General features: G+C 39.8%; 7 protein-coding genes across 8 annotated transcripts in view; all 7 read left to right on the forward strand.

Moving 5' to 3' along the window:
* The first annotated feature begins 2304 nt into the window (after window positions 1-2304).
* On the forward strand, window positions 2305-18653 carry LOC131927645 (uncharacterized). The gene is made up of 17 exons (XM_059283404.1): window positions 2305-2403; window positions 2672-2814; window positions 3055-3142; window positions 3635-3699; window positions 4179-4272; window positions 5114-5238; window positions 6815-6988; window positions 7330-7417; window positions 9494-9612; window positions 11105-11236; window positions 11394-11496; window positions 11805-11950; window positions 12526-12615; window positions 13346-13426; window positions 13936-14023; window positions 15376-15491; window positions 16150-18653. The coding sequence occupies exons 2-17, from the start codon at window positions 2676-2678 to the stop codon at window positions 16380-16382; spliced, it is 1881 nt and encodes a 626-aa protein (XP_059139387.1). The 5' UTR covers window positions 2305-2403; window positions 2672-2675; the 3' UTR covers window positions 16383-18653.
* Window positions 18654-19332: 679 nt separating this feature from the next.
* On the forward strand, window positions 19333-38650 carry LOC131927563 (uncharacterized). The gene is made up of 7 exons (XM_059283277.1): window positions 19333-19504; window positions 20440-20624; window positions 20812-20886; window positions 21362-21554; window positions 27713-27854; window positions 37920-37992; window positions 38543-38650. Exons 1-7 carry the CDS (start codon window positions 19429-19431, stop codon window positions 38648-38650), a joined length of 852 nt encoding a protein of 283 aa, XP_059139260.1. The 5' UTR covers window positions 19333-19428.
* Window positions 38651-39216: 566 nt separating this feature from the next.
* LOC131927594 (mucin-2-like) lies at window positions 39217-46015 on the forward strand. The gene is made up of 7 exons (XM_059283304.1): window positions 39217-39329; window positions 39498-39626; window positions 40945-41103; window positions 41860-41992; window positions 42425-42550; window positions 43003-44126; window positions 45131-46015. The coding sequence occupies exons 1-7, from the start codon at window positions 39217-39219 to the stop codon at window positions 45180-45182; spliced, it is 1836 nt and encodes a 611-aa protein (XP_059139287.1). The 3' UTR covers window positions 45183-46015.
* A 5627-nt stretch (window positions 46016-51642) lies between these two features.
* On the forward strand, window positions 51643-57225 carry LOC131927605 (mucin-2-like). Its single transcript, XM_059283317.1, has 10 exons — window positions 51643-51671; window positions 51864-51936; window positions 52464-52541; window positions 52890-53032; window positions 53213-53341; window positions 53810-53965; window positions 54086-54227; window positions 54503-54628; window positions 55827-57078; window positions 57191-57225. Exons 1-10 carry the CDS (start codon window positions 51643-51645, stop codon window positions 57223-57225), a joined length of 2163 nt encoding a protein of 720 aa, XP_059139300.1.
* A 10385-nt stretch (window positions 57226-67610) lies between these two features.
* LOC131927634 (mucin-2-like) lies at window positions 67611-75707 on the forward strand. 2 transcript variants are annotated; one of them, XM_059283384.1, is made up of 10 exons: window positions 67611-67690; window positions 68509-68581; window positions 69608-69685; window positions 70029-70171; window positions 73131-73259; window positions 73424-73585; window positions 73719-73860; window positions 73941-74066; window positions 74318-75273; window positions 75516-75707. In XM_059283384.1, the coding sequence occupies exons 1-10, from the start codon at window positions 67662-67664 to the stop codon at window positions 75700-75702; spliced, it is 2025 nt and encodes a 674-aa protein (XP_059139367.1). In that variant the 5' UTR covers window positions 67611-67661; the 3' UTR covers window positions 75703-75707. The 2 variants fall into 2 exon arrangements, with proteins under 2 accessions (XP_059139367.1, XP_059139377.1); XM_059283394.1 differs by lacking the exon at window positions 67611-67690 and adding an exon at window positions 68317-68336.
* A 16583-nt stretch (window positions 75708-92290) lies between these two features.
* LOC131927613 (mucin-5AC) lies at window positions 92291-111431 on the forward strand. The gene is made up of 14 exons (XM_059283328.1): window positions 92291-93207; window positions 99219-99430; window positions 99680-99754; window positions 99981-100122; window positions 100333-100456; window positions 100755-100827; window positions 101623-101700; window positions 102111-102250; window positions 102524-102652; window positions 105838-105999; window positions 107094-107232; window positions 108134-108262; window positions 108773-109584; window positions 109972-111431. Exons 1-14 carry the CDS (start codon window positions 93126-93128, stop codon window positions 110057-110059), a joined length of 2385 nt encoding a protein of 794 aa, XP_059139311.1. The 5' UTR covers window positions 92291-93125; the 3' UTR covers window positions 110060-111431.
* A 1908-nt stretch (window positions 111432-113339) lies between these two features.
* LOC131927622 (mucin-19-like) overlaps window positions 113340-117500 on the forward strand; it is a gene marked incomplete at its 3' end in the record, with an annotated part of 23203 nt that continues 19042 nt past the window's right edge. The window contains exon 1 of the mRNA XM_059283340.1: window positions 113340-113345. Coding sequence (XP_059139323.1) covers window positions 113340-113345 — 6 coding nt within the window. The remainder of the gene's footprint in view (window positions 113346-117500) is intronic.

Consider the following 117500-nt stretch of genomic DNA (forward strand, 5'->3'; position numbering starts at 1 on the left):
CGTCGATCTCACGCTAACAAAACTCAGCAGTTTAAAATCTTAGCGGAGAAGCGAGGCAATGTTGAACCCCGGACTAAAACTCGAACTTGGTTTACAACATACTTCGTTTGTAAAAACTCTCATGTAGTTCCTAGGTTATACGCTACCTATTGAGCTAGAGGCTACATATTGAGCTAGAGGCTACCTATTGAGCTAGAGGCTACATATTGAGCTAGAGGCTACCTATTGAGCTAGAGGCTACCTATTTGGCTAGAGGCTACCTATTGTTTCTACTTTACACCCCATGCTAGGATTACCCAGCATTAGAGGCTACCTATTTGGCTAGAGGCTACCTATTTGGCTAGAGGCTACCTATTTGGCTAGAGGCTACCTATTTGGCTAGAGGCTACCTATTTGGCTAGAGGCTACCTATTTGGCTAGAGGCTACCTATTTGGCTAGAGGCTACCTATTGAGCTAGAGGCTACCTATTTGGCTAGAGGCTACCTATTTGGCTAGAGGCTACCTATTTGGCTAGAGGCTACCTATTGAGCTAGAGGCTACCTATTTGGCTAGAGGCTACCTATTTGGCTAGAGGCTACCTATTTGGCTAGAGGCTACCTATTTGGCTAGAGGCTACCAATTGAGCTAGAGGCTACCTATTTGGCTAGAGGCTACCTATTTGGCTAGAGGCTACCTATTTGGCTAGAGGCTACCTATTGAGCTAGAGGCTACCTATTGAGCTAGAGGCTACCTATAGTTTTCTACCCTACACCCCATGCTAGAAATACTCCGCACTAGAGGCTTCCTATTGAGCTAGAGGCTACCTATTGTGCTAGAGGCTTCCTATTGAGCTAGAGGCTACCTATTGTGCTAGAGGCTTCCTATTTGGCTAGAGGCTACCTATTTGGCTAGAGGCTACCTATTTGGCTAGAGGCTACCTATTGTTTTCTACCCTACACCCCATGGGCCATGCTAGAAATACCCCGCACTAGAGGCTACATATTGAGCTAGAGGCTTCCTATTGAGCTAGAGGCTACCTATTGAGCTAGAGGCTACCTATTTGGCTAGAGGCTACCTATTGAGCTAGAGGCTACCTATTGTTTCTACCCTACACCCCATGCTAGAAATACCCCCGCACGACGTGTGCTCCGTGTTAGCACCGGAAGTGGAGTACCGCAGACCAGATGACGGCACGGCAGATCCAGGAACATTTGATGTCGTCTTTTGTTAGCTCCCCATGTCCAACGTCTGATTCCAATTCTGTCTTTTGATGTTTACATTTGTAACAGGAATGTTTCGTCACTCCCCGACCTTTGGTTTGTAATGTGCGCATTGCTAAGTTACGTACGCTTCGTTTATTGAACATAGTCACCCAAGTTCAAATAAACTCTATGTATGTGTGTATGTATGTGTGAAAGTTTGTCATTGTTAACGTTGAGCCGTGTACGCTTTATCATACACTCATATAAAAGCACTCATATATACTCGTACAACTACACTCACACACTATACACATTGAGTCATAGTTGCCCGATAGAATGTACAGGGGACCTCACTCTGTAAGAAACATGGGATTATCACCAGTTGCAGTTCGCAAGTCATCGGTTCACTTGGCTCTAAGATATTTCAATATGAGTTCAGCTGTGATTTTAAATATTTAGAGCAAATCACACGACCACAACACCTTTATACAAAATACTGTTACCAAAATATAGATATCAAACACTGTCGAATTACTGAAAAGTCGTATGAAACAAAAAAACACGTTATAAACGTTTGATAGCCATTTTTTAACTTTGCCGCTCCCCCCCCCCCCCCACACACGCACAGACAATTGCGCATTTAGTCGTAACGAAATATGCCTACCCCACTGCGTATGTTTACCTAAATGCAGCAGTGAAACTTTATTGGGTACATGACTTACCTAACTTGAATACAGTTTTTACACTAACATTTACACTTAGCTCAGCAAATAGAACCCAGACATACATACACATACATACACATGACAGTGTGTGGAACAAAGTACTAAAATAATCACATTAAAAAACGTATCGCTGCTAATTGGTAAACGACAAACAGGTTTTTAACACAGAACCTACACAACACACAGAACCTACACAACACATAGAACTTACACAACACACAGAACTTACTCAACACACACAACATACAAAACTTACACAACATACAAAACTTACACAACATACAGAACTTACACAACATACAGAACTTACACAACACACACAACATACACAACATACATAACTTACATAACATATAGAACTTACACACCACATTAAATCAACTCACCCAATGTTTCCACCACCAGTTGCAGGCTGCGATGGACCACCCATAGAGCTGAGTGTTGACTACACACCTCAGAAACTTTTCTCACCTGGTTACCCCCACAATTATAACAAGTAAGTCAGGTGTCAATTTCTTATTGTTAGACGTGAGTCAGTCATTGATGTTCTTAGCGTCACGTAAGTCAGGCTTCAATTTCTTATTGTGACGAATTCTGTCGTTCATTTTTCTTATTATTACTAGAATTTGTTTTGCTAGTCCACTCTGTTGTTGCTATTGACCCACTGGAGACGTACACTAAGTTTTGTACTGCTATTGTACGACTTAATGGTTTAAATTTTGTCTTGTCCTTACTAAATAATGAACTGGATCACGTCCATACAGCAACATGACGTGCTACTGGGTGCTCAGGGCACCCATAGACAGAAGCTCCGGCTTTGTCATCCAGCTAGCGACCCTGCAAATTGCTCTCGATCCTGTGTTCGAAACCAACTCAGACTGCAGCGATAACTTGGAGGCGTTTGAAGGTAAGTGTTGGCGGGGATCTCTGAGGTAAATATTAGCGGGGACCATTAAGGTAAGGGTTGGCGGGGACATTTTACTGTACTAATGCAAATTCATGTAAATATCTGTGTCAATTCATCTAAAGACTCAACTTTAGAATACGTTTTGTGGCTTGATTATATTTTATCTAAAGACTCAACTTTAGAATAAGTTTGGTGACTTGATTATGTTTTATCGTTTTGTGACTTGAATGTTTCCCCCAGGGAGTCCAGGTAACCTTGGTGACAGTCTGGCCAGATGGTGCGATGGTCAAAAAGTCATCAAAACAAACAACATGTACATGACTATAAGGTGAGTGACAACATACAACCAGATGAGTGTCATGTGACCACCAAGTGAGTGTCACATGACCATCATATAAGCATCACGTGACATCCAGGTGAGTCACGTGATCATCTGGTGAGTGTCACGTGACCACCAAGTGAGTGTCACATGACCATCATATAAGCATCACGTGACATCCAGGTGAGTCACGTGATCATCTGGTGAGTGTCACGTGACCACCAAGTGAGTGTCACATGAACATCATATAAGCATCACGTGACATCCAGGTGAGTCACGTGATCATCTGGTGAGTGTCACGTGACCACCAAGTGAGTCGCGTGATCATCTGGTGAGTGTCACGTGACCACCAAGTGAGTGTCACATGAACATTATATAAGTATCACGTGACATCCAGATGAGTCACGTGATCATCTGGTGAGTGTCACGTGACCACCAAGTGAGTGTCACGTGACCGCTAGGGATGTACACGTTCATCACGTTTTCAACTTCTAATTTTAGATTTGCATCCAACGAGCAATACACTGGTCAAGGCTTTGTGCTGGAGTTTGCTTTGGTTAAATATGGTAAGTAGCTGAATCACAGGTTCACGTGAGTTTTTAACATCAACAAAATAACAAAGTTACAATGTTAAAAATATGTTGAAAACGATTCTTTGGTTACGATGTCTAAAAACACGGCTCTTGACCTTATAAGGCTATTACGATACACTTCATTTAAGGTAAACTAATGAGAGAACAATGTAAGCTAAGGAGAGTACAATGTAAGCTAATGTGAGAACAATGTAAGCTAATGAGAGTACAATGTAAGCTAATGTGAGAACAATGTAAGCTAATGAGAGTACAATGTAAGCCAATAAGAGTACAATGTAAGCTAATGAGAGAAGAATGTAAGCTAATGAGATAACAATGTAAGCTAATGAGAGAACAATGTAAGCTAATGAGAGTACAATGTAAGCTAATGAGAGAACAATGTAAGCTAATGAGAGAACAATGTAAGCTAATGAGAGAACAATGTAAGCTAATGAGAGAACAATCCCTTGCAGCTACAGCAGAATGCCAGCCTGGGAATGTTATTCCCATCTACGCAGGCAAAGCGCCCCTCTATGAAGAATTCACGGTGAAAAATTCGGAAAGAAGGTAGATCTACAATTTTTTTTTGTTGCAAGTAAAATTAAAAACAAAGACCAATTTTCAATTTTAAAAAATACGAGTACGAATGTTTGAAATTATATATGCCTACTTTATATGAGTTGATAGTATTATGCCTCTAGTATATGCAGGGGCGTAGCGAGGGGGGGGGGGGGCGGGGGGTGCGCACCGCACCGGGTGACACCATTTAGGGGGGTGACACCAAGGCAAAAAATAGCAGAATATATAGAGAAAAACTTGGGGGGGGGGGGTGCAAATCAAAAGTTTGAGGAGGGGGGGGGGGTGCAAATCGAAAACTTGAGGGGGGTGCAAATCGAAAACTTGAGGGGGGTGCAAATCAAAAACTTGAGGGGGGGGGGGGTGCAAATAAAAAAATTTGAAAGTTTGTCCCCGGCAAGGGTCGCTACGCCTCTGGGGGGTGACACCATTAAGTGCCGCACCGGGTGACACCCGACCTCGCTACGCCACTGAGTATATGTCTAATTTAGGGCTATATTAAGACTAGGTCCTGCTGTGTACAGGTGTTTAATGTGATACCCTAATGTACAGGTGTTTAATGTGTTACCCTAATGTACAGGTGTTTAATGTGTTGCCCAAATTTACAAGTGTTTAATGTGTTGCCGTAAAATACAGTTGTTTAATGTGTTTCTGTAATGTACAGGTGTTAGATGTGTTTCTGTAATGTACAGGTGTTTAATTTGTTTCTGTAATGTACAGGTGTTTAATTTGTTTCTGTAATGTGCAGGTGTTTAATGTGTTTCTGTAACATACATGTGTTTAATGTGTTGCTCTCACGTACAGGTGTTTAATGTGTTGCTCTCACGTACAGGTGTATCTGGAGGATCGAGGCTATAGACAACACAGGCGCCATAGATCTCAACTCGGCCCTCGTCATTGAGGCCTTCACCGTCCCCAGCTTGTGGTGTGATCAGGGGAGGTTCGTTATATTTGATGGTAGGTTGGTTATATTTGATGGTAGGTTGGTTATATTTGATGGTAGGTTGGTTATATTTGATGGTAGGTTTAGTTATATTTGATGGTAGGTTGGTTATATTTGATGGTAGGTTTAGTTATATTTTATGGTAGGTTGGTTATATTTGATGGTAGGTTTAGTTATATTTGATGGTAGGTGTGGTTTTATTTGATGGTAGGTTTAGTTATATTTGATGGTAGGTTTGGTTTTTTTAGGGTAGGTATAGTTATATTTGATGGTAGGTTTAGATATATTTGATGGTAGGTTGGTTATATTTGATGGTAGGTTTGGTTATATTTGATGGTAGGTTTAGTTATATTTGATGGTAGGATTGGTTATATTTGATGGTAGGTTGGTTATATTTGATAGTAGGTTGGTTAAATTTGATAGTAGGTTGGTTATATTTGATAGTAGGTTTGGTTATTGTTTATGGTAGGTTTAGTTATATTTGATGGTAGGTTGGTTATATTTGATGGTAAGTTGGTTAAAGTTGATGGTAGGTTTGGTTATATTTGATGGTAGGTTTAGTTATATTTGATGGTAGGTTGGTTATATTTGATGGTAAGTTGGTTATATTTGATGGTAGGTGTGGTTATATTTGATGGTAGTTTTAGTTATATTTGATGGTAGGTTTGATTATATTTGATGGTAGGTTGGTTATATTTGATGGTAGGTTTGGTTATTGTTTATGGTAGGTTTAGTTATATTTGATGGTAGGTTTAGTTATATTTGATAGCAGGTTTAGTTATATTTGATGGTAGTTTTGGTTATATTTGATGGTAGGTTGGTTATATTTGATGGTAGGTTGGTTATATTTGATGGTAGGTTTGGTTATTGTTTAGGGTAGGTTTAGTTAAATTTGATGGTAGGTTTAGTTATATTTGATAGTAGGTTTAGTTATATTTGATGGTAGGCTTGGTTTTATTTGATGGTAGGTTTGGTTATATTTGATGGTAGGTTTGGTTATATTTGATGGTAGTTTTAGTTATATTTGATGGTAGGTTTGGTTATATTTGATGGTAGGTTGGGTATATTTGATGGTAGGTTGATCATATTTGTTGGTAGGTTGGTTATATTTGATAGTAGGTTGGTTATATTTGTTGTTAGGTTGGTTATATTTGTTGGTAGGTTGGTTATATTTCATGGTAGGTTTGGTTATTGTTTATGGTAGGTTTAATTATATTTGATGGTAGGTTAGGTTTTATTTGACGGTAGGTTTGGTTTTATTTGATGGTAGGTTTAGTTATGTTTGATTGTAATTAGGTTGTTTTATATTGTAGGTTTGATTATATTTGATGACAGGCTATGTTATATGGCATGGATTATGCTACATGCCGTGTACAGTTAAACATATTTGTCCGAGTTAACATTGGGACTTTATTCTTACACACATACAGTTTAGACGACACGTCTTGTCTCTAGCTCTATTTCTAGTTAACTACCGCACCCTAAACACATTGAACACCCAAGGGACGTAACCATTATCAACATAACACAAGGGGACGTAACAATAATTTATGCTATACACCATGAATAACATGAACAACCCCCCCACAGGTTCCACCAAAGACAGCCCTAAGATCCTGGAGTGGTGCAATGAACTTGGATCCTTCTCCCAGATATACCTGTCTTCCAGCTACGCTACCTTGACCTTTGTCTTTGAACCAGGACAAGAGGTAGAGGAAGAGAAAAACAACCTGCAGCTGAAGATCTACTCCAGGAATATCAAATGTGACTTCATCTACTGTTTTTAGCATTCAGCTTTTAAACATTTACAATTTTGCAATTTACTATTCTAATGTTGAGTTTAACCTTAATTTTAAAACAGTTATTGAGAGTGTTATTATTTCATAATATAATAACATTTAAAACAAATCAACAAAAATTGACACTTAGTTTAACACACGTTTATGAGAAGCTACTTAATATTGACCTGAAATTTTGTTGTTAAGTATCAAGACATATAAATATATTTCAGAATGTAAGTCCCATTGCAGATAAGGCCGTCTAATTTACAGTGATGTATTTTTTTAATGATGTTTGCAAATGTAAAATATAATTATTTCTCCCAGATTCCTGCTCGTCAACCAAAACATTCCCCAACATCAACGTTGGTCAGAACCCTGTCTACTTCAGCTTGCCCACGTCTATACACGAGAGGTCTGTCTAAACTAGTTTACTGTTGCTAACTTACTTTAGCTTGCCCACGTCTATACACGACAGGTCTGTCTAAACTTGTTTACTGTTGCTAACTTACTTCAGCTTGCCCATTTGTATACACGAGAGGTCTGTCTAAACTAGTTTACTGTTGCTAACTTACTTTAGCTTGCCCACGTCTATAGTCTATACACGAAAGGTCTGTCTAAACTAGTTTACTGTTGCTAACTTACTTCAGCTTGCCCACGTCTATACACGAGAGGTCTGTCTAAACTAGTTTACTGTTGCTAACTTACTTCAGCTTGCCCACGTCTATACACGAGAGGTCTGTCTAAACTTGTTTACTGTTGCTAACTTACTTCAGCAAGGTCTGTCTAAACTAGTTTACTGTTGCTAACTTACTTCAGCTTGCCCATTTGTATACACGAGAGGTCTGTCTAAACTAGTTTACTGTTGCTAACTTACTTTAGCTTGCCCACGTCTATAGAGGTCTGTCTAAACTAGTTTACTGTTGCTAACTTACTTCAGCTTGCCCACGTCTATACACGAGAGGTCTGTCTAAACTAGTTTACTGTTGCTAACTTACTTCAGCTTGCCCACGTCTATAGAGGTCTGTCTAAACTAGTTTACTGTTGCTAACTTACTTTAGCTTGCCCACGTCTATACACGAGAGGTCTGTCTAAACTTGTTTACTGTTGCTAACTTACTTCAGCTTGCCCACGTCTATACACGAGAGGTCTGTCTAAACTTGTTTACTGTTGCTAACTTACTTCAGCTTGCCCATTTGTATACACAAGAGGTCTGTCTAAACTAGTTTACTGTTGCTAACTTACTTCAGCTTGCCCATTTGTATACACGAGAGGTCTGTCTAAACTAGTTTACTGTTGCTAACTTACTTCAGCTTGCCCACGTCTATAGAGGTCTGTCTAAACTAGTTTACTGTTGCTAACTTACTTCAGTTTGCCCACGTCTATAGAGGTCTGTCTAAACTAGTTTACTGTTGCTAACTTACTTCAGCTTGCCCATTTGTATACACAAGAGGTCTGTCTAAACTAGTTTACTGTTGCTAACTTACTTCAGCTTGCCCACGTCTATAGAGGTCTGTCTAAACTAGTTTACTGTTGCTAACTTACTTCAGCTTGCCCATTTGTATACACAAGAGGTCTGTCTAAACTAGTTTACTGTTGCTAACTTACTTCAGCTTGCCCACGTCTATACACGAGAGGTCTGTCTAAACTAGTTTACTGTTGCTAACTTACTTCAGCTTGCCCACGTCTATAGAGGTCTGTCTAAACTAGTTTACTGTTGCTAACTTACTTCAGCTTGTCCACGTCTATACACGAGAGGTCTGTCTAAACTAGTTTACTGTTGCTAACTTACTTCAGCAAGGTCTGTCTAAACTAGTTTACTGTTGCTAACTTACTTCAGTTTGCCCACGTCTATACACGAGAGGTCTGTCTAAACTTGTTTACTGTTGCTAACTTACTTCAGCTTACCCACGTCTATACACGAGAGGTCTGTCTAAACTAGTTTACTGTTGCTAACTTACTTCAGCTTGCCCACGTCTATAGTCTATACACGAAAGGTCTGTCTAAACTAGTTTACTGTTGCTAACTTACTTTAGCTTGCCCACGTCTATACACGAGAGGTCTGTCTAAACTTGTTTACTGTTGCTAACTTACTTCAGCAAGGTCTGTCTAAACTAGTTTACTGTTGCTAACTTACTTCAGCTTACCCACGTCTATACACGAGAGGTCTGTCTAAACTAGTTTACTGTTGCTAACTTACTTCAGCAAGGTCTTTCTAAACTAGTTTACTGTTGCTAACTTACTACAGCTTGCCCACGTCTATACACGAAAGGTCTGTCTAAACTAGTTTACTGTTGCTAACTTACTTCAGCTTACCCACGTCTATACACGAGAGGTCTGTCTAAACTAGTTTACTGTTGCTAACTTACTTCAGCTTGCCCATTTGTATACACAAGAGGTCTGTCTAAACTAGTTTACTGTTGCTAACTTACTTTAGCTGAATCAACACAAAAACAAGGATTTAATCCATGAAACAAATTTTGTGTTCCAGAGACGCCGCGTGTGGTGTACTGGTCTCACAGCAGGGCAAGGATTTTGTTAGGCTGGACGTTCTTAGGGTCAAAGGTCAAAGTGTAACCTGTGACACTGATGCTGTTGTGGTGGAAAGAGGTAAACATTTAGTGTGAGGTGAGGTACACGTTTAGTATGAAGTGAACATTTAGTGTGAAATAAACATTTAGCCTGAGGTGAGGTAAACATTTAACATAAGGTGAGGTAAACATTTAGCCTGAGGTGAACATTTAGCCTGAGGTGAGGTAAACATTTAGCCTGAGGTAAACATTTAGCCTGAGGTGAGGTAAACATTTAGCTTGAGGTGAACATTTAGCCTGAGGTGAGGTAAACATTTAGCCTGAGGTGAGGTAAACATTTAGTGTGAGGTGAGGTAAACATTTAGTGTGAGGTGAGGTAAACATTTAGTGTGAGGTGAGGTAAACATTTAGCCTGAGGTGAGGTAAACATTTAGTGTGAGGTGAGGTAAACATTTAGTGTGAGGTGAGGTAAACATTTAGTGTGAGGTAAACATTTAACATAAGGTGAGGTAAACATTTAATGTAAGGTGAGGTAAACATTTACTGTGAGTCGAGGTAAATATTTACTGTGAGGTAAGGTAAATATTTACTGTGAGATGAGGTAAACATTTAACATAAGGTGAGGTAAACATTTACTGTGAGGTGAGGTAAATATTTACTGTGAGGTGAGGTAAACATTTAACATAAGGTGAGGTAAACATTTACTGTGAGATGAGGTAAACATTTAACATAAGGTGAGGTAAACATTTACTGTGAGATGAGGTAAACATTTAACATAAGGTGAGGTAAACATTTACTGTGAGGTGAGGTAAATATTTACTGTGAGGTGAGGTAAACATTTACTGTGAGGTGAGGTAAATATTTAGCCTGAGGTGAGGTAAACATTTACTGTGAGGTGAGGTAAACATTTACTGTGAGGTGAGGTAAATATTTAGCCTGAGGTGAGGTAAACATTTAACATAAGGTGAGGTAAACATTTACTGTGAGGTGAGGTAAATATTTACTGTGAGGTGAGGTAAACATTTAGCCTGAGGTGAGTTAAACATTTAGCCTGAGGTGAGGTAAACATTTAACATAAGGTGAGGTAAACATTTACTGTGAGGTGAGGTAAATATTTACTGTGAGGTGAGGTAAACATTTAGCCTGAGGTGAGGTAAACATTTAGCCTGAGGTGAGGTAAACATTTAGCCTGAGGTGAGGTAAACATTTAACATAAGGTGAGGTAAACATTTACTGTGAGGTGAGGTAAATATTTACTGTGAGGTGAGGTAAACATTTAGCCTGAGGTGAGGTAAACATTTAGCCTGAGGTGAGGTAAACATTTAGTGTGAGGTGAGGTAAACATTTAGTGTGAGGTGAGGTAAACATTTAGCATAAGGTGAGGTAAAAATTTAACATAAGGTGAGATAAACATTTAGCATAAGGTGAGGTAAACATTGAGTGTAATGTGAAGTACCATTTATGGTTCCCGTAATTGATTTCATTAATAGAAATGACTCAAATGACTACTAAATTCGATCAATTTCTCAAACTTAAGACAGTGAAATTCAGTTATTTTGTTTGGTCCCCAGCATCCATCTTAACTCACGTGAATAAACAATGCAACCTGCACAAGCAACCCATGTATTTAACCCAACACAGTGATGTCATTGTCACATCAAAATTCTCAGATCAAAGAGTTTATTTAAAGGCAACTTCTGTTGGTAATTCTTGTTTAAGCATTTTAGTTATTTTTTTTTTTTGCTTCCAATTCTATATAAACCTTCACTGTTACAATTATTCTCTGTTGTCATTGAAAGCACTGCCTTGTCATTCACACTTAACTGCAGCAATGTGCTAATTGTTAAATGACTTTATCAGGCAGGTTTTGTGGAGGGGCAAAGCAAATTGTTCTGGCAACCTCTGACATGATAAAAAAAGAAAAAGTTCCAGTATTGATGGATGGGAAATCTGAAGTCCCACTGTAAGTGGTGGCTTTATTGTATAAGTCAAAAACATTGGGATAATTATGGTGTTATTTATCAGAGTACAGCTATGATATATCCTAATATAAAATAGTATCAGACCTTGACAAAATTAATGTTGAAAATTAAATGAAGGACTGAAATGCAAATTAAACTTAATTGTGATAAATAACCAGTTGAAAGTTTAAACTATGTCAAGTGTATGAGAGTTAACAAAATATTTCTAATTCTATTTCCAGCAACTGTGTAGTTAAAACAATGTCAAGTGTATGAGAGTTGACAAAATAAAATCTAATTCTATTTCCAGCAACTGTGTAGCCAACCTAGTAATCAGCACCAAGATGGCTGATGAATCAGTTGTTGCTAAAATCAATGTCCCACCGTCAGTCTTTCAGGCAGAGGATCCTATGGCCAGAGACCCATGCATGGGAGACATTATCAATGTTTTTGATGGTAAGATTCTCTTTTATTCTATCAATATCTTTGATGGTAAGATTCTCTTTTATTCTATCAATATCTTTGATGGTAAGATTCTCTTTTATTCTATCAATGTTTTTGATGGTAAGATTCTCTTAAATTATATCAATGTTTTTGATGGTAAGATTCTCTTTTATTCTATCAATGTTTTTGATGGTAAGATTCTCTTTTATTCTATCAATGTTTTTGATGGTAAGATTCTCTTTTATTTTATCAATGTTTTTGATGGTAAGATTCTCTTTTATTCTATCAATATTTTTGATGGTAAGATTCTCTTTTATTCTATCAATATTTTTGATGGTAAGATTCTCTTTTATTCTATCAATATTTTTGATGAAGAGTTTTGGGATTCCATCAACAATTTTTGTGACAGCATTCTATCAATATTTTTAAACAACTTCTAATTTTAAATAATTTAAATGACATTTAATTCAAACTGTGATTGTATTTATTAGCCTATCTTAGACTGTGTGACTTAAATAATTTATTATGTACATCAAAAGTTTCCAGATAACTTTCCTTAAAAAGAAATATTTTTTTTTTATCCCCAGGAAATTCCTCAACAGACCGCCTACTTTTTTCTTCCTGTAACCAAACACATAAGTCAAGGATTTATTCTGAAATTAAAGTCTATGGCACAAGTGAGTATTGCAAGAAATTAACTGAAAGAAAATTCAATATATTAAATAATGATCTTGCATAACACCAGTTTGAATTTATTAAATTAAGATAGATCTGTTTTTTTTCTAGTAATTTTATTTTAAAGATGAAATTGTAAGTAATAATTTAAAAAAATCAAAACTTGATTTTGTTAAAAAGAAGTTTGTCAAAAAGTAAAAACAAGTCCAGACTCTAGATCAGACCTCACAGCTTGAAGTAAATATCATCTGATGTTGCAGTCTAGAACTAACTAGGTCTATTTAGGAACCTATTTGTTAACTGAACCTTTATATCTAAACCTTAGGCTGTTGATGCTATATGTCATAATTATGATTATATCAGAGGCTAAGCGACAGGGGAGGGTACATATGTCCCCGAGGCCCAACCCTAAGGGCGCCAAAATAAGCTTATTTAGCTGCTATTTTGAATTATAAATATAAAAAATATATGGGGGGGGGGGGGGGGGCGCAAATTGAAAGTTTGTCCCCGGGCGCCGGGAGGGGTCGCTACGCCTCTGGATTATATGACATATTTGTACTGTATAGAGCCATGGATGTTGATATATGTCATCATATGAAATGTTTTTGATTTGTAAAGCCATTAATGTTGATGCCATATGTCATATATTCAAAATGTTAATGTTTGTGATTTGTAGAGCCATGTTGATGCCATATGTCATATATACAAAATTTTAATGTTTGTGACTTGTAGAGCCGTGGATGTTGATTCAGTTCAACACAAATGACTACCACCTGTCTTCACAGATCAATGTAGAATTTTATGCTGTCCCAGGTTAGTGTCTAGGTATAGACAGATGTATCTTGCAGCGTATAAGATGGTCTATAAGTCAATACAGCAGGCCAAACATTAGAGAGAGCAACAAGCTTACAAATAATTTATATAAATTCAATCTTTTAGTAAAGTTTCTCGAGTTTCTTCAGAAATATAAAAATAATAATTTTAAAAATCTTGAATAATTTTCTAGCCAGATAGTTAGAGCTAAAATGTTTAACAGAAATTCTTTGAGCTTAACTATTGTACTGAGCTGATTTAGCTCTATTGATTGTACCCAGTTAAGACAGAGCTTAACTATTGTACTGAGTTAATTTAGCTCTATTGATTGTACCCAGTTAAGACAGAGCTTAACTATTGTACTGAGTTAATTTAGCTCTATTGATTGTACCCATTTAAGACATAGCTTAACTATTGTACTGAGTTAATTTAGCTCTATTGATTGTACCCAGTTAAGACAGAGCTTAACTATTGTACCAAGCTGATTTAGCTCTATTGATTGTACCCAGTTAAGACAGAATGCCTCAACAAGGTTCTAACAGTCAACAGTTCTGGCACTGTTTTAAAATCACCTAATTATCCAAACTACTACCCATTGTGAGTATAACATGTTTGTTAATTAATTTAATAATTTAATTTCTTTTTTTCAAACATTTAATTGATAAATTAAATTTTCTTTGAAGATGCATCTCCATAAAAATCCTTTTCTAGTTTGTGTTAAAAAATTACCACCTTCCACTAGGGACTACAATTGCAATCATTATGTATCTCTCAATAACTCCCCCCCCCCCCCATTGCCACCCCCCACAACTGTACTTTTATCTCTCAATAACCCCCCTCCCCAACCCCCCACCCTCCATAACTGTACTTATCATGTATCTTTCAATAACCCCCTCCCCTCACCCCCCACAACTGTACTTATCATGTACCTCTCAACACCCCTCCCCCCACCCCCCACAACTGTACTTATCATGTACCTCTCAACACCCCTCCCCCCACCCTCCACAACTGTACTTATCATGTATCTTTCAATAACCCCCGCCCCCACCCTCCACAACTGTACTTATCATGTATCTTTCAATAACCCCCTCCCCTCACCCCCCACAACTGTACTTATCATGTATCTTTCAATAACCCCCTCCCCTCACCCCCCACAACTGTACTTATCATGTATCTTTCAATAACCCCCGCCCCCACCCTCCACAACTGTACTTATCATGTATCTTTCAATAACCCCCTCCCCTCACCCCCCACAACTGTACTTATCATGTATCTTTCAATAACCCCCTCCCCTCACCCCCCACAACTGTACTTATCATGTATCTTTCAATAACCCCCTCCCCTCACCCCCCACAACTGTACTTATCATGTACCTCTCAACACCCCTCCCCCCACCCTCCACAACTGTACTTATCATGTATCTTTCAATAACCCCCTCCCCTCACCCTCCACAACTGTACTTATCATGTATCTTTCAATAACCCCCTCCCCTCACCCCCCACAACTGTACTTATCATGTATCTTTCAATAACCCCCTCCCCTCACCCTCCACAACTGTACTTATCATGTATCTTTCAATAACCCCCTCCCCTCACCCCCCACAACTGTACTTATCATGTATCTTTCAATAACCCCCTCCCCTCACCCCCCACAACTGTACTTATCATGTACCTCTCAACACCCCTCCCCTCACCCTCCACAACTGTACTTATCATGTATCTTTCAATAACCCCCTCCCCTCACCCCCCACAACTGTACTTATCATGTATCTTTCAATAACCCCCTCCCCTCACCCCCCACAACTGTACTTATCATGTACCTCTCAACACCCCTCCCCCCACCCTCCACAACTGTACTTATCATGTATCTTTCAATAACCCCCTCCCCTCACCCTCCACAACTGTACTTATCATGTATCTCTCAACACCCCCCCCCCCCCCTTCCCCCAGGGACTACAACTGCAGCTATCAAGTGGTTGCTGAAAGTGTCAATGATGTTGTTGTTATTGATGTAATGGACGCCAACTTTTCTAGAGGCTGCAGGGACATCCTGAGTTTTTATAATGGTACATTTTTTTTTTTTTGAGTCAAATGTAATGTAGGCTGTAAGATTTTTTTGTTTGAGTCAAATGTAATGTAGGCTGTAAAAGTGTCTGGTCTGGACATCTGAGTTAGTCCCTGACACAGCACTGTATGGTATCCCTGGCTCAGCCCTGGCTCAGCCCTGGCTCACCCCTAGCTCAGCCCTAGCTCAGATGCCATTTACCTTAAGGCCCTCAAGTTTAGTTCTCAGTGCCAGAATGGCTGTGAAAGTAAAATTCCCTTTTTGAGTTCACCTTTTTCTGTGACCTCGGTATATAAGGGGATTGTGTGGTCAGCACTATGCTCAGCGCCTTATACTTTCCCTAACATTAGCACCCATCAATGATTTAGGGACTCAGCGACTTTCTACTGACTTGAACCCATATTTAAACTCGAGATGTTTAGATTAGCAGTGTAGTTCTCTACCGCTAGTCCATGTTATACCTAATGGTTGTGAGCACTAGTTGTTCCTTATGTATAACATTTTGTTGTTTTATAAATGTCACATTATTTTTTAAAAATCTTACTCATTGCTTGAAAGTAAAATATACAGTCTGTGTAAGTGCATACATATTTCTTACATATTATGATATAATAATTTGAAAAAAAATTCTGGTTCATGTAAACTTCTTACATTTCTAGGTATGGACAATCACATGACAAGCGAACCATTTGGCCGAGTTTGTGGTTACGACAGAGAGACCACTTTTGTCAGTAAACTGAGTTCGGCCACCATTCAATTTCTGACAGACGAGATGTCATCAGAGGGGGGCTGGATGCTGCAGGTCTACACAAGGAAGGGAGGCAACTCCTCCACCATCTCCTGTCTTAATCTTACACTTTTGTTTATTGCTCTTATCCTGGTGTACTTATAAACATGAACAGTAAACACTAGCCACACCCATAGATCAATAAGCAAACACTTAACCACAGCCATAGACCAACACACAGTAAACACTAGTCACAGCCATAAACCACCACAGAAAACACTAGCCACAGCCATAGAACAAAGAAAACACCCAATAAACACAAGGATTAGGACATGATAAATTAGATGTTTTCCTTTTTTGTGCAGGCAGTCTATCAGCAGCTTATGGATGTAAAATAGCGCAAGAAATATTATGTTATATCTGTTGTATGTGTAAAATAATAATTATATGTTGCTTGAAAATTTAAAAAAAACATAATTTCATAAAATAATTAATTTTTTAAAAAAGATTTAACTGAATCAACTATTTTAAAAATGAAAAAAAAAAATCAGTCTTACAAAAAAGTTGTTTTTTTCTTAACTTAGTTTTTAACAATTCACATACTAAACCATGTTTTGTTTAATTTTTTAAAAGATTTTACCCACACCCTCATTCAATTACTGTCCCATCTCTTCAAAACTGCATCATATTGTTTATAGATGTCATGCTGTGCTTTATTTCAACTAATTTTTAAGCAGTGTTAAGGGCTATAGCAGATCAATGAAAAACTTTGTCATGATTTAACAATTTAAATTTCAAAATGTGACTCACATTTTATCTTTTCTAAAAAACAAGTTAATAAAAAGTCTAGTGACAATTTAAGCGCAATTTCCTTAATTAATTTTTTGTGACCGAACGAAAGGATATTTTTGAAAACTTTCTTCGGCAATATTGTTCCAAATTATGGCAGGAATCGATTGGTAAATGTTTCAAGTCGCTTAGTGGTCTGGTTGCCGAGATATGGGCCAAAAACTGCATTTTTTAAGAGGTTTTTTGGCTTTTCCGGGAAATCCAGGAAGGAATTCCGGGAATTTTTTTGGCCCACAATCATTCGCGGAACTTGCTTAACATATTTGCTTTTGGAACTAGTCCTCGATATTGCTTCGTTGAGGAGGAGATACGACTTAAAGCTGCGGACACACATCCATCCATCCATCCATCCAGAAATAACGAATTAATAATCGCAATTGTCAGTATGGGAATTGCGCTAAAAACTAGCCAATGTCTGTTAGTATGAACATGAAAAATTCTTCATAAATTAATAAAAAAATCTTTAATTAAAATTGTTTGAATCAGCTGATGAATTACTGTAAACAATCTACACACCAGTCATGTATACCTTACAACAATTTGCGTAAAAAGTGTAACTTTTATTCTGAATGTGACTTTTAATTAACATGAGAATTTGACTTTTAATATAAAATGAATTGTATTGTTTTCGGGAGTGTATGGGTTTGGATTTTTGTGGGGATGTGTGATGGTAGGAGTGTGTGTTGTAAAAAAATCATTAAAAAACATGACATCAATTATGGATGACCCCTTCTAGAGAATATTGTTTTTAAAACAATTATTGAAGGCATTGAAAAATGTAAAGTTAAAATTCAAAACAAAAACATGTAATAAGAATAATGAATGGAAATACATTATTAAACTTATTATACAAAAAAGATGACTATTTATGTACATTTTAGAATTATTTTAGTTTAGATATACTTATATCTTTTTTAGTGAATACATTTGTTTAAACACATTTGCTTGAATGTAGATCTAGTAGTTAGCCATTATTTTTCATTAGTTACATCAGCTGAATGTGTCCACTCTTTATACTATGGCTTATGTTGACTAGACGAGCCTGACTTTTAGACTGCTGTGCCCATATTTAGCAGGGACATGAGTCAAGTGAATTGTTTTATGATTGCTGTGCTGTATTTGAAGAGAGAATTTAAGTGTAGGCCTTGTATAAAGTTTGATGACAGTGTAGAACTTTTGTTGCAACATTCTATTCATGACTCTCACACAGAGACAAATTTTTGGTTTACTTTTACATGGCAGCATTTATACAAGAGATAGAAACAATAATAAACTCCACTTTATTAAACCATTTCTCTCATACTAGATCAACTTATTACTTAACTTACTTTAAATAGCCTAATTTATAGGCCTAAGTATGCACTTTTTAAAAGTTTACATAAATTCTATCTAAGCTGTAGAATATAATTGCAAATTCATGCTCATACATATAATTATTTTAATTGTTAGAGTTGCTTGATTAAATATTACAATTCATCACGTAGTCCGGTTTATTTTAATAAGCTCATTAAAGATAAAAGTGCCAGATTTTTGTGAAAAGGCAAACCAAACTTCATATGTAATCTTATATTAATAAAAAAATTGATATCAAACATATTGTTCTTGAGTTTATTATCATGAAATAGTTTCTGTATTCATTTATTCGAGTTATATTTTTTCCTTTCTTGTGTCTGATTGCACAGTGCTATTATTATGATTATATGATTCATTGTAACACGAAAAGACTCACATTGTTGACATTGTTACCGCCATTTGTACTTCTTACAACTTCTTACAACTTCAATATTTTACTGATGATAAAATCTTCCTATGACTCACGCTATTTACACTGGTGAAAGTTTTTTTCTCGTGACTTACGTTTTGATATGACTTTCTTATTTCTTAGAGGAGAGTTTAGTTTAGGTATAATACAATTTAAAAACCACACCGCAACAATGCCTAGCTTGTCATATACCAAATATGACCTCACACTTTAGAGTGAGAAGAAAAATATCTAAATATTTATGTAGTTTCTGCTGAATGACCTAAATTCTCATAGATCTAGTGGTCACTTCACACGTTTCGCTCAGGCCACTTTAGCAGAGGTCAATGACTTAGCACAAAAAAACCCCCAAAAAACAAGCAAGTAGGCCTACTTGGCCAAACATTTTTAATTGCTATAGATGTTTTTAAGATGGTATTTGTCTAACAAGAGTCACTTAACCCATTAAAGAAGTTTAAAGTGTGTGCAACAAAAAGACATCTTAGATATACAAGAGGTCTCGGGTGCTACTGTTGCTATCGTGAAATAGTTATGTAGACTATACACAATTTAGATGATTGAAAAGTTTAAATGCAAATATTTCTGTAACAACTGCTGAAAATGTTTGGATTTTTTATAGCCGTATGTGTGTGTGGCCTTCATGTTAGTATGGCCAGTCCAGTTGAGGATAGAAATGGTAGGTGATTTGTTGGTTGGTGTTTGTTGATATTGTGGGACTGGTGCATCTTTAGGTTTTAGTGTACAACTGTGATGACTTAATTAAGCTCATTTAATTAAACTACAATACAGTTAAACAATAAAATAACAAATTGTATGAAAATCTCGATGTTATAATTCTGTGACTAAATGAAGCACCATCAACAGCTGTTGTCGTGTTGTGCAAGATTGGTACGAGCATTTATTACTGTCACTAAATGAAGCAACTTCTACAGCTGTTGTCGTGTTGTGCAAGATTTGTACGAGCATTTATTACTGTCACTAAATGAAGCAAGCAACATCAACAGCTGTTGTCGTGTTGTGCAAGATTGGTACGACCATTTCTTACTGTCACTAAATGAAGCAACATCAGCATCTGTTGTCGTGTTGTGCAAGATTTGTACGACCATTTCTTACTGTCACTAAATGAAGCACCATCAACAGCTGTTGTCGTGTCGTGCAAGATTTGTACGACCATTTCTTACTGTCACTAAATGAAGCACCATCAACAGCTGTTGTCGTGTCGTGCAAGATTTGTACGACCATTTCTTACTGTCACTAAATGAAGCAACATCAGCATCTGTTGTCGTGTTGTGCAAGATTTGTACGACCATTTCTTACTGTCACTAAATGAAGCAACATCAACAGCTGTTGTCGTGTTGTGCAAGATTTGTACGACCATTTCTTATTGTCACCTCCTGCGTTAGGACATGAGGTCTAGGTATAACTGATAGAAACTAGTTATTCACTAGAGGCGAAAGAAAAATGTTCTAACCGATACAAGTCTACGTCCCCTAACTTAAGCCTTAAGGAACGATCTTCAGCAAACTTAAAGTAATTTAAAAAATAATCTTCATATTAGATGGATGTATTAAAAACCTTGTTAGCTAATTAGTAATGTTTTTTTCCTTAAAGATTATGCAACGTCTATAGTTTTAATGGAGGATGGAGCTATCGGTGGGGCTAGCATGCCAGACTTACTTCCCTTTGGCTTGCACCTGAAGGGTGAGCGGCTAGTGTTGAGGCTCCATCGTCTGGAAACCTTACAGGCGCTGACAAGTCAGTCACCACAGGACGACAGGACAGCTCAGGACATTCTAGTAGTTTCCTTTCTTTCTCTGCTGCTTAAGTAATAACTTGTGTACACTATGTTATACTAAACACTATCAGAAACTGAGTAGTGTGTGTATTATGTATTCCACACAGTGCCCTGTGTATTATATAATCCACACAGACCCCTGTACTATGTATGTTATAGAATTTCATGTGTTCTAACACTTATTTCAGAACGCGGCAGTGTACAATGATGCCTCCCTATCAGCTGTCATGCGTGTTAAAAGATTCGCCGGCCGGTTTTATCTCGTAAGATTTAGTGATCCCTTTTTGTGTTTAAATATTACCACAAAAATGTCGAACATCTTTTTACTTGTCTAGTCCCAGTTTCGTCCTCTCTTGTTATTTAACTGTATATCTTGTACGTCAACAACTCTATTCTGTGCCAAGAAAGACAGTAGCTTAAGACATCTCATGGAGTTACACTGTGATGATTGTTCTCAAACTTTGCCGAAAACAACTCTAACGTTGGTTGGCAGGTTGGACATAATATTTTCACTGATAAAAAGCAAATACTACGTCACTTTTCCAAACTCCTATTTCTAGAATCCAAACTTCCAATAAAGGCATTAATGCCCCCCCCCCCCCTCTATTCCATGCATTGTGTAACTTGTGAAAGATCCTCAATTTATTTTTGTAATATTTAAAAACTGATGGATTATTTAAAAAATGGAATATTACCCTTTGTCACTTACACCCCCCACTCCCTAAAATCTATCCCTAGGATGGAACTTTCACGTATGGCGGTCTGGTCTGGGAGGTCAAATCACTTCAAGAAAACAGGCATCAAGCCATGGTAGACAACTCCGTCAACCAGACTGACAGGGACGATAACTCCGTCAAGCACAGAATTTTCGTTCCATCTTGGATGAAAAGTCCACTAAACTTCAGGGGAGACAAACTAAACCTGTCAACCGGTGAGTACCCACGGTACAGTGGCTAGGGTACAGTCGGTAGGGTACAGTAGCTAGGGGACAGTAGGTAGGGTACAGTCGGTAGGGTACTGTAGCTAGTGGACAGTAGGTAGGATACAGTGGCTAGGGTACAGTCGGTAGGGTACAGTAGCTAGGGGACAGTAGCTAGGGTACAGTCGGTAGGGTACAGTAGGTAGGGTACAGTGGCTAGGCGGACAGTAGCTAGGGTACAGTCGGTAGGGTACAGTAGCTAGTGGACAGTAGGTAGGGTACAGTAGCTATGGTACAGTAGCTAGGGGACAGTAGGTAGGGTACAGTCGGTAGGGTACAGTAGCTATTGGACAGTAGGTAGGGTACAGTGGCTAGGGTACAGTAGCAAGGGGACAGTAGGTAGGGTACAGTCGGTAGGGTACAGTAGCTAGGGGACAGTAGGTAGGGTACAGTCGGTAGGGTACAGTAGCTAGGGGACAGTAGCTAGGGTACAGTAGCTAGGGTACAGTAGGTAGGGTACAGTGGCTAGGCGGACAGTAGGTAGGGTACTGTAGCTAGGAGACAGTAGGTAGGGTACAGTCGGTAGGGTACATTCGGTAGGGTACAATAGCTAGGGGACAGTAGGTAGGGTACAGTAGCTAGGGTACAGTACGTAGGGTACAGTGGCTAGGCGGACAGTAGGCAGGGTACAGTAGCTAGGGGACAGTAGGTAGGGTACAGTAGTTAGGGTACAGTAGGTAGGGTACAGTGGCTAGGGGACAGTAGGTAGGGTACAGTAGCTAGGGGACAGTAGGTAGGGTACAGTAGCTAGGGTAGTACGTAGGGTACAGTGGCTAGGCGGACAGTAGGTAGGGTACAGTAGCTAGGGGACAGCAGGTAGGGTACAGTAGCTAGGGTACATTAGCTAGGGTACAGTAGGTAGGGTACAGTAGCTAGGGGACAGTAGGTAGGGTACAGTAGCTAGGGGACAGTAGCTAGGGTACAATAGCTAGGGGACAGTAGGTAGGGTACAGTAGCTAGGGGACAGCAGGTAGGGTACAGTAGCTAGGGTACAGAAGCTAGGGTACAGTAGCTAGGGGACAGTCGGTAGGGTACAGTAGCTAGGGTACAGTAGCTAGTGGACAGTAGGTAGGGTACAGTGGCTAGGGTACAGTAGCAAGGGTACAGTAGGTAGGGTACAGTAGCTATGGTACAGTAGGTAGGGTACAGTGGCTAGGGGACAGTCGGTAGGGTACAGTAGCTAGGGGACAGCAGGTAGGGTACAGTACGTAGGGTACAGTCGGTAGGGTACAGTAGCTAGGGGACAGTAGGAAGGGTACAGTAGCTAGGGTACAGTAGCTATGGGGCAGTAGGTAGGGTACAGTCGGTAGGGTACAGTTGCTAGGCGGACAGTAGCTAGGGTACAGTAGCTAGGGGACAGTAATTAGTGGACAGTAGGTAGGATACAGTGGCTAGGGTACAGTAGCTAGGGGACAGTAGGTAGGGTACAGTAGCTAGGGTACAGTAGCTAGGGGACAGTAGCTAGGGTACAGTAGCTAGTGGACAGTAGGTAGGGTACAGTGGCTAGGCGGACAGTAGGTAGGGTACAGTAGCTAGGGTACAGTACGTAGGGTACAGTGGCTAGGCGGACAGTAGAAAGGGTACAGTAGCTAGGGGACAGTAGGTAGGGTAAAGTCGGTAGGGTACAGTAGCTAGGGGACAGTAGGTAGGGTACAGTAGGTAGGGTAGAGTGGCTAGCGGTCAGTAAGTAGGGTACAGTAGCTAGGGGACAGTAGGTAGGGTACAGTCGGTAGGGTACAGTAGCTAGGGGACAGTAGGTAGGGTACAGTCGTTAGGGTACAGTAGCTAGGGGACAGTAGCTAGGGTACAGTAGTTAGGGTACAGTAGGTAGGGTACAGTAGGTAGGGTACAGTGGCTATGCGGACAGTAGGTAGGGTACAGTAGCTAGGGGACAGTAGGTAGGGTACAGTCGGTAGGGTACAGTCGGTAGGGTACAATAGCTAGGGGACAGTAGGTAGCGTACAGTAGATAGGGTACAGTACGTAGGGTACAGTGGCTAGGCGGACAGTAGTTAGGGTACAGTAGCTAGGGGACATTAGTTAGGGTACAGTAGTTAGGGTACAGTAGGTAGGGTACAGTGGCTAGGGGACAGTAGGTAGGGTACAGTAGCTAGGCGACAGCTTGTAGGGTACAGTAGTTAGGGGACAGTAGGTAGGGTACAGTAGCTAGGTTACAGTAATTCGGGTACAGTGGCTAAGCGGACAGTAGGTAGGGTACAGTAGCTAGGGGACAGTAAGTAGGGTACAGTAGCTAGGGTACAGTAGGTAGGGTACAGTAGGTAGGGTAGATTGGCTAGCGGACAGTAAGTAGGGTACAGTAGCTAGGGGACAGTAGGTAGGGTACAGTCGGTAGGGTACAGTAGCTAGGGGACAGTAGGTAGGGTACAGTCGGTAGGGTACAGTGGCTAGGCGGACAGTAGCTAGGGGACAGTAGGTAGGGTACAGTCGGTAGGGTACAGTGGCTAGGGTACAGTGGCTAGGGGACAGTAGCTAGGGGACAGCAGGTAGGGGACAGCAGGTAGGGTACAGTAGCTAGGGGACAGTAGGTAGGGTACAGTAGCTAGGGTACAGTAACTAGGGGACAGTCGGTAGGGTACAGTAGCTAGGGGACAGTAGGTAGGGTACAGTAGGTAGGGTACAGTAGCTAGGGTACAGTAGCTAGTGGACAGTAGGTAGGGTACAGTAGCTAGGGTACAATAGCAAGGGTACAGTAGGTAGGGTACAGTAGCTATGGTACAGTAGGTAGGGTACAGTGGCTAGGGGACAGCAGGTAGGGTACAGTAACTAGGGTACAGTAGCTAGGGGGCAGTAGGTAGGGTACAGTCGGTAGGGTACAGTGGCTAGGCGGACAGTAGCTAGGGTACAGTATTTAGGGGACAGTAGGTAGGGTACAGTAGCTAGTGGACAGTAGGTAGGATACAGCGGCTAGGGTTCAGTAGCTAGGGGACAGTAGCTAGGGTACAGTAGCTAGGGTACAGTAGCTAGGGGACAGTAGCTAGGGTACAGTAGCTAGGGTACAGTAGGTAGGGTAAAGTGGCTAGGGTACAGTAGGTAGGGTACAGTGGCTAGGCGGACAGTAGGTAGGGTACAGTAGCTAGGGTACAGTACGTAGGGTACAGTGGCTAGGCGGACAGTAGGTAGGGTACAGTAGCTAGGGGACAGTAGGTAGGGTAGAGTAGGTAGGGTAGAGTGGCTAGCGGACAGTAAGTAGGGTACAGTAGCTAGGGGACAGTAGGTAGGGTACAGTCGGTATGGTACAGTGGCTAGGGGACAGTCGGTATTGTACAGTCGTTAGGGTACAGTAGCTAGGGGACAGTAGCTAGGGTACAGTAGCTAGGGTACAGTACGTAGGGTACAGTGGCTAGGCGGACAGTAGGTAGGGTACAGTAGCTAGGGGACAGTAGGTAGGGTACAGTAGCTAGGGTACAGTACGTAGGGTACAGAGGCTAGGCGGACAGTAGTTAGGGTACAGTAGCTAGGGGACAGTAGGTAGGGTACAGTAGTTAGGGGACAGTAGCTAGGGTACAGTAGCTAGGGGACAGTAGGTAGGGTACAGTCGGTAGGGTACAGTAGCTAGGGGCAGTAGGAAGGGTACAGTCGGTAGGGTACAGTGGCTAGGCGGACAGTAGCTAGGGTACAGTAGCTAGGGTACAGTAGCTAGTGGACAGTAGGTAGGATACAGTGGCTAGGGTACAGTAGCTAGGGGACAGTAGCTAGGGTACAGTAGCTAGGGGACAGTAGGTAGGGTACAGTAGTTAGGGGACAGTAGCTAGGGTACAGTAGCTAGGGGACAGTAGGTAGGGTACAGTCGGTAGGGTACAGTAGCTAGGGGCAGTAGGAAGGGTACAGTCGGTAGGGTACAGTGGCTAGGCGGACAGTAGCTAGGGTACAGTAGCTAGGGTACAGTAGCTAGTGGACAGTAGGTAGGATACAGTGGCTAGGGTACAGTAGCTAGGGGACAGTAGCTAGGGTACAGTAGCTAGGGTACAGTACGTAGGGTACAGTGGCTAGGCGGACAGTAGAAAGGGTACAGTAGCTAGGGGAAAGTAGGTAGGGTACAGTCGGTAGGGTACAGTAGCTATGGTACAGTAGGTAGGGTACAGTCGGTAGGGTACAGTAGCTAGGGGACAGTAGCTAGGGTACAGTAGGTAGGGTACAGTGGCTAGGCGGACAGTAGGTAGGGTACAGTACATAGGGGACAGTAGGTAGGGTACAGTCGGTAGGGTACAGTCGGTAGGGTACAATAGCTAGGGGACAGTAGGTAGGGTACAGTAGCTAGGGTACAGTCGGTAGGGTACAGTCGGTAGGGTACAATAGCTAGGGGACAGTAGGTAGGGTACAGTAGCTAGGGTACAGTACGTAGGGTACAGTGGCTAGGCGGACAGTAGGTAGGGTACAGTAGCTAAGGGACATTTGGTAGGGTACAGTCGGTAGGGTACAGTGGCTAGGGGACAGTAGGTAGGGTACAGTAGGTAGGGTACAGTAGCTAAGGGACAGTAGGTAGGGTACAGTAGCTAGGGGACAGTAATTAGGGTACAGTGGCTAGGCGGACAGTAGGTAGGGTACAGTAGCTAGGGGACAGTAGGTAGGGTACAGTAGCTAGGGTACAGTAATTAGGGTACAGTGGCTAGGCGGACAGTAGTTAGGGTACAGTAGCTAGGGGACAGTAGGTAGGGTACAGTAGCTAGGGGACAGTAGGTAGGGTACAGTAGCTAGGGGACAGCAGGTAGGGTACAGTAGGTAGGGTAGAGTGGCTAGCGGACAGTAAGTAGGGTACAGTAGCTAGGGGACAGTAGGTAGGGTACAGTCGGTAGGGTACAGTAGCTAGGGGACAGTAGGTAGGGTACAGTCGGTAGGGTACAGTGGCTAGGCGGACAGTAGCTAGGGTACAGTAGCTAGGGGACAGTAGGTAGGGTACAGTCGGCAGGGTACAGTAGCTAGGGGACAGTAGGAAGGGTACAGTCGGTAGGGTACAGTGGCTAGGCGGACAGTAGCTAGGGTACAGTAGCTAGGGTACAGTAGCTAGTGGACAGTAGGTAGGATACAGTGGCTAGGGTACAGTAGCTAGGGGACAGTAGCTAGGGTACAGTAGCTAGGGTACAGTAGGTAGGGTACAGTAGGTAGGGTACAGTGGCTAGGCGGACAGTAGGTAGGGTACAGTAGCTAGGCGGACAGTAGCTAGGGTACAGTAGCTAGGGTACAGTAGGTAGGGTACAGTGGCTAGGCGGACAGAAGGTAGGGTACAGTAGCTAGGGTACAGTACGTAGGGTACAGTGGCTAGGCGGACAGTAGGTAGGGTACAGTGGCTAGGCGGACAGTAGGTAGGGTACAGTAGCTAGGGTACAGTACGTAGGGTACAGTGGCTAGGCGGACAGTAGGTAGGGTACAGTAGCTAGGGGACAGTAGGTAGGGTACAGTCGGTAGGGTGCAGTGGCTAGGCGGACAGTAGGTAGGGTACAGTACTTAGGGGACAGTAGGTAGGGTACAGTCGGTAGGGTACAGTCGGTATGGTACAATAGCTAGGGGACTGTAGGTAGGGTACAGTAGCTAGTGTACAGACGGTAGGGTACAGTCGGTAGGGTACAATAGCTAGGGGACAGTAGGTAGGGTACAGTAGCTAGGGTACAGTACGTAGGGTACAGTGGCTAGGCGGACAGTAGGTAGGGTACAGAAGCTAGGGGACAGTAGGTAGGGTACAGTCGGTAGGGTACAGTGGCTAGGGGACAGTAGGTAGGGTACAGTAGGTAGGGTACAGTAGCTAGGGGACAGTAATTAGGGTACAGTGGCTAGGCGGACAGTAGGTAGGGTACAGTAGCTAGGGTACAGTAGCTAGGGGACAGTAGGTAGGGTACAGTAGCTAGGGTACAGTAGGTGTGGGCATTATACCATTTTAGCTTACATAACATTCCCACAAAAATGACGCACCGCTGACTCAACACTGACACTATACTATCTCCGCACAGACTGACTCCTCTTTGAGTCAACACTGACGTAAAACTATCGCTAAAGTGATATGACTAAAATCAACTATACTGACAAAACAAATGCTGACATGGACTGACATAATGAAACTGTCCATGGACTGATGTTAACGATCTAAAAACTGACCAGGTCAGCCTGAAGATTCCAGCCACAAGAACTCATCAAGAAATGTCTTCCCTCCACACGAAGCTCAACACACAAGGCACAGAAGGGGAGTAACTCAGCATGTGGTTGAGATAGCTTTTGTTGTGGATTACGCTGATTACCTCAAGTGAGTTGGTTCATGTCGGATAATTTGTCTGGTTGTTCCCCTTTAAGACAAATCTAATCATACATTACTATAGAACTTTACACGTCAAAATCAATCTAGCTATACATTTAAATTATAATCACTTGTGTACTGTCGAGGACCCCCCCCTCTCCTCTTAATGTTTGGGTTTGTAGGATTCCACGAGAACGGAGACGCCCACCTAAGGTTTGTCTTGGTGGGCTGAGGTCGTGAAGGATGTCCATGAATAACTTTCAGCACTGCTTAGCGATACTCTCAATATTTTCTGAAATCTTCCGCCCGCAAGTTTTCTGGAATTTTCCTCTGCCTACACAGAGAACCTACACAGAGGACTACTGTAGTTGTTAACTTTGACTCACAAAGCTTTTTAACGACTGGCTACTGTATGTTTGGGCTCCTGGGGTCTGCCATCTAGAGCCCCACCAAGTATTGTATGGGTGTCACCACCCGCAGGTCACTCGTGGTCAGTTATTACAAGCCTAGTGGTAGAAGCTAATCTAAGTTTTGCCGGAGCTCTGTTACCGGGAACTCTACTGATATTAAATTTCAATTCCGTGCATTCTCATATATATATATGTATATATATATATATATATATATATATATATATATATATATATATATATATATATATATATATATATATATATATATATATATACAAGTAGTATAACCGAGTACTAACCAGCCATTACAATTTGGCTAATTTAACCAATATGTATCTTCTCTCACTTGACGCATGCTGTAACGTTAACCTTTCTATCAGCCAAATAGAAGGAGAACGTCCCCGGATTCTTTTTTCGGGGTCATATGCAAATGCCTTACGGCCTAAGTGGATGAACACTTAACACAACGACCACTAGGGCTCGAAATTAATGTCTAGGGGAGCTAGTGATACTATTGTAATTAACACTCATCCAATCTACATACGACCATTTAATCAGCGAACTCAGATGTGGCAAAACACAAAGATGAACTAGATAAAATATTTAATGTATAAAATATCAAAAACCCAACTTACACAATGTAGGAAAAAACACTATCACAGATTTCTACACTGTCCTAAGAACAGCTACAGGCCACACAACACTGCTGTAGCTTCTAGACTTACTTAGCGACAAGTAATATTAAAATAGAAGATTAAATCACCTTAAGAAAGCAAGGCACACACAGGTCTTAAGTACTCTCACGTTCAAATGGTCAGAGTCTATAGCCGGACAATGTGGACGGCTGCCTGACTAAGGTAAAACTGCCTCGTAGACTGCCAGGTCAAGAAAAACTGCCTCGTGTTGCGAGTGTGCAGTGCAATTAAAGACTTCTGTGACAGGGGAGGTTATCCTCAACTCATGTCGCCATTGGTTGGGATAATCATCTGATCAGAATCATTCAATCAGATTTTAATGGAAAATTTCTATGTCTCAAACACCTTAATAAGTCAGTGGAAAAACCCCAGGTGTTACACCATCATTCCATATAAGGAATTATACAATGTCAAAATAAAAATGACTCGACCTAAGTAGGTCACATCCCCTCCCTTTTTGGAAGTGACAGATAGGTTCCACAAGAACATACATAAGGAACCAATCTGGCAATGAAATAACAAAAATGTTTTACAAATGTAGGCAATCAAAATCATAATACCAGATGAAAATATCCCTGAACATAAAAGGGAAGTAACTCCAACTTTTACAATTGGTGAAAGGGGAGTAACCCTTCAAAAAGTAATTATACATCAAAATCCCTCAAAAAAGGATATTACAATATTTCCATGAGGATATTAAAAGTGGTAAACCCGCCAGGGTAAGACCTTTATTTCAATGACTAGCTACAATATCAATTGAGTCATATGAGACATATTATTATAAAAGATTACATATAATCAAAAACCACCTTTAATTAAGGTTCACCTGAAAATAAACAAAATATTCAACAGGATTGGAATTTTGAAAAAAATTCAAAACTCACACCACTCATTTTCATATGAGTGACACTCAAACAAAACCTGTTTATGGTCCTAATGAACCACAAAGCATGTCACATGATCAATGTGTGTAACAAGATTTTACATCCTTGACAAACAATCAGCCACAACATTATCACTACCCTTAATGTATGAAATTTCCAGATTAAAATTTTGGAAATATAAACACCATCTCAATATTCTTTGATTTGTCTGTCCTAACTTAGAGGTAAATTTCAGGGGATCATGGTCAGAAAACACTTTGACTGGATTGGTTGAAGAAGAGACATAGACTTCAAAATGTTGTAATGATAAAACCAAAGCTAAAGCTTCTTTTTCAATAGTAGAATAATTCTTTTGGTTCTCATTTAACTTCCTGGAAAAAAAGGCAATGGGATGGTCAATTCCCATGTTGTCTTCTTGAAATAGGACTGAGCCAATGGCTAAGTTGCTAGCATCAATGGCAAGTTTAAAGGGCTTGCTAAAATTTGGTGCAGCCATAACAGGAGCATTAGATAGAAATGACTTAATGGTTAAAAAGGCTTCTTGACATTTATTTGACCATTCAAACTCAACACCCTTTTTCAATAATGCAGTAAGAGGTTCAGCAATAGCTGAAAAGTTTTGACAGAACCGCCTATAGTAACCAGCCATCCCAAGGAACTTTTTGATCTCTTTACAATTTTTGGGTGGTGGTAACCTTACAATAGCATCTACTTTAGCTTCAATGGGCCGAACTTGGTTTGTTCCCACTTGATAACCCAAATAGGTAATTGAAGCTTTACAGAAATCACTTTTATGTAAGTTTACAGTAAAATTAACTTCAGACAATTTTCTAAAAAGCTTAGTCAACTGAACAATATGTTCTTCAAAAGTATTAGAAAATACAACTATATCATCTATGTAGGCCTCACATTGGTCTATGTCAGCAATGACAGAGTTAATGACCCTCTGGAAAGTTTGACCAGCATTTCGCATACCAAAGGGCATACGTTTGTATCTATAAAAACCATTAGGGGTTACAAAAGCAGATATTTCTTTTGCACGGTCAGATAAGGGGATTTGCCAGTATCCTGAAAGTAAATCAATTTTGGAAATTATCTTAGCTTGACCAACTTTATCAATAACGTCTTCTATCCGAGGTAAAGGATAGGAATCAGCTTTGGTGAGCGCATTCACCTTCCTAAAGTCGGTCACAAACCTGAAAGATCCACCGTCTTTCGGTACTAGGAGACATGGGGAACTCCAGCTGCTGAAACTGGGCTCAATGATATCATTCTTGAGCATATAATCAATTTCATCTTTTATCAAAGCAGCTTTTTCCGGGTTAACTCTATAGGGGTGTTGTTTAATGGGTTTTGCGTCACCAACGTCTACATCATGAGGTGGAACCTTCGCTTCTTTGGGGACATCCCCAAAGATAGAGGGAAATGTCTCAAATAACTGAGACAATCTATGGCTTTCCTCTGTGGACAAATGCATAAGGTGGACATTCAAATTATCTAAAAAGGAAGAATTTACCAATTTTGGGGGTTTCAATTTATCATGTACCACATCATCAGAATCATTAGAACATACAGGTAAAGTAATTTTAGCTGTGGATTGAAAATTGTTACAATTATCATAATACTTTTTCAGTGAGTTAACATGATACACTGTCTGTTTCCTTCTTCTGTCAGGCGTATTGACAACATAGTTCAAATCACTTAATTTTGAATGCACAGTAAAGGGTCCACAATATCTCAAGGATAACGCATTGTTCAGATTAGGCACTAGCACAAGAACTTTGTCGCCTGGATTGAATGTTCGTTTACAAGAACTCTTATCATACAGTCCTTTCATTCTCACTTGGGCCTTTCTTAAGTTCTTGTGAGCCATTTCGCACACGGCTTTCAGTCGAACGTGAAAATCGTCGAAGTTTTCCACTGGATGATCACTGGTACCTGTCCAACGTTCGTGTATCAGCTTCAGGGGGCCACGGACAGAATGTCCAAACACAAGTTGAAAAGGCGAGTAGCCTAAAGAGTCCTGGACACAGTCCCTCGCGGCGAAAATAATCCAAGGAACAGACTCATCCCATTGGGTGTTACTATTAGCGAATGTCCTTAGCATGGTTTTGAGGGTTTGGTGGAACCTCTCAAGTACGCCTTGAGACTGAGGGTGGTAGGCTGAGCTGGTGATGTGGGTAACGCCTAGCTTGGCTAGTGCTTCCTGAAAATGGTGACTGGTGAAGTTGCTGCCTTGATCTGTTTGCACGATTCTAGGTAATCCAAAGGTAGTGAAGAACCGGGTCATGGCTCTGACTACAGTCTTTGCCTTAATGTTCCGTAAGGGAATCGCCTCGGGAAAACGGGTACTTGAACACATAAAGGTAAGTAGGTACTCGTTGCCCGCCTTGGTTTTAGGCAAGGGACCTACACAGTCCATGACGATTTTAGAAAAAGGTTCTTCTAATACAGGAATCGGACTCAAAGGGGCCTTAGGAATTGTCTGGTTTGGCTTTCCGGCCAACTGACAGTTCGTGCAACTTCTACAGTAACGCGACACATCTTTTCTCATTTTGGGCCAAAAGAACAGTTCTTTGATCTTCGCCGTCGTTTTAGTGACTCCTGGGTGCGCTGACATTGGATGGTCATGTGCCAGCTTAAGTATTTCATGCCGATAAGGTGGAGGGACCCACAGCTGGTTTTTACCCAACCATGGTTCGGCTGGTGAGGCAATCACTGGTATAGCGCGACGAAAGAAGAGGCCGTTCTCGGAGAAGTATTCTCCATCGTCAGATGATAGCGATTTTTCGACCGTTGCTTTGAGTTCCGCGTCGACTTGTTGAGCTTTAATGATGTCTTCCTGAGATATCCTCAGGGGTAAGCCCAGGCTTGTGTTCTCTGGAAGCATAGACTCCAGTTTGAGAGTCGAATTTCTTGACGATGATGGCGGGTGTGGTTCAGACGTGATGTCAGCCAATTGTTTGGTCTGGCTTCTTGTCACCGCACATGCAGGATACAGTTCATAATCATTATCTGGAACTGTTGACAAAGGGTCTGAAACCGTACAGGGGTATACTTTGCTTCCCGCAAGGTCATTCCCTAGAAGTAGGTGTACTCCTGGGACAGGAATACTATCTACCACACCTAAAATGACCTCACCTTCGACGAGATGATGTTTCAGGGCAAACTTGTGTAGAGGGACGACAGTAGATTTTGTCCCCACTCCCTGGATAATGGAAATCCTTCCGGTGTTCGTCTCTGGTGTAATGTCCATTGAACTTTTCAAAAGGAGTGATTGTGACGCTCCTGTGTCTCTTAGAACGGTGATATTCTTCTGAGACAACGGATCACCTGGTTTGCTAATGATGGCTTCGGCAATAAAAGATGAAAAGTCAACTTTTCTCGATCCCTCGAGATCGGTAGACTCGGAAGAAACTGGATGGTGGCGAGAACAGTCAAAATGTGACTGCACATAATGTGTGGAGACTTGACTACCTTCTTGCGGACACTTAGGGTTAGAGTCCTTTTGAATTCTAGAGTTCATAGTTGAACTGGCTGCTTGAGGGGATAGAGCATAGTGCGCGGAAGTACGCACCACCTCTCTGTTATTCTGAAGACGTTTGTAACAGTCCTTGACATGGTGACCAGACCTTTTGCAAAACTGGCATACTGCTCGACGATTGAGAGTTGATCTTGGTTTCTCTCTGGACTGTGATGCCTTCAAATGTTGGCCAACAGGATGATTGCTGCCAAAAAGGGGAAGCACGGGGTTGAGGCGGTTTCCTGACACTGGTGGTTTCTTATGCACCAACATATAGGTGTCAGCCGACTCAGCAGCCTTCTGGATGTCAGTTATCTTGTTATCCAGAATGTGTAGTCGTATCTCTTCAGGCAGGGACGATAGGAATTCTTCCCTTAGGATAAGTGACCTGAGTTTCTCAAACTCAGAAACTTCCTCAGAGTGTAGCCACCTTGAAAATATTTTCTCCTTTTCAAAGAGAAATTCCACATATGATTGTGTGGGTAACTTGCGGAGTGTTCGGAATTTTGTCCGATAGGCCTCGGGCGTCAGTGCGTAGGCCTTTAAAATGGCAGTCTTGACCAAACTATAGTTATTTTGAACGTCGTGAGAGAGTGCCTGGTATGTTTTTGCAGCTTTCCCAGTAAGGACCGAGCTCAATAAAGCAGTAATGGAAGTTTCGGGCCATTCACATGTCTTCGCTAAACTCTCAAACGAGTTAAAGAAAACGACCAAATCTGTTTCATCAAATTTAGGAACTAATTTCCCAAATTTGGCAATCACTTGCCCTACCGACAACTTTTTTGGATCTACCAGAGAAGTGACATCACTAACTTGACCAAACTCTAATTCCAACCTCCTCTTATCTAAAGCAATTTTAGCCTCTAACTCCTTTTCTTTTAATAAAAGCTCCCTCTCTTCTATAGATTTCTCCTCGCGGAGCAACACACTAGCTAACAAACTTTCGTCAAATACCCCTTCATTAATGAAATGAACAACAATTTTATCTCTCAACACCTCTGACTTCTGCGTAACAGAATAATCCAATTTCAATTCCTTAACAACACTAACCAAAACTTTTCTACTCAACTTTTCTACATCTTCAACAGTAGGATTAGCCAAAAAAGACTCCATAACACTAACTTGAAAATCACAACAAGCCTAGATTCTTTAAATTAATACACAGCGTTGGGCCGTGTACTTGACCTCTTCAATCTAGGACGACACGTCTGCTTATTTGACCTAGATACTCTAGCCTGAGCGCGCGTTGTAAGAACACTGCGCTACTGGATATAAAAACAACTAAATCCAACTAACCTTAGTATTCAACTGATATAACCAACAACTGGAACGACAGATTAAATCTCGGCGAGCTCCCACTTTGTAACGTTAACCTTTCTATCAGCCAAATAGAAGGAGAACGTCCCCGGATTCTTTTTTCGGGGTCATATGCAAATGCCTTACGGCCTAAGTGGATGAACACTTAACACAACGACCACTAGGGCTCGAAATTAATGTCTAGGGGAGCTAGTGATACTATTGTAATTAACACTCATCCAATCTACATACGACCATTTAATCAGCGAACTCAGATGTGGCAAAACACAAAGATGAACTAGATAAAATATTTAATGTATAAAATATCAAAAACCCAACTTACACAATGTAGGAAAAAACACTATCACAGATTTCTACACTGTCCTAAGAACAGCTACAGGCCACACAACACTGCTGTAGCTTCTAGACTTACTTAGCGACAAGTAATATTAAAATAGAAGATTAAATCACCTTAAGAAAGCAAGGCACACACAGGTCTTAAGTACTCTCACGTTCAAATGGTCAGAGTCTATAGCCGGACAATGTGGACGGCTGCCTGACTAAGGTAAAACTGCCTCGTAGACTGCCAGGTCAAGAAAAACTGCCTCGTGTTGCGAGTGTGCAGTGCAATTAAAGACTTCTGTGACAGGGGAGGTTATCCTCAACTCATGTCGCCATTGGTTGGGATAATCATCTGATCAGAATCATTCAATCAGATTTTAATGGAAAATTTCTATGTCTCAAACACCTTAATAAGTCAGTGGAAAAACCCCAGGTGTTACACCATCATTCCATATAAGGAATTATACAATGTCAAAATAAAAATGACTCGACCTAAGTAGGTCACAATGCATACAACGATATCAGAGACAAAGATTTGTCAAAACACAATGACAAATTATTTGTAAAGAGTGTTTGTTCCAGACCCCCCCCCCCCGAGCGGGTGGGGGCAGACTAAAATTTCGGAGGGGCGGACACTGCTAAAAGTATAAATTAATTTTTTCTATATAAATTCTATTTTGTTCGAAGAAATGCCTGGAAAAAAATTGTTTGACATTGCCTAATTCCGTATAGTAAAAAAATATTTGTCAAAGCAATATTACCAGGAACACCAAACGTTTGTCCAAAAATGACGTCGCACCCCCCCCCCCCTCCCCTGTAATATATTGTCTAAGAAATCTGACCCGAGTGTGACATGATTGCCTACTGTGTCAGTTTTTCTAGACATGCCACGCTTAGAAATGTCCCTAGAATATGTCCTATATAGATGTTTACTTTGAGATTTGTACCTTGAGATTATTTTACATTGGGAGCTTTAACTTCCTTAATCGGCATGTGGACAACTGAAAACAGGGAGATGATGACGTAAGTGATACACGATGTAAAGACAGACCCAACCCTCCCCCCCCCCACACACACACGTCCTTTACTTTAGCTTACATAAACTAGAGCATCATTGTCTTGGTATATCAACTAGATCTATATCAAGAATGTTTTTTTTTTGTAGCGGGCATGTAATGGCTCCTTAAATCGTACATAGCTGGCCTATAACTAGGATTTTATAAACGGCCTGTAATCAGAGTTTCTTCCATGCATCTCTTCGGGGTTCCGCCCCCCCTCCCGGGTTGACCCACCCACACAAAAGTTGACCCACCCCTGCACTAATTTGACCCACCTTTTGAAACGATTGATGTAGGCCACAGAATGCATCAGACTTGTCTTCTCCCCCCCCCATGTTGCCTATGTCTTTCAGACATTTTCTACGGGGGGGGGGGGGTAAACTATATATTTTCGATATAAATAATTATCTACAATATTTTAAATATATTAATGACAGTAAAAGCTGTTGTCCTAAGTCAAAATTCCACGTCCGTGCGGTTTAGTTCTTTAGTTACATTAGTGCTCTGTTATACAATGTTACAGTGCTCTGTTATACAATGTTACAGTGCTCTGTTATACAATGTTACAGTGCTCTGTTATACAATGTTACAGTGCTCTGTTATACAATGTTACAGTGCTCTGTTATACAATGTTACAGTGCTCTGTTATACAATGTTACAGTGCTCTGTTATACAATGTTACAGTGCTCTGTTATACAATGTTACAGTGCTCTGTTATACAATGTTACAGTGCTCTGTTATACAATGTTACAGTGCTCTGTTATACAATGTTACAGTGCTCTTTTTCTACAATGTTACAGTCCTCTGTTATACAATGTTACAGTGCTCTGTTATACAATGTTACAGTTCTCTGTTATACAATGTTACAGTGCTCTGTTATACAATGTTACAGTGCTCTTTTTCTACAATCTTACAGTCCTCTGTTATACAATGTTACAGTGCTCTGTTATACAATGTTACAGTTCTCTGTTATACAATGTTACAGTGTTTTGTTATACAATGTTACAGTGCTCTGTTATACAATGTTACAGTCCTCTGTTATACAATGTTACAGTGCTCTGTTATACAATGTTACAGTGCTGTTATACACTGTTACAGTCCTCTGTTATACAATGTTACAGTCCTCTGTTATACAATGTTACAGTGCTCTGTTATACAATGTTACAGTGCTCTGTCATACAATGTTACAGTGCTCTGTTATACAATGTTACAGTGCTCTGTTATACAATGTTACAGTCCTCTGTTATACAATGTTACAGTCCTCTGTTATACAATGTTACAGTCCTCTGTTATACAATGTTACAGTCCTCTGTTATACAATGTTACAGTCCTCTGTTATACAATGTTACAGTGCTCTGTTATAAATGTTACAGTGCTCTGTTATACAATGTTATATTGCTCTGTTATACAGTGTTACAGTGCTCTGTTATAAAATGTTACAGTCCTCTGTTATACAATGTTACAGTGCTCTGTTATACAATGTTACAGTGCTCTGTTATACAATGTTACAGTGCTCTGTTATACAGTGTTACAGTGCTCTGTTATAAAATGTTACAGTCCTCTGTTATACAATGTTACAGCGAACTCCTTCCTGGACACCACTAGTCACACGGCGCCCTCTATGTTACCACACAAAATACCAACAACACGCACGTTTCACTCACTACAATAACATTTGTTGTTGTTTTTTTTACAGGATGTATACATTTCAAAGTATTTTTTTAAAATAACCTAAATTCTATTGTATACAATTTAAAAAATTGGATCAATTATTCGAATCAAAGTATACATATGTACCCGTCCATGACCTAGTTCTTGACATAAGGTGTGAACTGCTCTAGAATGTTCCTGTTTGTTTTTCAGGTGGGAGATGTCCCATGGTGCGGCCAATGCTTTGAGTGAAATGAGGCTATGGTACACCTACGTCGCTGAGACGGTCAGTCCTCTTATGATTCAGTAATTAGGCCTAAGTCTTTGATTCGTTTCTTAGCGCTGTTCAATTACCACTCCTGCGATTTGACACATCATCATAGCGTTAGCGACAAATACAAACCGTTTTAAGTTAGTTTATTTTAACAATTACCATGAGCTATTTTAAAACGTTTTTCTGTTATAAAACTTGTACACCTCTATATACGCCTAAGCCATTTTGATGGAACAGACGAGTATACAACTGCTCAATGTCGACTTGCTTAAAACTAAATTACAAATATGTACTTGCCAATACGATACAGCATCGTGCCTGCGATAAAATTGAATCTGCTAAGTCATATAAGCTTATATATATATATATATATATATATATATATATATATATATATATATATATATATATATATATATATATATATCCCATCGGATGCAATTTTTCTTTGACATCGGCTAGAAACCACTATTACTTTAAAACACCTTAAAATAGTTCAATGCTATAAGAACATTCAATGATTATCTAAGAAAAATAAAATAATTTGTGAAACTTTGATCAGATCAACATGAGGTATGTCTCCATTCAAGACACGGACTTCAACATCAGAACAACGATAAGTGTTCTAAAAATATTAACAGTGAGTTACATATTTGATGCACTCAGTTAACAGTGAGTTACCTATTTGATGCACTCAGTTAACAGTGAGTTTACTAAATGGTAGGCCTACGATCATTTATTTTACAGTGTGTTAGTAATGACAGAGAGAAATGACAGAGACAAAAGACAATTGACTTGACTGACTTGACTGACTGTTGCTACACCCTACTCAACCATAGACCATAGACTTGAGATTGCTGATGGTGACAGTGTGATCTAGGTTCGACTGATACAGACAGGTTGTGTTAAATGTAAACAATCTCGCTTTACGCTGTGTCCTTGTCTCGCTTTACGCCGTGTAGTTGTCTCGCTTTACGCCTTACGCCGTGTCCATGTCTCGCTTAACGTCATGTCCTTGTCTCGCTTTACAGCCCTTGTCTCGCTTTACGTCGTGTACTTGTCTCGCTTTTCGCCGTGTCCTTGTCTCGCTTTACACCCCTTGTCTCGCTTTACGCCGTGTCCTTGTCTCGCTTTACGCCGTGTCCTTGTCTCGCTTTACGCCGTCTCCTAGTCTCGCTTTACGCCGTGTCCTCTGTCTCCCTACATGAGAAAGCTCACCACGACGAGTTCGTGCAAATGTTTCACGTCAACGACGTGTTTAACGCCAACACTGGACTTGAGAGATTCGTCGTCTGGCATCAACAACAGAAGGACATCCCACCCAGTGATCACTACATGCTGTTTACTGGGTGCGTTGGCACTTCATCTTTTTCTAGATTGTTTATATAAATATATATATATATATATATATATATATATATATATATATATATATATATATATATATATATTGTTGTTGAGTACAATGTTAGCCTAAGATAAAACAACCCACTGAGTGAGTTCTGCTGTGTGTACAGGATGGAGGTGGAAGAGTTCACAGGTCGAGCCTACATGAGCAGTGCATGCACGCCCTTTGGTGTCTCCATAATCAAAAGTACAGTGGACGGCCTGGTCGGTCTGATAGCAGCACACGAGCTGGGTCACAGGTGTGTAGTGGTGGTGACAGGTGTGTTGTGGTGGTGACAGATGTGTTGTTGTGACAGGTGTGTTGTGGTGACAGGTGTGTTGTGGTGACAGGTGTGTTGTGGTGGTGACAGATGTGTTGTTGTGACAGGTGTGTTGTGGTGGTGACAGATGTGTTGTTGTGACAGGTGTGTTGTGGTGACAGGTGTGTGTGGTGGTGACAGGTGTGTTGTGGTGGTGACAGATGTGTTGTGGTGACAGGTGTGTTGTGGTGACAGGTGTGTTGTGGTGACAGGTGTGTTGTGGTGACAGGTGTGTTGTGGTGGTGACAGGTGTGTTGTGGTGGTGACAGGTGTGTTGTGGTTACAGGTGTGTTGTGGTGGTGACAGGTGTGATGTGATAGTGACAGGTGTGTTGTGGTGACAGATGTGTTGTTGTGACAGGTGTGTTGTGGTGTTCACAGGTGTGTTGTGGTGTTCACAGGTGTGTTGTGGTGGTGACAGGTGTGTTGTGGTGACAGGTGTGTTGTGGTGGTGACAGGTGTGTTGTGGTGGTGACAGGTGTGTTGTGGTGGTGAAAGGTGTGTTGTGGTGACAGGTGTGTTGTGGTGGTGACAGGTGTGATGTGATAGTGACAGGTGTGTAGTGGTGGTGACAGGTGTGATGTGATAGTGACAGGTGTGTAGTGGTGGTGACAGGTGTGTTGTGGTGTTCACAGGTGTGTAGTGGTGATATGTGTGTTGTGGTGGTGACAGGTGTGTTATGGTGGTAACAGGTGTGTTATGGTGGTGACAGGTGTGTAGTGGTGACAGGTGTGTGTGGTGGTGACAAGTGTGTTGTGGTGGTGACAGGTGTGTTGTGGTGGTGACAGGTGTGTTGTGGTGATATGTGTGTTGTGGTGACAGGTGTGTTGTGGTGGTAACAGGTGTGTTATGGTGGTGACAGGTGTGTAGTGGTGACAGGTGTGTTGTGGTGGTGACAGGTGTGTTGTGGTGGTGACAGGTGTGTGTGGTGGTGACAGGTGTGTGTGGTGGTGACAGGTGTGTGTGGTGATGACAGGTGTGTGTGGTGGTGACAGGTGTGTGTGGTGTTGACAGGTGTGTGTGGTGGTGACAGGTGTGTGTGGTGGTGACAGGTGTGTGTGGTGGTGACAGGTGTTGTGTGGTGGTGACAGATGTTTTCCATGCCTCGTGATTTTGTTTCATGTGACAAATCAAAGACAGCTGTAGATCAATACTAATTGCGATTTTACAAATTTTACGCATGTTTTTAAAGATGCACACCAAACACGCATTTCTTCCCACATCTTTGAGTTTAACACAGCTGACTCAAACCTCCCCAGCCTGTCAGCGAGTCATGACGCCAACACTGACTCCTGTCGTGACGATGACCAGTACATCATGTCCACAGTGTCGTCCAGCTCTGTGGACCCCAGCAACGAGGGCAACCCATGGAGGTTTTCCCCCTGCTCCATCAAGGCCTTCAAGACGTATCTACAGATGTAAGTTCTGCTGGCAACAGTTCAGCTTTTTGTTCAGCTCCGTGACCTCAGGTTATGTTTTGAGGTTAAGTTCTGTAGCAAAGTTAAGTGCTGTAACAAAGTTACGTTCTGTAGCAAAGTTAAGTTCTATTAAAATTAACTTCTTGATCAAAGTTAAATTCTGTAGTAAACTTAATTTCTGTAGTAAACTTAAGTTCTGTAATAAATTTAAGTTCTGTAATAAATTTAAGTTCTGTAATAAATTTAAGTTCTGTAATACAGTTAAGTTCTGTAATAAATTTAAGTTCTGTAATGAAATTCAGTTCTTTTATAAAGTTCCAAGTTGGACAACATTTTCCACGGGGCAGATGATTCAGTTTCGCTGACCTCGGCATATAAAATTAAATGTGGACGGCAATATGCCCAGCCGTCTTTACTTCCTAGACACGAGTCAGGTACCAATCAGAGCTGAGTTGACTCAGGGATACACGGAACCGAACCTGTGATCTGAACTCTCTGTCTGATGGAATTTGTAATAAAACCCATCGTAACATTGATCAAAGAAACTGAAAATATTTAAATACTAGCTCGACATTCAATCCTCGCTACTGTGAAGTAAATTAAAAACTAAAATAAGATGTCCATTTGTAATTTTTACTTTAACTAAAATGATACTTGTATCTGTTGTACTGAAAAAAATGCCTATATTTCACATGTGCATAAGTATTAACATAATTATTACCATAATTACTTCTAAATTTTATTTAACTGTTGAAGAACCGACTGTACTTTACCTGAGAAGACAAAACAGTCAAACGTTTTACCAAGTGGACCAAGTCCAGGGCAGGTGTTGACCAAAGACGAGCAGTGTGCACGGTCATCACGTGACTCTGGCAGCCATTACTGTAAGGTAGGATAAGGGATATAAGCACACACACGTAGGATAAGGGATATACGTCATGTTGGTAGGATAAGGGATAAACGCTCAAACATGTAGGATAAGGGATAAACGCTCAAACATGTAGAATAAGGGATAAACGCTCAAACATGTAGAATAAGGGATAAACGCTCAAACATGTAGGATAAGGGATAAACGCTCAAACATGTAGGATAAGGGATAAACGCCCAAACATGTAGGATAAGGGATAAACGCTCAAACATGTAGGATAAGGGATAAACGCCCAAACATGTAGGATAAGGGATAAACGCTCAAACATGTAGGATAAGGGATAAACGCCCAAACATGTAGGATAAGGGATAAACCCCAAAAATGTGCGATCTCACCCGACCACCAACCAAACACAAAAACATTCTCACTACATTGACCTCTCCTAACCCACAGGACGTCCAACAAATGAACGGGGGAGAGCATCTAGTCTGTAGCGGGATGTTCTGTAGCTCAGTTGATGACTCGACATTTTGCTACATCACGTTACCACTGGAACACACAGCGTGCGGGGACAACATGGTCTGTACCACATTATTGTTTACTGGTGACTGAATCGTTTGTGTCACATTATTGCTCACTGGTGACTGAATCGTTTGTGTCACATTATTGTTCAATTAATGTTGACTGAATCGTTTGTATCACATTACTCATGAGTTTATGTTGATTGAATCGTTTGCTCCTCAATATTGCTCAGTTAATGTCGTTAAAATCGTGAGCTTTAAGTGATTTATACATTGATATACGTAAATAATAAATGCTCACAATAGTATTTTTAAACCGGTTCTTGTGTCTTTCAATGGTGCTATGCCGGTTACTGTATGCCGTTCTTTTGTCTTTCAGTGGTGCTATGCCGGTCACTGTATTCCGGTTCTTGTGTCTTTCAGTGGTGCTATGCCGGTCACTGTATTCCGGTTCTTGTGTCTTTCAGTGGTGCTATGCCGGTCACTGTATGCCGTTCTTGTGTCTTTCAGTGGTGCTATGCCGGTCACTGTGTCAGCAACCTTTCAACACAAGCCACCAGTGAACCAGAAGCTGCAGGCACGGCAACAACTGCTGATGTCACCCAAAACACGTCTCTTGCACCGCCTGATGGAACAGCCTCACCGCCTGATGGAACAGCCGCACCGCCTGATGGAACAGCCGCACCGCCTGATGGAACAGCCGCACCGCCTGATGGAACAGCCGCACCGCCTGATGGAACAGCCGCACCGCCTGATGGAACAGCCGCACCGCCTGATGGAACAGCCGCACCGCCTTCGCGAACAGCCGCACCGCCTGATGGAACAGCTGATAAAGCAGCCAACCCTACCACAGCCAACCCTACCACAGCCAACCCTACCACAGCCAACCCTACCTCCACCAACCCTCCACCAACCCAGCCTAAAGAAATCCCTACCACAAATCACGACCCAGATAGACCAACCACCGAACCAAAACTAAAGAACCACACAGACACCACCAGAACGTGCTCGCTAGAGATGCAGCAAATACAAAATTTAACAACAAACAACTCAATGAATCTATCCTCTAAATCTGTGTCTTATTCATCAGCGGAACAAAGCAACAACATGATGACCAGACAACAAACTGACTACATTTTAAAACTTCAACAACAACAAACTTCTACAGACAAAACAGGATCAACTATTACAAATTCACAAATATTTCAGTTTTCCTTTCATAACCAGTTTGATCAATCAAACCAAGCTCAGTCCTTGACGATTCACTCAGTTCAGTCAATGCAACCAGCCCCAGGCTCAACCCAACAAAACGTCCAACCCGTCAACCAGCCAATACAAGACAATAGTCTCGGTCAGGCATCCAACATTAAACATGGGAGCAACCTCCATCAACCACTAGAGTTACACCTCCCACAACCCGACAACCTTCTCCAAGCTTTACAATCACAACTCTCAAAACTTCAACAGCAACTCGCACAACAACCCGACAACCCCCTGACACACCAACCCGACAACCCCTTGACACAACAACCCGACAACCCCCAAAAGTCCAACATATTTGGATCGATCCCTTTGGACGGCTGTGCAATGTTTATCTATCTCAGAAACTTGGACGGCTGGATGAGTTGTAAGAAGTAAGTGATGCAATTTATCTGGTGAAATAGTTTTTTTCAATGCCATTTTTTTCAGTAAAATATTTTAATGGATGCTATTTTACAGTAAAAATATTTTTGTCGATTCCATTTTTCTGGTGAAATATTTTTTGTTGATGCCATTTTTCTAGTAAAATATTTTTATCGATGCCGTTTTCCAGTAAAAATATTTTTGTGGATTCCATTTTCTAGAAAAAATATTTTTGTGGATTCCATTTTCTAGAAAAAATATTTTTGTGGATTCCATAATCTAGTAATATTTTTGTGGATTCCATTTTCTTGTGAAATATTTATTGTGGATTCCAATATCTAGAAAACATATTTTTGTGAATTTTCTAGAACAAATATTTTTGTTGAATCCATTATCTAGTAATATTTTCGTGGATTCCATTTTCAAGTAATATTTTTGTGAACTCAATTATCTTGTAATATTTTTGTTTATTCCATTTATCTGGTGAAATATTTTTTTGGATTCCATTTTTCTAGTTAAATATTTTTGTGAATTTCATTTTTTCCAGTGAAAGTTTCTTCTGTTTGCCATATCTTTGTAGAATTTTTTTAATCGACTTCATTTTTCTACTAATTATTGTTTAGGAATCAATTTTTCTACTAATTATTGTTTAAGAATCCATTTCTCTACTAATTATTGTTTAGGAATCCATTTTTCTACTAATTATTGTTTAGGAATCCATTTTTTTTACTAATTATTGTTTAGGAATCCATTTTTCTACTAATTATTGTTTAGGAATCCATTTTTCTACTAATTATTGTTTAGGAATCCATTTTGCTACTAATTATTGTTTAGGAATCCATTTTTCTACAAATTATTGTTTAGGAATCCATTTTTCTACTAATTATTGTTTAGGAATCCATTTTTCTACTAATTATTTTTAGGAATACTTTTGCTAGTACAAAAATCCATTACGCTCTTTTAATATCGGTTTGAATATTTCAAAATATTTAATTGATTAATTTCTCATTACCAGCTTATTAAAGACACCAGAAACAGAACAAAGAAGCGGCCAACCGTCACAGTAAAAGGGCTTGAGAGACGTACATGTTACTTCAGTGAATGTATACATAACTTGTTCTCATTCAGTGGGAATGTATACAATATTTTTTTCTGATTAAAAAACCTGTGAATGCTTACACAACTCGTTTTGATTCAGTATGACGATATGCACAATTTGCTATCATTTAGTGGGAAAATATTTGATATATGTTATAATTCCATGTGAATGTATACACAATTTATTTACTGATTCAGTTTGAATACATACACAAACTCGGTCTGCACAGTTTGCTATCATTTAGTGTGAAAATGTATGCTATTTGTTCTCATTCAATGTCACTGTAAACACAATATGTTCTCATTATATGTGAATGTATACACAATTTATTTACTGATTCGGTTTGAATACATACACAACTCGTTATGACTCAGTGTGGCTGTATGCACAATTTGTTCTCATTCAATGTGACTGTAAACACCATTTGTTCCGATTGAATGAGAATGTATACACAACTTGTTCTGAACTCCAGCCCTCTGTTTACTGCCCTTCTCCTGTTTCCTACACCAACCACTTCTGCTCTAAGAAACCACGTGACACTTGTCCTGTACGATTCACGTTTTGTTTAAAATTCTTGTCCAAATTACGTTGTCCGTGTTTGAATCGTTTGTTATTGCGTGGCAATTATGAGATCAAACACGTCGTATTGTCCAGGCTTATGCTAATGTTTTATAAGGTGTCACGCTCCACTGCACCTAATGAAACCCGTTTTTTGCATGATACATTTACTTTCACAAATGCCTTATACAAATGTATACACCTTGAAATAAAACTGTAAAACAAATAAATTTGCTATCCAATACCGCGGATGTGCTTTTTAGTATTTTTGCATAAGGTCTCTGGAATATTTTAACATAAGTCAATTTAGATGCGGTGTCAAAGTATTCATTCCAGGGCCTAATATTTTAAAAAAAAAACTGGGCTTATGTCCCCTACAAAGTTGGAAGTCCCGCCCCAAGAAAAAAAGATCCCCTTTCATTCGGGTCCAACCGTTGACTTTACCCGTTGACCCAGGTTGACCTAGCGTCAACATTCGTGCAGAAGTCAAGCCAGTCAAGACAAATTGGGGGATAAATATCAAGTTTTAATTGAACGTTGATTGTGTCCTTGAACTTGGGCATTTTTCTATGACATAAGTGAAAAAACATTTAATTTTAACACATTTCATGTTTAAACAATCAACATAATTAAATAATCACTAATATAATAAAACAATCAACGACCTTAAAAATTACTTTGCATGTTTTCCTAGATTTCTTAATACATTAATTAGTGTTGTGTTATTATCAATTTTCTTAGAACTTTTTACTTTAATTGGGTATTATTATTTACGTTTTGGGCAGTTTGCCTTCTCGCAAGTGGCTTTAGGGAAATTGTCCATCTCTGACAATTATCCACTCCCTAAAAAAGGCCTTCGGGCAAATGTCATTCGGGCAATTATCAGCTGCTCTTGTACCTCAATGTCTCGAGACTTTTACTCGGTTGTTCTTAATCCACAAAGGTAGTCACACCATTTACACCCATATAAGATAGATGGTGGGGTGTGGGGGGCTGGAAGGGGTGGGGGTGGAAGGGGTGGGGGTGGGGGGTGGAAGGGGAGTTCCGAAAATCAAATCGACTTTAGAAGTCGCGTGTTGACTGGAGGGAATTGGGGGGGGGGGTCGGATCTATGTGAATGTCACCATGTGGGGGTCGGATCTATGTGAATGTCACCATGTGGGGGTCGGATCTATGTGAATGTCACCACGCTAAATTTAACAACAAAGTGTAAAATATTACAACACACACGAAACGGTTAACGAGCCTGCAAAAAAATAAACATTGGGCCTACAAACAATGGTGTTTTTAAAAAAAAAATCAAAAAAAAAAAAAATCTAGTTTAGCAGGTAGATCTAATTAAAGCGCGCCCGTTGATGATCGTAGTTTTACCGTGAGTAGGTCTAACTGATGTATAAAAACATAAACAGAATGTAAGTCTACATAAAATAAAAATAAAAATTTCCTCTCATAGACAAATTTTATACGGAGAAATTTTGGTAAGAATGGAAAAACAAGATTTCAACATCTTTCCATTAATCCATCCACCAATTCCTCCACCAACCTTTCCGTTAATCCGTCCACCAACTCCTCCACCAACCACATTACCTTATTAGTCTCCTACCCCTACAACCACCTATACCCTAACACTATTGCTTTTTTCCCCCTTTAACTATTGAACTATCAAGAAACCAGTACAGAAAGAGAGTTTGTTCTGGGTGTGGAGAGGGTGGGGGGAGTAAGGGAGTCTTACAACATTGGTACCCGACAATATCAGGTCCCTGATTTACATGCCGTGACGTCACGGGTACACCTTTTTATGTCTACACTTCGTTATAAAAGTGGATCAAAGTCAGACATCTTCTGTATCTGGCCAACTACTCCACAACATCACCATACGTACCAGACATACATAGCACACATACGTACCAGGCATACGTACCAGACAACACAGAGATTTCCAATGCACGTGAAGTGAGTTATGTAGAGAAACATGTTGCGGGAGTTGAAATTGTTGGTTTGGTTGTATCTGGTGGCGTGGTGTTTGGTTGACAGTGCTGCTGCTTTAGAAGGTAATGACATATTTAATTTCATTTTTTTTGCGTTAGTGTTGAATTACAGCCGTATTTTATTTTTATCAATCATGTGGACTAACATTGAATTATATTAATAATGAGTTTTATTAATACTGAATTTAAGGGTAGGCTCCGAAAAAAACCGGTAAAAAAACTTTTTAATTAATTACAGCCTTTTTTAAAATTTGTGTATGTTAAAGGTATAGGGTACTTAAGGGCCAATATTTGCATGTACCAGAGAACCTTCTGAAAATATGGCCATCTTGGAATATATAATAAATTATATATATATATATATATATATATATATATATATATATATATATATATATATATATATATATACATATATATATATACATATATATATATATATATACATATATATATATATACATATATATATATATATATATACATATATATATATATATATATATATATATATATATATATATATATATATATATATATACATATATAAAAATATATATAGGTCTACATATTAATTGTGTAAATGAATTTTACATTTTTACAATATGATGTTTTTTTCAATCAATTTCCTCGTGCCTGTACACCCCACTGTCGTCTGCCACAGAGTACATCGTGTCCGTCTCTGAGAGGTCCAGTACCAGAGCCAGAAGAAATGTGGAGCCCTGGATGCCGGACCTTCTTACACTGGACTTTGTCCTCAAGGACCAGAAGGTTTCCTTACATCTAGAGAGGTCAAGGTTACTTCCTACAGTAACTAGTGGACCAGGTGCTACAACACAGGACATGCAGGTAAATGGCGAGAAGGTTTCCTAACATCTAGAGAGGTCAAGGTTACTTCCTACAGTAACTAGTGAACCAGGTGCTACAACACAGGACATGCAGGTAAATGGCGAGGCTTACATCTTGAGAGGTCAAGGTTACTTAGTGGACCAGGTGCTACAACACAGGACATGCAGGTAAATGGCGAGGTTGTTTCCTTACACCTAGAGAGGTCAAGGTTACTTCCTACAGTAACTAGTGGACCAGGTGCTACAACACAGGACATGCAGGTAAATGGCGAGGTTGTTTCCTTACATCTAGAGAGGTCAAGGTTACTTCCTACAGTAACTAGTGGATCAGGTGCTACAACACACGACATGCAGGTAAAAGATTTCAATAAGATCAAACAGATGATACTTGCCACTGATACTATGTTCTAAAATTACATCAATCCACTCTAATTTTTCTCTCAACAGGACGTGGCTGTATACACCGACTCAAAACATAACGGAGCGTTTATTGTGAAGAGGTTGGCTGGGAAATACACATTGGTAACTTATAGAGCTGCGAAATTAAAAACATATGCATACCTAGAAAGAAATTTAAAACATATGCATAGCTAGAACGAAATTTAAAACATATGCGTACCTAGAATTACATTTACTAGGATCTATAAATGAATAAATATATATACAAAAATGTAATTAAAAAGGAATAAAAAATATAATTATAAATAAATAAATAAATAAATAAATAAATAAATAAATAAATAAATAAATAAATAAATAAATAAATAAATAAATAAATAAATAAATAAATAAATAAATAAATAAATAAATAAATAAATAAATAAATAAATAAATAAATAAATAAATAAATAAATAAATAAATAAATAAATAAATAAATAAATAAATAAATAAATAAATAAATAAATAAATAAATAAATAAATAAATAAATAAATAAATAAATAAATAAATAAATAAATAAATAAATAAATAAATAAATAAATAAATAAATAAATAAATAAATAAATAAATAAATAAATAAATAAATAAATAAATAAATAAATAAATAAATAAATAAATAAATAAATAAATAAATAAATAAATAAATAAATAAATAAATAAATAAATAAATAAATAAATAAATAAATAAATAAATAAATAAATAAATAAATAAATAAATAAATAAATAAATAAATAAATAAATAAATAAATAAATAAATAAATAAATAAATAAATAAATAAATAAATAAATAAATAAATAAATAAATAAATAAATAAATAAATAAATAAATAAATAAATAAATAAATAAATAAATAAATAAATAAATAAATAAATAAATAAATAAATAAATAAATAAATAAATAAATAAATAAATAAATAAATAAATAAATAAATAAATAAATAAATAAATAAATAAATAAATAAATAAATAAATAAATAAATAAATAAATAAATAAATAAATAAATAAATAAATAAATAAATAAATAAATAAATAAATAAATAAATAAATAAATAAATAAATAAATAAATAAATAAATAAATAAATAAATAAATAAATAAATAAATAAATAAATAAATAAATAAATAAATAAATAAATAAATAAATAAATAAATAAATAAATAAATAAATTAAATAAATAAATAAATAAATAAATAAAATAAATAAACAAAAAACAAATAAACAAATAAATAAATAAATTAATTGAATGAATGAATGAATGAATGAATGAATGAATGAATGAATGAATGAATGAATGAATGAATGAATGAATGAATGAATGAATGAATGAATGAATGAATGAATGAATGAATGAATGAATGAATGAATGAATGAATGAATGAATGAATGAATGAATGAATGAATGAATGAATGAATGAATGAATGAATGAATGAATGAATGAATGAATGAATGAATGAATGAATGAATGAATGAATGAATGAATGAATGAATGAATGAATGAATGAATGAATGAATGAATGAATGAATGAATGAATGAATGAATGAATGAATGAATGAATGAATGAATGAATGAATGAATGAATGAATGAATGAATGAATGAATGAATGAATGAATGAATGAATGAATAAATGAATGAATAAATAAATAAATAAATAAATAAATAAATATCAAAGCTAATATCCATCTTTGTTTACAGGAGGGAAACTTTGCACACGACACGGTGGAGTGGCAGGTTGAACCGTTAGACAGGGACAGACGTAGTGCAGACGGTGACCTCCATTTGCATAAAATTTCCCACTTTATGTCTAATAAAACCACCCATTTTTTAAATGACGGGATTATCGACCCTGTAGGTGAGGTGACAGTTTTTTAATACACTGCTCTTTAGTTCACAATGTCTGTTTGTTTGCCTGTTTGTGGCAAATCTTGTAACTCAACGTTGACCCATTTTATTCAAGATACGTTCGTCACCGGTGATAATGCAAGGATATATCATTTTGAATCTAATTAGAAAGAAGATTAATCATTACAATTTAATTGAAAGAATACTAAATTCAATAATAAAAGGGACAAGATTTACTGCTAGCTTGACAATATTAATGAACTTCATTTTAATGATTAACAAAACTTGGTATCAATAATTAGCGATTTATGTTTTGCTCTTTCTAGAGAGTCCGGAACTGGTAAGGACCCAACACAAGGGCAGACAACCAAAACTTTCTTCCTCACGTCGCAAAAGGGCAACAGTTGTACACACTGTAGAGATTGCCATGGTTGTAGACTTCGCTGATTACAGCAAGTAAGTGGGGTGGGGTGGGGGAGGATGGTTGTAGACTTCGCTGATTACAGCAAGTAAGTGGGTTGGGGGGTGGAGGGTGGGGGATGGTTGTAGACTTCGCTGATTACAGCAAGTAAGTGGGGTGGGGGTGGGGTTGGTTGTAGACTTCGCTGATTACAGCAAGTAAGTGGGGTGGGGTGGGGGATGGTTGTAGACTTCGCTGATTACAGCAAGTAAGTGGGATGGGGGGTGGAGGGTGGGGGATGGTTGTAGACTTCGCTGATTACAGCAAGTAAGTGGGGTGGAGGTGGGGGATGGTTGTAGACTTCGCTGATTACAGCAAGTAAGTGGGGGGGGGGGTTGTAGACTTCGCTGATACACCAAGTAAGTGGGGTGGTTGTTGATTACAGCAAGGGAATGGATAGGAGGTAGTAAAATGGGAAAACGGTGTACACATTATTTTTTTTGTCATTTTAAAATAATTACGAGGCAAAAAAATGTATTTCCAAACTAAAATATCTCGGTCTGTCCACAGATGGGTGGCGCTTGAAGGTCCAACCAATGCTCTGACGGCAATCCGGGTGTGGTACACCTACGTGGCTCATATGGTACTCACACATTGCACGTGCTATAGACTTTTTTACTCACATATTACACATGTTATGGCATTTTAACCGACACATTACACGTGTTAAGGACATTTTTAATCACACATTACACGTGTAATGAAATTTTTACTCACACATTACATATGTAATGACATTTTTACTCACACATTAAACGTGTAATGACATTTTTACTCACACATTACACATGTAATGGCATTTTAACCGACACATTATACGTGTTAATGTCGTTTTAAATTATGTTTATTTTTAGTGATTTTTCAAATAATTTTGCCTAACTATGTTTAATTTGAATGACATTTTAAATTTTTAGTAGATATATCCAGTTTAAATAACTTTTTAAGTTGTGTATAATTATATTCATAAATTTTGTATGATAATTATTATTTTAATAACATTTTAAATTCGTTTTAACTTAAAAAAACAGATATTTAGAACCGTTATATTGAAAATCAACCATCTAGAAATGTACAATAAATATCCTAATACAACTGAATATCGTCCACCAGATCAACATCCGCTACCAAACAATCGTTGACCCTTCTATACAGATCAGGACAACTGTCACAGTTCTCAAAGTTTTAACGGTCAGTTATACACAATATACTTATAAAGTAATTACATATTAAAATATCTACTCATATTTCTTACCTTCTCTGACAGCGAACTTCATTTTATAAAATACATTACATTTTCCGGATATATATATATATATATATATATATATATATATATATATATATATATATATATATATATATATATATATATATATATATATATATATATATGTGTGTGTGTGTGTGTGTGTGTGTGTGTATAAAGTATATATAGTATATTACTTTATAAAGGCCTATATATAAAATTAGATACTATGCGTTTTGATTTGTATGTGATTTATGTGTCTCATATTATGTCCTACTGAAACTCTACAGAGCATCAAAGAGGACAGTTTCATCAGGAATTTGGTGAACTCGTATGGTGTATTTGATCAGACCAAGGGACTTAACTCGTTCATTGCGTGGATACCGTACCAGGTTGATATTCCACTCAGCGACCACTACATGCTGTTCACGGGGTAAATAGTTAGCTTAATAAAAGGATTTTATCGAATTATTTTTTAGATCATTCCTTGAAATTTTATCGACCGCGTCAACAAAACTATTTTTAAGCAGCATTTAACCATATTTATTAACCTAAGTTACCTCCCTTGCTCATAATTATTTTTGTTTTGTTTCGCACCATCAATGGTTGACAGTTTCGATGTATCAAACCACATGGGCGTGGCACTTGTGGGTAAGGTCTGCACCAATCAGGCAGTTTCTATCATAGAGAACTCGTTTGACGGGGGACTGGGGATCTTAGCTGCTCATGAGCTGGGACACAGGTACAGTTTTATGTTCAATCTGATCAATGAATGTGAGCATTTGTAGCTCAATAAAACACGTAGGGTTTAGCATTTGATGTTAACCACATTAGTACCACGGCATAAAGGCTCTAAAACAATGACGCTTATTAGTGCTGATATTGCATGACACCAACCAAATACAACACCAAACACACCAACACCTATTTTTAAAACCAACCAAACAACACCAACCAACCTACAACATCATCCAAATTTAAACACCAACCAAAATCCAACACCGATCCCCAATATAGCCAACAACAACCAACCTACAACACCAACCTAACAACAACACCAACCACCTACAACACCAACCTAACTACAACACCAACCAAACTACAACACCAACCAACCTACAACACCAACCAACCTACAACACCAACCAACCTACAACACCAACCAACCTACAACACCAACCAAACTACAGCAACAAGATCTCTGTTACAGCCTGTCTGCTCAGCACGACGGCCTGACAGCCTGCAGCGACGCCGACATGTACATCATGGCCACCTACTACAGAAATCTGATTCCAGCCTCACAGGAGGGAAACTTTTGGAGATTTTCTCCATGTTCCATCAGCGCTTTTAAATATTATCTGAATGGGTAAACTGATGACTTTAATCAAACAGTTAGACAAGAGAATCGATATATATATATATATATATATATATATATATATATATATATATATATATATATATATATAACACATATCTGTGTTAGGAAAACGTGCACATTACCAGAATACACGTCATCAAACGATGTCCTACCAAGTCCTGGACCAGGACAAAGGGCAGGAGAGGTCTTTAGCCGAGACAAACAATGTCAACGTGCCATGAGAAACTCAACCAGCACCTACTGTCCTGTAAGACGTATACAAAAATATCTTAACACCACGTGACATAGTTTTATTGTCATAAATATATAAACTTTGCTACAACCATCTGACACATAATTGACCCATTAGTTCCACGTATACTAGATCCTCTATGTAAACACAACTAGTGGTGTTTTAGAGTAGACGTTTGAGTTTTGTTTTGTGTAGATAAACACTGACTTTACGCTATTCTACTGCACCTGCTCTAAGACGATTCATGTACGGCTAACCGAATCATTATCTCCTTGTATTCCCGTGTGTAGCTCCAGCAGTGGAGGGTGGGTGGGGAGGCGGTGATGTGTAGCGGCATGATGTGTAGTGTCCCGTCCAACACATCCAGCTGTGTGTCCATCTTGCCTCTAGAGTACACACCGTGTGGACTGGACAAGGTAAACAAACATCTGTATAACACGATATTCTAGTCTGTCAATGATACAAGGTAAACAAACGTATTTATATCACGATATTCTAGTCTGTCAATGATATAAGGTAAACAAACATCTTTATATCACGATATTCTAGTCTGTCAATGATACAAGGTAAACAAACGTCTTTATATCACGATATTCTAGTCTGTCAATGATATAAGGTAAACAAACGTCTTTATATCACGATATTCTAGTCTGTCAATGATACAAGGTAAACAAACGTCTTTATATCACGATATTCTAGTCTGTCAATGATATAAGGTAAACAAACGTCTTTATATCACGATATTCTAGTCTGTCAATGATATAAGGTAAACAAACGTCTTTATATCACGATATTCTAGTCTGTCAATGATACAAGGTAGTTGTTTATGTCGGGATGTTTATGTAGGGGGGGGGGGGGAGTACACTATATACATATTCCCATAAAGTAGAAATGTTATCGCTTTCATTTCAGAAAAGTAATTTTTTTTCACTTTATTTTATCTAATATATTTTGTCTGCTGTCTGTCTGTTATGTGATATGAGGTCTGATATATTTGTTTGCTATATTTTGTCTGATATATTTGTTTGCTATATTTTGTCTGATATATTGTGTTTGCTATATTTTGTCTGATATATTTTGTCTGATATATTTTGTCTGATATATTTTTTCTGATATATTTTGTTTGCTATATTTTGTCTGATATATTGTGTTTGCTATATTTTGTCTGATATATTTTGTCTGATATATTTTGTCTGATATATTATTTCTGATATATTTTGTTTGCTTTATTTTTTCTGACATATTTTGTTTGTCATATTTTGTCTGATATATTTTCTTTGCTATATTCTGTCTGATATATTTTGTTTGCTATATTTTCTCTGATATATTTTGTTTGCTATATTTTGTCTGATATATTGTGTTTGCTATATTTTGTCTGATATATTTTGTCTGATATATTTTGTCTGATATATTATTTCTGATATATTTTGTTTGCTTTATTTTTTCTGACATATTTTGTTTGTCATATTTTGTCTGATATATTTTCTTTGCTATATTCTGTCTGATATATTTTGTTTGCTATATTTTCTCTGATATATTTTGTTTGCTATATTTTCTCTGATATATTTTCTTTGCTATATTTTATCTGATATATTTTATAAAACAACTTTACAGTGGTGTCACCTAGGCCGCTGTGTTGACGTAAATCAGACAAATAGTTTATACACTACCACACCCACGACAACCACACAGATCACTACAACAACACCAACAACAACCACACGTATCACTACAACAACACCAAAACCAACTTCGACAACACCCACGACAACACCCACCACAACGGCAGCAACCACACGTACCACAACAACAACACCAACAACAACCACACGTACCACTACACCAACACCCGCAACAATCACACGTACCACAACAACAACACCCGCAACAACCACACGTACCACTACAACAACACCAACAACACCCGCAACAACCACACGTACCACTACAACAACACCAACAACACCCGCAACAACCACACGTACCACTACAACAACACCAACAACACCCGCAACAACCACACGTACCACTACAACAACACCAACAACACCCGCAACAACCACACGTACCACTACAACAACACCAACAACACCCGCAACAACCACACGTACCACTACAACAACACCAACAACACCCGCAACAACCACACATACCACTACAACAACACCAACAACACCCGCAACAACCACACGTACCACTACAACAACACCAACAACACCCGCAACAACCACACGTACCACTACAACAACACCAACAACACCCGCAACAACCACACGTACCACTACAACAACACCAACAACACCCGCAACAACCACACGTACCACTACAACAACACCAACAACACCCGCAACAACCACACGTACCACTACAACAACACCAACAACACCCGCAACAACCACACGTACCACTACAACAACACCAACAACACCCGCAACAACCACACGTACCACTACAACAACACCAACAACACCCGCAACAACCACACGTACCACTACAACAACACCAACAACACCCGCAACAACCACACGTACCACTACAACAACACCAACAACACCCGCAACAACCACACGTACCACTACAACAACACCAACAACACCCGCAACAACCACACGTACCACTACAACAACACCAACAACACCAACAACAACCTCACGCACCACTACAGCAACACCGACAACCACACGTACCACTACAACAACACCAACAACACCAACAACAACCACACGTACTACTACAGCAACACCAACACCAACTACGACAACAACACCCACGACAACACCCACCACAACGGCAACAACCACACGTATCACAGCAACACCAACAGCAGCCACACGCACCACTACAACAACACCAACACCGACTACACGTAGCGCAACACCAACACCAACGACTACAACTACCCGCACCACCACACAAACCACACGCAGCACTACAACAACACCACCATCACCACCACCAACGACAACAACCGCACGTAGCCCTATTGTCACAACAGCAACCACGACGATATTGAAACCTACCACCACAATACCACTGCCAACTTTACGCAGTACCACCACACCACCAAAGAAAACATCACCACTCAACACCACACCAACAACCAGCTTTACGTCATCTGCTGCACCCGAATGGACCAAGTTAGAACAATGTGCTGTATTTATAGCCCGACTTAACCTAAAGGGCTGGCTACACTGTAAAAGGTGAGGCCGCTATGTCTGCTTTATAGCTTGTTAACATTGTCTTAATATAAGGACCTTAGCTCTGCTTTATAGCGTGTTTACATTGTCTAGGTATAAGGACCTTAGCTCTGCTTATAACTTGTTAACATTGTCTAGATATAAGGACCTTAGCTCTGCTTTATAGCTTGCTAACATTGTCTAGATATAAGGACCTTAGCTCTGCTTTATAGCTTGTTAATATTGTCCAGAGGTTTAGGGCATTAGCTCTGTTTTATAGTTTGTTAACATTGTCCAGATTAAAGGACCTTAGCTCTGCTATCTAACCTGTTAAAAGTGTCTAGTTGTTAAAGGACCCTAGCTCTACTTTAAAAATCGTCCCCTACAAAAATCAGCTTAACATTTTAAATATTGAACTCTTAAATTATGTCCGGGTCAAGTTAAGCTCAAGACGAGGGAAAATTTTTACAAGAACTTAAAAAAAATAAAACAATATTTAAAAAAAATAAATAAATGGATCTATGAAAATATTCCCGGCAAGACTCCTAATTATAAATAAGCTCGACATGGTTGCTTTAGGACCTGACTTAGGACCTGACTTAGGACCTGCCTTAGGACCTGACTTAGGACCTGACTTAGGATCTGACTTAGGACCTGACTTAGGACATGATTTAGGACCTGACTTAGGACCTGACTTAGGACCTGACTTAGGACCTGACTTAGGACCTGACTTAGGATCTGACTTAGGACCTGACTTAGGACATGATTTAGGACCTGACTTAGGACCTGACTTAGGACCTGACTTAGGACCTGACTTAGGACCTGACTTAGGACCTGACTTAGGACCCGAATTACAGTTTGATTGACCTCTGACTTAATTTAGGAGGCAACACTTTCTCTACGTATCCAAAGTGCGTGGTTAAATTATAAACAATTTTTATTGAGAGAATTTTTATTTAACAGTGTGGTATCCCAGTACCAACAAGATCAACAAACAAATGTGTAGAGGAGGGGTGTCAACAGAATAATGTGTAGAGAACTCAAGTGTAGGACAACAGAATAATGTGTAGAGAACTCAAGTGTAGGACAACAGAATAATGTGTAGAGAACTCAAGTGTAGGACAACAGAATAATGTGTAGAGAACTGTAGGACAACAGAATAATGTGTAGAGAACTCAAGTGTAGGACAACAGAATAATGTGTAGAGAACTCAAGTGTAGGACAACAGAATAATGTGTAGAGAACTGTAGGACAACAGAATAATGTGTAGAGAACTCAAGCGTAGGACAACAGAATAATGTGTAGAGAACTGTAGGATAACATAATAATGTGTAGAGAACTCAAGTGTAGGACAACAGAATAATGTGTAGAGAACTGTAGGATAACATAATAATGTGTAGAGAACTCAAGTGTAGGACAACAGAATAATGTATAGAGAACTCAAGTGTAGGACATCAGAATAATGTGTAGAGACCTGTAGGACAACAGAATAATGTGTAGAGAACTGTAGGACAACAGAATAATGTGTAGAGAACTCAAGCGTAGGACAACCGAATAATGTGTAGAGAACTCAAGTGTAGGACATCAGAATAATGTGTAAAGAACTCAAATGTATGACAATATTAAAAATGTGTAGAGAACTAAAGTGTAGGAAAATAAACGTGTAGGAGTTTGATGTGTAGAACAATACATAGACGAGATTTTTTATCATACATTTCTATCATGTAAACGGATTTTTCTAATTATTATTTTTAAATTAGTAGCGTACTATTTTAAGATAATTGTTTGATGTAAGATCATTTCCATTTTTGATTGACAATTATGAGATCAAATATATTAGAAAATTATATATTTTATTGATCACGCTGTTACTAACTTATTTCTCTAAAACTGTAACACATTTACAAAGCTTGTTATGAAAACTATTTAGGCAGGTCTAAAATACTTTTTGAAATGTGTATTTTATTAGCTTAGTGAGTTCACTTTATATTCCAAGAAATAAAATATATTTAGATTTATTATTTGCTTGTTAAAATTCAAAGTCAAAATTATAAAAGAATTATAAAAGTCAAAAGTATTAAGTGCCGTGTTTGTGTTTAGTATTGGCAAAATATCCTATGTACTCAGTATTCTCAAAATATCCCATGTACTCAGTATTGGCAGAATACCCCATGTACTCAGTATTGGGTAAAGTGCACAGTACGGGGTAAAATTATGTCCAGCCAAAGGAAGCAAAACAAAAATCAGAAACAGAAACAATAAAAACACAAAAAGTTACGATCTACCACGGCGGCTCTTAACCTTTTTGGCGGCACCGAACCCCCACCAAGCGTAAGTGAAGTTTCTTACGTAGACTAAAAGTAAAATATATCAGTAAATTCGTCCTTTATCCTATGAGCCTAGATAGCTATGATGTTAATGTATTAGGTTACAATGTGGGTGGGACGAATTCGAGACACATTGTGTCAATGTTTTTTTTTTTCAATTTTTTTTAGATGTGAATGATAAAATTGCCTATCGGAACTTGACGGGATACATGGCAGGTGAAGTAGAGTTCACCTGTTTCTTTGTCCTCAACATATGAAGGAATAGTGTGGTTATACGAAAAAAACATGTTGTCTGAGACTTGGCGGGACACTGGGCAGGTGAAGTAGAGTTGGGTACGTGTAGAGATCACCTGTGACGTCAGCATATTAAGGGATAGTGTGGTCAGACCCTTGCTCAGCCGAAATCTGTGTTTTAAAAGATAAAAACATGTCTGAGTTGGAGAGACACTTGGCAGGTGAAGTAGAGTGTACCTGTTTTTGTGACCTCAGCAAATGAATGGATTGTGTGGTCAGACCCAGCTCAGTCGAAATGGGTGGTTTTAAAAGACAAAAACGTCTTTTTGAATATGGGGTCTGGTTATTTTGTGATGATAAGTGAAAGACATCATGTAATTTATGGATGACCTCCGAAACCCACGGTTACCTAATGATAACGGGTAGTCTAGTTGTTACTAAAGTACTGAAGATTTTAAGGACAAATAAAAGTACATTCAGCATGACCGTGCGGATGTTTAGATAAGTATTATCAGTATTTGTTGTTATAACAAGTTCCATAAATAAAGATTACAGATAAATTAAAATTTTTAAAGTTAAAAATCGTAATTAAAGAATTCTTACCGGGTAGTTAATATTGTATTTATGAAAATATTTTTGTTATTGACATATTCAATAGTTTGGCTGCAACAATTATCTCAACAGTTGTCTTACAAAAATCATAAAAATTGTTTCAATAACAAGCTTTTATATAATTATGCACTAAAGAGAATAAATACACGATTTTCTTTAAATATATAACCATGCACTACTATTTTTAAAACTATAAAGAAAAGTGTGGATCTCTTCTAATTTTTTTTGTAATTAATGTATTGAATATACAGTGACTTGCGATATTTGATAATTACATATTTTTAAAAAATCATATTTTTTCTTTAAATAATTTTTTGAAAAATTAATTAAGCATACAAGTAGGTTAAATTTTATGTCAGATTGCATTGCCATCGGTTTTGACCCACGTGCTAAGTTTGAAACGAATTGGTCTGTTAGGAGTGGTCGTACTTTGACTTAAATAAAAAAATTTAAAACACATTTTTGCCACTCATGTGACAGGCTTTGCAGCTAATTGTTATAATAAAAAGATGAAATTTTCTTTAGCTTCGATTGATGGTTGTAAGATTTATAATTAACACAGGAAATGAATGAAAATGTGGATGTTTAATGTTCGTGTAGATGGTTCTGCGTAAATAGAGCTAGCACGATGAGGGAAGTAGTAAGTAGTCAAACACCGCTTATACTTGGTCTATAGTTTGATCAACACTTCCCCTACGTACCCGTAGCCTATTGAGAGAGTGACAGCGATATTACGATCTCTATTCAAATGTTGACACACACCAGCCTCAGATGTTGGACTATTCATAGATCTACGGAAGCTGGGGTTTACCCGATCATTGGATCTATGACATCATGTTCCTATGTATTCATCCAGCCAAGCCCACACGTTGAAGACGAACTGGCACATGGGTTTGGTAACATTTTGTTTGCTGATGCTGGCATTGATACATTTTTAAACTAAAAAAATGGAAATCTTAGAGATGAAACAATTAATAATTTGGATATTGTGTCTAACATCTCTGTCACATTGTACAGCGTTTGAAGGTAATGTTACATACATTTCTTAAGGTAATGTTACATACATTTCTTAAGGTAATGTTACATACATTTCTTAAGGTAATGTTACATACATTTCTTAGGGTAATGTTACATTTATTTCTTAAGGTAATGTTACATACATTTCTTAGGGTAATGTTATTTGAATATTTTTTATATGAATGACTTAAAAGTGTAATTTTTTAAAGAATGTCTTGAAGATAATGTTACATACATTTCTTAGGGTAATGTTATTTGAATATTTTTTATATGAATGACTTAAGGTGTAATTTTTTAAAGAATGTCTTGAAGGTAATGTTACATACATTTCTTAGGGTAATGTTATTTGAATATTTTTTATATGAATGACTTAAGGTGTGATTTTTTAAAGAATGTCTTGAAGGTAATGTAATTTAACATTTCTTGAAACTAATGTTATATAAATGTCTTGAAAGTAAATTTATCAATTTATATGAGTGTCTTGAAGTTAATGGTATATGAATGTCTTGAAAGTAATTCAATATGAATGTCTTGAAATTAATGATACAGCTATATATATATATATATATATATATATATATATATATATATATATATATATATATATATATATATATATATATATATATATATATATATATATATATATATATATATATATATATATATATATATATATGGTGCGCGGACCTTTGACCACAGGTGCTTTGACCATAGGGGGTTTGACCATAGGGGGTTTGACCACAGCGGAGCTTTGACCATAGGGGCTTTGACCATAGGGGGTTTGACCACAGCGGGCCTTTGACCATAGCGGTGCTTTGACCATAGGGGGTTTGATCATAGGGGGTTTGACCATAGGGGGTTTGACCACAGGCGTTTTCTCAGCAGAGGGTCTTTGATTACAGGTGGTCTATCAACGGGTGTTTTAAATAAAAGCGCTGTGTCCGGCTTTGATCATATGTGTGATAGAATTAACACGATTTTATACATGTTTCCTAAGAGTACGTTAATAGAAATTAACTTGTATTTAAAAAAAAGACAAGAACTATAAAGGCTGGTGCTAGGCCTCGTAGATTTATTTTAAATATAAATGAAACACAAATAATGCGACATATAACAAGTTCACAAATAAATAATGTAGATGTACTTGAAAATACATAGCATATATAAAGGATAAAAAATGATACAAAACTTGCCAACAATATAGTCAAAGATGTAATACATAAAATGGTTAACTAAATGACAGATGTGCTATAGCAGGCAAATATGTCAGTACATCTGTTTGACTATATGTCTGGACAGCACGTTGTACTTTTTCGTGCAGCATCTTGTATCGCTTCTCAGCTGCGTAGCTTGCCCCTGCGACACCATGCAAGAAAGTTGTCTATGTCTTTTGCCGTGTGCAGTCCATCTGTAGACCTTCAAGGAAACGCCACATTGTTGGGTGACTACATTGGAAGAGAGACTGAAGACTGTAATGCCATCCTTCACAAATGTTATTTGTTCGTGCTACACCATCGCCAATCGCGTGCATTTGATTCCAAGTTTCAACTGGAAACAAAACACCTGAGATCAAAGACCCTATGTGGACAAAACACCTATGATCAAAGCCGGACACAGCGCTTGTGATCAAACACCCGTTGATAGACCACCTGTGATCAAAGACCCTCTGATGAGAAAACACCTGTGGTCAAACCCCCTATGGTCAAACCCCCTATGATCAAACTCCCTATGGTCAAAGCACCTCTATGGTCAAACCCCCTATGGTCAAAGCCCCTATGGTCAAAGCTCCGCTGTGGTCAAACCCCCTATGGTCAAACCCCCTATGGTCAAAGCACCTGTGGTCAAAGGTCCTAGGACCATATATATATATATATATATATATATATATATATATATATATATATATATATATATATATATATATATATATATATATATATATATATATATATGCGATGATAATTTGAAAGTAATGTTAGATCAATATAATGAAAGTAATATTATATCAAATGATATATGAAAGTATCATTCAACTAAATTTAATATTTCATAATACTTCATCTAATCCACTAGTTATATTCTTTATTTTAAGTGTACTACAGTAGTTTTTATGAGGAAAGTTATATATATATATATATATATATATATATATATATATATATATATATATAGCTTAGGTCAAGAATTAATTGCAAATATGTCTATTATACAGAAAATAATATAAATTTATTATTCACATTTTGAAGCTATTCACTTCCTATAGAATCATGCAAAAAATATCAAATCCAAGCAAAAAAAAAGTATTTCCAAATCAGTACTCATCAGATCTTCTCTTGCAACTTTGTTTTAACATTTTCTGTACACCCCACTGACGTCTGCCACAGAGTACATCGTGTCCGTCTCTGAGAGGTCCAGTACCAGAGCCAGAAGAAATGTGGAGCTCTGGATGCCGGACATTCTTACACTGGACTTTGTCCTCAAGGACCAGAAGGTTTCCTTACATCTAGAGAGGTCAAGGTTACTTCCTACAGTAACTAGTGGACCAGGTGCTACAACACAGGACATGCAGGTAAATGACGAGAAGGTTTCCTTACATCTAGAGAGGTCAAGGTTACTTCCTACAGTAACTAGTGGACCAGGTGCTACAACACAGGACATGCAGGTAAATGACGAGAAGGTTTCCTTACATCTAGAGAGGTCAAGGTTACTTCCTACAGTAACTAGTGGACCAGGTGCTACAACACAGGACATGCAGGTAAATGACGAGGTTTCCTTACATCTAGAGAGGTCAAGGTTACTTCCTACAGTAACTAGTGGACCAGGTGCTACAACACAGGACATGCAGGTAAATGACGAGGTTTCCTTACATCTAGAGAGGTCAAGGTTACTTCCTACAGTAACTAGTGGACCAGGTGCTACAACACAGGACATGCAGGTAAATGACGAGAAGGTTTCCTTACATCTAGAGAGGTCAAGGTTACTTCCTACAGTAACTAGTGGACCAGGTGCTACAACACAGGACATGCAGGTAAATGACGAGAAGGTTTCCTTACATCTAGAGAGGTCAAGGTTACTTCCTACAGTAACTAGTGGACCAGGTGCTACAACACAGGACATGCAGGTAAATGACGAGAAGGTTTCCTTACATCTAGAGAGGTCAAGGTTACTTCCTACAGTAACTAGTGGACCAGGTGCTACAACACAGGACATGCAGGTAAATGACGAGGTTTCCTTACATCTAGAGAGGTCAAGGTTACTTCCTACAGTAACTAGTGGACCAGGTGCTACAACACAGGACATGCAGGTAAATGACGAGGTTTCCTTACATCTAGAGAGGTCAAGGTTACTTCCTACAGTAACTAGTGGACCAGGTGCTACAACACAGGACATTCAGGTAAATGACGAGGTTTCCTTACATCTAGAGAGGTCAAGGTTACTTCCTACAGTAACTAGTGGACCAGGTGCTACAACACAGGACATGCAGGTAAATGACGAGGTTTCCTTACATCTAGAGAGGTCAAGGTTACTTTATACAGTAACTAGTGGACCAGGTGCTACAACAGAGGACATTCAGGTAAATGACGAGGTTTCCTTACATCTAGAGAGGTCAAGGTTACTTCCTACAGTAACTAGTGGACCAGGTGCTACAACACAGGACATGCAGGTAAATGACGAGAAGGTTTCCTTACATCTAGAGAGGTCAAGGTTACTTCCTACAGTAACTAGTGGACCAGGTGCTACAACACAGGACATGCAGGTAAATGACGAGAAGGTGTCCTTACATCTAGAGAGGTCAAGGTTACTTCCTACAGTAACTAGTGGACCAGGTGCTACAACACAGGACATGCAGGTAAATGACGAGAAGGTTTCCTTACATCTAGAGAGGTCAAGGTTACTTCCTACAGTAACTAGTGAACCAGGTGCTACAACACAGGACATGCAGGTAAATGACGAGAAGGTGTCCTTACATCTAGAGAGGTCAAGGTTACTTCCTACAGTAACTAGTGGACCAGGTGCTACAACACAGGACATGCAGGTAAATGACGAGAAGGTTTCCTTACATCTAGAGAGGTCAAGGTTACTTCCTACAGTAACTAGTGGACCAGGTGCTACAACACAGGACATGCAGGTAAATGACGAGGCTTACATCTAGAGAGGTCAAGGTTACTTCCTACAGTAACTAGTGGACCAGGTGCTACAACACAGGACATGCAGGTAAATGACGAGAAGGTTTCCTTACATCTAGAGAGGTCAAGGTTACTTCCTACAGTAACTAGTGGACCAGGTGCTACAACACAGGACATGCAGGTAAATGACGGGAAGGTTTCCTTACATCTAGAGAGGTCAAGGTTACTTCCTACAGTAACTAGTCGACCAGGTGCTACAACACAGGACATGCAGGTAAATGACGAGGCTTACATCTAGAGAGGTCAAGGTTACTTCCTACAGTAACTAGTGAACCAGGTGCTACAACACAGGACATGCAGGTAAATGGCGAGGCTTACATCTAGAGAGGTCAAGGTTACTTCCTACAGTAACTAGTGGACCAGGTGCTACAACACAGGACATGCAGGTAAATGACGAGAAGGTTTCCTTACATCTAGAGAGGTCAAGGTTACTTCCTACAGTAACTAGTGGACCAGGTGCTACAACACAGGACATGCAGGTAAATGACGAGAAGGTTTCCATACATCTAGAGAGGTCAAGGTTACTTCCTACAGTAACTAGTGGACCAGGTGCTACAACACAGGACATGCAGGTAAATGACGAGGCTTACATCTAGAGAGGTCAAGGTTACTTCCTACAGTAACTAGTGAACCAGGTGCTACAACACCGGACATGCAGGTAAATCACGAGGTTTACATCTAGAGAGGTCAAGGTTATTTACTACAGTAAATTGTGTGACCATTTTTCTTATAAGCTATACGTATGAGTCCATAGTAACCGTATTCAAAATAATTTTCCTCGTGTTAAATGTGCCAGGATCAGAGGACTATGTAAACACCAAATTGTCAAAGTGTTGTCGTGGACGAACCGTCTCACTCGAGCATGTATTATACCAGCCAGCATCAAATCACCATACAACAAACATTAATTAAGAAAAACAAGACATTAATCGTGAAATGTAATTAAACACCTACAGATGTGTTGACCATGCCAATGTGTTTACCGAACAAACCAAAACTGTGAAACAATTTAAAACCTCTAAAATAGGTTTACCACAATAATGATTTCCCAGAACACTGCCAGGACTGTTTCCATTTTACTGACGATACAACATGCCTATGTGAATCAGAAACTTCTAATTAACCAGCTAAAATAATGATGAGTAATTAGAGTGAACATTCGAGAATAAAATAAATTTTTAAACCACCAGAATAATTTTTTCCCTTGTTCAGGATGTGGCTGTCTACACAGACCTATCAAAAAACGGAGCCTTTATTGTGAAGAAGTTGGCTGGGAAATACACATTGGTAACTTATTTCATTTATCTTTTAGCCATAAAACATGCTTTAATCCAGTGTTCCTCGGCTTCCGTACCAAATCGGTTTTACCAAAGATATTCTCATTTAGAAAAACGTTTTCTCGTACTACAATTTTGTTGTTATTTAATTGTTGATTGCCCGAAACTGCATAATAGAATATCTAACATCTCTAAACTGCTAACTACGTATCTTTTTTATATTTGTACAGGAGGGAAACTTTGCACACGACACGGTGGAGTGGCAGGTTGAACCGTTAGACAGGGACAGACGTAGTGCAGACGGTGACCTCCATTTGCATAAAATTTCCCACTTCATGTTGAACAATACAACGATAAGTTTATTGGGAGATGCAGTAATCGACCCAGTAGGTGAGTCAATTATCAAATTTTTACAGATTCACCCCCCCCCCCCCCCACCAATGTTGACGATTTAAAATGCAAGCCTTACCGTGAGTTTAAAAACTTTAAAATCTTTTAAACTGCGGCGTATCTAGAGAGACCCGAACTGGTAAGGACCCATCACAAGGGCAGACAACCAAAACTTTCTTCCTCACGTCGCAAAAGGGCAACAGTTGTACACACTGTAGAGATTGCCATGGTTGTAGACTTCGCTGATTACAGCAAGTAAGTGGGGTGGGGGTTGGGGTGGGGTTGGTTGTAGACTTCGCTGATTACATCAAGTAAGTGGGGTGGGGGTGGGGGATGGTTGTAGACTTCGCTGATTGCAGCAAGTAAGTGGGGGTGGGGGTGGGGGTGGGGTTGGTTATAGACTTCGCTGATTACAGCAAGTAAGTGGGGTGGGGGTGGGGGATGGTTGTAGACTTCGCTGATTGCAGCAAGTAAGTGGGGGTGGGGGTGGGGGTGGGGTTGGTTATAGACTTCGCTGATTACAGCAAGTAAGTGGGGGTTGGGGTGGGGTTGGTTGTAGACTTCGCTGATTACATCAAGTAAGTGGGGTGGGGGTGGGGGATGGTTGTAGACTTCGCTGATTGCAGCAAGTAAGTGGGGGTGGGGGTGGGGGTGGGGTTGGTTATAGACTTCGCTGATTACAGCAAGTAAGTGGGGTGGGGGTGGGGTTGGTTGTAGACTTCGCTGATTACAGCAAGTAAGTGGGGTGGGGGTGGGGGTGGGGGATGGTTGTAGACTTCGCTGATTACATCAAGTAAGTGGGGTGGGGGTGGGGGATGGTCGTAGACTTCGCTGATTGCAGCAAGTAAGTGGGGTGGGGGTGGGGTGGGGGGATGGTTGTAGACTTCGCTGATTACAGCAAGTAAGTGGGGTGGGGGTGGGGGTGGGGGATGGTTGTAGACTTCGCTTATTACAGCAAATAAGTGGGGTGGGGATGGTTGTATGTTAGTGAGTGATGTCATAATATTATGGAGAAGAGCGAAGACATTAGTTTGGTCAGGGGAGTTCATCCAATTAATACTGTATCTCTACAGGTGGGTTTCGATTGAGGGACTTGCCAATGCAATACCAGCGATGCGGGTTTGGTACACTTACGTTGCCCAAATGGTATGTGGTTTACTTACCTTACACCAGGGGCGGAACTATAGTGCCGCCAGACCCCGCAATGCGGGGGGGCCCACGCCATTTAGGGGCCCAGAGCCGACCATAATAAATTTTTTTATAGTTAAAAAAAAAGTAAATTTTCTTTCATTTTTGACTCGATGGTTGTTTTGTAAAAAATTACCGTAGCTGCGGTTGGATTATCTTTATTCTATAGACACCACCCTACGCTCTTGTTTCATCTTTTTCCCTTTGTTTTTAAACAACTTTGAAAGCTGAGTATTTCTCCTACAATTAAACTTATCAAAGATAAGCAAATGTTCAAACCACTTCCATGACTTATTTCCCTTTTTTAAAAAATAGTCAAATAGGGGTGATCATAAGCTCCTTTTAATAGATTTGTACTAAACAAATTAAAAAGCAATTACTTCTCTTAATTATTATTTTTTATAAGTAATTACTAAAGAATGATATTGTATAAAAGGGAAATGTATTGAAATGTATTAAATCAATAATATTTTAAACATTAATAATATAATTATGAGAAAACACATAAAAATAAACATAACACGAGACACCATTACTTATGCAAAGCTTTCATATTTTATATTATTTTGACCGACAGGAGGATAAGAGGGCTTCTATCAAAAATCAATAAAAACTGATTTTCACAAAACACGCTAATGCACTTACACACATGACATGATGTTGAAATTTTTTTTTTTATTGATGCTTTTTCAAATCCCGAACAGGATTTATATATATATATATATATATATATATATATATATATATATATATATATATATATATATATATATATATGGGGGGGGCCTAAAACATTTTTTTGCGGGGTGGCCCTTTTTTTCTAGTTCCGCCACTGCCTTACACACATGATTTCTTATAAGAATTGTTTACATTTTTTAACTTATAACATACGATTATTAGCATTTATAATATATCAGAATTTAGAGACGTCATAGCAGATGGTGATTTAAAATGTCCTATTGAAAGTTCTCTTAAATTCACCAGATTTACATCCGTTATCAATCAATTGTTGATCCTGCCATACAGATCAGGACAACTGTGACGATTCTCAAAATATTAACGGTGAGTACCCTATACAGTAGACTGGGGGGAATGGCCTAGATGAAGAGTATAGAAAAAAAAACACGTCAAGCATCTCTCTTACACGAACCAATGTTTGACCAGAAAAATAATCTCCAGTGTAAAACGTCTTTGCTGTGCGCTATTTCTCATCTTCCAAGGTTAGGTAATTTAGAATTATATCCTAGTCTCAGTACTGACCATATCCAAATGTCTGCCCCAACTTGCACACAAAATGTGTGACTAACTAGCACACTACCAAACCTGTTACATTATTTACATTTCATGAAAATAACTTTATTTATAAATTTTACTCAATTTTTCCTCAAAATATCTTTCTCGTCAGAGCATCAATGACGACGCCTTTATCAGAAATTTAACAGATGTTAACGGGGTGTTTGACCAGACCAAGGGACTGAACTCTTTCTCAGCCTGGTGCCAGAAACAGAGCGACATTCCAGCCAGTGACCACTACATGTTGTTTACTGGGTACACACTAACTTTTAGTGACCACTACATGTTGTTTACTGGGTACACAGTAACGGTCCTTTTAGTGACCACTACATGTTGTTTACTGGGTACACACTAACTTTTAGTGACCACTACATGTTGTTTACTGGGTACACACTAACTTTTAGTGACCACTACATGTTGTTTACTGGGTACACACTAACGGTTTTTTTTGTGACCACTACATGTTGTTTACTGGGTACACACTAACTTTTAGTGACCACTACATGTTGTTTACTGGGTACACACTAACTTTTAGTGACCACTACATGTTATTTACTGGGTACACACTAACTTTTAGTGACCACTACATGTTGTTTACTGGGTACACACTAACTTTTAGTGACCACTACATGTTGTTTACTGGGTACACACTAACTTTTAGTGACCACTACATGTTGTTTACTGGGTACACACTAAATTTTAGTGACCACTACATGTTGTTTACTGGGTACACACTAACTTTTAGTGACCACTACATGTTGTTTACTGGGTACACAGTAACGGTCCTTTTAGTGACCACTACATGTTGTTTACTGGGTACACACTAATGGTTCTTTTAGTGACCACTACATGTTATTTACTGTGTACACACTAACTTTTAGTGACCACTACATGTTGTTTACTGGGTACACACTAACTTTTAGTGACCACTACATGTTGTTTACTGGGTACACACTAACTTTTAGTGACCACTACATGTTATTTACTGTGTACACACTAACTTTTAGTGACCACTACATGTTGTTTACTGGGTACACACTAACTTTTAGTGACCACTACATGTTGTTTACTTGGTACACACTAACTTTTAGTGACCACTACATGTTGTTTACTGGGTACACACTAACTTTTAGTGACCACTACATGTTGTTTACTGGGTACACACTAACTTTTAGTGACCACTACATGTTGTTTACTGGGTACACACTAACTTTTAGTGACCACTACATGTTATTTACTGGGTACACACTAACTTTTAGTGACCACTACATGTTATTTACTGGGTACACACTAACGGTCCTTTTAGTGACCACTACATGTTGTTTACTGGGTACACACTAACTTTTAGTGCCCACTACATGTTGTTTACTGGGTACACACTAACGGTCCTTTTAGTGACCACTACATGTTGTTTACTGGGTACACACTAACTTTTAGTGACCACTACATGTTGTTTACTGGGTACACACTAACTTTTAGTGACCACTACATGTTGTTTACTGGGTACACACTAACTTTTAGTGACCACTACATGTCGTTTACTGGGTACACACTAACGTTTAGTGACCACTACATGTTGTTTACTGTGTACACACTAACTTTTAGTGACCACTACATGTTGTTTACTGGGTACACACTAACTTTTAATGACCACTACATGTTGTTTACTGGGTACAAACTAACTTTTAGTGACCACTACATGTTGTTTACTGGGTACACACTAACTTTTAGTGACCACTACATGTTGTTTACTGGGTACACACTAACTTTTAGCGACCACTACATGTTGTTTACTGGGTACACACTAACTTTTAGTGACCACTACATGTTGTTTACTGGGTACACACTAACTTTTAGTGACCACTACATGTTGTTTACTGGGTACACACTAAATTTTAGTGACCACTACATGTTGTTTACTGGGTACACACTAACTTTTAGTGACCACTACATGTTGTTTACTGGGTACACACTAACTTTTAGTGACCACTACATGTTGTTTACTGGGTACACACTAACTTTTAGTGATCACTACATGTTATTTACTGGGTACACACTAACGGTCCTTTTAGTGACCACTACATGCTGTTTACTGGGTACACACTAACTTTTAGTGACCACTACATGTTGTTTACTGGGTACACACTAACTTTTAGTGACCACTACATGTTGTTTACTGGGTACACACTAACTTTTAGTGACCACTACATGTTGTTTACTGGGTACACACTAAATTTTAGTGACCACTACATGTTGTTTACTGGGTACACACTAACTTTTAGTGACCACTACATGTTGTTTACTGGGTACACACTAACTTTTAGTGACCACTACATGTTGTTTACTGGGTACACACTAACTTTTAGTGACCACTACATGTTGTTTACTGGGTACACACTAACTTTTAGTGACCACTACATGTTATTTACTGGGTACACACTAACTTTTAGTGACCACTACATGTTGTTTACTGGGTACACACTAACTTTTAGTGACCACTACATGTTGTTTACTGGGTACACACTAACTTTTAGTGACCACTACATGTTGTTTACTTGGTACACACTAACTTTTAGTGACCACTACATGTTGTTTACTGGGTACACACTAACTTTTAGTGACCACTACATGTTATTTACTGGGTACACACTAACTTTTAGTGACCACTACATGTTGTTTACTGGGTACACACTAACTTTTAGTGACCACTACATGTTGTTTACTGGGTACACACTAACTTTTAGTGACCACTACATGTTGTTTACTGGGTACACACTAACTTTTAGTGACCACTACATGTTATTTACTGGGTACACACTAACTTTTAGTGACCACTACATGTTGTTTACTGGGTACACACTAACTTTTAGTGACCACTACATGTTGTTTACTTGGTACACACTAACTTTTAGTGACCACTACATGTTGTTTACTGGGTACACACTAACTTTTAGTGACCACTACATGTTATTTACTGGGTACACACTAACTTTTAGTGACCACTACATGTTGTTTACTGGGTACACACTAACTTTTAGTGACCACTACATGTTGTTTACTGGGTACACACTAACTTTTAGTGACCACTACATGTTGTTTACTGGGTACACACTAACGGTCCTTTTAGTGTATTTTTAAATATCTGTAAAATACGTGTCTTCTTTACCTGCACCTTTAGCCACGCCTTTAGCTGGTTATTGTTTCATCTGTACAGGTTCGACATCGCCTACGTCACAGGTGTTGCGTTCTTAAGTCGGGTCTGTACCAGTCAAGGTGTGTCATTATGTGAAAACACCTTTGATGGGGGAATTGGTATACTGGCGTCTCATGAACTAGGACATAGGTAATTGGTTCTATGTTTCACAGTTGTTCTGGTTTAATTAGACATTGCTCTAAATTGATTTGCCTGTCTGACATGACTCTTACAAATATCTAAACATCATTCCTCTACCTCAGCCTGTCTGACATGACGCTTACAAATATCTAACCATCATTCCTCTACCTCAGCCTGTCTGCGTCACACGACGCTGACACCAACGCTGTTTGTACTGACGCCGACATGTTCATCATGGCCACGACGTACACGTCCAGAATTCCCGCAGCTCAAGAAGGCAATTCCTGGAAATTCTCCAGTTGTTCCATCAACTCTTTTAAGACTTACCTCAGCGGGTAAACAGAATATCTCTAGCTGTTTTTTATTTTACAACACCAACAAGAAAACAAAATGTTAAGGCATTTTTTTATAAATCAATAAACTGATAAATGTAACTATCTTATTTAAAACTTTTTCTTTCGGCGGCAGGAAAACGTGCACATTACCAGAATACACGTCATCAAACGATGTCCTACCAAGTCCTGGACCCGGTCAAAGGGCAGGAGAGGTCTTTAGCCGAGACAAACAATGTCAACGTGCCATGAGAAACTCAACCAGCACCTACTGTCCTGTAAGAATCTTAAAAATTATAGCGATAGAATGTAAATATATTTTTCGAATATATAAAATATAGCTTTTTTTAAAATTTAGAATCACCAGGAACAGTATGGCGGGGAGGCTGCTATATGTCGCGGTATGTTGTGCAGCATACCATCCAATCCAGGCTCCTGCCAGTATGTCTTACCTTTAGAGTATACACCTTGTGGCACTGACAAGGTGAGAGACTGAGATACGTGCTACATAACACAGTCTGGCTTCAATTTATTAGTTCTATATACATTTTAACTATACAACACAACCTAAAACCCATGCTTAGAGTATATATGTAATACATTTGTCATGATTGTACTATTAACAAAACATTCAGACGCTAGCGCTTAACAAGGTTAACCTCATAACGAAGCGATATGGACAGATAGTTTATATGTGCTTGGATGTGTTAACAATTGGAATGTCATTCTTTTCAGTGGTGCTTGAATGGATACTGTGTGAACAAAAATCAAACAAGTACGACCATCACAACAACTACACCTACAACACCTACAACAACTACAACACGTAGCACAACGACAACACCTACAACAACTACAACACGTAGCACAACAACAACACCTACAACAACAACACCTATAACAACTACAACAACAACACCTACAACAACTACAACACGTAGCACAACAACAACACCTACAACAACTACAACACGTAGCACAACAACAACACCTACAACAACAACACCTACAACTACAACAACAACAACACCTACAACAACTACAACACGTAGCACAACAACAACAACAACACCTACAACAACTACAACACGTAGCGCAACAACAACACCTACAACAACTACAACACGTAGCACAACAACAACACCTACAACAACAACACCTACAACTACAACAACAACAACACCTACAACAACTACAACACGTAGCACAACAACAACAACACCTACAACAACAACTCCTACAACAACAACACCTACAACAACTACAACACGTAGCACAACGACAACACCTACAACAACAACACCTACAACAACAACAACACCTACAACAACAACACCTACAACAACTACAACACGTAGCACAACGACAACACCTACAACAACAACAACACGTAGCACAACAACAACACCTACAACAACAACACCTACAACAACTACAACACGAAGCACAACAACAACACCTACAACAACTACACCTTCAACACGTAGCACAACGTCACCGACACCGAAACCCACAATCAGTACAACACGTATATCAACAACACCAACATCATCATTGCCTACTACAACACCAGCACCTACAACAACTACACATACACCAACGAAAGCTTTAATACCTTCATGGACCCGACTAGACCAATGTGCTATATTTGCTTTTAGACACGACATGGATGGCTGGCTCTACTGCAAAAGGTAGGAGCTTTTGAATTGTTCGCTTTATTTTTTTAAATTTATTTTTATTTATAATTTATGTTTAAATAATTGTACTTAATTTTTTCACAAAAAAAACTGTACGTCTAATACTGTGTCATTTGATGAATGTATAATTATTGAAACATGATAATGTTGATGTAAGCTGTTTTATAAAAATAAGTTAAATACTTTCCATAAATATATCTATATTTCATATACATAACAAAGCCAAATTTTCACAGCGTTGTTGTCCAATACGAAGAAGAACAGCGGCGTATCCTGTGGGAGGTAGCTAAGAATAACCTGGACAAGCGAACAGCTGACAGAAAAAACATGGACGAGATTTTGAAGTCTGTCGGCGATCAGCTGACCGACATGCCAGCTTCAAAACTCGCTCTGGCGCTGAAAACGTTCGTTGAAAAATGTTAGTCGTTCAACCAGAAGGCGACCACACTGCTCCCAAATGTGTTTTATGTTTTCTATTAAAATTCTGCATTTCAAAAAATCTGTGTATGTCTGATATTGTCACGTGTACCAGTTTCCGTCTAACTAAACGCAAAAATCGTGTTCATTTTGTTGATCGTCATTTTCAAATCTACAATTACTTTAATTCATACTTTGTTCTCAACAACTAGGGGAGACTACTCCGTTTTGATTATTATTGTGTGTATAACATTCCAGTGTCTTACAATAGAATTCCCTTGTGACAGATTGTATTCTCTTGAATGTATCAAATTTTTATTTATTTCCGGTGACTGGAAGTAGTACATTCCGGTCATTCCGATTTCTCAAAAAATATCGTTCTACCGGACTGGTTGTTTCCAGCTTTTCGATGACAATGCACGGTGACATAAATGTAACTTAATTGGATGGTTAATGAAGTTATTAACAAATGTACTAAAATTTCTTTATAAAGTACAGATTTTCTGCCCAATTATGTACAAAATGTTTACGTTCATTTTGTACATAATTAGTTTTTTCTAATCGATTCTATTCTATTAAAGTATTAAAATTAATTTAAAAAAAACATTTCTATAACAGTGTCATCTCCCTGGATATGATATAACAATATACGAGACAGTTACTGAGCTTTTTTAAAACTTGAAGCGGGGAGTTTGAAGTTTTTACTTTATGAAGTAAATATTGAAACTACTGACCTGAAACACCCATCAGCCTTGAGATCTGGGCTTAGGTAAGTCGTGACACAAGCTTGCAGCAAAAAAAAAAAAAAAAAAGAAAACTTCAGACAACAACGCTGACGTCATACACAACGAACATCCTTCTCTAATCTAACCAAGGATTGCAGTCAAACAGACGATGGTATGGGATGGTAGTAAATGTAGAACTAACGATGGTAGTACTTGTGGTTCAAACGATGGTGGTACAACAAATGACATTGGTACAACAAATGACATTGGTACAACAAATGACATTGGTACAAACAATGATAGTACAACAAATGACACTGGTGCAAACAATGGTGGTACAACAAATGACATTGGTACAACAAATGACATTGGTACAACAAATGACATTGGTACAACAAATGACATTGGTACAACAAATGACATTGGTACAACAAATGACATTGGTACAAACGATGGTGGTACAACAAATGACATTGGTACAACAAATGACACTGGTACAAATGATGGTGGTAAAAGAAATGATACTGGTATAAAGGATGGTGGTACAACAAATGACATTGGTACAAACGATGGTGGTACAACAAATGACATTGGTACAAACGATGGTGGTACAACAAATGACATTGGTACAAACGATGGTGATACAACAAATGACATTGGTACAACAAATGACATTGGTACAATCGATGGTGGTACAACCGATAACGTTTCTGGAGACAACCCTTTCATACGTCATCAGGATCCAAAAACCAGGCTATCAACAAAAGTTTGCTACACCACAATTCATGATAGACGCAGACATTGTAATAGCTACAGGATGTTGAAGACAAATCTCAGTACACAAACAACAAGATCTTACTTCAATAGATCTTAGATAACAAGATCTTTGAACAGAACAACAATAACTTTCAATAGACAAAAGCTTTTGAAATATTAAAAATTAGATTAAGGCAGACAATCCTTATAAATGGCAGAGATGAATTGAATCTCCTTAGTTGATCTCGAGTGGGATTAGTGACGTTAATTCCCTGCAGTATCTGGCCCTGAGTGCCATAGGCGTAGCGATGGGGGGCGGAGCGGGGGGGGGGGGGTACATATGTCCCCGAGCGCCAGAATGGGTTGAAACAAAAATTAAAAGATCGTGTTAGCTGCAGTTAGCATTATACATATAAAAAAAATTATGGGGAGGGGGGCGCCAAATTGAACGTTTGTCCCAGGGCGCCGGGAAGGGTCGCTACGCCTCTGCTGAGTGCTATGTCAGGAGTCGGTGTGATGGTTGTGTGATGGTTGTGTGATGGTTGTGTGATGGTTGTGTGCTGTTGCTGTAATGTTGCATCCAGCTTTGGTTGGTAAAGAAAAGATGGTGGTGATGTTTTTGAATCTAGCGAATTTGAAATAACTCCGGTTGAGACGTATAGTTTAAGCAAATCTATTGAGGGTGGGGTGGGGGTGGGGGGGGGGACGGGGGGGGGGGGAGAGTATCTGGGATGCAGGCTGGTGTCTCGTCCTTATCCCACTTCCAAATTTCGGGAAAATCGTGATTCTCGTTTATTACAATTGAATTGCGATACACATCAGTGGGCGTGGCACTTGCTATCTTGTTGTCATCTACGTCCCTAGTCGTGATTCTATTGTCACGTTGACGTCCAAAGGGCATGAATCTACCCTCAATTATTAAATCGTTACGTTGACGTCCTAAGGGCATGAACCCATGAAAATATTTTAATTTAATTAACTCGACCAAACTAGGACAAGGATATGTGTACAAAAACATGGTTGCTCTAAATTCCAGACAGAAATTAGCACTAGACCAGTTCAAATTCTGTTAGCACTAGACCGGTTCAAATTTTGTTTATAGATTTCAAAACCAGCCGACCGTAGCAGGTGTACCAGACCAGAGAGACGACTCAAGCGTGACGTGCGCCGCTGTGATGACACAACAGGGAGGTAATTAGAGGTTGCTTGTTACCTTTGATGCGCTTTTGATGGGATGAAAAAATTCAATGTCAACTCTTCTTTTAAATTGAATGTAACATCACCAGAGACGTAGCCACACATTCCGGCGCCCATGAGCGAACCAGTAACCTTGCACCCCCCCCCCCCCCCATTTCAAATTTCAAATATATTAATAGTTATGCATTTTGATGATTAAGCGCCCACCTTTCGCAGTTGGAAAGGTTGATGGCGTTTTTTTTTTACCACTGTTGAAGTAGAAACCTTTTACATCAGTGTCTAAAGACATTGAAACCGCTCTCTGAACTTTGACTGTCTATAATTTCTTACTTCACCTTAATATGATGTTTTTAATATTTGTTTTTCGACCCCTTGAGGCTCCCGTGTAGATAGGAGCCCCGGGTGGCCGCTCCACCCGCAGTAGCGTAGCGAGGGGGGGGGGGGGGCGGGGGGGGGGACATGTCTTCGGGCGCCGACCTTAGGGGCGCCAAAATGGGTTGAAAAAATAAATTGAAAGGTTGAGGGGGTGCAAATTTAAAGTTTGAGGGGGGGGGTGTGTAAATCAAAATCTTGAGGGGGGGGGGGGATGCGAATCGAAAGTTTGTCCCCGGGCGCTGGGAAGGGTCGCTACGCCTCTGCCCACTCGCTCCCTACCTGCACCGTTGTACCTCACCATGCGGTGATAGATTTGGAAGATATTTGTTTGCTTTATTTTATGCTATTTAAATTTATTCAATTGCTGTTGAATACATGTATAATCAAATTAATTTCTGTATTACAGTATAGTTGTTTATAATTAATTAATTGCTTTACAACAGTATTGTTGTTATAACCAATTAATAGATAAATTATTCATGTACCAATGTAGAATATATACGAAATAAATTTGATAAATTTGTTTTGTAAGATTGTAAAATCAGATTCATTGTGTTTACATTTCTTGCATATTAAAACGATATTTAATAATTACGGTACCACCACTATATGCAAGGTATCTGATATCAAAAATAAAATTAATTATTTAATAAAATGTAACTTCCTTTTTCGTTAAAATTCACCTCTCTAAACAACAAAGAAGACTTTGTAAAAATTTAATCAGTTGCATGAATAATTTATTTATTCATGAATTCATTACATATAAATAATTAACCTTACATAATAAAATATGAGGCTCACTACATACCAAGCCATACCTGGGCTATGTTGAGGTGGAAAATGTCACGTGGTTTTATAATTCACAGACTTAAATTATACCCTCTGACACAACCGGCAAAAGGGCAATACACATAATGTATACAAGTAATATACAAAGCATTTATCTTTTTTTTTTTAAATCAACATTTTAATTTATATTTAAAATGTTTTTTTTTTTTAACATTCTGTAACAATTTGTACTTGCAACTCATTTGCATGCTACAACAATATAAAAATTCGGATAAAGTGTAAAAGATATTTGCATCGCTAATGGTCTGGTCTTTTTTGAAAATGAAACAAGAAATCACGTTGAATAGCTCTACATCCTACACTAGATAAATCCATTTGTTATAGTCACTCAAACAAACAGTGATTTAAAACAACAGCAGGGTTTGGGTAGTTTATGTTATATGTTATGACATGTTTTATGCTGTTTTATGTTCTTTTATCTAATAGTTTATGTAATGTCTCAAATCGTAGTTTATGTTATGCGTTATGATGTCTTTTACGCGCATGTTATGTTATATATTATATTTTATATCATGATCAAAATGTTTTAAATTATAATTTATGTCTTGTTTACAGTGATCTGTTTTCGGTTTATACTATATTTATGTTATGTTTATGTCATGTTTTTTTTTCTTATATCTTATGTTATGTTTTATGGTATGTTAAAACCTTTGCACCCTGTGACTTCTCGAACAGCTCAAACTACAAAATGTAATCGTAAAAAGCGATCGCCTTTCATGACAGCTGCTGTACGCGAGCCCTCCAAATAGCTCTTTGATGTAGACAAAAACGTGAAATTAAATCCGGTATTGAACAAAACCTCGGTCTGACGGAGACAGACTCCGCGACATTGGAAATGTCTGTTATAAAAAGGTTTAGTCTACAGATGGGTCTAGATAAGTTGTCTTTAGACATGCTAGATGGGTCTAGATAAGTTGTCTAGACATGCTAGATGGGTCTAGATAAGTTGTCTAGACACGCTAGATGGGTCTAGATAAGTTGTCTTTAGACACGCTAGATGGGTCTAGATAAGTTGTCTTTAGACACGCTAGATGGGTCTAGATAAGTTGTCTTTAGACATGCTAGATGGGTCTAGATAAGTTGTCTTTAGACACGCTAGATGGGTCTAGATAAGTTGTCTTTAGACACGCTAGATGGGTCTAGATAAGTTGTCTTTAGACACGCTAGATGGGTCTAGATAAGTTGTCTTTAGACATGCTAGATGGGTCTAGATAAGTTGTCTTTAGACATGCTAGATGGGTCTAGATAAGTTGTCTAGACATGCTAGATGGGTCTAGATAAGTTGCCTAGACATGCTAGATGGGTCTAGATAAGTTGTCTTTAGACACGCTAGATGGGTCTAGATAAGTTGTCTTGAGATGGGTCTAGATCAGGGGTCGGCAACCTTTTGAAGCGGAAGAGCCAAAAGTTACAATTTTCAAAATTTCCCTGGTTTTTAAGAGCCACTAACATTTTTTTTCTTTCAAATATCTTATATTTTTATTAAGATTATTAGTATTTGTTTAAGGAGCTGGAGAGCCGCATCTTGATATCAAAAGAGCCGCATGCGACTCGCGAGCCGCAGGTTGCCGACCCCTGGTCTAGATAAGTTGTCTTGAGATGGGTCTAGATAAGTTGTCTTGAGATGGGTCTAGATAAGTTGTCTTGAGATGGGTCTACATAAGTTGTCTTGAGATGGGTCTAGATTAGATGAGTTTATACACAACAGATAGAGCAAGACCAATAAACAAGAGCATTAGACTAGATTATCCGGATCATCAGAGACTTTTATGTTGTGGCATGCATCCAATTTGATCTTTCAACTGGACCACATCATCCCTATGCTGTTTTCTGTGCATAAGAAAACATGTGCCGTTTGCGATCAGAGGGCGACAACTTGAGGTTATCTAAACTATCTCTGCTGTCATCATCGTTACACTCCATAAATCAAATACTCGCTGGCAGATTTTCTCCAGCGATGAAAGCTGTTGATAGACTGTTGATAGACTGTTGATAGACTGTTGATAGACTGTTGATAGACTGTTGATAGACTGTTGATAGACTGTTGATAGACTGTTGATAGACTGTTGATAGACTGTTGATAAGCTGTTGATAGACTGTTGATAGACTGTTGATAGACTGTTAATAGACTGTTGATAAGCTGTTGATAAACACAGGACGCCCGGCTGTGTTGTACCAGCTGCACGGCTACAGCTGCACGGCTACAGCTGTCAACACCAGCTTCTACCCTCTTCACATTCTACAGCTGGAGAATGTGTAATAGCCTGCATGTCTGTGTTTGTATGGGATCAATTACACATGTAATCAATACCAGATGTTTGTATGTAATCAATACCACATTTTTGTATGTAATCAATACCTCATGTTTGTATGTAATCAATTACACATGTAATCAATACCACATGTTTCTATGTAATCAATTACACATGTAATCAATACCATATGTTTGTATGTAATCAATACCAGATGTTTGTATGTAATCAATACCAAACATGTTTGTATGTAATCAATACCAGATGTTTGTATGTAATCAATACCAAACATGTTTGTATGTAATCAATTACACATGTAATCAATACCACATGTTTCTATGTAATCAATTACACATGTAATCAATACCATATGTTTGTATGTAATCAATAACAGATGTTTGTATGTAATCAATACCACATGTTTGTATGTAATCAATACCACATGTTTGTATGTAATCAATACCACATGTTTGTATGTAATCAATACCACATGTTTGTATGTAATCAATACCACATGTTTGTATGTAATCAATACCATATCTTTGTATGTAATCGATATCAAACATGTTTGTATGTAATCAATACCAGATGTTTGTATGTAATCAATACCAGATGTTTGTATGTAATCAATACCAGATGTTTGTATGTAATCAATACCAGATGTTTGTATGTAATCAATACCACATGTTTTATGTAATCAATACCACATGTTTGTATGTAATCAATACCACATGTTTGTATGTAATCAATACCACATGTTTATATGTAATCAATTACACATGTAATCAATACCACATGTTTGTATGTAATCAATACCACATGTTGGTATGTAATCAATACCACATGTTTGTATGTAATCAGTACCACATGTTTGTATATAATCAATACCACACTAAGACAGATTCAAACCAAATTTTCCCCCTAAGTCTCGGCTGACTGTTGATTTATTTCAAAATAAAACAAAACATGTATAGCTAAAGTGTCGAAGATATTTCATTGGCGAATAATCCTTTTGCTAAATAGAGAATATGTGTTTTATTATTTTATTTTCAATGCCTTTAAAAAGCTTATTAATACACATATTTTTATCTTTGTTTTATGTTCGTGTGTTATTTATAAAAGAGCAGTTGACACGTAAGATAAAAAACCTGAAGCTTGAAGATGTTTTTGGTTGACAGAAAAACAAGAAGAAATAGACCGATCGTACTCACTTCAACTCTGTAGCCTACCTGTCACAGTTTACCTGCACCTGTCACAGTTTGCCTGAACCTGTCACAGTTTACCTGCACCTGTCACAGTTTTCCTGAACCTGTCACAGTTTACCTCAACCTGTCGCAGTTTACCTGCACCTGTCACAGTTGACCTCAACCTGTCACAGTTTGCCTGAACCTGTCACAGTTTACCTAAACCTGTTACAGTTTGCCTGACCCTGTCGCAGTTTACCTGAACCTGTCGCAGTTTACCTAAACCTGTCACAGTTTGCCTGAACCTGTCGCAGTTTACCTGAACCTGTCGCAGTTTACCTGAACCTGTCGCACTTTGCCTGAACCTGTCGCAGTTTACCTGAACCTGTCGCAGTTTGCCTGAACCTGTCACAGTTTACCTAAACCTGTCACAGTTTACCTGAACCTGTCACAGTTTGCCTTAACCTGTCACAGTTTGCCTGAACCTGTCGCAGTTTACCTGAACCTGTCACAGTTTACCTTAACCTGTCACAGTTTGCCTGAACCTGTCGCACTATTCGTGAACCTGTCGCAGTTTGCCTGCACCTGTCGCACTATTCCTGAACCTGTCGCAGTTTACCTGAACCTGTCGCAGTTTGCCTGAACCTGTCGCACTATTCCTGAACCTGTCACAGTTTACCTCAACCTGTCGCAGTTTGCCTGAATCTGTCGCACTATTCCTGAACCTGTCGCAGTTTACCTGCACCTGTCGCAGTTTGCCTGAACCTGTCACAGTTTACCTAAACCTGTCGCAGTTTGCCTGAACCTATTGCATCTTACGGGGCGACAAAGTCGGATGCTAGAATGAAAATCTCGAGTTTGGATCGCGGGCTCAAATCCGAAGGACGTCCCTGAGTCCACTCAGCTCAAATGAGTACCTGTCACGTGTGGGAAAATACAGACGGCTGGAAATAGTGCCGAGATGACAGAAAGTTGTGAATTCTAAATACTCCGCGACTAGATCGCCCGATTCAAAGGGTAACATACTTTACCTAATGTCGTAGTTGTTATCCGTTTTCATCTAAAGTAACTTCTTTCTATACTAAATTATCTTCATGTCACAAGAACGTTCTGTGCCATACTATCTTTAGGTCAGACACGGAGCTAAAGAACCATTTATCTTGCTGACAAGAAGTTAATTTATGCAACACACATGTAAATTACAAACAACAAACACAACCCAAAGTAACAACAATATCCACCTGGTGACGTCACCACCTCATGACGTCATGTTCTATTGTTTTGTTTCACGGCTACAAATAAAATATTCGTGTATCTTTTTGGTACAGTTTTTTGTGTTTGTTATTTTAACATGAACTATCTAAACACCAAAAAACATCACGAGTTCTAGTATAAATTAGCATAAATTATCTGACGTGTTTCCTTGTGCCCCGAGCACATTGTACGCCACTGTGTATTAGCTGATGTACATCTAGTTGGGATTGTTTGATACGCCAGTGTTTATTAGCTGGTGTACATCTAGTTGGATTGTTTGATACGCCAGTGTGTATTAGCTGATGTACATCTAGTTGGGATTGTTTGATACGCCAGTGTGTATTAGCTGATGTACATCTAGTTGGGATTGTTTGATACGCCACTGTGTATTAGCTGATGTACATCTAGTTGGGATTGTTTGATACGCCACTGTGTATTAGCTGATGTACATCTAGTTGGGATTGTTTGATACGCCAGTGTTTATTAGCTGGTGTACATCTAGTTGGATTGTTTGATACGCCAGTGTGTATTAGCTGATGTACATCTAGTTGGGATTGTTTGATACGCCAGTGTGTATTAGCTGATGTACATCTAGTTGGGATTGTTTGATACGCCACTGTGTATTAGCTGATGTACATCTAGTTGGGATTGTTTGATACGCCACTGTGTATTAGCTGATGTACATCTAGTTGGGATTGTTTGATACGCCACTGTGTATTAGCTGATGTACATCTAGTTGGGATTGTTTGATACGCCAGTGTTTATTAGCTGATGTACATCTAGTTGGGATTGTTTGATACGCCAGTGTTTATTAGCTGGTGTACATCTAGTTGGATTGTTTGATACGCCAGTGTGTATTAGCTGATGTACATCTAGTTGGGATTGTTTGATACGCCAGTGTGTATTAGCTGATGTACATCTAGTTGGGATTGTTTGATACGCCAGTGTGTATTAGCTGATGTACATCTAGTTGGGATTGTTTGATACGCCAGTGTTTATTAGCTGGTGTACATCTAGTTGGGATTGTTTGATACGCCAGTGTGTATTAGCTGATGTACATCTAGTTGGGATTGTTTGATACGCCAGTGTGTATTAGCTGATGTACATCTAGTTGGGATTGTTTGATACGCCAGTGTTTATTAGCTGATGTACATCTAGTTGGGATTGTTTGATACGCCAGTGTTTATTAGCTGGTGTACATCTAGTTGGATTGTTTGATACGCCAGTGTTTATTAGCTGGTGTACATCTAGTTGGATTGTTTGATACGCCAGTGTGTATTAGCTGATGTACATCTAGTTGGGATTGTTTGATACGCCAGTGTGTATTAGCTGATGTACATCTAGTTGGGATTGTTTGATACGCCAGTGTTTATTAGCTGGTGTACATCTAGTTGGATTGTTTGATACGCCAGTGTGTATTAGCTGATGTACATCTAGTTGGGATTGTTTGATACGCCAGTGTGTATTAGCTGATGTACATCTAGTTGGGATTGTTTGATACGCCAGTGTGTATTAGCTGATGTACATCTAGTTGGGATTGTTTGATACGCCAGTGTTTATTAGCTGGTGTACATCTAGTTGGATTGTTTGATACGCCAGTGTGTATTAGCTGATGTACATCTAGTTGGGATTGTTTGATACGCCAGTGTGTATTAGCTGATGTACATCTAGTTGGGATTGTTTGATACGCCAGTGTGTATTAGCTGATGTACATCTAGTTGGGATTGTTTGATACGCCAGTGTGTATTAGCTGATGTACATCTAGTTGGGATTGTTTGATACGCCACTGTGTATTAGCTGATGTACATCTAGTTGGGATTGTTTGATACGCCACTGTGTATTAGCTGATGTACATCTAGTTGGGATTGTTTGATACGCCACTGTGTATTAGCTGATGTACATCTAGTTGGGATTGTTTGATACGCCAGTGTTTATTAGCTGATGTACATCTAGTTGGGATTGTTTGATACGCCAGGGTTTATTAGCTGGTGTACATCTAGTTGGATTGTTTGATACGCCAGTGTTTATTAGCTGGTGTACATCTAGTTGGATTGTTTGATACGCCAGTGTGTATTAGCTGATGTACATCTAGTTGGGATTGTTTGATACGCCAGTGTGTATTAGCTGATGTACATCTAGTTGGGATTGTTTGATACGCCAGTGTGTATTAGCTGATGTACATCTAGTTGGGATTGTTTGATACGCCAGTGTGTATTAGCTGATGTACATCTAGTTGGGATTGATTGATACGCCAGTGTGTATTAGCTGATGTACATCTAGTTGGGATTGTTTGATACGCCACTGTGTATTAGCTGATGTACATCTAGTTGGGATTGTTTGATACGCCAGTGTGTATTAGCTGATGTACATCTAGTTGGATTGTTTGATACGCCAGTGTGTATTAGCTGATGTACATCTAGTTGGGATTGTTTGATACGCCACTGTGTATTAGCTGATGTACATCTAGTTGGGATTGTTTGATACGCCACTGTGTATTAGCTGATGTACATCTAGTTGGGATTGTTTGATACGCCAGTGTGTATTAGCTGATGTACATCTAGTTGGGATTGTTTGATACGCCACTGTGTATTAGCTGATGTACATCTAGTTGGGATTGTTTGATACGCCACTGTGTATTAGCTGATGTACATCTAGTTGGGATTGTTTGATACGCCACTGTGTATTAGCTGATGTACATCTAGTTGGGATTGTTTGATACGCCACTGTGTATTAGCTGATGTACATCTAGTTGGGATTGTTTGATACGCCAGTGTGTATTAGCTGATGTACATCTAGTTGGGATTGTTTGATACGCCACTGTGTATTAGCTGATGTACATCTAGTTGGGATTGTTTGATACGCCACTGTGTATTAGCTGATGTACATCTAGTTGGGATTGTTTGATACGCCAGTGTGTATTAGCTGATGTACATCTAGTTGGGATTGTTTGATACGCCACTGTGTATTAGCTGATGTACATCTAGTTGGATTGTTTGATACGCCAGTGTGTATTAGCTGATGTACATCTAGTTGGGATTGTTTGATACGCCACTGTGTATTAGCTGATGTACATCTAGTTGGATTGTTTGATACGCCAGTGTGTATTAGCTGATGTACATCTAGTTGGGATTGTTTGATACGCCACTGTGTATTAGCTGATGTACATCTAGTTGGATTGTTTGATACGCCAGTGTGTATTAGCTGATGTACATCTAGTTGGGATTGTTTGATACGCCAGTGTGTATTAGCTGATGTACATCTAGTTGGGATTGTTTGATACGCCAGTGTGTATTAGCTGATGTACATCTAGTTGGGATTGTTTGATACGCCAGTGTGTATTAGCTGATGTACATCTAGTTGGGATTGTTTGATACGCCACTGTGTATTAGCTGATGTACATCTAGTTGGGATTGTTTGATACGCCAGTGTGTATTAGCTGATGTACATCTAGTTGGGATTGTTTGATACGCCACTGTGTATTAGCTGATGTACATCTAGTTGGGATTGTTTGATACGCCAGTGTGTATTAGCTGATGTACATCTAGTTGGGATTGTTTGATACGCCAGTGTGTATTAGCTGATGTACATCTAGTTGGGATTGTTTGATACGCCACTGTGTATTAGCTGATGTACATCTAGTTGGGATTGTTTGATACGCCACTGTGTATTAGCTGATGTACATCTAGTTGGGATTGTTTGATACGCCAGTGTGTATTAGCTGATGTACATCTAGTTGGGATTGTTTGATACGCCAGTGTGTATTAGCTGATGTACATCTAGTTGGGATTGTTTGATACGCCAGTGTGTATTAGCTGATGTACATCTAGTTGGGATTGTTTGATACGCCACTGTGTATTAGCTGATGTACATCTAGTTGGGATTGTTTGATACGCCACTGTGTATTAGCTGATGTACATCTAGTTGGGATTGTTTGATACGCCAGTGTGTATTAGCTGATGTACATCTAGTTGGGATTGTTTGATACGCCATTTGTATTAGCTGATGTACATCTAGTTGGGATTGTTTGATACGCCAGTGTGTATTAGCTGATGTACATCTAGTTGGGATTGTTTGATACGCCACTGTGTATTAGCTGATGTACATCTAGTTGGGATTGTTTGATACGCCACTGTGTATTAGCTGATGTACATCTAGTTGGGATTGTTTGATACGCCAGTGTGTATTAGCTGATGTACATCTAGTTGGGATTGTTTGATACGCCACTGTGTATTAGCTGATGTACATCTAGTTGGGATTGTTTGATACGCCACTGTGTATTAGCTGATGTACATCTAGTTGGGATTGTTTGATACGCCACTGTGTATTAGCTGATGTACATCTAGTTGGGATTGTTTGATACGCCACTGTGTATTAGCTGATGTACATCTAGTTGGGATTGTTTGATATGCCATTGTGTATTAGCTGATGTACATCTAGTTGGGATTGTTTGATACGCCACTGTGTATTAGCTGATGTACATCTAGTTGGGATTGTTTGATACGCCACTGTGTATTAGCTGATGTACATCTAGTTGGGATTGTTTGATACGCCACTGTGTATTAGCTGATGTACATCTAGTTGGGATTGTTTGATACGCCACTGTGTATTAGCTGATGTACATCTAGTTGGGATTGTTTGATACGCCACTGTGTATTAGCTGATGTACATCTAGTTGGGATTGTTTGATACGCCAGTGTGTATTAGCTGATGTACATCTAGTTGGGATTGTTTGATACGCCAGTGTGTATTAGCTGATGTACATCTAGTTGGGATTGTTTGATACGCCAGTGTGTATTAGCTGATGTACATCTAGTTGGGATTGTTTGATACGTCACTGTGTATTAGCTGATGTACATCTAGTTGGGATTGTTTGATACGCCACTGTGTATTAGCTGATGTACATCTAGTTGGGATTGTTTGATACGCCACTGTGTATTAGCTGATGTACATCTAGTTGGGATTGTTTGATACGCCAGTGTGTATTAGCTGATGTACATCTAGTTGGATTGTTTGAAGATGATATCTGGCACTTACATTTAAACGTTTGTTTACACCGTTACTCAAATCTAAGGACGTCCGTACTTACAATTTATAGTTTGGTATCTTTTTAATTCACACCAATAGATGCTTTCGTTATGGCGTTTTTAAATTAAACAATATCTCTGCTTCATTCACCATTCAATAAAGTAAACAATATTCCACTCCACCCCACCACCCCACCGTTCCACCACTCCACGAACAAGTTTATCACACCACAACTGCACCTTTCCACCACTCCACCAACTACCACGCCACCACTCGACCACCCCACCCTCCACCTCTCCACCACCACTCCACCACCGCACCACCGCACCACCACTTTACCACTCCACCCCTCCACCCCCACCCCCACACCACCCTACCACCCTACCACCCCACCACCCTAACACCCCACCACCTTACCACCCCACCACCCTACCACCCCACCACCCTACCACCCCACCCCACCACCACCACCCCACCACAACCACCACCACCCCACCACCACCCTACCACCCCACCCACCCCACCCCACCACCCCACCACAACCACCACCACCACCCCACCACCACCACCACCCCACCAACCTACCACCCTACCACCACCTCACCCCACCACCACCACCCCACCACCCCACCACCACCACCACCCCACTCCACCAACCTACCACCTAACCACCACCCCACCCCACCACCACCCCACCGCCACCCCACCACTCCACAACCACCCCACCACCACCCCACCACTCCACCACCACCACCCCACCACCTCACCACCCCACCACCACCCCACCACCCCACCACCACCCCACCACCCCACCACCACCCCACCACTCCACCACCACCACCCCACCACCACCCCACCACCACCACCCCACCACCACCACCACCACCCCACCCCACCAACCTACCACCTAACCACCACCCCACCACCCCACCACCACGCCACCACTCCACAACCACCCCACCACCCCACCACCACTCCACCACTACCACCCCACCACCTCACCACCCCACCACCACCCCACCACTCCACAACCACCCCACCACCCCACCACTACTACCACCCCACCACCTCACCACCCCACCACCACCCCACCACCCCACCACCCCACCACCACCACACCACCCCACCACCACCAAACCTAATCCACAATTTCCGCGCAGTTTTCCAGTCGCTAACCCAGCTAATACTCTCTTCACGCTTGACTGAACTCATTGTTTTGGGGGACTTAGTGTTCTGCCTGAGTGAACACGGGACATAGATCAGTCGGTAGATTGTTCAGTACACCACACTCGTCATCGTGGTGGTGTTAGAATGGTGTGGTTAGAATGGTGTGGTTAGAATGGTGTGGTTAGAATGGTGTGGTTAGAATGGTGTGGTTAGAATGGTGTGGTTAGAATGGTGTGGTTAGAATGGTGTGGTTAGAATGGTGTGGTTAGAATGGTGTGGTTAGAATGGTGTGGTTAGAATGGTGTGGTTAGAATGGTGTGGTTAGAACAACAGAGCTGTCGATAAATCTAATTGTCCAATGACCTTGAGAAATTCTGCCATCATTTTGCCCAACCGGGCGTTGCTTCAACTCTAAACAGCACTGCCGGCTGAAGAGATCACCACTAGACAGCACTGCCGGCTGAAGAGATCACCACTAGACGGCACTGCCGGCTGAAGAGATCACCACTAGACAGCACTGCCGGCTGAAGAGATCACCACTAGACGGCACTGCCGGCTGAAGAGATAACCCTCCCCATTTCATAGTGAAGTATTTAAACTCTTTAATGGCGTGATGGGTGATAACATCGTCTCGCTGTATCGTTGAATAACGTCCCTCTATATGCAGCTGTATCGTTGAATAACGTCCCACCTATAGGCAGCTGTATCGTTGAATAACGTCCCACATATAGGTCGCTGTATCGTTGAATAACGTCCCACATATAGGTCGCTGTATCGTTGAATAACGTCCCACATATAGGTCGCTGTATCGTTGAATAACGTCCCACCTATAGACACGCTGTATCGTTGAATAACGTCCCACATATAGGTCGCTGTATCGTTGAATAACGTCCCACCTATAGGCACGCTGTAGCGTTGAATAACGTCCCACATATAGGCAGCTGTATCGTTGACTAACCCAAGACAAAGCCAGGATCAAATTGTGGTAAATTCTTGCACTAGAAAAGCCATCTTAAAGTAAAGAAAGCCATTCATTTCCTGACGGCCGTTGATGCTAGAATTAATTACCCCCAGTACGTGGCACTGCTGACATAGACCAACAACCAGAACACCCAGTGTTCTAACCTCTTGAACGTTCGCTGAAAGAGTTGAAGAGTGCTTGAGTTCAAACACCAAAGTTAAACATCGCCCTGTCAGTCTAAGGACCAGTCGGGCTATTGTGTGGTTCAGTCTTGGCGTCAGTGTGGTGGGGTAAGGGGGGAGACTAGCGTGGGACCACGTGACACACAGAACAGTGACACATAGAACATAGAATAGTGAAACATAGAACATAGAACAGTGACACATAGAACAGTGACATAAAACATAGAACATAGAACAGTGACAAATAGAACATTTAACAAAGACATAAAACAGAACAGTGACAAATAGAACATATAACAAAGACATATAAAACAGAACAGTGACAAATAGAACATAGTTGATATCATATGATGCTCATGACATCAGTTAACGGCCCTATATAACCTGCACCACCCCACCCCACGCACCACCAGGTGACACCACAACCATTCTGCTTGTCACCAGATGGTGAGCACCTGGCCACCAGATGGTGAGCACCTGGCCACCAGATGGTGAGCACCTGGCCACCAGTTGGTGAGCAGTTAGGGCCATGCAGTGCTCGCCCCGTGTACCCGGATGTCTGACCATCCCAGCATGCCAGAGTACAACACGTCACGTACCTCACGACCCTCTCACCTGGAAATGCACTTTTCGAGGTGCTTCCAGTTCACGGCTGTGCGTGCTCACGGCCTTCACCTTAATTAGCTGAAACACCACAAGTTCAAGTGACCTCCGTGTAATTTGCATTTTTATCTGGCACCGTCCTTAGACCTACCCGAACCTCCCTTACGAAAACTAAAGTTGCCGCCTTTTACTCAATCACGATTTACCAGTTCTTGCGTACTTTGTTTTGTTTTTTTACTGACAAAAAGCTCCACGACTTTAACCTTAAACCTTATCCTTGAGTTACTTATCCCAGTAAAAACCCACCATACTAATCCCTACCTTGTCTCATCCCGATTGAATTTCCGGCCAAACAACATTAACATACCCAGCTTACAAAACAATTTGCTCTTATCTACCTTGTTCTTACACGATTCGAACGTTCGAATTTTCTACGCCTCAAACAACAATGTCCCGCGGCCATCAAGTCGTGTGACCCGCCCACCTTTTCGTAAAACAACGCAGCACTCATTTTAATAAACCGGGATATTAAAAACACAATGACGCATTCCGTTTGACCTCAATATTCGAGTGTTATTATCCACAAACGTGATTCAACATTCTCCAAACCGAGGCTTGGGTTTCATTAAAAAATGACGTAGTGGGAATCCGTGACCTACTAAACCTTTATGTTACTAATTTTGGCAAAAGGGTATAAAAGGCCGAAAACACGGTAAGTTGAATTCACTAAGAATTTATTTTGAACAACAAACACTTTTAGGATTCACGTCTAACAAAATATACTAAATTAATAGACATTGTATTTTGAATCTCTGCAGACTGTTTTGAAGTTTTTTATCAAAGAGTTTTGAAGTTGAGCGCACAATTTTTTAGTAGTCTGAAGGTTCTAATAAATCCAAATGTTGAGCCAACTTTTCAACATTGCCATTTTATTTTGGTTTTCAAGTTTCTCTACCTCGTCACCAATCTCATCTACCTCAGGTAAGACAATAACACTTGTTTTAGTTTAGTGTAAATTGATGTACATAAAGTGAATGCTATTTTTTTTTAAATTTAAGGTAAATAAAATAGGTATCAAAATAAATGCGTTATAATTTGTATTCTGACATTTTACCAGTGGCAATTGGCTAGTGACATTTGGCCAGTTACATTGGGCCAGTGACATTTGACCAGTTACATTGGGCCAGTGACATTTGGCCAGTGACATTTAGCCAGTGACATTTAGCCAGTGACATTGGGCCAGTGACATTTGGCCAGTTGCATTGGGCCAGTGACATTTGACCAGTTACATTGGGCCAGTGACATTTGGCCAGTAACATTTAGCCAGTGACATTGGGCCAGTGACATTTGGCCAGTTGCATTGGGCCAGTGACATTTGACCAGTTACATTGGGCCAGTGACATTGGGCCAGTAACATTTAGCCAGTGACATTGGGCCAGTGACATTTGGCCAGTTGCATTGGGCCAGTGACATTTGGCCAGTTGCATTGGGCCAGTCCAGTGACATTGGGCCAGTGACATTTGGTCAGTGATATTTGGCCAGTGAAATATGGCCAATGACATTTTGCATCATTCTCTCACTGACGTAGAACGATAAGACTGTGCCTATGAGAGTAAGCCACCAATCCCACTACAACGTTCTGTGTGTACAACCATAAGCGGCTGATTTCACTGTCCCATCTATACCAGACTAACATCCAGTTGAAGTAAATGCTATGCTAATATACCAGACTAACATCCAGTTGAAGTAAATGCTATGCTAATATACCAGACTAACATACAGTTGAAGTAAATGCTATGCTAATATACCAGACTAACATACAGTTGAAGTAAATGCTATGCTAATATACCAGACTAACATACAGTTGAAGTAAATGCTATGCTAATATACCAGACTAACATCCAGTTGAAGTAAATGCTATGCTAATATACCAGACTAACATACAGTTGAAGTAAATGCTATGCTAATATACCAGACTAACATACAGTTGAAGTAAATGCTATGCTAATATACCAGACTAACATACAGTTGAAGTAAATGCTATGCTAATATACCAGACTAACATCCAGTTGAAGTAAATGCTATGCTAATATACCACACTAACATCCAGTTGAAGTAAATGCTATGCTAATATACCAGACTAACATACAGTTGAAGTAAATGCTATGCTAATATACCAGACTAACATACAGTTGAAGTAAATGCTATGCTAATATACCAGACTAACATCCAGTTGAAGTAAATGCTATGCTAATATACCAGACTAACATACAGTTGAAGTAAATGCTATGCTAATATACCAGACTAACATACAGTTGAAGTAAATGCTATGCTAATATACCAGACTAACATCCAGTTGAAGTAAATGCTATGCTAATATACCAGACTAACATACAGTTGAAGTAAATGCTATGCTAATATACCAGACTAACATACAGTTGAAGTAAATGCTATGCTAATATACCAGACTAACATCCAGTTGAAGTAAATGCTATGCTAATATACCAGACTAACATACAGTTGAAGTAAATGCTATGCTAATATACCAGACTAACATCCAGTTGAAGTAAATGCTATGCTAATATACCAGACTAACATCCAGTTGAAGTAAATGCTATGCTAATATACCAGACTAACATACAGTTGAAGTAAATGCTATGCTAATATACCAGACTAACATACAGTTGAAGTAAATGCTATGCTAATATACCAGACTAACATACAGTTGAAGTAAATGCTATGCTAATATACCAGACTAACATCCAGTTGAAGTAAATGCTATGCTAATATACCAGACTAACATACAGTTGAAGTAAATGCTATGCTAATATACCAGACTAACATACAGTTGAAGTAAATGCTATGCTAATATACCAGACTAACATCCAGTTGAAGTAAATGCTATGCTAATATACCAGACTAACATACAGTTGAAGTAAATGCTATGCTAATATACCAGACTAACATACAGTTGAAGTAAATGCTATGCTAATATACCAGACTAACATCCAGTTGAAGTAAATGCTATGCTAATATACCAGACTAACATCCAGTTGAAGTAAATGCTATGCTAATATACCAGACTAACATACAGTTGAAGTAAATGCTATGCTAATATACCAGACTAACATACAGTTGAAGTAAATGCTATGCTAATATACCAGACTAACATCCAGTTGAAGTAAATGCTATGCTAATATACCAGACTAACATACAGTTGAAGTAAATGCTATGCTAATATACCAGACTAACATACAGTTGAAGTAAATGCTATGCTAATATACCAGACTAACATCCAGTTGAAGTAAATGCTATGCTAATATACCAGACTAACATACAGTTGAAGTAAATGCTATGCTAATATACCAGACTAACATACAGTTGAAGTAAATGCTATGCTAATATACCAGACTAACATCCAGTTGAAGTAAATGCTATGCTAATATACCAGACTAACATCCAGTTGAAGTAAATGCTATGCTAATATACCAGACTAACATACAGTTGAAGTAAATGCTATGCTAATATACCAGACTAACATACAGTTGAAGTAAATGCTATGCTAATATACCAGACTAACATACAGTTGAAGTAAATGCTATGCTAATATACCAGACTAACATCCAGTTGAAGTAAATGCTATGCTAATATACCAGACTAACATCCAGTTGAAGTAAATGCTATGCTAATATACCAGACTAACATCCAGTTGAAGTAAATGCTATGCTAATATACCAGACTAACATACAGTTGAAGTAAATGCTATGCAAATATACCAGACTAACATACAGTTGAAGTAAATGCTATGCTAATATACCAGACTAACATACAGTTGAAGTAAATGCTATGCTAATATACCAGACTAACATTCAGTTGAAGTAAATGCTATGCTAATATACCAGACTAACATACAGTTGAAGTAAATGCTATGCAAATATACCAGACTAACATACAGTTGAAGTAAATGCTATGCTAATATACCAGACTAACATACAGTTGAAGTAAATGCTATGCTAATATACCAGACTAACATACAGTTGAAGTAAATGCTATGCTACAAAACTGTCTTTCTACATGCCATAATTATCTTTGAGAATAATTTATTAGCAGGGCAGAAAACAGCTTGTTTACAGGGAACAAACTGTCACATACTCTGTCACGGTGTCACACAACACGTCACATTGCTGCATGATAATCATCTTTGTGATTTCAGGGGCGGGGTCATGTAAGGTAACACCAGACTTAAACACCGCCCTATCAAACACCGCCTTATTAAACACCGCCCTATTAAACACCGTCCTATCATGCCCAATATGTTGATCCTAACTAAACGTTAACTTTTTAAAACCTCGTTAATTACGGTCAAGATAATTTGGTGTCACCACCCAACACCATTCGTGTCACCACCCTCCACCATTCGTGTCACCACACCTCCACCATTCGTATCACCACCTACCACCATTCGTGTCACCACCCAACACCATTCGTGTCACCACCCTCCACCATTCGTGTCACCACCCTCCACCATTCGTGTTACCACACCTCCACCATTCGTGTCACCACCCTCCACCATTCTTATCACCACCCAACACCATTCGTGTCACCACCCTCCACCATTCGTGTCACCACCCTCCACCATTCGTGTCACCACACCTCCACCATTCGTATCACCACCTACCACCATTCGTGTCACCACCCAACACCATTCGTGTCACCACCCTCCACCATTCGTGTCACCACCCTCCACCATTCGTGTTACCACACCTCCACCATTCGTGTCACCACCCTCCACCATTCTTATCACCACCCAACACCATTCGTGTCACCACCCTCCACCATTCGTGTCACCACCCTCCACCATTCGTGTCACCACACCTCCACCATTCGTGTCACCACCCTCCACCATTCGTGTCACCACCCTCCACCATTCGTGTCACCACACCTCCACCATTCGTGTCACCACCCTCCACCATTCGTGTCACCACACCTCCACCATTCGTGTCACCACCCTCCACCATTCGTGTCACCACCCTCCACCATTCTTATCACCACCCAATACCATTCGTGTCACCACACCTCCACCATTCGTGTCACCATCCAACACCATTCGTGTCATCACACCTCCACCATTCGTGTCACCATCCAACACCATTCATGTCACCCAACATACGTCGTGTCGCCACCCTCCACCATTCGTGTCACCACCCTCCACCATTCGTGTCACCACACCTCCACCATTCGTGTCACCACCCTCCACCATTCGTGTCACCACCCTCCACCATTCGTGTCACCACACCTCCACCATTCGTGTCACCACCCTCCACCATTCGTGTCACCACACCTCCACCATTCGTGTCACCACCCTCCACCATTCGTGTCACCACCCTCCACCATTCTTATCACCACCCAATACCATTCGTGTCACCACACCTCCACCATTCGTGTCACCATCCAACACCATTCGTGTCATCACACCTCCACCATTCGTGTCACCATCCAACACCATTCATGTCACCCAACATACGTCGTGTCGCCACCCTCCACCATTCGTGTCACCACCCTCCACCATTCGTGTCACCACCCAACACCATTGGTGTCACCACCCAATACCATTCGTGTCACCATTCATGTCACTCACGAGCTACAGCCAACACATTTGCCCCGTGTGCCGACCGCTCACCACTCCACACAGACGCTTGATCGTGTGAGTCAAGTGGCACGTATTAAACATAAGCCCACAGACAAAGCCTAGAGACAAAAGCCCATGTTCTATTCATGCTCGCATTGACAACAAGCCTAGACAGGAACATTTGTTCTAATACCAAATGTATTGACCATAAACCTAGTGTGACACCTAGAAGTGGACTGACCTCAGACATGACCTCGATACACCTGACCTGTGTTTACTTACCTGGAACCGTCTACAAGACAAACAAACGACTCGGACCTGATCAATGTTTGGCACTGTACAATGTATGGGATTTAATCCTGTCCCCACTAGATCAGGTGTTTAGCTTGACCTCCAAGGTGGCGACCCACACTTTAACTTTGTGGTGTAGACCCCCACACTTCAGCTATGTGGTGTAGACCCCCACACTTCAGCTATGTGGTGTACACCCCCACACTTCAGCTATGTGGTGTAGACCCCCACACTTCAACTATGTGGTGTAGACCCCACACTTCAACTATGTGGTGTAGACCCCACACTTTAACTATGTGGTGTAGACCCCCACACTTCAACTATGTGGTGTAGACCCCCACACTTCAACTATGTGGTGTAGACCCCCACACTTCAACTATATGGTGTAGACCCCACACTTCAACTATGTGGTGTAGACCCCCACACTTCAACTATGTGGTGTAGACCCCCACACTTCAACTATGTGGTGTAGACCCCACACTTCAACTATGTGGTGTAGACCCCACACTTCAACTATGTGGTGTAGACCCCCACACTTCAACTATGTGGTGTAGACCCCCACACTTCAACTATGTGGTGTAGACCCCACACTTCAACTATGTGGTGTAGACCCCACACTTCAACTATGTGGTGTAGACCCCCACACTTCAACTATGTGGTGTAGACCCCCACACTTCAACTATGTGGTGTAGACCCCACACTTCAACTATGTGGTGTAGACCCCACACTTCAACTATGTGGTGTAGACCCCCACACTTCAACTATGTGGTGTAGACCCCACACTTCAACTATGTGGTGTAGACCCCCACACTTTACTTTGTGGTGTAGACCCCCGTGACATCACCAACGTGGTATTAAGCCCCCCCCCCCCCCCAAACGTGTCTATGACGTGACTCTAGTAACCGTTATGAGACCACCCACCCAGGACCAGAAACTTGCGGTAGAAAAGTATCAGCCAGTCTCCCTGTACAAGCCGCCGACTATGGAATGTTCTAGTAATGAATGTACTAATGTCTTCTCTATTCTTAAAATCTAATTAAATAGTAATTTATTTCAACGTCCAACACGACAGAAGACATGGAGGTCACCTTGACCCTGCTCTCAGAGAGATTCGACCCCATGACCCGACACAAGCGGTCAGCTGACTCTAACTTACCAGACCAGCTTCTGTTTCACCTGCCTCTAAACCAGGAGCACGTCAAACTCCGGCTTGTGAGGACTGAGGCACTCAGAGTTATAACCAGTGACCCGGAGAGCACTCACACAGCCAACCAGCTGCTCGAGGTTGGTACAACCCGTTGTTAGAAGTTAGTCCAACCCGTTGTTAGAAGTTAGTCCAACCCGTTGTTTGAGGTTAGTCCAACCCGTTGTTAGAAGTTAGTCCAACCCGTTGTTTGAGGTTAGTCCAACCCGTTGTTAGAAGTTAGTCCAACCCGTTGTTTGAGGTTAGTCCAACCCGTTGTTAGAAGTTAGTCCAAACCGTTGTTAGAAGTTAGTCCAACCCGTTGTAAATGAAAGTGTGTGATCCCACAGGACACTGGCGTGTACACAGACCAACAACTCAAGTCAGCACTGATTGTTGAGAGAAGGGGAGGCGACTACCAGCTGGTGAGTTTTTCACAGGAATATTTCTTCTAATATTTCTTCTGTATAGGAACATTTGTTCTAATACCAAATGTATTGACCACAAAACTAGACAGGAACATTTCTTCTAATACCAAATGTATTGACCACAAACCTAGACAGGAACATTTCTTCTAATACCAAATATTTTGACCACAAAACTAGACAGGAACATTTCTTCTAATACCAAATATTTTGACCACAAACCTAGATAGGAACATTTGTTCACAAGAACAAGGAGTGGGACCTTGCACCCTCAGGTAGAAGCAAGAGAGACGTCCACACGATAAAGCCAGTCAGGGTTCACAACGAGACCATCTCATTCGTTGGGGACGTGGTGGAAGACACTCAAGGTCAGTTGGCTGATATACCAATGTATTTTTTTCTGTATTTTAACTGCTAACATGATGGTTGTGGTTGTCCAAAAAATAAAACGCTATTTTTAACACAAATACGAATTTCCCAGGCATTAAACAAGACACATATTACAAAGTATCTGTATTGTCTCTATAAACCAAACGCCCACACATTTAACCAATCACTTTGTTGTTATCGCCCTTTAGAGAGGCCAGAGGTAAACAAACGGAGACGTGTGGATAAACCAGGCGCCAGTTCCAGACACAAGCGGGCACTGACCCAGCACAACATCGAGGTCGCCATGGTAGTGGACAACACGGACTACAGCAGGTCAGTGGCACCAGCAGGTTCTAGCACGTTCATAAACCTACAGGTTTTAAATCTTTTCTTGTATACACACAACAAACCTACAGGTTTTAAATCTTATCTAGTTGACACACAATAAACCTGTCTAGACGTGTTATCTTGTCTGTCTAGATATCATGCCTGTCTAGATATCATGCCTGTCTAGACATGTTGTCTGTCAAGACATCATGTCTGTCTACATATCATGTCTGTCTTGACATCATGTCATGTCTGTCTAGACATGTTATCTTGCCTTTCTAGACATCTTGTCTGTCTACTGCAGGTTTGTCAGCTACTACGGCTCTACACAAGCGCTGGCTCAGATGAGGCTCTGGTACACCTATGTTGCTGCAGCGGTGAGTTCTCGTAACTGTAGGGTTGGTTTAGGGGAAACTTGACAGGGTTGGTTCAGGGGAAACTTGACAGGGTTGGTTTAGGGGAAACTTGACAGGGTTGGTTCAGGGGAAACTTGACAGGGTTGGTTCAGGGGAAACTTGACAGGGTTGGTTCAGTGGAAACTTGACAGGGTTGGTTCAGTGGAAACTTGACAGGGTTGGTTTAGGGGAAACTTGACAGGGTTGGTTCAGGGGAAACTTGACAGGGTTGGTTCAGTGGAAACTTGACAGGGTTGGTTTAGGGGAAACTTGACAGGGTTGGTTTAGGGGAAACTTGACAGGGTTAGTTCAGGTGAAACTTGACAGGGTTGGTTCAGGTGAAACTTGACAGGGTTAGTTCAGGTGAAACTTGACAGGGTTGGTTCAGGGGAAACTTGACAGGGTTGGTTCAGGTGAGACTTGACAGGGTTGGTTCAGGTGAGACTTGACAGGGTTGGGAGGTTTGAAGCAGTTGCGTCACCGGGTCGGGTGTCACCCTCAGGTTATATGATGGTGTCACCCCATCCTTTTTCAACAATTTTGCATAATCGCTAAGGTGTCATCCTCTTTTCCTATTTTTTCCTTTTGATAACTTAATGAAACAATTTTACGATTTCACGAAATTTCGTAAAATTGTTTCATTTAGTCATCAAAAGGAAAACTGTTGTTAAGCAACTCAATGACCTGTTTTTGAAACGAAAACAAAGAAACAACTAAATAGAATGAATAATCAAATTAATATTACAACAAAAAGTAATTAAATATCCTTCCAAACAGCTGAACATCCGGTACCAGTCAATCCAAGACACAGAAATAGCAGTGAGCACATCTGTTACAGTTCTCAAAATATTAACAGTAAGTTGAGTCACGGTAGAATCTGTACAATACTGTCACGGTAGAATCTGTACGGTAGTGTCACGGTAGAATCTGTAACACTGTCACGGTAGAATCTGTACAATACTGTCACGTTAGAATTTGTACAATACTGTCACGGTAGATTCTGTATAATACTGTCACGGTAGAATCTGTAACACTGTCACGGTAGAATCTGTACAATACTGTCACGGTAGATTCTGTATAATACTGTCACGGTAGAATCTGTACAATACTGTCACGGTAGAATCTGTACAATACTGTCACGGTAGAATCTGTACAATACTATCAAGGTAGAATCTGTACAATACTGTCACGGTAGAATCTGTCCTATATTGTCACGATAGAATCTGTACAATACTGTGGCAGCTAACTTTGAATGACCTCGACAGAATCCCACCGACGACAAATTCATCAAAGACATCACCACAAGTGGTCAGTTCAGTGGCACCACAGGTCTCCAGGTCCTGGCCAACTGGTACCAGAACCAGACGGACATTCCAGCAAGTGACCACTACATGCTGTTTACAGGGTAGGTCACTCACATTTACTGCAGTAAGAACTGAAGGTCTGACTCACTTAGATATCCACCACACATCACACACTGTCCACTTACTTGACACGTCACACACTGTCCACTTACTTGACACGTCACACACTGTCCACTTACTTGACACGTCACACACTGTTCACTTACTTGACACGTCACACACTGTCCACTTACTTGACACGTCACACACTGTCCACTAACTTGACACGTCACACTGTCCACTTACTTGACACGTCACACACTGTCCACTTACAGACTTGACATTATCGGGGCCTCCGGCATCGCTTACAGCGCCAGAACGTGCACAAAGAACGGGGTGTCAATCACAGAGAACAGCTTTACAGGCACTGTCTCAGGTGTGGCGGCCCACGAACTGGGTCACAGGTCAGTCATACCTTTCTATAAAATCATCTGGGTCACAGGTCAAATCTTTCTATAAAATCATCTGGGTCACAGGTCAAACCTTTCTATAAAATCATCTGGGTCACAGCTCAGTCAAGCCTTTCTATAAAATCATCTGGGTCACAGGTCAAATCTTTCTATAAAATCATCTGGGTCATAGGTCAAATCTTTCTATAAAATCATCTGGGTCACAGGTCAGTCAAATCTTTCTATAAAATCATCTGGGTCACAGCTCAGTCAAATCTTTCTATAAAATCATCTGGGTCACAGCTCAGTCAAATCTTTCTATAAAATCATCTGGGTCACAGGTCAAACCTTTCTATAAAATCATCTGGGTCACAGCTCAGTCAAGCCTTTCTATAAAATCATCTGGGTCACAGGTCAAATCTTTCTATAAAATCATCTGGGTCATAGGTCAAATCTTTCTATAAAATCATCTGGGTCACAGCTCAGTCAAATCTTTCTATAAAATTATCTGGGTCATTGGTCATTTAAACATTTAGCTAATCAAATAATCGGAAAGTATTTTCTTTTAAAATAACACACTGTACGTGACACCTCTCCCACAAATCATTGTATCCACCTATTGTCTGACCTAACGTGACACCTCTCCCACAAATCCATGTATCCACCTATTGTCTGACCTAACGTGACACCTCTCCCACAAATCCTTGTATCCACCTATTGTCTGACCTAACGTGACACCTCTCCCACAAATCCATGTATCCACCTATTGTCTGACCTAACGTGACACCTCTCCCACAAATCCATGTATCCACCTATTGTCTGACCTAACGTGACACCTCTCCCACAAATCCATGTATCCACCAATTGTCTGACCTAACGTGACACCTCTCCCACAAATCCATGTATCCACCAATTGTCTGACCTAACGTGACACCTATCCCACAAATCCTTGTATCCACCAATTGTCTGACCTAACGTGACACCTCTCCCACAAATCCATGTATCCACCTATTGTCTGACCTAACGTGACACCTCTCCCACAAATCCTTGTATCCACCTATTGTCTGACCTAACGTGACACCTCTCCCACAAATCCATGTATCCACCTATTGTCTGACCTAACGTGACACCTCTCCCACAAATCCTTGTATCCACCTATTGTCTGACCTAACGTGACACCTCTCCCACAAATCTTTGTATCCACCTATTGTCTGACCTAACGTGACACCTCTCCCACAAATCCTGGTATCCACCTATTGTCTGACCTAACGTGACACCTCTCCCACAAATCCATGTATCCACCTATTGTCTGACCTAACGTGACACCTCTTCCACAAATACTTGTATCCACCTATTGTCTGACCTAACGTGACACCTCTCCCACAAATCCTTGTATCCACCTATTATCTGAGCTATCGTGACACCTCTCCCACAAATCCTTGTATCCACCTATTGTCTGACCTAACGTGACACCTCTCCCACAAATCCATGTATCCACCTATTGTCTGACCTAACGTGACACCTCTCCCACAAACCCTTGTATCCACCTATTGTCTGACCTAACGTGACACCTCTCCCACAAATCCATGTATCCACCAATTGTCTGACCTAACGTGACACCTCTCCCACAAATCCATGTATCCACCAATTGTCTGACCTAACGTGACACCTCTCCCACAAATCCATGTATCCACCAATTGTCTGACCTAACGTGACACCTCTTCCACAAACCCTTGTATCCACCAATTGTCTGACCTAACGTGACACCTCTCCCACAAATCCATGTATCCACCAATTGTCTGACCTAACGTGACACCTCTTCCACAAACCCTTGTATCCACCAATTGTCTGACCTAACGTGACACCTCTTCCACAAACCCTTGTATCCACCAATTGTCTGACCTAACGTGACACCTATCCCACAAATCCTTGTATCCACATATTGTCTGACCTAACGTGACACCTATCCCACAAATCCTTGTATCCACATATTGTCTGACCTAACGTGACACCTCTCCCACAAATCATTGTATCCACCTATTGTCTGACCTAACGTGACACCTATCCCACAAATCCTTGTATCCACATATTGTCTGACCTAACGTGACACCTATCCCACAAATCCTTGTATCCACCTATTGTCTGACCTAACGTGACACCTCTTCCACAAACCCTTGTATCCACCAATTGTCTGACCTAACGTGACACCTCTTCCACAAACCCTTGTATCCACCAATTGTCTGACCTAACGTGACATCTCTCCCACAAATCCTTGTATCCACCTATTGTCTGACCTAACGTGACATCTCTCCCACAAATCCTTGTATCCACCTATTGTCTGACCTAACGTGACACCTATCCCACAAATCCTTGTATCCACATATTGTCTGACCTAACGTGACACCTATCCCACAAATCCTTGTATCCACCTATTGTCTGACCTAACGTGACACCTCTTCCACAAACCCTTGTATCCACCTATTGTCTGACCTAACGTGACACCTCTCCCACAAATCATTGTATCCACCTATTGTCTGACCTAACGTGACACCTCTCCCACAAACCCTTGTATCCACCTATTGTCTGACCTAACGTGACACCTCTCGCACAAATCATTGTATCCACCTATTGTCTGACCTAACGTGACACCTATCCCACAAATCCTTGTATCCACATATTGTCTGACCTAACGTGACACCTCTACCACAAATCCTTGTATCCACCTATTGTCTGACCTAACGTGACATCTCTCTTACAAATCTTTGTATCCACCTATTGTCTGACCTAACGTGACACCTCTACCACAAATCCTTGTATCCACCTATTGTCTGACCTAACGTGACATCTCTCCCACAAATCCTTGTATCCACCTATTGTCTGACCTAACGTGACACCTCTCCCACAAATCTTTGTATCCACCTATTGTCTGACCTAACGTGACATCTCTCCCACAAATCCTTGTATCCACCTATTGTCTGACCTAACGTGACACCTCTCCCACAAATCCATGTATCCACCTATTGTCTGACCTAACGTGACACCTCTCCTACAAATCCATACATCCACCTATTGTCTAACCTAACGTGACACATCTCCCACAAATCCTTGTATCCACCTATTGTCTAACCTAACGTGACACCTCTACCACAAATCTTTGTATCCACCTATGGTCTGACCTAACGTGACATCTCTCCCTCCAGCCTGTCTGCCATCCACGATGCCGACACCCAGTCTGTGTGCTCTGACGCCAGCCAGAACATCATGGCCACCATCTTCCGCTCGCCAGTTGACCCAGGGAACGAGGGCAACCCGTGGACCTTTTCGTCCTGTTCCAGGAGCGCCATCAAGACCTACCTCAAGTCGTGAGTACTTTGTACTTTATGTGATTTTATCAAGTCGTGAGTACTTTGTACTGTACTTTGTGTGATTTTATCAAGTAGTGAGTACTTTGTACTGTACTCTGTGTCATTTTATCAAGTCGTGAGTACGTTCTCTGTAGGTTGTGTGATTTTATCAAGTCGTGAATACTTTGTACTGTAGTTTGTGTGATTTTATAAAGTCGTGATTACTTTGTACTGTACTTTGTGTGATTTTATCAAGTAGTGAGTACTTTGTACTGTACTTTGTGTGATTTTATCAAGTCGTGAGTACTTTGTACTGTACTTTGTGTGATTGTATCAAGTCGTGAGCACTTTGTACTGTAGTTTGTGTGATTTTATCAAGTCGTGAGTACTTTGTACTGTAGTTTGTGTGATTTTATCAAGTCTTGAGTACTTTGTACTGTAGTTTGTGTGATTTTATCAAGTCGTGAATACTTTGTACTGTACTCTGTGCGATTTTATCAAGTCGTGAATACTTTGTACTGTACTGTGTGATTTTATCAATTCATTAGTACGTTCTCTGTAGTTTGTGTGATTTTATCAAGTCGTGAGTACTTTGTACTGTGCTCTGTGCGATTTTATGAAGTCGTGAGTACTTTGTACTGTTCTCTGTGTGATTTTATCAAGTCTTGAGTACTTTGTACTGTAGTTTGTGTGATTTTATCAAGTCGTGAGTACTTTGTACTGTAGTTTGTGTGATTTTATCAAGTCGTGAGTACTTTGTACTATACTCTGGGCGATTTTATCAAGTCGTGAATACTTTGTACTGTACTGTGTGATTTTATCAATTCATTTGTACGTTCTCTGTAGTTTGTGTGATTTTATCAAGTCGTGCGTACTTTGTACTGTACTCTGTGCGATTTTATCAAGTCGTGAGTACTTTATACTGTACTTTGTGTGATTTTATCAAGTCTTGAGTACTTTGTACTATTTTTGTTCAGGCATTTATTATAGTCCTATTTCTTTGCATCTTGCGAGCTTAAAATATTTAAGTTAAACCTTGCACTGTGTGACACCGTATGTAACCTTGCACTGTGTGACCTTGTATGTTACCTTGTCTCCCCCACTTTTGTTAGCGTGACGTGCACCCAGGTGACCTCGTCTATCACCAACGCCCTCCCACCCCCAGTAGAGGGTCAACGACCCGGTGAGGTCCTGAGTCTGGACGACCAATGCCGCCTTTCATTCAGAGACACCTCCAGCTTCTACTGCAAGGTAGGCCAAGGTCACGTGACATAGCCAACGTCACGTGACATAGCCAACGTCACGTGACATAGCCAACGTCACGTGACATAGCCAACGTCACGTGACATAGCCAACGTCACGTGACATAGCCAACGTCACGTGACATAGCCAACGTCACGTGACATAGCCAACGTCACGTGACATAGCCAACGTCACGTGACATGGCCAACATCACGTGACATAGCCAACGTCACGTGAATTAGCCAACGTCACGTGACATAGCCAACGTCACGTGACATAGCCAACGTCACGTGACATGGCCAACATCACGCGACATAGCGTCTATAATGTATTGACAGACATCTCAAGACAATCAAACATCATCAATGGACCGTAAAAATGACCACTGCAGCTGTTATCTAAATGACCACTGCAACTGTTATCTAAATGACAACTACACCTAATAACCAAATGACCCTTACACCTATTAAACAAATGACCACTACACCTATTAAACAAATGACCACTACACCTATTAAACAAATGACCACTACACCTATTAAACAAATGACCACTACACTTATGAAACAAATGACCACTACACCTATAAATGACCAGTACACCTATAAATGACCACTACACCTATGAATGACCACTACACCTATAAAACAAATGACCACTACACTTATGAAACAAATGACCACTACACCTATAAATGAAGACTACACCTATAAATGACCACTACACCTATAAATGACCACTACACCTATTAAACAAATGACCACTACACCTATTAAACAAATGACCACTACACCTATTAAACAAATGACCACTACACTTAAGAAACAAATGACCACTACACTTATGAAACAAATGACCATTACACCTATAAATGACCACTACATCTCTAAATGACCCCTATCCCCACCAGAACGTACAAGTGGCCTATGGAGGAGAGGCCCAGCTGTGTGGTGGCATGTACTGCAGCATCCCTAACGACCCAGACGGCTACTGCCAGACAACCATACCTCAGGAGTACTCACCTTGTGGCAGCTCTTATGTAAGCGTTTGTCTTCCATCTTGGTTTATAAGTGTTGCTTGTCTTCCATCTTGTTTTTGTTGCTTGACTTAAATGGTTAGAGCAGGACTCTCTAATCAATGTCCTTCCATTGCTTGACTTCTGTGCATATATATATATATATATATATATATATATATATATATATATATATATATATATATATATATATATATATATATATATATATATATATATATATATATATATATATATATATATATATATATATATATCCAGTTGTTCTAGTTCTAATATGACTCATCTTTAGTTCTAATTGCCTTACTTTTCTTCTTTTGTTTTGTTCTCAGATAATTGATTTAGTCATCTTTATTTTAGTTGTGCCGTAAAACGTTGTTTTCTTTACTTCTACTCCCTAGTTCCTGGTTGTTCTTCGATAAGTTTAATTTTTTTTTTTAACTTGACAAAACGTTAAGTTCAATATGGACAGCTAAATATTTCATTGCTTCAACTTTTATTTTAATTTTTCAGTGGTGTGTTGCAGGCAAATGCATACTTAGAGTAAACTCAACTACGGCAGTACCTACAACTACAACCATTCGAACCACGACTACAACAAAACCTACAACTACGACAGTACCAACTACAACTACAACAACTACAAGACCTACAACTACAGCAGTACCAACCACAACTACAACAGTACCAACCACAACTACAACAAAACCTACAACTACAGCAGTGCCAACTACAACTACAACAAAACCTACAACTACAGCAGTGCCAACCACAACTACGACAGTACCAACCACAACTACAACAAAGCCAACAACTACAGCAGTGCCAACCACAACTACGACAGTACCAACCACAACTACAACTACAACAAAGCCTACAACTACAGCAGTGCCAACCACAACTACAGCAGTACCAACCACAACTTCAACCAAACCTACAACTACAACAGCATCCTACACAACAACTACAGTAGGCCTACCTTATACAACTACAACAAAACCGACAACTACCGCATACCCTACCACAACTACATCATCAACCACAACTACGATAAAGCCCACAACCACTGCACTTCCAACTACCACACCAGTACCCACTACAGCCACAACAAAGCTTACAACTACAACATCTTCATCAACGGCGTCAACTATCCCCTACACGACATCACCTACTACATCCTACACGACGGCCAGTGTGACAACCACACCGGCAGCTACAACCACGGTGACCCTACAGTCCAGTAAACCATCGGGGCCCGTGAGTTTCCGTGAGTGCAACATTTACCTGAGTAGAGGCAGCGCTATTCTCTGGCTCTTCTGTATCAGGTCAGTGGCTCTACAACACTACACTCACATCAGACTACATCGACACTACCCACACAACGTTTTCAGTGTCTTTATATCAGACTACAACAATACTATACACACAACTTTTTCAATCTCTTTATATCACACTACAACAATACTATACACACAACTTTTTCAATGTCTATATATCAGACTACAACAATACTATACACACAACTTTTTCAATGTTTTATATCAGATTACAGCAACACTACCCACACAACGTTTTTCAATGTCTTTATATCAGACTAATACAATACTATACACACAACTTTTTATATATAAGGTGTCCAAACATTTTATTTTGTGGGGTGGCCCTTTTTTTCATATTCCGCCACTGAAATAACCTGTTTTTTTTTTTAACAGAAATGTATTCGATTACCAGCAAGCTGAAACTAAGAAGCGACTTCAAACAGCATTAGACACCTACTGGCAATATCATGAAGACAAATAGAGAAGACCACGATTATAAACAAGTATCGATACTAAGCAAGACATGTTTAAGCTTAGCCAATTAAAACTAGATCGCTTATATTAATTAATTAATTAATTTGATGATTTTAAATTTCATTTGAAAGCTGTGGTACTAAGGAAATCCATTTCTTGTAAACTGTGACTTTGCTTTAAGCAATACAACAATGAAATCCAGGTGCGGCATCTAATGTTTGATTTAGTCGATTACAAAATTACTTGCACTCATACGGTGGCATCGAATATTTGTGTTGGTCGATTACAAATCAACGGGCGCTCAAGTACATAGTTTTAACATATGCATTTCAAAGGGCTGTTTAAAACGTAATTTTGAACATACTCCTATACGACTTTATAAACATAATTTTAATGTTAGTTATATAAGATTGTTATCTTTTTACTATGAGCCTTCAACCAATAGGTAGCATGTTATTGAATCGATGCCACACATGCAGTGATGCTTCGGTTTACGAACTGTATCCTTTTCAAGACCTTGTTCGTTCAATTAAATTAGCTTAGTGAGGAACAAAAAAAATGTTTGAACTGCTAATATGAGAAAATCAAATTTGCACGCGATGTTTTGTAGGTTTTAGATGAAGCAGAACCGAACTGATTGAATAAGGGAAGGAAAATTGTAAAACTCGACCCCCCTCTGTCCTCCCCCCCCCACCCAATCCCCCAGCACATTCTATACACAGTTTGTACTACAGGTTTCCTAGTAGGTTTTTTAAATTCAGAAACCCAACCAAAAATTGGATCGCCCAAATTGTTTCCATGTGTTCCTGGCATTTCAATAAAAATTCTAGCCATGCGTGATTTGAGTATGAAGAAAACAACTCAACTTTTGCTAGCGTAGAAAGAAAACAACTCAATGTTGCTAGCGTAGAAAGAAAACAACTCAATGTTGCTAGCGTAGAAAGAAAACAACTCAACTGTTGCTAGCGTAGAAAGAAAACAACTCAACTGTTGCTAGCGTAGAAAGAAAACAACTCAATGTTGCTAGCGTAGAAAGAAAACAACTCAACTGTTGCTAGCGTAGAAAGAAAACAACTCAATGTTGCTAGCGTAGAAAGAAAACAACTCAATGTTGCTAGCGTAGAAAGAAAACAACTCAATGTTGCTAGCGTAGAAAGAAAACAACTCAATGTTGCTAGCGTTGACCATGGTCGTCTTGTTATGGGCAGGTGGGGTACGTTCGTTTCCATACAAATAATGCATACATCAAATGTAAATAGTGACATAAAGGTTGTTGCATCAAGTCTCATAAGGGTTTCTTTCATTTATTGGTTGTAACATGTTTGTTTCAGAATTAGTGATTTATTATATAGATTGTTGAACCATTTATTTTTTTAAATAAACATTTTAAAATTTTTATAAATTCTTCTTTTTATTTTTTGTCTACCAAAGTAAATATTGCTAGACTTCATTATTGAAAAATCCATACAACTCACTTTCATCTATTGTCTCGGTACCTCATAAACAACAGCATATTCAAGTATTCATCAAAGTACTGAGATAGACCCACTAGTTGCAAAACCAATCTTGACGGTATAAGTAAACAAGTTAATTAAAAAGTCTAGTGACAATTTTAGCGCAATTTCCTTATGTTATCTAAAAATAGCTCTGTCGTAGCGTAAATCAAGAGCAGGGTTAGTAAAACCATTGGTTAGTTATTAAAGCGTTTTTTATTTTTAAAAAATTTCAGTATTTTACATGTTTTATTTACAATAGAGTTACATGACTAAAAACCATTGCACGCCTAGCTACTGAACGTGATGACGAAGCCATAGAACGTGATGGTGCAGCTATTGAACGTGATGACGCGTGTGGTGTGGTTGGAAAAAATGCCTACTAATTCGGTCCAAATTTTAATTAATTAAAAAAAAAATTGTGACCGAACGAAAGGATATTTTTGAAAACTTTCTTCGGCAATATTGTTCTAAATTATGGCAGGAATCGATTGGTACATGTTTCAAGTCGCTAAGTGGTCTGGTTGCCGAGATATGGGCCAAAAACTGCATTTTTTCGAGGTTTTTTGGCTTTTCCGGGAAATCCATGAAAGAAACCCGGAATTTTTATAGCCTATGTTCATCCTCGTAACTTGCTTAACATAATTGCTTTTGGAACTAGTCATCGATATTGCTTCGTTGAGGAGGAGATACGACTTAAAGCTGCGGACACACATCCATCCATCCATCCATCCATTCATACATTCATACATCCAGAAATGACGGGTTAATAAACGCAATTCTCCAGAATGGAAATTGCGCTAATAAACCGGGAGTGATCTCCCCTAAACTTTCTCGAATATTCTTATATAAAAAAAACAGGGGATGTGAACTCGGGATATAGACATGAATTTTAATCCATTTTAAATACTTAAACTTTTTAAAATAGAATAAAATCTCGTAGAAAAATAATTGCACACCAGCGAACGCCAAATAAAATGTGCATAATAGTGCGGAATATTATTAGTACTTTATAAACTTACGTGAGTTTTTGAGAAATCGGAAATAGCGTAAATTAGTACTTCCAGTCCACGGAAATTACTCAAAATTTTACAGAAGGTAAAGAATTAGATCTTGTACTTACACGTGAAATTTCATTTATCTGTCTGAAATAGTACTCAAGTTATAGGCTTTTGAAAAATTCAAAAGTACCACTTCCGCTTATCGGAAATCGCTCAAAAGTTGAAACGGATCTACGATTTTGGTATATTACTTATATATGAAATTTCATCAACCTAGCTGTAACGGTACTCAAGTTATCGTGTTTACACATACACAGACACACACACACACACACAGACATACGGACAAGATTGCAAAATTATGTTTTTTCCGTATCAGTGAGGTGTAAAACGTCGAGATTTGTAAAAATCTCGATTTTTTTTACGAGAAAGTAAAAAACAACAACTCATAAATGTTGTAAATATGAAAATCAGAAACATTAGGACAATTAATTACAAAGAAAATAACTCCTTATAAACTTCAGGTTTTTTTTTTTTTACAAAAAGGCAACATACAAACAGGCTATGGTAAATAGTCTAAATATTAAAATATCTGAAGGTTATTAATTTATTTATAGATATTTTAAACTATTTTGCCGGGGTGAAGGGAGGGGAGGCTAGCTGTTTTTTTTTCTATCTACACCACTGCTTGTTCCACTAACATCACTGCTTGTTCCACTAACATCTTACAACCAGCTGGATTATTTACATAAACACCAGACCGGAACATTACCCACATGGGGTCAGGGCGCAGATGCAGGTATGGGTGGTGTGGGTCGGGCGTTCGAACTCTCGAGCAGGTTAGGTGTGTAAGCTGGGGACAGCAACCCATCAAGGAGAGAAAATTCCGAAATCAAACAGGAGTGGAGCCCCTTAGGCGATATGTTTACCAACTCTGGTTTCCTTTAGGCAGCTCCTGCGAAACTACTGATTCCAATTTGTACAGTTGGGTCCATCAGGAGAGGGGAGGGGGGGGGGGGGCTGAGGAAGAAACTTAAAAGGAATAACAAAGCGCCGATGTACTACTCCGAAGTTGGGATGGTCTCAGCTACTTTTCCTAAAGCTTATTGTAATTCAAGGGAGAGAATTCAACTTATGCTCGTTTACCATCACATTTCTTGTAAAACAAATAGAAGTAAACCTAGGCCTACATAAAATCGAAATTATTATAATATTCTATTTGATTATTTGTAGGATACAGGATAGTACAGAATAGTAGTTCTTCCAAACACAATAGACATAATTTTACATTGTAAAATCACAATGGATTGTAGGCCCCTAACCAACGTTATAAAGAATCAAAAGTCCATTGCGCGAGAGGCCGTTAGATTTTTTTTTCAAAATATTTTCCGACAACAGCGTATGTGTGATTGTAGGAGAAAGAGGACGCGGCTTTCACAATGGTTTAAAAACAAAGGGAAAAAACATACAAGAGCGTTGGATCGTTTCTATAGAATAAAGATAATCGAACCGCATCTGCAGTATTCCTTTTACAAACCAACAATCAAGTCAAAAATGCACAAAAATTAATTTTTTAATTACGAAAAAAAAAACAATTATGGTCGGCGAAAGCCACGTGAGCAAGAAAGGGACAGGTTTTCTCCCCTTATTTATAGGGTGATCTGTGTGTCATGTGGTCAGTCTCTCAAGCAGTGGGGGTCAGTCACATGCAGTGGGGGTCAGTCACATGCAGTGGGGGTCAGTCACATGCAGTGGGGGTCAGTCTCGCATGCATCGGGGGTCAGTCTCGCATGCAGCGGGGGTCAGTCTCGCATGCAGCGGGGGTCAGTCTCTCAAGCAGTGGGGGTCAGTCTCTCATGCAGTGGGGGTCAGTCACATGCAGTGGGGGTCAGTCTGGCATACAGTGGGGGTCAGTCTCATGCAGTGGGGGTGAGCCACATGCAGTGGGGGTCAGTCTCATGCAGTGGGGGGTCAGTCACATGCAGTGGGGAGTCAGTCTGGCATGCAGTGGGGGTCAGTCTGGCATGCAGTGGGGGGTCAGTCACATGCAGTGGGGGTCAGTCTGGCATGCAGTGGGGGTCAGTCTCATGCAGTGGGGGTCAGTCACATGCAGTGGGGGTCAGTCTCATGCAGTGGGGGGTCAGTCACATGCAGTGGGGGTCAGTCTCATGCAGTGGGGGGTCAGTCACATGCAGTGGGGGTCAGTCTCATGCAGTGGGGGGTCAGTCACATGCAGTGGGGGGTCAGTCTCATGCAGTGGGGGTCAGTCTGGCATGCAGTGGGGGGTCAGTCACATGCAGTGGGGGTCAGTCACATGCAGTGGGGGTCAGTCTGGCATGCAGTGGGGGGTCAGTCACATGCAGTGGGGGTCAGTCTGGCATGCAGTGGGGGGTCAGTCACATGCAGTGGGGGTCAGTCTCATGCAGTGGGGGGTCAGTCTCATGCAGTGGGGGGTCAGTCACATGCAGTGGGGGTCAGTCACATGCAGTGGGGGGTCAGTCACATGCAGTGGGGGTCAGTCTCATGCAGTGGGGGGTCAGTCTGGCATGCAGTGGGGGGTCAGTCACATGCAGTGGGGGTCAGTCACATGCAGTGGGGGTCAGTCTGGCATGCAGTGGGGGGTCAGTCACATGCAGTGGGGGTCAGTCTGGCATGCAGTGGGGGGTCAGTCACATGCAGTGGGGGTCAGTCTCATGCAGTGGGGGGTCAGTCTCATGCAGTGGGGGGTCAGTCACATGCAGTGGGGGTCAGTCTCATGCAGTGGGGGGTCAGTCACATGCAGTGGGGGTCAGTCACATGCAGTGGGGGTCAGTCTGGCATGCAGTGGGGGGTCAGTCACATGCAGTGGGGGTCAGTCTGGCATGCAGTGGGGGGTCAGTCACATGCAGTGGGGGTCAGTCTCATGCAGTGGGGGGTCAGTCTCATGCAGTGGGGGGTCAGTCACATGCAGTGGGGGTCAGTCTCATGCAGTGGGGGTCAGTCTGGCATGCAGTGGGGGGTCAGTCACATGCAGTGGGGGTCAGTCTCACATGCAGTGGGGGTCAATCTGCCGGACTGGCCAGTGAGGTAGGTTTGTCTGGCCGGCATAAAGTGACAGTTGCAAGTGTTGGTTCAAAAAAAAATATTGTAACTTTTATTCTCAGAGTTTCAAACTGCGTCAAAGATATTTTTAAATAGACATCACATGGTTTACTGGCTATCGGGCGGCCACGGTATTCACATGTACATTTATTCTTTTGGTCGAGCCTCACCCCAGCAGTTCCCAAAGGTTAAAACTTGTTTGATTAGAAATTCAAAGAGCATCCGTTCTCAGCTCCCACAAGTATAAGTTTATGATCTGTAAAATTATCAGGTTTACATATTCCAGTTTTGTAACCAAACATCTGTGTCTGTCTGGGTTTAATAATATATTCAGTTACACGAAGTTAGTAATGTATTCCATTAACAACTGCACAGACCACCCAGAACATCAAAAGCTACAATTTTATTACAACGGGTATTTAAGGAAGTATTGCTGAAGGTCAAAGTTGTGTTCGATAACAGCATGTCACAAACACACATAAAACCCAACTCTGATTGTTGTATGTGAGCAAGTAAACCTAGCCAGACAGCCAACAGTTAGCCTACCCAGCCAGACGTCATGGTCCCCATCCTTGTCCTGGCTGTGTTGGCCTCACAAGTAGCTCTGGGTTACCAAAGTAAGTTTTTTAAAAACTATTTTGAACCACTCACCCACAATACGTTTCTCGACTATTGTTGCAAGTGTGGTCAAATGTTGAAGTATTTGCTTCAGTGTTGGTTATATGTTGTAGTTAAATGTTGAAGTATTTGCTTCAGTGTTGGTTATATGTTGCAGTTGTGGTCATCAGGTTATGTGCTATAGTTTTTTGAGTATTTTTGTTTTGAAATATTTTAATAGGTTAGTATACTACCCAAATATTGTCTTCTGAGGAGTTGGTCACATACAGATGTGTTATTTTTCTCTCACATTGTGCTGTGTTGTTGTAGGCCATTGGTCCTCTCCAAACACAGTTCAATATTTTAATTTTTTTAAATTCTGATTTCTCTAAATACGATTCATGTTGGTTATGGACGGTTTAGTTTTATTTATTTTTTTGTCAGGATACTTCTCTAAGTTAATAAAAGTATACTTTTAACAACATTTATGCCCGCTTTTGATGTACTACAATTGCTTGTTTTTATATTGGGTAGTGTTTTAATTGTTCCTGTTGAGTTTGTTATGTCGTGCTGTGTTGTTGTTGTGTTGCGTTCTTGGTGTGTTGTGTTGTGTTGCGTTGCGTTCTTGGTGTGTTGTTTTGTGTTGCGTTCTTGGTGTGTTGTGTTGTGTTACGTTCTTGGTGTGTTGTGTTACTTTCTTGGAGTGTTTTGTGTTACTCTCTTGGTGTGTTGTGTTGTGTTACTCTCTTGGTGTGTTGTGTTACTCTCTTGGTGTGTTGTGTTGTGTTACTCTCTTGGTGTGTTGTGTTACTCTCTTGGTGTGTTGTGTTGTGTTGCGTTCATGGTGTGTTGTGTTACTCTCTTGGTGTGTTGTGTTGTGTTACTCTCTTGGTGTGTTGTGTTACTCTCTTGGTGTGTTGTGTTGTGTTACTCTCTTGGTGTGTTGTGTTACTCTCTTGGTGTGTTGTGTTATTCTCTTGGTGTGTTGTGTTACTCTCTTGGTGTGTTGTGTTATTCTCTTGGTGTGTTGTGTTACTCTCTTGGTGTGTTGTGTTACTCTCTTGGTGTGTTGTGTTACTCTCTTGGTGTGTTGTGTTACTCTCTTGGTGTGTTGTGTTACTCTCTTGGTGTGTTGTGTTACTCTCTTGGTGTGTTGTGTTACTCTCTTGGTGTGTTGTGTTACTCTCTTGGTGTGTTGTGTTACTCTCTTGGTGTGTTGTGTTACTCTCTTGGTGTGTTGTGTTACTCTCTTGGTGCGTTGTGTTACTCTCTTGGT

Source organism: Physella acuta, unplaced genomic scaffold, assembly GCF_028476545.2.
Source record: "Physella acuta isolate Inbredline_101_S28 unplaced genomic scaffold, ASM2847654v3 ptg000088l, whole genome shotgun sequence".
NCBI classification, from domain to species: Eukaryota; Metazoa; Mollusca; class Gastropoda; family Physidae; genus Physella; species Physella acuta.

Excerpts from the sequence above, each read along its gene's own strand:
- LOC131927613 (XM_059283328.1), top strand. The coding sequence starts at position 93,126 with ATGTTGAGCCAACTTTTCAACATTGCCATTTTATTTTGGTTTTCAAGT. Across the intron at positions 100,828-101,622 it reads ACACCTATGTTGCTGCAGCG|CTGAACATCCGGTACCAGTC; the intron begins GTGAGTTCTCGT and ends CCTTCCAAACAG. Across the intron at positions 109,585-109,971 it reads CTCTGGCTCTTCTGTATCAG|AAATGTATTCGATTACCAGC; the intron begins GTCAGTGGCTCT and ends TTTTTTTAACAG.
- LOC131927645 (XM_059283404.1), top strand. The coding sequence starts at position 2,676 with ATGACGTGCTACTGGGTGCTCAGGGCACCCATAGACAGAAGCTCCGGC. Across the intron at positions 3,700-4,178 it reads GTTTGCTTTGGTTAAATATG|CTACAGCAGAATGCCAGCCT; the intron begins GTAAGTAGCTGA and ends AATCCCTTGCAG. Across the intron at positions 6,989-7,329 it reads CTACTCCAGGAATATCAAAT|ATTCCTGCTCGTCAACCAAA; the intron begins GTGACTTCATCT and ends TATTTCTCCCAG.
- LOC131927605 (XM_059283317.1), top strand. The coding sequence starts at position 51,643 with ATGGTTGTAGACTTCGCTGATTACAGCAA. Across the intron at positions 53,966-54,085 it reads TTTAAATATTATCTGAATGG|GAAAACGTGCACATTACCAG; the intron begins GTAAACTGATGA and ends TATCTGTGTTAG. Across the intron at positions 54,228-54,502 it reads CAACCAGCACCTACTGTCCT|CTCCAGCAGTGGAGGGTGGG; the intron begins GTAAGACGTATA and ends TCCCGTGTGTAG.
- LOC131927594 (XM_059283304.1), top strand. The coding sequence starts at position 39,217 with ATGTTTCACGTCAACGACGTGTTTAACGCCAACACTGGACTTGAGAGA. Across the intron at positions 41,104-41,859 it reads TTCAAGACGTATCTACAGAT|AACCGACTGTACTTTACCTG; the intron begins GTAAGTTCTGCT and ends TAACTGTTGAAG. Across the intron at positions 42,551-43,002 it reads CAGCGTGCGGGGACAACATG|TGGTGCTATGCCGGTCACTG; the intron begins GTCTGTACCACA and ends TGTGTCTTTCAG.
- LOC131927634 (XM_059283384.1), top strand. The coding sequence starts at position 67,662 with ATGGTTGTAGACTTCGCTGATTACAGCAA. Across the intron at positions 67,691-68,508 it reads GACTTCGCTGATTACAGCAA|GTGGGTTTCGATTGAGGGAC; the intron begins GTAAGTGGGGTG and ends GTATCTCTACAG. Across the intron at positions 73,260-73,423 it reads TCTCATGAACTAGGACATAG|CCTGTCTGCGTCACACGACG; the intron begins GTAATTGGTTCT and ends CCTCTACCTCAG.
- LOC131927563 (XM_059283277.1), top strand. The coding sequence starts at position 19,429 with ATGTTTGGATTTTTTATAGCCGTATGTGTGTGTGGCCTTCATGTTAGT. Across the intron at positions 27,855-37,919 it reads GATTACGCTGATTACCTCAA|GTGGGAGATGTCCCATGGTG; the intron begins GTGAGTTGGTTC and ends TTTGTTTTTCAG. Across the intron at positions 37,993-38,542 it reads ACACCTACGTCGCTGAGACG|ATCAACATGAGGTATGTCTC; the intron begins GTCAGTCCTCTT and ends AACTTTGATCAG.